Below are 144,179 nucleotides of genomic sequence, written 5' to 3'. Positions count from 1 at the left end.
TACTTGTTCATGATATATGGGCATTGTGATTATGTTAGTCATTGTATCTGTCCCAGTACAGTACTTGTCACGTGGTTGACAATAAAGTTTGTGAAATCTTGAATAAGTGACAGAATGAATGAATGATTGAACAAGTGAATTAACAAATGAATAAACCAAATTCTCTTGTTTCTGCTTCCTCATATTGCCTCATATTAACATAGAAGTTAACAGTAAAAAAAAAAAAAAAAAAAAAAAAAAAAAAAAAAAAAAAAAAAAAACTCCAACTATTTGCTTAGATATCGCTGCCCTCTGCTGGATAGAATTAGAAGCTTCCATAATTTTCCAAAAACTTGAAGAGGAAGGTGTGTGTGTGTGTGTGTGTGTGTGTGTGTGTGTACATATATATAATTATAAACTTTATTAACAGTTTTATTTTCTTGATTTATTTCCTCTTTCTTAGATTTTCTTCTAAAATACATTATTAAATTGTAAATTCTATTTTGTCTTAAGAGCTCTAAAGTTCAAATACAGAGTCAAATCTTGATTCTGCCATACAAAAATACTATGTAATTTTAGCAACTTTGTCAAAACAACTAAGTCTGTTTTCTCATACATAAAAAGAAAAATAATAATAATATTACTTTTTTAACAGAGTCATAGGCAGTCTTCTGTATTTTTTTTCTAATCCTTCTACATTACAGTAGAATGCACTTTGACACATCATACATATATGGAGTATAATTTCTCATTCTTCTGGTTGTACATGATGTAGAATCACACTGGTCTTGTAGTCATATATGTACATAGGGTAATAATACTTGATTCATTCTACTATCCTGAGGAAGGGATTTTTAAGTTATTCTTATCTAATCAAATTCAAGACTAAAAGCTAAGGATTAGTATTTGTTTTTGTTTTTGTTTTTCATTTTTCCTAAGATTATGATAGGACCTAACACAGCATTGTTTCTAACCCTATTTTTTTTCATCAAAATTGTGATATTTTCATCATTGTGGATTTTTTGCCTTTCATTATTTTACATATTTTTGATTGATACATAATACTTGTACATATTTATGGTGTTCCATGTGATATTTTGATAATGCATATATTGTGTATTGAACAAATCAGGCTAATTAGCATATGCATATTTATTCCTTTGTGGTAAGAACATTTAAAATTCTTTCTTCTAGCTATGTTGAAATACTTAGTTCAATATTGTTAACCATCCTCATCCCCCTGTGAATAGAACACCAGAATTTATTCCTCTTGTCCAACTGTAACATTGTACCTGCTATTGAGCAATCTCTCCTATCCCACTTCCCCCAGCTTCTGGTAAGCATCATCACTTTTATACACTTTTACATTTCATATAAGAATGATTATAAATCCCACCAAAAGGGGTAAATATCCATTATGTGAAAGGCATGGGACTAGATCTTAAGGATAAGAAGAACACATTTCCCTTGGGATCACCAGTTTAGGAAAATAGAGAGTTTGTTGTTTGTTTTTATTTTACAAATAAGTATGCAAAATATAATCTAAAACTATAAAGTATAGTAGAGTCAAGGTCATAAGAGAAAAAATAAATGAAAGCTCAAGCAAGATTATAATCCAGCTAGAGCAATCAGAAATCCCTTCATAGGAGGTAGCAGTATGACATCTAAATATCAAGAATTAAACATTAAAGGTAGAATTATGAAGGAGGAGGGAAGGAGAGCAATTTAGAAAGAGGCTACAGTCCAAGCACAGGAGGGGGGCAGGAGTGTGTGTGTGTGTGTGTGTGTGCGTGTGTGTGTGTGTGTGTGTGTGTGTGAGAGAGAGAGAGAGAGAGAGAGAGAGAGAAAAGAGAGAAAAGAAATATCCAGTTTGTACAACAAGGCACATGTAAGAGGAAAGAGACATAGGGCAGTGAGGCAGGCCAAATATGGAAGCTGTTCTTAATTTCTTCCTACTGAGAGGAAAGAAAGTTCCTGAACATAGGAAGGCCATGGTTCCCAAACTCTCCTCCCCTACCTACAGCTATTGCCTCGGGCTTCCTCAGTCAAGGGAACATCTCAATCCAAACCATTACCACTTCTAGACTTTGTTACCCACTGGGGTCACTGGAACACTAACAGTACAGATCTGGATGGCCCTGGTGCTGCTAAGCACCCCAGGGAGTGACAAAGGCAGCACAGGCTCCATGGCTTCTATGTGGGTACGGTTTGGGACATCAGAGGAGGTGGCAGGCAAGCGCCTTGGTGCCACAGTTATTGACAGTAAATACGGGGAGGGATACCATAAAGGAGGACAAGAATGTTACGGTCCACTGCAATGAGAGAGTAAGTACCCTGAAGAAGTCAGAGAAGGAATGCACGGTTTAACATTGAGGAGAATGCTGACCACCTGGGATAGAGTGCTCTCAATGGAGCAGCAAGGACAGAGTTAAGGACTAAATTACCAGCATAAACTCTGAGAGAAATGGAAGCAAAACAACACAAGAAATAAGGTCAATGCATATTTGCAATTTTTTTTTTTACCCGTGAGTTATAATTCTTTTTAATAGATGCAAATAGCAAGATGGAATTCATTACTAGAAGTTATAAAGAGATACTTTATTTGTGCAATGCTATTTTTTAAATTAGGCCATTTGGCAGGTTAGAAATGAAGTCACATTTCAACCTAGTGTGGAACTAGATTGGTATATTTTGTTCAGATTAGGTTTTAATAGAAATGAAGGTATGTGAATCTCTGAGCTTTCAAAATTGTTACTTCTGTTTATTTGCAAAGGAACTTGAGAACAACTATATATAAGCACCTTCTAGAAGCAGGCAAAGTCCAAGGACATAATCTCTATGGGCTGTAATGTTGACTTCATGATTGTGGTTTAGGTATAACAACATTCTGTACATTATTATAACGGAAAGACTTATATTGACCCAGAAATATGCCAGTCTACTGTTGGGGTAGATATCTCTGGATTATAGTAAGAGTCTAGGAAGCACCAATCCTTAGGGCCTCCCTTCCTCTTTTCCCGCCCCTCAATAATCATAGGAAAGATCATAGCTGGAGTTATTTCAAGATATCTGCTTACCTGTGAGTTTTAATTTCTCCTTAAGGAGTCCTTTCCGACTCTCAAATCCCCAGATGCCTTGGAGGATCCACCCCCATATACTCCTTCCAAATATCAGGACTTGATTCACCACCACCTTGGTCCCCATCACCTTCTCACTTTCCCTTTGATTCTCCTCTGCTCCTCCCATGTTCCTGCAGACATCATCCCACCATTATAGAGAGGAACTGGCTCTAAGACCAGGTAGTCTCCGAAAGTCTTTGTCACGTCTTAACTCCAAAAATACAAGAGTTAAAAATGGACTCATCTTTTACTCACATTTGGCTCCCAGTCTGATTGTTACCATGGCACAAAGGTGAATTTCACACTACATCTGCTGACACAGAGGTACAAAATCTACCAGGGAAAAATTTTAGTTATATCTCAAAATAACATCCTGCCTTCTGATCAAATAAAAAAGCAGAAGGAGAAGAGGGAGAAATAGAGGGGTGGGAGTCAGATAAGAAAAATTAAGGCATGAAGAGAAGACAGCGGACGGAACAGAGGAAGGTCACTTTCCTGATGGCTCCAAGGTGAAACCAAGAAAGCAGACAGGCAGCTTCTCAGCAAGGTGGGTAACTTAAAAAAAAAAAAAAAAAAAAACGGTGTGTGTGGGGGGGTGCTTTACTGGAATTTAAGACTGGACATTCAAAGCAGATCAGGGACTCAGGAGGTTGGATATAATAAAGTAAGGAAGAAATCCCTAGCTGCACAGCCACTGCTGCTGCTGAGCTGAAAGCACTAACCAGAGGGTCCTCTGCTAGCAAAGCAGAAGAATAAGGGAATCCAAGGAACCCATATTTTTATGAGGCTGAGTCATGTCTGGGTACAGAGCATTTAGATATCAAGGATATTGCCTGCCTAAACTGAAAGGCACACTGCACAGTATCCTTGTGCAGGAAAGAAGCCACCATCTCTCCTGGTGTTGTACAGAAGACAAAGGAAGGAGCCGTTTTGCAGCTGCAGTTCAGGGGACAGAAGCTGAGGAAGCTGATTCCTGGTGTGTTTTGGGCTAAACCCAAGTTTGGCCCCAAATACAGGCCTAGTAAACACACACTGCACAACATAGAGTGTGCTTAAATGACCAAGAGAAAATCAAACTTGGAAAGAGGTTTACATAGGGAACAACTGGTCACAGAAACCCATCTGCCTTCCCCCTCTGCCTCCAATCAGAGACACATCCGGCCAGGAATTCAGAAGGCCCGGAGTGGGAGAGATTAAGTTTGGAGACTGAACCCAAAACCAGGACACATAAGATCCGAAGGTGACATAGTGGACTAAGAACTGGCTCCTTCACCGCATGAATGAAATCCAGGGGAGTTGCCAGGGGTAGAGTCTTCCAGTGTGGACCAGCAATTGCTGGGCCCTGAAGGTGGACCGATTTAAAATCTCCAGACCAACTGGCATTCAGTAGAGATCTAAGAGCCCACCTAAACTGAAACCCTGGCTCAGGAACTCTACCTATTAGATCATCTCTCTCACTGAGAAATGGAGAGTTGAGCATAAAACTGCTAAGAAGAAAAACTGAGAATCTTCTGAATACCAAAGGAAAGAATTCTTTAACTTTTCATCAAGATTTTTTTTTCTTTTTTCTTTTCTCTGTTTAATGACCTCAATGGATCACTGACATTTATACCTAATCATGTTTGGGGTTTGTTTCCCTAGCATTTTTGAGGCCAGATATTTTTTGTAAATTAGTTTTTGGGAGGACTAGGATATACGATTAATATATTTCAGTTTTATTTGTATTCTTTTATTTTTATTTTTAATTTGTAAAAACTTTCACTTTAAAAATTTTTACTTTTATAAAAATTGTAAACATCACTCAACCATTTTCCTTGATTCTCTTTATGACCTTTCTTTTGCTAACAATCTCTATTGTTCTTTCATTCATCCTTTAAACCAAAGGAATGCACAATCTTTTCGATGAAATAATATCAGAAAATTTTCCAAACCTAAAGAATGAAATGGAAAATCAAATATAGGAGAGTTTACAGGACCCCAAATATACAAAATTACAATAGACTCACATCAAGGCACATTACTGTGAAAATGCCTAACACAAAGAAAAAAAAAGATAGAATTTGAAAGACTGCCAGAGATAAAATGACAGGTAACATTCAGAGGGAAACCAGTCCAGATCTCAGCTGATCTCTCAAACCCAGACCCTCAAAGGTAGGAGGTCTTGGAATAATATGTACTAAGCTCTGAAAGAAAATGGATGCCAGCCAAGAATACTATACCTAGCAAAATTAGGCTTCAGGATTGACAAAGAAATAAAAAACCTCCATGATAAGCAAAAGTTAAAAGAATTCACAACTAGAAAGCCTGCACTACAAAACATATTCAATAAGATATAAAGAAGAAATGAAAAATAAAAGTGAAAACCAGCAAAGGGTGAAACTACAGTAAAATAATAGGGAATCAACAGAGAAACTAATTCAAATTAAAACTAGAAATAGATCAAAATGACAAGGAATAAAAATCACATCTCAATAATAACATTGAATGTAAATGGCTTAAACTCATCAATCAAAAGACATAGACTGGAAAATTGGAATTTAAAACAAGACATATGCTGTCTCCAAGAGAATTATGTCATAGGCAAAGACACCACAAACCAAAGGTGAAAGGATGCGATAAAACATTTCACTCACCTGGATCGCATAAACAAGCAAGGATTTATATCCTCATATCAGATAAAGTGGACTTCAAACCAAAGTTAATCAGAAGGGACAAAGGACATTTCCTACTGCTTAAAGGAATTATACATCAACAAGACATAACATAAATATTTATGCCCCAAACAAAGAAGCATCTACGTATATCAAACAAATCTTTCTCAGTTTCAAGAAGCAAATAGACCACAACACAATAATACTGGGTGACTTTAACATACCTTGCTCACCACTGGATACATCCTCCAAACAAAAACTAAATAAAAAAAGAATAGAACTAAAAAATGCAGTTAATAATTTAGATTTGACAGACATATATAGAATAATTCATCCATCAAGGACTGAATATACTTTCTTCTCAGCAGCACATGGATCCTTTTTAAAATACACTATATCTTGCCAGGCATGGTGGCAAGTGCCTGTAAACCCAGTGCCTCAGGAGGCTGAGGCAAGAGGATCATGAGTTCAAAGTCAGCCTCAGCAATTTAGTGAGTCCCTAAGCAACTCAGGAAGACTCTGCTCTAAATGGATTATTTTTTAAAAAGCGGGGGAAGGGGGATATGTCTCAGTGGTTAAGCACCCTGGATTCAATACCTGGTACCAAAAAATAAAAATAAAATAAACTTATACCACATCATAGGCCACAAAGCAACTCATAGCAAATACAAAAACATAGAGATAATACCTTGCATCCTATCAGATCATAATGTAATGAAATTAGAAATCAACAATAAGATTAAAAAATAGAAGCTACTCTAACACCTGGAGACTAAATAATATGCCATTGAATGGCAATGGGATAGCAAAGAAAATCAGGGATGAAATAATTCTTAGAGGTAAATGAGAATAGTGATATAATCAAAAATCTCTGGGATACTATGAAGGCAGTGCAGAAAGAAAATTCATTGCATCGAGCTCATTCATTAAAAGAATGGAAATGAACAAATAAATAACCTAAAATTGTATCTCAAAGCCCTAAAAAAAGAAGAACAAACCAAAACCAAGAGCAGTAGAAGACAGGAAATAATTAAAACCAGAGCTGAAATCAATAAAATTGAAACAAAAGAATTCAAAAAAAATAACAAAACAAAAAATTGATTCTTTGAAAAAATAAATAAAATTGATAAACACTTAACCAAGCTAAGGAGGAGAAAGAGATAAATTATTAAAATTTGCAATGTCCATAGACACTACTGAAATATAGATGATAATCAGACAATATTTTGAAAATTTATATTCTAATAATAAAATAGAAGACATCAACAAATTTCCAGAGACATATGACCTACCCAAATTGGATCAGGAAGACAAAGAAAATTTAAACAGATCAAGTTCAAGCAATGAAATTAAATATGACCAATGTGATTCTGCAACCTGTACACTCAGAAAAATGAGAAATTATACCCCATTTGATTCAAATGTATGATATATCAAGATCATTGTACTGTCATGTGTAACTAATAAAAAATAAATAAAAATTTTTTAAAAATTTTAAAAAGACAATATCAAAAGCCTACCAACAAAGAAAAGCCCAGGACCAGATGGATCCTCACCAAGTTCTACCAGACCTTCAAAGAAAAACTAACACCAAGACTCCACAAGTTGTTCCATGAAATAGAAATTGAGGAAACCCTTGCAAACTCATTCTATGAGCTACTATGACCTTGATTTCAAAATCAGACAAAGACACATCAAGGTAAGAAAATCTCAGACCCTAATGAACATAGATGCAAATTTCTCAATAAAAGTCTGGCAAATTGCATACAAAAACATATTTAAAAGATAGTGTACCATGATCACATGGGGTTCATTCCAGGGACACAAGTTTGGTTCAATTTATGGAAATCAATAAACATAATTCATCACATCAATAGACTTACAAACAAGAATCACATGATTATCTCAATAGATGCAGAAAAAGCATTTGACAACATACAGCACCACTTTATGTTCAAAACACTAGAAAAACTAGGGATAGTAGGAACATACCTCATATGCCAAACCTAAGGTCAATATTATCCTAAATGGAGAAAAATCGAAAGCATTCCCTGTAAAAACTGGATCAAGACAAGATGCCCTCTTTCACCACTTCTATTCAACATTGTCTTTGAAACTCTAGCCAGAGAATTTAGTCAGAAGAAAGAAATTAAAGGGATACAAACAGGAAAAGAAGAACTCAAAATATCCCTATTTGCCAACGACATGATTCTATATTTAGAAAACACCCACCCCCCAAAAAAAAAAAATCTGCCAGAAAACTTCTAGAGTTTATAAATAAATTCAGCAAAGTAGCAGGATAAAATTAACAACCATAAATCAATTGTGTTCCTATACATCAATGATGAATCCATTGAAAGAGAAATTAGGAAAACTACCCCATTCACAATAGCTTCAAGAAAATACAATAAAAATAGGAATCCTTCTAACAAAAGAGGTGAAAGACTTCTACAATGAAAACTACAGAATAGTCAAGAAAGAAATTGAAGAAGACCTTAGAAGATGGAAGAATTGCACATGTTCTTGGATAGGCAGAATTAACATTGTCAAAATGGCCATACTACCAAAAGTTTTCTATAGATTTAATGCAATTGCTATTAAGTTTCTGATGACATTCTTCATGGAACTAGAAAAAGCAGTCATGAAATTCATTTGGAAAAATTAGAGGCCCAGAAGAACCAAAGCAATCCTCAGCAAGAAAAGTGACACAGGAGGCATTCCAATACCAGACCTTGAATTATACTACAGAGCTATAGTTAAAAAATGGCAGGGTATCGGCATGAAAAAAGGCATAAAGACTAATGGTACAGAATAGAAGACACAGAGATAACCCACATAAATACAGTTATCTCATACTAAACAAAGGTGCCATAAACATACATTGGAGAAAAAACAACTTCTTCAACAAATGGTTCTGGGAAAACTGGAAATCCATACATAATAACATGAAATTAGACCCGTATCTCTCACCCTGCACAAAACACATCTCAAAGCGAATCAAGGATCTAGGCATTGGACCAGAGACTCTACACCTATGAGAAGAAAAAGTAGGCCCAAATCTCCATCATGTCAGCCTAAGAACCAAATTCCTCAACAAGACTCTTAAGTGCAAGAAGTAAAATCAAGAATCAATAAATGGGATTGTGTCAAACTAAAAAGCTTCCTCACAGTAAAGGAAACAATCAAGATCACGAAGAGAAAGCCTAAAGAATGGGAGAAAATCTTTGCCATCTGCATCTCAGATGCAGCATTAATCTCCAGGTTATATTAAAAACTCAAAAAACATAACACCCAAAAAAACAAATAACTCAATCAAAGGGCTAAGGAACTGGAACAGACACTACAGAAGAAGAAATGCAAATGGTCAAAAAATACATGAAAAATGTTCACCATCTCTAGCAATTAGAGAAATGCAAATTAAAACTACTCTAAGATTTTATCTCACTCTAGTCAGAATGGCAAAAAATATATATATAAGCAACAATAAATGTTGGCAAAGATGTGGGGGGAAAAAAAAAAAGATGTGGGGGAAAAGGTACACTCATATATTGCTGGTGAGACCACAAATTGGTGCAACCATTCTGGAAAGCAGTATGGAGATTCCTCAGAAAACTTGGAATTGAACCACCATTTGACCCAGTCTATACCCAAAGGACTTAAAATCAGCGTACAGTCATGCAGCCACATCAATGTTCACAGCAGCTCAATTCACAATAGGTAAGCTATGGAACCAACCTAGGCGCCCTTCAATAGATGAATGGATAAAGAAAATGTGGTCAACCAGTGTAACTCCAAATCTTGTACAAACCAGAAGAATGCAAGTTATACTCCATGTATGCATGATACGTAAAAGTACATTCTACTGTCATGTGTAACTAAAAAGAACAAATTTTTAAAAAGAAAAATTAAACCACCATCATCTAATAATGCAATCACTGAATACAGTATTTTCCTATCTTTTCAATTCATTATCCATTTATATGTATATTACACATTTCTATTATGCTACCTGTAGGTTGAAAACTGCTTTATTTAATTTAATAATTAATCCAGGCATGGGGGTGTATGCCTGTAATCCCAGCAGCATGGGAGGCTAAGGCAGAAGGATCACAAGTTCAAGGTTAGCCCTCAGCAACTTAGTGAGACCCTGTCTCAAAATAAAAAATAAAAAGGTTTGAGATGTAACTCAATGGTTAAGTACCCTTGGATTCAAGCTCTGGAACAAAAAAATAATTATTATTTTATCTCCTATTAAACTGTCTTTTCAATTTTGAAAAATCTGGCTAAATGAAAAAAGTAAATTAAAAATCTTAATTAGTTTAATGACAATATCAGAAAATGTTTCATCACAACCAATGTTACTCGATTTTTACACTGATGACTGAACAAAAAAAAACAAGTTTATGTAGGTAATAGACAATAATATTTGAAGGTATCTGAATATGTTTTGAACATTTACCAAAATACAGCAAGAATCTATTATCTTCCCACCACGAGGAAGGAAGGTCTTGACAGTGGGTGTTTTGAGGAGAGTCGTGAAGAAATCATTCTTTTGGAAGATGAATAATCTATGTATTTTTTAATATATATGTTTTTTTGACTTTATTTTATTTATTTATTTTTATGTGGTGCTGAGGATTGAACCCAGTGCCCCACCAATGTTCAACAAGTGTTCTACCACTGAACTATAGCCCCAGTCCCCTACGCATCATTTTCTTAACTTCTCAAACTTTGGGGGATTTTTATTATTATTATTTGGCATTCAAAGTTTTGGCATTAAGTTTTTAGTTATTCAAAGTGAAATATTTGGATTTGGAAATAAAGTTAGAATACTAAAAGCTACTAGTAGAACAAAGCAAAGGCCACACGTAACAACCCTTAGTAATGTATGGAAAGAGCACACAGAGATGCCATGTCTACACCCCACTCAGTTGGTGAAGAAAACAAGTATGTGGGAGTCACATCATGGTGTCCAGTTCAACTGCTTTGCCTTATGTCTCATGATTAGAAACCACTGTGTTGAGAAAATTGGTTAAACAATTTTATTAATGTGATTAGCCTAAAACTATAATGTTTCTTATGGTATATTTCGCAGATGAAAAATAATTAATTTTTAAATTATCTGAGTTGTATAATGTTTAACCAATATGGGGAGAATCACAAAGAGACCAATCTATATATGAAGTAAATCTATACAGGAAAACAGCATTCCATGCCAATAAATATGGTTCTATAGCAATTTATGATTACCTAAGATGCATTTAGTAAAAGTACCATAATGTATTTACATAATTCCCAATTACTAGAATTCGTGTAAAATACTCCAATTTAGTGATTTTTTTAAAGATTTCATTTTACCAACAATATTATGGATGAAGTTTTACGTAGCAGTCTCCTAAGAGGCTCCTTGTATTAAAGTATCAGCCTTTTTTTACCTGGAACTGCTTCCTGATTTTTCTTATTCCCAAGTTGGTAATTTTTCCTCTACTCCAAATTGAGGAGACCTGGATCACACTCTGTTTGCTCTCCACAGATTTCACAAAAACCCAGAAATAAACACATAGAAGTTTATCTTCATTGCTCAGTTCAAGTGAATGCAATTCTTCCTCCAGAGTATTTGGTTATTGAGCAATAAGGTTTTTGGAGACACAGAGTCAAGAAAAAGTTGAGTGGTCCTCTAAGTTACTTTGTCCTCATGGCTTAAGTTGGAAATCCATTCTGAATGACTTGATGCCTCTACGTTTGAGCTTCAGTGAAAGTTTTCTACATTTTATATTGAAACAAGGAAGGAGGAAACTGTGATCCCGCATTTAATGCTTCAGCCTTTACCCTTACCCCTTTACTCACTTGCAAAGTTAATTAACATGGATGAACTCTGGTGAGCTGCGCGTTACCTTGGCAACTGTTTGCACACAAGAAGCGGAAATTGACCTGGTGACAAATATAATTAAAGCAAGATTTCATGACCTTTGAAAGGTATAATCTAGTAACAGCTAGAAGAGTAAGATTGAATGTGTTTTCATACAGAGAAATAAATGACTTCAAATTCATATTTCCAATTCAGATGTGACATTTCCATGATGAAGCATAGGTCTTGACCAAGCAGAACACTGTGTTATAAATAAAGAAATTTTCTGTAGACTCTAACAATCTATTTCAAATCCAATGAATTTTTTTAGCATCTCTCTCCAAAGTTCAGCTAAAATATGTATAGATGTATGTTTAATATTAATGTAATTTAAGAATAATAAAGCAAGTTTGATGTTTTGACTTAGATATGAGGCATCCCCCAAAAGCTCATATGTAAAACAAGGAAAATATATTCAGAGGTGAAGTGACGAGATTCTGAGAGATGTAACCTAATCATGGGACTGATTCACTGATATGGATTAACCAGACAGTAACTGCAGGCATATAGGGTGTGGCTGGAGGAAGTAGGCCAAGGAGCATGTGCCTTTGGGATTTACAGTTTGCCTCTGGTGAGCAGAGCTCTCTCTCTCTCCCCATCCTGGTTGCCAGGTCTAGAGTTGCTTTCCCCCACCCTGCCACCCCCCTTGTTCTGCCTTGCTTATAGCCCAGGGTAATAGAGTCGATCATCTATGGACTGAGACTTCTGAAACTGTGAGCCAAGACAAACTTTTCCTCCTCTAAGTTTTTCTTATTGGAACTTTTGGTCACAGTGATTAAAAAAAAAAAACTGACTAAAACAGTTTATATAAATTCTATCCACAAAATACAGAATTGGTAAGATAATTGATTCCCATTTACTGCCTCTGGCTTTGATTTTGATGAAAAAGAGATGCATTTAAATATAACCTTTATAAACACCAAGTCAATGACCATTTCGTTTTCCCTCATCTTCCTTGCAAGGAAGCAGCCTAGGCAGTGAGAGGCTCCGCAGACAGAGGAGAAAATGAAATGCCAAAGAGGTGCTACTGCTACTGAACAGAACCCTGGAATCAACAGTTGCCATAACTCACAACTCCATAGTAATCAGGAGCAACTTCTAGAAACTGTCTACTGTTGTGGAAACTGGGAGCAAAAATAGTTATCTTTTCTTCTTAATAGTTATCTTTTCTCTTCTGAACTCTCAGGAATGCCTCTTAATGATAGAACCTAGGAGAAAGCCAGCTGGCAAAGGAGCCTGGGACATGTAGTGTGCAGATTCCCAGACCCTGCAGTACAAACCAAGTGTGGAAAAGCGAGCGCTGACCTTAAAGACAGCAGGTAAATAACTGGCACATTTCTAGAATTAAAAAGAGAAGCAGAAAAACAAAATGAGGAAGTCAGAGGAAATACAATTCAGAAAACATTAATTGAAAAACTTTGTAAATAATAGCTAACAACATTAAAAACTAAAAGAAGGTATAACATCCATATGAGCAGAATAAGATATTGTTAAAAGAAAGAAACTCTCAAAAACATAAAAGCAAATAGAAATTAAAACTGAGACAATCAAAATTAAAAATTCAGAACACTTGGAAGATTAAGAAAAAAATAAACCTCCCATTAGAAAGAACTGAAAAAGCAAGAAAAATAGGGCACCTAGTGAGATCTAAATAATAAGAATTTCAGAAGGAAATCAAAAATTGTGGAGAAGGAACTATCAAAGTAAGAGAAATTTCCACAGTGGAAGAAAATGAATCTATAATTTAAAAAGACCCACTACATATTCCAAAACTGCAAAAATAGATCATCATAAAATTATAGCATGCCACAGATAAAAACAAGATCCTAAAAGTTTCAATAGAACAAAAAAGAAGTCATGAATAAAGATTCAGGATCAAAATAGTATATATACAAAATGGAATATTACTCAGCCTTAAAGAAGAATGAAATGATGGCATTTGCAGGTAAATGGATGGAGCTGAAGAATATCATGCTAAATGAAATAAGCCACACCCACAAATCATAGGCCAAATATTTTTTCACAATAAGGGTGGAGGAGGCCTAGGGAAGAATAGAGTTACTTTAGATTAGGTAGAGCGGAGTGAAGGGAGGGGAGGGGGTTTGGAGGTAGGAAGGATAGCAGAATGAATCAGACATTATTACCCCATGTGCATACATAACTATATGACCAGTGGGATTCTACATCATGTGTAAGTAGACGAATGAAAAATTATACTCCATTACATATGATGTATCAAAGTGCATTTTACTGTCATGTACAATTAACTAGAACAAATTTAAAAAGACAGGAAAAAATGTCATCAGACCTCTAAAGAATAAAAATAACAAGGGAAAGAGTATGAAATGTCATCAAAATTCTGAGGAAAAAAATTTTCACTTAGAATTCTTTCCCACCTACATTTTCAAACAAGAAATAAGATAGACTTTTTATTAGAACATAATGTACTCCCCAAAATTATATTTCTCCCAAGCATTATTTACCAAAAAAAACTATTGTTTATTCCACCAAAAGAAGGAAGTAAACCAAGAAATCACAGGATCCAAAATCAAGGAGTCAAATGGGAGAGAGTTGAGGGGAATTTGGATGGGAACGATATCTCAATATCAGTTATGAAAAGCCAAGATTGACCAACCAAGATTGAATCAGTAGGATGACAGACTCAATGAGAGTTGTTCCTAATGGGGGAAGAAAACAAATAGATCAGATGTGGCTACACAGAAAGGACATTTAGAATTCTGCAAGAGTTTGGGAGAAATAATTAATGATAGGCAAATAGAAATTTTAACATATGGGGAAAACACAGCAATTACTAACTCCAGAAAAACAAAAAAGTCCTAAAATAAAGGAAGTAGAATTATATTGTACTTTATGATAATGCTGTGAAAATATTTGCATAATCAAACTAATATAAATGGAGAATAGTAATTTCACCAAAAATATCTAATAAAAGTACTTTAGGAGGATGAAAGCAGAAGCTACAGAGGGTTAGAGGCATCATTGGTGGTGAGAAGGTACAAGAGAGAAAACCTTGGGCTGGGGCTGTAATTCTATGGTGGAGCATTTGCCTGGCACTGAGTTCCATCCTCAGCACCACATTAAAAAAATTAAGTAAAATAAAGGCATTCTGTTCATCTACAACTACAAAACAAAAAATAAAAAGATAGAGAGGAAAACCTTGACAACTCTAGTAGAAAAATCAATAGAATGTATTGAAAATTGTAAAATTAAGAAATATCACTCAAGCATGAGTGATATTCAAACATGAGTGATATTTCATGATTTTACAGATCATGAAATCAATGCTCTTAAAAATATAAGCAACTTCCAATGGCCAAGGAAAAGGCAGTGTTAGAATCCCAGTCCATGTCTCTCATGCAAACCCTGTGCCTTCGATCGATCTCTCTGAACGTTGAAGGTGCCAGTTCTAACTCACAGACAATGTCATCTGTTAGGTCTGTGGTATTTAAACCTAGAGCCCACTCTAGAAAGGGAGGGTTTTTTTTGTTTTTTTGTTTTTTTTTAATTTTTGGTACTAAGAATTGAACCCAGGGGCACTTAATCACTGAGCCACATCCAAGCCTTTTTTTTTTTTTTTTTTTTTTTTTAATTTTGAGACAGGTTCTCACTAAGCTGCTTAAGGCCTCACTAAGCTGCATATGCTGGCTTTGAACTTTCGATCCTCCTGCCTTTGCTTCCCTAGTCTCTGGAATAACAGGTGAGCCAGTGAAAATGTGTATTTCTAATACCACAGAATTCTATATAGTATTATGTTAGGGGTATTACTGATGTCTCATTAGAGAGGAGAATGTACCATAGCATTTGCCAGTACAATATGCTAACAACAAATAATAGCACATTCTTCCCCTAGTTTGTTCTTCTGAGAACAAACTTCAAAACAAAGATCGTCTCACAATTTAAGAAGGAAATCATTTTCAAATTGATTGTTCTCCCACCTGACTTCTTAAAAAATAAAGGAAAATCATTAGATTTTTATTAATGATTCAATGTCCTTGCCTCAGTGGTATCACAGAAATGCCCTTTTTCATATCACAGGCTACGTTAGAGAATTTGAAAGTAAATGGCAGGTCTTAAGTAGTAGTTATTTTTTAGCTTTATAATTAGAATCATCTGAAGATTTTTCCTAAAGTAATAAGCCCTAGGTCCCTCTACAGACCAATTAAAAATCAGAATCTCTGTGTGTTTTGAAAACCTCCCAGTTTACTCTAGGGTAAAGGGATAAACACTGTAGGTCTACAACAGTGATTCTCCAGGTGTGGTTCCCAGCTCAGCAATCACCTGAGAACTCACAGATGCAAACCCAACCTTGACTCAGATCCACTGACTCCGCAGAAATCTGTTTGAATAACCCCTGCAGGTGGGTCTATAGGAACTTGAATTTTCCCGGAGCCATTGTATTTTCAGAGACAGAAGCCTAAACCAACAGAAATTTATTTTCTCACAGCTCTGAAGTTGAAGTCTACAATCAAGGTGTCAGCAAGACTGAGACCCGTCAAGACTCCATGGGCTCCTTGACTCTTCCAGCTTCTGGTAGCTGTTGATTATCCTTGCGACCAGGTCACTCTGATTCTTGCTCCATCTTCTCATGGCCTCTCCTCTGTGTGTCCATGTCTTCTCTTCTTCTGTCTTTTACAAGAACACTTGGCATTGGACTTAGGGCCCACTTGGTAATCCAGAATGATCTCCTATGAGATTCTTAAGTTTGTAACAACCTATTCTATATTTTATAAAGAACTAGAAGAGAGGAGTTCAAAGACTCCAAACACTAATAAATTATAGAGGTATAAAGAGATGGAAATGCTAAGTACCCTGATTCGATCACTAAACATTCTATATATGTATTGAATTATCATACTGTATCACATAAATATGTACAATTATTATGTTGATGAAAAGAAAAATTAAACTAAATTAAATTATTTTGTTTAATTACCCCTGTAAAATACCCCTTCCTCTTGTGTTTCAGATTCTCATGTTCTAGAGGAACATACCTTTTGGGGGTGCTGCAGTTTGGATGTTAGACCCATGTGTTAAATGCTTGGTCCCCAGGATGGTAGCCTTGGGAGGTGGTAGAATCTTCAGGAAGCCTAGTGGAAGGTCTTCAGGTCATCGGGCATGCCCTCAAAGGGGCTTGGAGACCCTGGTTTCTTCTTCCTCTCTTTGTTTCCTGGCCATGAGCTGAGCAACTTGCCACATACTCCCCATCATTGCTATCTGGCTCCCCCATCCCAAAGGCCCAAAGCAATGGGGCTGCCCAACTGAAACCTCCAGAACTCTGAGCTAAATTTTTCTCTCATAAATTCATTGTCTCAGATTTTTTTTTTTTTTACAGTAGAAGAAACCTGACAAGTACAAGAGGTCACCATTTGACCTCTACAACAGTTAAACTTTGAGAAGTACTCCTAGAGGAAGAATGAACGAGGAAATTCCACACCAAAAGATGTTCCCTTGAATATCAGAAGAATCCTCTTCTCATTTTATCTTCTTCATAGTTTTTTCACTACCTTTCTTCCTTTCATCCTCTTGACTATGGTGTATACCTACTTCTTTTTACCCTATTTAATCTTTTTTCTTTCCCTACATTTCTTGAGGAAAAAAAATGTTTCTCTTACTCCTTGACTGTCCTGATAGTCTCATTCCAGGCTGGAATTAATACTACAGATTACAGTTAAATGATTTTTATAATTTTTAGTAATTCTTTTTTACCATTGTAACCACTGCCCTCTAGTGGCCAATGTAGAAACTGATGATAAAATATCGACATCCTTTTTCTTCCTTATTCTTTAAATCACTAGATTGAGCAAGTAATGTGTGTCACACATTGTAGATGTTTATAGGAGACACCTAAATGAAGAAATTACAGGCCCTGTAATGCATTACTTCAACTTTTCCCCATATTATTTCAGAAATGCTGTAATATTTTATTGAAGCATTTATTTGATTAGAATCTATGGAAATTATTTCAGTTTATTAGGTTAACTATTCAGATTTTCTAGACAGCAATATTTTCTTGTCCAAAATAATAATTTCAGAAATTTTATATGCATTTTTAAACAAATGAAAAAATACACCTGTCACTCAAATCAGAGACTCTAAGTCTGAGGCAATGTTTTTTTGCATGCTGTTATGAATTTTAACTCTAAGATTTTATCTGTAGTGTTTATCCTTGCACCTCTTCTTCCCTTTGAAAAAACAGCCCTTCGTTCAAGAAAGCTAATGGAGTACACACATTTATCTGTCCTCACTCCCCAAATCCCTTGAAATAATAAAAGAAATGTAAGCAAAAGAAGATGTGTGCAGAGGAGTTGAATAATGGGAAAAATGGCATCTTCAAACCAAAACAAAGTGCTACGTTGACAAAATGCTGAGGCAAATGCCAAGGGGGTTCATGGCAGAACAAGGCCTTGTGGTTAGTGTAGGATTTTTTCCAGGTGTGTTGATATTCAGAAGAAGAGGAGGTACTTAGGGCAGAAGATGTTATGGCAGGTAAAGTGGGCGACTGTTCATATGAAGAGCCCAACTCCTGAAACACTGTCCTCTTGAACCTTGTCACTTAAAAGTTTAGAATTTCCCCTCTTCCTTTGTAATACTGTCTTAAAGTCATTCCAATTCCTTAAAATAAGTAAGGAAAATTGAGGTCAATGGATTGGCCTTAATATAATATGAATGTTCCTTAAAAAAAATAAATAAGAAGACTAGGATGCAGACAACACTCAGAGAGAGGGACCAGCCCATAGGAACACAGCAGGAAGATGGTTATCGGCAAGCCAAGGAGAGAGGCCTCAATGGAAACCAATTCTGCTGACACCTTGATCTTGGACAGCTAACCTCTAGAGCTGTGAGAAAACAAATCTCTGATGTGTGAGACACCCAGTTGGTGTACTTTGCTATAGCAGCCCTGACACATACTACATATATTCTTCTGAAGAACCTGCTGGGATATTCATGGAGAGACTGAGAAGCACAAGTTATGAAAGGGAAGGAGACGGAGGATTAACACCCCTTGCACACTCATCCCCAGGAGAGGCATCCTTGCTATTTTAAGTGTACATGCTATAACTCCACAAAGTACCCTGTGGAAATTTTGGAAAAAGGAAGAAAACCAGGATATTCAGATGCCCACCTGTGTGGTCAACAGGAGAGATGAATGATAGAATTGTTCTTGCTGTGTTGGCCATGATAACTTTGCTTGGTGCATGGAAGACATTTATAATTTTAAACACTACTTCTTTATTTGCACATAATAGATATAATTGTGGTATCCAATGTATGACTTCACACATATTGTTACTTAGAACAAGACTAGTGAAATAGAGAAATGATGTTAAACCAAAGAGAAAAAAGTCAAATTTTCCACAAATGGGCAAAAAAAACCCCAAGCTACGTGTAAAGAAATAAAATCAGACACCTACAACCTAAAATTCCAGAAAACAAATGAGTACATACACAGAGTTCTAAGGGATGGGATTTAGAACTTTAAAATCCTACTTGCAGACAAATCAGCACCCCCATGGGAGGACAAAATGCAGACAAATGTAGATGCCCCACGTAACTTAGAAGTAACTACTGAATTATATACTTCAACAAGACAAAAACTGAGTCCTAAAAGAAATATGGAACATAAGATGCATTGTCAAGCACATTGATAACACCTGTTAAAATAAATATTGGGTGGGTGCTGAATAGAGAATAGAGTTCTACCCTCTCAGTGCTCAGTGGAGAGGGGTACTTAGGGTGGGAAGCACTGCCTGCATTAGGGGGCTGGGTTCCAGAGGGTAGAATGATTCCCTCTTGCACTTTTTTAAAAAATAATGTTTAAGTGAGAGAAAACACTTTGGGCTTACCTGCAGGTAGTATGAACCTAAGAGGCAGCTCTTTAGGGAATGCAAAAATGCCAACCAAAACACTTGGAGCCTACATTGGGCTCTGGTCCCATGAGAAGTTGATTTCCAGTGTGGTCCTCCCTTCCCCATGCAGGACTGCTGGGGTAAACAGCCTCTCCTTTTCCAGAAATCTGGAAGAATGTCCCTGGGCCAATCAGTTGAAATACTCTCCAAAACAGGTAAGTAAATCTTCAAAATAGGTAAGTACAAATAACTAATTTAGTGATATAGAAACAAAAGAACTAAAGTACTACACAAAAATAACATTGCAGTGAAGAGTCAATTGGGATTAAAGAATTCAAAGATCACTTAAAAAGGAATAAAACATATGATAAATTTTAGAGCTCATTAAATAACCAATCATATACAAATCTGAGTAAACATTAAAATAATGGAAATAGGATATATAACTTCCACACAATTTGAGACAAAAAAGGTATGAAGATAATTAGATTAATATAATAAAATGCAACAAAAATGGAAAGACATGTAGTTCATAAAATGCACAAAATGAGATGAATGCAAGTCCAGCTATATCAAAATAATAATAAAAATTAGAGTAGAATAAATGCATCAATTAAGAGACTAAGATTCTGAGCAATAATTTGTTTGTTTTTGTTTTCTTCTTTTTGGTTCTTTTTAGTTATACTTAACATTAGGATTCATTTTGGTATAATTATAATAGCATGGAATATAATTTGCTCAAATTTTCAACCAGTACTTTCTCTTTATTTCCTTTCTTCCTTCCCCAGTTCCCTTCCCTCTACTGATCTTTCTGGTATTTACTTAGTGGTTTTTTGCAGGAGAGATTTTTTTGTTTTATTTTGTTTTGTTTTGTTTTTGTTTTGTTTTTTAGTTAGTGTCTTGTGGATATACATGATAGTGAGATAGTATATTTTCTATGAAAATTTTATTTAAAAACTAAAATTCACACATATGCCTTTTAAAGGAATGTTCCATAAAATGAAATAGCACAGAGAGTGTGGTAAGAAAAGATGGGAAGTTGGGCGTGTTGGCACAAGCCTGTAATCCCAGTGACTAGGAGGCTGAGGCAAGAGAAACAAAAATTTGAGACAAGCCTCAGCAATTTAGCAAGACTCTGTCTCAAAATAAAAAAATAAAAAGTGTGGGGATGTAGATCACTGGCAAAGCACTTCTAAGTTCAATCCCCAGAACCACAAGAAAAAAGGGGGGGGGAGGTATTGAGCTTATTGTGTTATGTTTTGTGTTGCTATAACAGAACAACTGAGACTAGGTAATTTATAATGAACAGAAATTTATTGGCTCACTGTTCTGGAGCCTTTTAACTCATTTCCTTTTTTTCTGAAAATATTTATTGAAGTTCTGCTGTGTGCTAGTTCCTATACCAGGCACAGGGATGAATTTAAATGAAAAGACAGATTGATCAGGTACAAAATGTGATGTTGGTCTCTAGTTGAGTTAATGGAGACATGGAGAAGAGTGACATTAATCAAACAATCAAGCAAATAATTATGAAGGTGCAACTACACAAATCCTCACCATCTGATAATGTTATTATTGCTATCATCATCATCATTCTTACTTTATCACTGAGAACTCGGAGGCAGAGAGAGGTGTAAAACCTTATAGAAGGTCATCAGATAGTCGAGCTTGGACTTGAAGTCAGGCATGTATATTAAGGAGCCCATGATCTTAACTACACGATGCTGTATAACCCCTGCAGTAAAAGGATAACTAGAAACGTTGATGCTATGGGTGTTCATTAAGAACCTGCCTGGCAGGAATGGTCAGGAGTGACGACTTGGCTTAAATCTGAGGGATAAAGGACATTCATACAGCTAGCAGAACCAGGAAAAATGAACAAGCAGGTAGAAATTAGCTTTGGCAATAGGGGACATGGTATTTGAGGGGTTAAAAGAAGTGAAGGATTATTCTAGGTTTCTGACTTGGAGAAAAGGATGCATGGTGTTGTCACTAAGCTAGAAAGCTCTAGGTCTTAGAGAGTACAAAAGAAGGAAGTCCTGAGCTTTGTTGTGCACATGCTGGGTTTGGGCTACCTTGGGAATGTTCAAGTGGAAAAATCAGGGAGGCAGTTGGAGACTGAAGTCCAGATGGAAAGAACAGAACAGTCTGGGATGGAAACATAAATTTGGGAGTCACCTGTTTGGTGGTTTTGAAAACCATGAACATGCAAGATCTCTCCAAAGGAAAAGGAACCTGAGAAGAAATAGAAGTTGTAGTGGGCGAGAGTGTTTTAAATAAAGATTAATTGCCTGAGTCAGTGCAATTCAGAGGTGGGGAATAAGAATGAAGAGAGAAAAGTGGGAGCTTTTCAAGATGGAAGTCACTGGTGACTAAAAATGAACAGGTTTGGGTGAAAATAAGACTGAAGTGAATTTGTAACTAAATGGAAATGAGGAAATGAAAATAAACAATTCATCCACATCTAGCCATGCAGGGAACTAGAGATACGAGGTAGTCGTTGGTGAGAAATATGGGTTCAAGAGAAGTTTTTTAAAGTATTGAACATACTAGTGTACAAATTTGGGGGGTTCTGGGAAGATCTGAGAAAAGAAAATCTGAGCAAAACAGCAGGAAACAATGGCTTATGAATGGAACAGAATAAGAGAAGCATAATGAATTCTGGAACGATGATGTCTAATAAGCTCATTTAAACTGTTGGTCCTGGTGAGTTGGGCTGTGGGTTTAGTTCAGTGGCAGAGTGCTTACCTAGCATGTGCAAGGCCCTGGGTATGATCCCCAGCATGGAAAAAAAAACAAAAAATGAAGACACGTATACAACTGCCTGGGTTAGTGGCACTTTGAGCTAATGAAGACTTGCATGGGACAAAGCCGTGGGTAAAGGAGGATGGAAGCCACAGAAGCTCGGATGCAATATGGAGAATGCAAATTCAGAAGAAGCAAGAAACCATGATCTAAAGAAGTAAAAATTTCTGAAGCTCTCTGGACATTCTGGAGAGAACATTGCCCTCACACCACCATGTGGAATTCATGCGGGAGGAATTCTACAGGACTTGAAGGAAGAAATCATTTCCTCAGGCTGGAGACACTCAGGCAACAAATTGCTGGATTTAAAAATAAAAAATAAAAAAAAACTGAAGTATTTGAATTTAAAACTTATTTCATTTTTTAATATAAATTAGGTTGATCTCCTTATAAAATATCACTTTCATTCACTTGCACTAAATATGCTTCATTGATTAAGAAAGAAGAGCTAGAACCAGCCTGAGGATGATAGGAACTGACCATGGGTGAGCTGTACTGGCAAGTCTTACCCACATGTGTGACCACAGAAAGAATTTCTGAAATTATCTCCCAGGGATTCTTTCCTGCTGAATCATCAGATGTGTTGTTGGAAATCTCCAGTTGATGAAAGATTAACTGAGGTTTGACTCACACTTACCTGAATGACCAGAGTGTCGAGGAACAAAAGACCATCCCCTCACCACCCACAAACACAACCCAGCATGCCCATGTGAAGTAGCACCACATGTCTACAGTCCTTGTCTTGGAACAAACTGTGTCTCCCTCCTGCCCTTAGAGCCATATGTTGGAGCTCAATCCGAACATGACTCTCAGAACATGACTGTGTTTAATCACTGTAATGAAGTGATTAAATTAAAATAAGGCCATTATGATGGGCCCTGATCCAACCTGACTGGGGTTTTTAAAAGATAGGTAAGTATGGATGCAGAAAAGGAAATACCATGTGAGAACACAGTGAGAAGGGCCCCGGTAGAAACCACTGCTGCTAGCACCTTGACCTTGGGCTTTTATCCCTTCTAACTGTGAGAAAATAAACTTGTGGTTTTTAAGTCTCTTAGTCTGTGGTATTTTTCAATGGCAGTCCTGGAAAGCCAGTACATTATTTCAAACAAAAGGACTTATCTTTAATTTTCTGCTACCTAAGATAGTCATGTTTGTTTGTTTGTTTTCCCACCTTTAAAGTCCACGTGGTTCCAAAAAAAAAAAAAAAAAAGTCCACCCACCAAATATGAGCTGGACACACTTGTGGTCAAAGAAAGGTATATGTATTAGTTGCCTGGATTAAGAGGAATGTGCCCACAGAAACTATGGTGTACCTCAAATTAAGGTCACTTAAAGGGTACTTAGAAGGTTTCAGGGGCTAGGGTTTGTTATCGTGTAAATTTCAGGCAGAAAACAATGAGCAGTGATGGTCAGAATTTGTTATCAAAGTGAATTACAGAAACAATTGAGAGCCTTATTACTAAAAATACAAGTCCTTGTATAATTACTAGATCAAGTTTTAGAGTTGTTTTTGTGTGGGAGGATGATACTAGGGATTGAACCCATGGCACTCTAACATTGAGCTACATCCCCAACCCTTTTTATTTCTCATTTTGAGACAGTGTCTCACTAAGTTTCAAAGTCTAGCCTTGAACTTGAGATCCTCTTTCCTCAGCCTCCTGAGTCACTGGTGTTACAGACATGTGCTACTGCATCCATCAAGTTTGTGGTCTTGAATATAGGTGCCTGAACCAGAGCCCAGTTTGTCTTGCTTGTCATAGTTTGGTATAGTTTGTTTTGCAAATTATGAGATGGTTTTGCAAGTTATGGTTTCTGTTTCATTTCTCACTGTTCAAAACCTCTTTGTGCTTACCTCAGTGTGCTCAAATATAATCCAGAGAACTGATAAGGAAATCAGTGAGCACTGTGTCTGTGAAAAGTGACTATGCATGCTTTCTTATCTGTTTACACAACACCATGATCCTAAGATTTAAGAGACAATTTGAAATCTGAAAAAAATTAAAGTTTCAACAAAATTAATGCAAATTTACTTTTCTTGTTATCTGAAATCTAAATCATAAAGTTGTATTCACATTTTAGCTCAAAAGTTTGAAGTACAGCTGGAGAGTCAAGTAGATCTTGACTCATTTCACATCTCCCTGTCTTGTTAGTTGTAGGATCTTGGACAAATTATATAACACCTCTTTGATAATTAATGTTACCATTAAAATGGCATAAATAAGACCAGTGCAGTGGAACATGCCTGTTATCCCAGCAACTCTGGAGGCTGATCATAAATTCTGGGCCAGCCTCAGCATCTTAGCAAGAACCTGTCTTCAAATAAAAAAATAAAAAGAACTGTGGATATAGCTTAGTGGTAAAGTGCCCCTGAGATCAATCCCCAATACCAAAACCAAAATAAAAAAAAGACATAAATAATAATTCCTCCTAATAGGGTTATTGTGAGAATTAAATAAGTTAATGCTAATTGTTTGCTACGTGAGAGATAATAAATAACCCTAAAATTTGGTGACTTAAAAAAGCAATTTAATTTTGCTCATCATTTTGTGGGTCAGGAATCTAGTAAGAGTTTGGCTAGCCATTCAAGTCTGTTCTGCAAGCATCAGAAAAGGTGATCCCCTTGGAACTGGAGGATCCACTCAAGATGGCTCCCTCCTATGCCCAGCAAGTTGGTGCTGATTATCAGCAGGGAGGTCACCAAGAGCTGTCAGCTAGGGACCTCTGTTCCTCTCCGGTTGACCTCTCCACATGGCTACTCAAGTTCCCTGACTGTCCGATAACAGGTTCCAAAAGACTTGAGCCAAGGCTGGCAGGCTTCTTAAGACACAGCTGTTCTCCTGGTAAAGCATGTCACAAAAGCCAGCACAGATTCTAGAGGAAGAGAATTCAATTCCACCAACCACTGGGTGGAGTTTTGGTAAAGAATTCGTGGCCATCTTGAATCTACCACCTGTGTAAAGTGTTTAACAGAGAAAACACCACACTCAGAAAACTGTCAAAATCATTTGGTCATTACAGAACAGAACACAGACTCAAATTACTTTTTGTTTTCCTAAAACCAGCATAGAAGCATAAATACATACTTCATTTCATGATAAAATATTTGCCATTTTTATTAGTCTGTATTTCTTTCTTTAATATTCATTTTTTAGTTGTAGATGGACATGATATCTTTATTTTATTTATTTATTTATTTACTTTTATGTGGTGCTGAGAATCAAACCCAGGGTCTCACACATGCAAGGCAGGTGCTCTACCGCTGAGCCATAACCCCAGCCCCCAGCTCTATATTTCTTAAAGGAATATTTTCTCAGTGTTTCTCAATAATCAGAGTCAGCACATATGCAAATAATAGTTTTTCTAACATGAGAATTCTAGTAAAGCAAGAATTTGTTGAAACCTTTTTAAAATAAACATTTCCAAATTGCTCAAGAAACACATTATAAGGCATTCCCTATCTCAGTTATCTTTTGCACTGGATACTAGACAAGAGTGGTGAAGAAACTGGTCAAACAAAATTGAAACTTTTTCTTTCTTTCCAGCCCCTACCCAGCACTTTATTTCCATAAAATAAGGCTAAATGGCTGACTCTGACCTGAGAAACAGAAAGTGTGTTCAGCCTTGAGAGAGGAAGTATAATCACTGGATTATTTTCCAGTACCATTTTTTGAAAAAAAAAAAAAAAGGAGAAAAAAACTTAGACTGACAATAAAAATTGTCATCAGATATATGTAAGGATATCACATTAAAAAAGCAGACTTAATCCCAAAGTACACAATAAGAATTAAAACACAAGACCCTTGAATCATGTGGGGAAGTCTTGGTTCAAGAAAACCATTGTCTTTCTTTTAGTATTGTTTAAACTGTTTGGTATTGTTTAAAAGTGGAGTGGGTAGGCCACAAAGCAACTCTTAGCAAATACAAAAACAATTGATATAATTAATTGTATCTTATTAGATCTCAATGGAACGAAATTACAAATCAACATGACTAAACCCTACAGAAACTATAAAAACATGCATGGAAGTTGAATGATAAATTAATGATAGGAGAAATCAGGAGAGAAATTCTAAAATTCTAAAATTCTTAGACTCAAAAGAAAATAGTGACACAACATACCACAGGGACACTAGGAAGGCAGTTCTAAAAGAAATGTTTATAGTTATGAGTGCCTACAAAAGAAAATCAGAAAGATCCCAGATATACATAAAACATAATGATGCATCTCAAGGCCCTTGAAAAAGAAGGAAAAAAAATTCCAAAACCAGTAGAAGGATTACGATCAGAGATGAAATCAATAAAATTGAGAATTGAAAAAACAATGCAAAGGTACAAAGGATTTCTGAGACAAAGAGTTGGTTCTCTAAAAAGATAAACAAGATTTCCCTTAGACGAACCAAAAAAGGGGAGGATTAATAAAATTTGAGATGAAAACGGAGAAATCACCGCAGACATCACAGAAATCCAGAGGATCATCAGGAACTATTTTGAAAACTTATACTCCAATAAATTGGAAAACCTAGGAGAAACTGATATATTTCTAGACACATATGATCTGCCAAACTGGAATCAAAAAGACATAGAAAACTTAAACAGATCAATAACTTGTAATGAAATAGAAACAGTCATTAAAAAAAAAAAAAAAAAAAAAACTTCCAACAGAGAAAAGCCCAGGACCAGATGAATTCTTAGCTGAATTCTACCAGATCTTTAAAAAAGACCTCATGCCAACACTCCTCAAATTATTCCATGAAATAGAAAGGAATGAAACACTTCTAAATTTATTCTATGAAACCAGTATCACACTCAGCAAATACCAGATGCAGACACATCCAGGAATGAAAACTACAGACAAATATCCCAGATGAACTTAGATGCAAAAATTCCTCATATAGTCTTAGTGAATCATATTCAACAACATATTAAGAAGACTGTACATCACAGTCAAGTTGGTTTTATCCCAGAGATACAAGGATGGCTTAACATACACAAATCAATAAGTGTGATTCATCATATAGATAGAATTAAAGACAACAATTACATAGTCATCTCAATAGATGCAGAGAAGGTCTTTGACAAAATTCAACACTCATTCATATAAAAAACCTGAAGAAACTAAGAATGGAAGGAACCTACCTCAATATTATAAAGGATATAAATGAAAATCCCAAAGCCAATCTCATAGTATATGAGGGGAAAGTGAAAACGTTTCCTTTAAAATCTGGAACAAGACAAGGATGTCTACTCTCACAATTCCTATTAATCCTAGAAATTATAGCAAGAGAAATTTGAAAGAAAAGTAAATAACAGGGTTACAAATTGGAAAGGAAGAGGTCAAAGTATCACTGCTTGCACATGATGTTATCCTATAGTTTGAAGATCCAAAAAGCTCCACCAAAAGATGGCTGGAACTAATAAACTCAGCAAAGTCACAGGTTACAAAATCATCATAGAAAATCAATAGGTTTCCTATATGCCAACAATGATCTGCTGAGAAAGAAATCAGGGAAACAACTCCATTCACAGTAGCCTCAAAAAATAATTCAAAACACCTAGAAATAAATCTAACCAAGGAGGTGAAAGACCTCTACAATGAAAACAATAGAACACTAAAGAAAGAAATTGAAGAAGACTCCAGAAGATAGAAAGACCTTCCATGTTCATGGACAGGCAGAATTAATATTGTTAAAATGGCCATATTACCAAAAGTAATATACAGATTCAATGTGATCTCCATGGAAATATCATTGACATTTTTCACAGAACTAGGAAAAAAAAAAGAATCCAAAAATTCATCTGGAAGAATAAAGACTCAAAATAACCAAAGCAAAAAAAAAAAAAAAAAAAAAACAATGCTAGAGGCATCGCAATACCTGACTTCAAGTTATACTACAGTGCTATGTAACAAAAAAATGCATGGTACTAACATAAAAAAGCCATATAGACCAATGATAAAGAAGACAAAAAGATCCACACATTTTCAGTCATTTGATCCTTGACAAAGGTGCCAGAAACATACATTGGAGAAAAGACAGCCTTTTAAAATAAATGGTTCTGGGAAAACTGGTTATTCATATGTACAAAGATGAGACTAGACCCTTATCTCTCACCCCACACAAAAATTAACTAAAATAGATCCAAGATCTAGAAATCAGACCAGAAATGATGCAATTCCTAGAATCACATTAGTCAACATTTCAACATACAAGCACAGGACAACTTTCTCAATAGGACCCTTAAAGCTCAGGAAACAATTCTAGAAATTAATAAGTGGAATGGCATCAAATTAAAAATCTTCTGCATAGCAAAGGAAACAATTAAGAATCTGAAGAGACAACCTACAGAATGGGAGAACATCTTTGCTAAGCTACTCTTCTGACAGAGGATTCATAACTAGAATATATAAGGAACTCTAAAAACTTTATGCCAAAAAAAAATCAAATTAACCCAGTTAATAAATGGGCAAATGAATTAAACAGACAATTATCAAAAGAAGAAATACAAATGGCCAACAAATATATGAAAAAAATGTTCAACATAATTTGATCTCACTCCAATTAGAATGGTAGCCATTAAAAATGCAAGCAATAATAAATGTCGCAAAGGATGTGGAAAAAAAGGAACATGTTTACACTGTTTGTGAGATTGTAAGTTAGTACAACCACTATGGAGATTTGTTGAGAGCCATTAATGGGCTGTGTGTGAACTACTTTAGTATCGCAGCCTAGTGAATGGAAACATCTGGTGTTTGGGAACTTCCCATAGCAGTCCCACAGGGTGAGATTGCCCAAATACAAGTGAATTTCTATTCCACTCTGCCTGGTCCCACACAGCACTGGAGATGGGGTGAATTGCTACAACCGCCCAGCCACACAACCTCTCTGAGATGAGTGTAACCTGCCAAGATGCCAATCAACCTGTTGACTGCAAGACATCAGGAAGCAAGACTCCAACCCTGAAACTTTATCCCTGATTTTGTTGTACCCCCTTAGATAAACCACAGAAGCCATGTTCCAGTTATTCAGCTCCAGCTAAACAAAATTGTATGTGGGCTGGATCTATCAGGCGCTTCAAGCTCCCTTTAAAACTATTCTTTCTGACTCTTTGTCTTTTTTTCCTCACTGATTATTCTAGACTTTATTTTTTCCCAGTTGACTTACACCCTTCTAGGCAGGAAGAAGTTCCCCTTAGCGAAGTGCTGGCCACTTCCCATGGAAATCAGTATATAGTATCCTCAAAAGATTAGGAATGAAACCACCATATGACCCAGCTATACCACTCCTCAGTACTTACCATAAAGAATTCCCCTGTAGTGTGCTCTTTTTAGGTCTTTAGGGAATAGACTGAGTAGGGGAATAGCTGGATCAAATGGTGGTTCCATTCCGAGCTTTCCAAGAAATCTCCATACTGCTTTCCAAATTGGCCGCACCAATTTGCAGTCCCACCAGCAATGTACAAGAGTACCCTTTTCCCCACATCCTCGCCAGCACTTGTTGCTGTTTGACTTCCTAATGGCTGCCAATCTTACTGGAGTGAGATGGTATCTTAGGGTGGTTTTGATTTGCATTTCTCTGACTGCTAGAGATGGTGAGCATTTTTTCATATACTTGTTGATTGATTGTATGTCCTCCTCTGAGAAATTTCTGTTCAGGTCCTTGGCCCATTTGTTGATTGGGTTATTCGTTATCTCATTGTCTAATTTTTTTAGTTCTTTGTATATTCTGGATATTAGGGCTCTGTCTCCATGTTCATAGCAGCACAATTCACAATAGCAAGACTGTGGAACCAACCTAGATGCCCTTCAATAGACGAATGGATAAAAAAAAATGTGGCATTTATACACAATGGAGTATTACTCTGCATTAAGAAATGACAAAATCATAGAATTTGGAGGGAACTGGATGGCATTAGAGCAGATTATGCTAAGTGAAGCTAGCCAATCCCTTAAAAACAAATGCCAAATGTCTTCTTTGATATAAGTAGAGTAGCTAAGAACAGAGTAGGGACAAAGAGCATGAGGAGAAGATTAACATTAAACAGGGATGAGAGGTGGGAGGGAAAGGGAGAGAGAAGGGAAATTGCATGTAAATGGAAGGAGACCCTCAGGGGTATACAAAATTACATACAAGAGGAAGTGAGGGGAAAGGAGGAAAAATATAAGGGGGAGAAATGAATTACAGTAGAGGGGGTAGAGAGAGAAGAGGGGAGGGGAGGGGGGAGGGGGGATAGTAGAGGATAGGAAAGGCAGCAGAATACAACAGACACCAGAATGGCAATATGTAAATCAATGGTTGTGCAACTGAAGTGATTCTGCAATCTGTATATGGGGTAAAAATGGGAGCGCATATCCCACTTGAATCAAAGTGTGAAATATTATATATCAAGAACTATGTAATGTTTTGAACAACCTACAATAAAAATTAATTAAAAAAAAAAAGAATTCCCCTGTTTATAACAGCACAATTCACAATAGCCTAATTATGGAATCAGCCTTAGTGCCCATGAATGAATGAATGTATAAATAAAATGTGATATATGTGCACAATGGAGTTTTATTCAGCCACAAAGAAGAATGAAATTATGTCATTTGCAGAAAATGGATGGAACTTAAGAATATTATTTTAAGCAAAATAAGCCAAATTTAGAAAGTCAAGGGTTGTATGTTTTCTCTAATATGTGGAAGCCAGCAAGGAAAAGGCAAAGTAAAATTGTGGAATGTCATGAAAATTGAAGGGAGATCATTAGAGGAAAAGGACAATTGGGAGGGACAATGGGAAGGAAAGAGGAAATACTAGGGAATGATACTGGTCAAATTCTATTGTTATATTGTGTGCACATACAAATATGTAACAACAAATCCCACCATTATGTACAAATATAATGCACCAATAATAAATATGTAAAAAAAAGAAGTATCTGAAACCAATATTTTAAATTTATACATTTACAAATTAGAAACAGAAGAAAAAAACTAAACCCAAAGTTATCAGAAATAAGGAAACAATCAAGAGAGGGGAGACAAATAGACACTAGAATGACAATATAGAATCAACAGAATCAAAAGTTGTTTGTTTTAAAAAATTAACAAAATTTTACTGATATCTGAAAAAGAAAAAGAGAGAGAAGATAAAAATAATTAAAATCAGAAATGAAGGGGATATTCCCACCACCTTTGCAAACATAAAACAGATTATAAGAGAATGCTATGAGTAATTGGATGCCAACTAACTGGATAACTCAAAGAAATAAACAAGTTATCCACAAGTTAGCTAAACCAACTCAAGACAAAATAGAAAATCTTAATAGACCTGGAACAAGAGAGTTTGAATCAGTAATTGAAAAACCTTCCAACAAAGACAGTTCACAGAATGAATGGCACCAGTGGAGCTTTCTACCAAAAGTGAATGGTTCACCAGACATTTAGGAAGAGATAATACAGATCCTCCACACTCTTAAAAATAAAATAAAAAATCATTCTATGAAGTCAGTACTATCCCGATACCAAAGCCAGATAAAACTGTGAAAAAAAAGGAAGAAAATACCTAAAGAAATGAAAAGCCATGATAACACAACCCAAAGCAGAGCAGGATTTTTAACAAAGAATGCTGAGACAACTGGACTTCCACAAGTCATGGAGTTGGGTCCCTGTATCACAACATAATATAAAAAAAATTCAAGGGATCAACAACCTAAATATAAGAGTAAAAGCCATAAACTCTTACAAGAAAACATAGCACTGCATCTTTATGACTGGATTTAGTAACGGGTCCTAGATATGACACCAAAAGCATGATCAACAAAATTATAATATTTAAATTAAGTCAATATTAAAAACTCTTGTGGTTCAAAGGGCATTATCAAATAAGTGAAAAGACAACCCACAGAATGGGATAAAATATTTGCAAGTCATTTATCTGATAAAGATTTAATATCCAGAATATATAAATGCCTTCTAAAATTCAATAACTAAAAGACTAATCACCCAATTTTAAAATGGGGAAAGCCCTTGAATGGATATTTTCCCAAGATGTATAGAAATTACCAATAAATATATGAAAAGATTTAAAATATCCTTAGTAATTAGGAAAATGAAAATCAAAATCACAATATCACTTCACATCTACTAGAATGTCTATAATTTAAAAATGGAAAATAACAAGTGTTGACAAGGCTGTGGAGAAATTGCTGCCCTCCTACATGGCCAGTGGGAATATAGAATGGTGCCCTGACAGTGGAGAACAGTTTTGTGTTTCCTTTAAAAAGCTAAACATAGAATTACCATTTAGTCCGGCAATTCTGTTCCTAGATAGACACCCAAAGGAATTTAAAACAGGAACTCACATAGATACTCATATAGCAATTTTTTTTCTTTTTTTTTTTATTTTTTTAAATTAATTTTTATTGTAGGTTGTTCAAAACATTACATAGTTCTTGATATATCATATTTCACACTTTGATTCAAGTGGGATATGAACTCCCATTTTTACCCCATATACAGATTGCAGAATCACTTCAGTTGCACAACCATTGATTTACATATTGCCATTCTGGAGTCTGTTGTATTCTGCTGCCTTTCCTATCCTCTACTATCCCCCCTCCCCCCTCCTCTCCCCTCTTCTCTCTCTACCCCCTCTACTGTAATTCATTTCTCCCCCTTATATTTTCCCTCCTTTCCCCTCACTTCCTCTTGTATGTAATTTTGTATACCCCTGAGGGTCTCCTTCCATTTACATGCAATTTCCCTTCTCTCTCCCTTTCCCTCCCACCTCTCATCCCTGTTTAATGTTAATCTTCTTCTCATGCTCTTCTTCCCTACTCTGTTCTTAGTTACTCTCCTTATATCAAAGAAGACATTTGGCATTTGTTTTTAAGGGATTGGCTAGCTTCACTTAGCATAATCTGCTCTAATGCCATCCATTTCCCTCCAAATTCTATGATTTTGTCATTTCTTAATGCAGAGTAATACTCCATTGTGTATAAATGCCACATTTTTTTTATCCATTCGTCTATTGAAGGGCATCTAGGTTGGTTCCACAGTCTTGCTATTGTGAATTGTGCTGCTATGAACATGGATGTAGCAGTGTCCCTATAGTGTGCTCTTTTTAGGTCTTTAGGGAATAGACCGAGTAGTGGAATAGCTGGATCAAATGGTGGTTCCATTCCGAGCTTTCCAAGAAATCTCCATACTGCTTTCCAAATTGGCCGCACCAATTTGCAGTCCCACCAGCAATGTACAAGAGTACCCTTTTCCCCACATCCTCGTCAGCACTTGTTGCTGTTTGACTTCCTAATGGCTGCCAATCTTACTGGAGTGAGATGGTATCTTAGGGTGGTTTTGATTTGCATTTCTCTGACTGCTAGAGATGGTGAGCATTTTTTCATATACTTGTTGATTGATTGTATGTCCTCCTCTGAGAAATTTCTGTTCAGGTCCTTGGCCCATTTGTTGATTGGGTTATTCGTTATCTCATTGTCTAATTTTTTTAGTTCTTTGTATATTCTGGATATTAGGGCTCTGTCTGAAGTGTGAGGAGTAAAGATTTGTTCCCAGGACGTAGGCTCCCTATTTACCTCTCTTATTGTTTCTTTTGCTGAGAAAAAACTTTTTAGTTTGAGTAAGTCCCATTTGTTGATTCTAGTTATTAACTCTTGTGCTATGGGTGTCCTATTGAGGAATTTGGAGCCCGACCCCACAGTATGTAGATCATAGCCAACTTTTTCTTCTATCAGACGCCATGTCTCTGATTTGATATCAAGTTCCTTGATCCACTTTGAGTTAACTTTTGTGCATGGCGAGAGAAAGGGATTCAGTTTCATTTTGTTGCATATGGATTTCCAGTTTTCCCAACACCATTTGTTGAAGATGCTATCCTTCTTCCATTTCATGCTTTTAGCCCCTTTATCAAATATAAGATAGTTGTAGTTTTGTGGATTGGTTTCTGTGTCCTCTATTCTGTACCATTGGTCCACCTGCCTGTTTTGGTACCAGTACCATGCTGTTTTTGTTACTATTGCTCTGTAGTATAGTTTGAAGTCTGGTATAGCTATACCGCCTGATTCACATTTCCTGCTTAGAATTGTTTTTGCTATTCTGGGTCTTTTATTTTTCCATATGAATTTCATGATTGCTTTCTCTATTTCTACAAGAAATGCCGTTGGGATTTTGATTGGCATTGCATTAAACCTATAGAGAACTTTTGGTAATATCGCCATTTTGATGATGTTACTTCTACCTATCCATGAACAAGGTATATTTTTCCATCTTCTAAGATCTTCTTCTATTTCTCTCTTTAGGGTTCTGTAGTTTTCATTGTATAAGTCTTTCACCTCTTTTGTTAGGTTGATTCCCAAGTATTTTATTTTCTTTGAGGATATTGTGAATGGGGTGGTTGTCCTCATTTCCATTTCAGAGGATTTGTTGCTGATATACAGGAATGCCTTTGATTTATGCGTGTTGATTTTATAGCCTGCCACTTTGCTGAATTCATTTATTAGCTCTAATAGTTTCTTTGTAGACCCTTTTGGGTCTGCTAGGTATAGAATCATGTCATCTGCAAATAGTGATAATTTGAGTTCTTCTTTTCCTATTTTTATGCCTTTAATTTCTTTCGTCTGTCTAATTGCTCTGGCCAGTGATTCGAGAACTATGTTGAACAGAAGTGGTGAGAGAGGGCATCCCTGTCTTGTTCCAGATTTTAGAGGGAATGCCTTCAGTTTTTCTCCATTCAGAATGATGCTAGCCTGAGGCTTAGCATAGATTGCTTTTACAATGTTGAGGTATGTTCCTGTTATCCCTAGTTTTTCTAGAGTTTTGAACATAAAGGGATGCTGTACTTTGTCGAATGCTTTTTCCGCATCTATCGAGATGACCATATGGTTCTTATTTTTAAGCCTGTTGATGTGGTGAATAACATTTATTGATTTCCGTATATTGAACCAACCTTGCATCCCAGGGATAAATCCTACCTGATCATGGTGCACAATTTTTTTGATATGTTTTTGTATCCGGTTCGCCAGAAGTTTATTGAGGATTTTTGCATCTAGGTTCATTAGAGATATTGGTCTGTAGTTTTCTTTCTTTGAAGTGCCTTTGTCTGGTTTAGGAATCAGGGTGATGTTGGCCTCATAGAATGAATTTGGAAGTTCTCCCTCTTTTTCTATTTCCTGAAATAGCTTGAAAAGTATTGGTGTTAATTCCTCTTTAAAGGTTTTGAAAAACTCTGCTGTATACCCATCCGGTCCTGGGCTTTTCTTAGTTGGTAGTCTTTTGATGGTATCTTCTATTCAATTGATATTGGTCTGTTTAGGTTGTCAATATCCTCCTGACTCAATCTGGGCAAATCATATGACTTAAGAAATTTATCGATGCCTTCACTATCTTCTATTTTATTGGAGTATAAGGATTCAAAATAATTTCTGATAATCTTCTGTATTTCTGAAGTGTCTGTTGTGATATTGCCTTTTTCATCCCGTATGCTGGTAATTTGAGTTCTCTCTCTTCTTCTCTTTGTTAGCGTGGCTAAGGGTCTGTCGATTTTATTTATTTTTTCAAAGAACCAACTTTTAGTTTTGTCAATTTTTTCAATTGTTTCTTTCGTTTCGATTTCATTAATTTCAGCTCTGATTTTAATTATTTCTTGTCTTCTACTTCTTTTGCTGTTGTTTTGCTCTTCTTTTTCTAGGATTTTGAGTTGAAGTATTAGATCATTTATTTGTTGGTTTTTTCTTTTTTTAAGGAATGAACTCCAAGCAATAAATTTTCCTCTTAGAACTGCTTTCAATGTGTCCCATAGATTCCGATATGTTGTGTCTGTGTTTTCATTTATCTCTAAGAATTTTTTAATTTCCTCCTTGATGTCTTCTATAACCCATTGATCATTCAGTAACCTATTGTTCATTCTCCAAGTGATGCATGATTTTTCCTTACTTCTTTTATCGTTGATTTTCAATTACATTCCATTATGATCAGATAATATGCATGGTATTATCTCTACTCCTTTATATTGTCTAAGAGTTGCCCTGTGACATAATATATGATCTATTTTTGAGAAGGATCCATGTGCTGCTGAGAAAAAAGTGTAACTGCTTGATGTTGGGTGGTATATTCTATATATGTCAATTAAGTCTAGGTTATTAATTGTGTTATTGAGCTCTATAGTTTCCTTATTCAACTTTTGTTTGGAAGATCTGTCCAGTGGTGAGAGAGGTGTGTTGAAGTCTCCCATGATTATTGTATGGTGGTCTATTAGACTCTTGAACTTGAGAAGAGTTTGTTTGATGAACATAGCTGCACCATTGTTTGGGGCATATATATTTATGATTGTTATGTCTTGTTGGTGTATGGTTCCCTTGAGAAGTATGTAGTGTCCCTCTTCATTCCTTTTCATTAACTTTGGCTTGAAATCTATTTTATTTGAAATGAGTATGGACACTCCTGCTTGTTTCCGAAGTCCATATGAGTGATATGATTTTTCCCAACCTTTCACCTTCAGTCTATGTATGTCTTTTCCTATCAAATGCGTCTCCTGAAGGCAGCATATTGTTGGGTCTTGTTTAGTGATCCATTCTGCTAGCCTGTGTCTCTTAATTGGTGAGTTTAAGCCATTAACATTTAGAGTTATTATTGAGATATAGGTTGTTCTTCCAGCCATATTTGTTTATTTATGTTACTAAACATGGTTTGTTTTCCTCTTTGATTATTCCCCCCCACCTTTACTGTACTACCTCCCGCTGTTGGTTTTCATTGATATTTTCCATTTCCTCTTCCTGTAATATTTTGCCGAGGATGTTTTGAAGAGATGGTTTTCTAGCTGCAAATTCTTTTAACTTTTGTTTATCATGGAAGGTTTTAATTTCATCTTCCATCCTGAAGCTTAATTTCGCGGGATACACAATTCTTGGTTGGAACCCCTTTTCTTTCAGTGTTTGAAATATGTTATTCCAGGATCTTCTAGCTTTCAGAGTCTGTGTTGAAAGATCAGCTGTTATCCTGATTGGTTTACCCCTAAATGTAATCTGCTTCCTTTCTCTTGTAGCTTTTAAAATTCTCTCCTTATTCTGTATGTTGGGCATCTTCATTATAATGTGTCTAGGTGTGGATCTCTTATGATTTTGCACATTCGGCGTCCTGTAGGCTTCTAGGATTTGGGATTCTGTCTCATTCTTCAAGTCTGGGAAGTTTTCTCGTATTATTTCGTTGAATAGATTGCTCATTCCTTTGGTTTGGACCTCAATACCTTCCTGTATCCCCATGACCCTTAAGTTGGGTCTCTTTATGTTATCCCATATTTCTTGAATGTTCTGCTCATGGTTTCTTAACAGCTTTGCTGAGCTGTCTATGTTCTTCTCCAGTTGAAATACTTTGTCTTCATTGTCTGATGTTCTATCTTCTAAGTGTTCTACTCTGCTGGTAGTATTCTCAATTGAGTTTTTAAGTTGGTTTATTGTTTCCTGCATTTCCAGGATTTCTGTTTGTTTGTTTTTTATAACCTCTATCTCCCTGTATAATTGATCTTTTGCTTCTTGGATTTGTTTATGTAATTTATTGTCGAAGTGGTCGAAGTGGTCTTTCATTGTCTGATTTTGCTGTCTAATGTCTTCCTTGAGACTCCAGATCATCTGAAGCATGTATATCCTGAATTCTTTATCTGACATTCCATCTGCTGCAGATATTACCTCTTCTAAAGTTGAGTTGACCTGCATTGCTTGTGGTCCTTTCTTTCCTTGTCTTTTCATACTGATCGCGTTTCTTTCTGCTTGGTGAAACTGTTGTGTTATTGATTTTTCCCCCTATATATTTATATTGCTCTTGTATAGCTGCAAAGTCTCCCTCGCAGGCTTTGGCGGTGGCTCTGCCCCTCCTCCAATTGAGGCAATGTGCCTTCCACGCCAGGAGGCCGCTGTACCTGTACTTTCGATGGGCCTGTTCTTTCGGTGGTCACAGGTCCGCCTACCTTGCAGGCGTGAGCAGCGGCTTTGCCCCTCCGCTGGCCACTAGGCCTGTTCTGTCTGTCGGTTGCAGATCTGTCTACCTAAAAGGCGCTGGTGGCGGCTCTGCCCCTCCCCCGACCGGGGCGATGTATCTGGCGGGCCACTGGGCCTGTTTTGTCGGTGGTCACGGTTCCGCCTACCTTGCACACGCGTGGAGCAGCTGTTTCATTAGTGCCTGGGCACACTCTCCTTGTTTGCCTCCCTCAGGCCCTAAGTTTGTAGAGCTTGGGGCTGAGAACCCCCAGCAAATTTGCTTACCTTCTGGTAGCCACGCCCCCGTATCTGGTGCAAGAGACCTCAGTTGTCAGCACTGGTGGGAGCTGTAGCTGGGAGACCCGCGCCGCGCGGCTCCCGCCGGCTCCTGCGTCAGCGCCGCCTCAGCTCCAGTCGGTTCCCGTGCCGCTGCCGCGGTTCCCGCCAGCTCCGGCCGGCTCCCTCGCCGCTCCTGCTAATTTAGAATCCGCTGGGAAGGAATCTCTTTGGCCGATCTTTGGTGACTTCCCCTCTCTGCTATGGCGGGCCCCTGGCTCCTTGCAGGAGTGACCGAAGGGAGAGGTGGAACTGGCTTGTCTCTGGTCTGACACAATCTCTGGTTTTAGATCCCAGTTCGCTAATTCATAGAGGCTTGGTTAGATTTCCTCCCCATCCTCTCAAGGGGGGGAGCCCTTTCCCGGGTGGGCAGGGCCGTTAGCAGAGCCGGAAGGGCACGTGCCTTCTGTCGGGCCAGGCGGGGACCCTTCTGGCTGCGCTGGGCCGCCGGGGGCGCCCACAGAGCCAGGCAGATGGGCCCGCGTGGCTAAGAGCCGGGCGGGGTGACCCTTCGCAGAGCGGGCGGGCCGCCAGGAGTGCCGGGATGGTGGGAGCTGTCTGCTGGCCGGGCAGGGACCCTTCTCGACGAGCAGGGCCGCTGGGGGCGCTTGTAAAGCCGGGCGGCTGCAGCCTCATGGCTAAGAACCAGGCGGGCGGGGTGGCTGTTTGCAGAGCAAGAGCGGAATGGCGGGAGCTTTCTGCCGGCAGGGCGGGGACCCTTCTCGCCGAGCAGGGCCGCCGGGGGCGCTTGTAAAGCCGGGTGGCTGCAGCCGCGTGGCTAAGACCCAGGTGGACGGGGTGGCTGTTTGCAGGGCAAGAGCGGGACCACCAGGGTAGCCGGGATGGCGGAAACTGTCTGTTGGCCGGGCAGGGACTCTTCTCACTGAGCAGGGCCGCCGGGGGCGCTTGTAAAGCCGGGCGGCTGCAGCCTCGTGGCTAAGAACCAGGCGGGCGGGGTGGCTGTTTGCAGAGCAAGAGCGGAATGGCGGGAGCTGTCTGCCGGCAGGGCGCGGACCCTTCTCGCCGAGCAGGGCCGCCGGGGGCGCTTGTAAAGCCGGGTGGCTGCAGCCACGTGGCTAAGACCCAGGCGGGCGGGGTGGCTGTTTGCAGGGCAAGAGCGGGGCCGCCAAGGTAGCCGGGATGGTGGAAACTGTCTGTCGGCCAGGCAGGGACCCTTCTCGACGAGCAGGGCCGCCGGGGGCGCTTGTAAAGCCAGGCGGCTGCAGCCTTGTGGCTAAGAACCAGGCGGGCGGGGTGGCTGTTTGCAGAGCAAGAGCGGGATGGCTGGAGCTGTCTGCCGGCCTGGCGGGGACCCTTCTCGCCGAGCAGGGCCGCCGGGGGCGCTTGTAAAGCCGGGTGGCTGCAGCCGCGTGGCTAAGACCCAGGCGGGCGGGGTGGCTGTTTGCAGGGCAAGAGCGGGACCGCCAGGGTAGCCGGGATGGCGGAAGCTGTCTGTCGGCCGGGCAGGGACCCTTCTCGCCGAGCAGGGTCGCCGGGGGCGCTTGTAAAGCCGGGCGGCTGCAGCCGCGTGGCTAAGAACCAGGCGGGCGGGGTGGCTGTTTGCAGAACAAGAGTGGAATGGCGGGAGCTGTCTGCCGGCCGGGCGGGGACCCTTCTCTCCGAGCAGGGCCGCCGGGGGCCGCTTGTAAAGCCGGGTGACTGCAGCCGCGTGGCTAAGAACCAGCCAGGTGGGGTGGCTGTTCGCCGAGCGAGAGCAGGGCCGCCAGGGTAGCCGGGATGGAGGGAGCTGTCTGCTGGCCGGGCGGGGACCCTTCTGCCGCGCTGCTCTGGGCCGCCTGCCGCTTGCAGAAGCGGCGGGTGGCCGCGGGATTGGACTCTGAGCCCGCGCTGCCGGTCAAGTTTCACTTGTCTGGGGCAAACTGTCACGTCTAATAAACTTACTAATTCTCGGCAGGTCTCCTTTCAACGGAATTTTGCTAGAAGATCCTCAGTAGGTAGAATGTAGCTGTTTTAATTGGTGTTTCTGATCCCGTTAATGTGGAGATATTGAAAGTGCAGCTTCCTCGCCGGCCGCCATGTTGGATCCTCTCCTGAACTGTTTCTTCAGCAATATTTATTAAAGAACTATTTGTCTGTCTTGCTCATTTTTAAACGTGCCTTAGAGCTTCCTATTAGCAAGTAAGTAATTAAACACAGAAAATCTCAGAGATACAAAAAAGAAAAAAGAAGAACTATTCACAATAGCCATTAGCAAGTGTCCAAAACAAATTAATGGGAAAACTAAATGCATTCTATTATTCATGCATCTATTCATCCATAAAAAAGTATGAAGTTCTAATACATGCTACAACACGGATAAACCTTGAAAACAGTGTGCTAAGTGAAATAAGCCAGACACAAGAGGAAAAATATTTATAATTTAGTGAAATAACTAGAATTGGCAAAAACATAGAGACAGAAAGCAAATTAAAGGATAAAAGCAACTGGGGGTAGAGGGAAATGGGACATTATTACTTAATGGATTCAGAGTTTCTGGGAGTTATAAAAAAGTTTTGAAACAGATGGTGGTAATGGTTGCACAACCGTATCAATGTAATTAATGCCATTTTTAAATGTTAAAGGTATTTTACCATAATTAAAGAAATACACTAAGAAAAGAATGTGAGAAGTATATATCTTAGAAATATTTGCCTTTTAAAAAAAAATTTTTTAGTTGTAGATGGACACAGTACCTTTATTTATTTTTATGTGGTGCTGAGGATGGAACCAAGTGCCTCATATGTACAAGGCGCACGCTCTACCACTGAGCTACAGCCCCAGCCCCCAAACATTTGCCTTTTAATGGGGACTATTTTTATTTAAGTAACATTTCTTTTTTCATATTTTTCAAAAATTTTTATTTGTTCTTTCTAGTTCATATTTATTTTTATTGGCTCATAATAGTTACACATAACATTAGGATTAATTTTAACATTCTTATAAATGTATGAACTATAATTTGCTCCAATTAAGTTCCTTATTCTTACTCTTCCCTTTCCCCTTCTGAGTTCTAAATTTTCTCCTGCCTCCCTCTATTTTCCTTCCTATACTCTACTGATCTTTCTATTTAATTACAATTTTTTTTTGTAAAGTTAGTGTCTTGTAGACATACATAATGGTGAGATTTAACCAACATTTTCTTAAGTACTGTCTGTGATCCAGACTTTGCACTGTTGCTCTTGTCAACAAACATTAAGACAAAATAGAGCAAACTACATTCCATGAATGTATGATTATGTCAAATAAACCCCACTGTGATGCTTAACTATCACGTACTAATGAAAACATTAAACAAACAAACAACAACAAAAAAAAAAAACACAAGGTTCCCGAGCTCAAGGAATTTACAATCTAGGCAGCACACAAAAGGAGTACCCAAAAGAGACTAGGCTGAGTGAGGAAATAAAACCAAAAAACACAAAAGTCAAAATGATCCCGGAGAGACCAGAAAGGCTGAGGAGGAGCTGTTTGTGGTTCAGCAAGATTAGAGAAGAGTAGGGGAGGAAAGAGTGCACATCAGGGGTAGTGACAGATGAGGTTAAGATATAAACAAAAAAACAGGCTAAGTCACGTTGATATCCTAACCATCCTATAAGGAAGCATTTAGTAGATTTTAAGCAAAGTGATAATACAATTATGGGCAACTTGACAAAGAATTGATTTAAGGATTATAAGACTACATAAAGGATTTTAGGTATTTCCATGAGCTTCAGAAAAGATTCTTTAGGAGAGAGAGGACATATCAGTAATGTCCCACAACCACAAAATGTGTGATTCATCCTGTGTTGGTGAGGTTTTGGGTAAACATGCATTCTTATGCATTGCTGATACCGGACAATTACCCTGCTGGGGTAATTTATAGTAATTATGGAAATATATGTACATACTCAGCAATTCTTCTAGGAAAATTCATTCTAGAAATAGGCATGCTCATGTATTAAATGTAATACATATGGTGTGTTTATCATTACGCTGTTTGTAATAATAAAAGATTGGAAATAAGCTAAATATCTGTTGTACATATATAATATAGATAAATTATGGTGCATTCATATGCTGGAATACCATTTGACAATAAAAAAATAAGTGATAAGGCTCTCAGGTAGTGATAAAGAATAACTGTCAATGTAAATTTCTACATAAAAACAACAAAAAAACCTTTCCTTCAAAAAGTTGTAAAATGTGATACTATTTTTTTTTAAGTGAGGAGAGGACTGGGGATGTGGGTTAGTGGTAATGTGCTTTTCTAACATGAGAGGCCCTGGGTTCAAACCCCATTACTGCAAATAAAACGGCGATCATAATTCAAAAAGAAAAAACTACTGATAAGATGAAGTTCTAAATAACAACAAAAAATAAACAATAAGAACAAAGCAAACTTTGAATATGGTAGTTTGTGTAAAAACAAAATGAAGAAATTTTGGATTAAAGAAGAAAACTATTTTAAAGGACATTAGGACAGCTGGGGAACTAATATTATAATGATATAAGATGCCCCAAGTGTCTTGATTACATTGTAATTATGTAGAAGAATGTCCTTCTTTTCTAGAAACTATTTGCTGTATCATTCAATCTATAATTTGGGCAATGATTACTATAAATCTCAGTGATCTATAGTTTCTGAAACGCAACCAAATACTTCCTTCTCTTAAAATAGGCATGTTTTCTACCATCAAATTTGGGCTTTTCAAAGAGATAATTGATAATTGCAACAGATTCCCAGCAATATTGGTTGCTCAATTCTGAGTTCTAAATTTTCTCCTAACCATCTGGTGCATTGGTTAATGGCTTTCCCATTTTTTCTGTGTTTTAGGAATATACATAAAAATTCTCTTTAAAGGTGAACTCAAGACTCAAAAAAAAAAAAAAAAAAATCCATAGGGCAGTTGAGAATCTTTAAGTTTCAAGGTTGGACATTTTAGTTCATCTTTCCTTTATTATCACCAAGTATATTCCTTAATTTGGAAGACTGAATCACTGAGCCTAACCTCCTCAATTCCCCCTCCAAATTATAATGAGAAATTAAAAATTAATCTTCAATGATCTATCATGAGTCAAAAAAAGATAAAGGATATAATCTTTTACTTGCCAGTCTGGAAACCGATATACCTGGAAGATTCATCTGTTCTCAATTCATCCAGTCTCAAACATCATCACCCCCGAACACACATACAATCTAGAGCCAGGGAAGCTTGAAAATCATCTCAGTTTACTCCTACATTTTGAAGATAAGGAAATTGAAATTCAGAGAGGAAAGAAGGAAAGAACCTAGAACTGATTAAATAAATCTGTTACATTTATGATCTGAATTCACGATTGTCCTGACTGTAGCCAGTAGTACCCTCAAGTTCTGAGATGAGGAACAGAGGCTCAGAGAGGTTCAAGATGTTATGGTTTGAATGTGAGATGTACACCAAAAGCTCACGTGTGAGACAATGCAAGAAGGTTCAGAGGAGAAATGATGGGGTTGTGAGAGTCTTAACCTAATCAATGGATCAATCCCTGTTGGGATTAACTGAGTGTTAACTGGAGGCAGGTGGTGTGTGGCTGGAGGAAGTGATTAACTAGGGGAATGGCTATGGGGTTTATATTTTGTATCTGGAGAGTGGAGTCTCTTTCTCTCTGCTTCCTGATCACTGTGATGTGAACTGCTTCCCTCTGCCATCGTTTCCCGCCATGATGTTCAACCTCACCTTGAGCCCTGAAGAATGGAGCCGGCCTTCTATGGTCTAAGACCTCTGAAACTGCAGCCCTCAAATAAACTTTTCCTCCTCAGAGTTGTTCTGGTCAGCAGTGAAAAACTGACTAAAACAAGGAGTTTTGTTTTGTTTTGGCCAAAGAGTCATACATTGAATATGAATAAAATATTATTTTAAAAATTGAAGGGGAAAGTATTCATTATTTATTGAAGGAATAAATGAATAAACTCAACATAGTAAAATATTTACATTATATAAATATTAAAATGCAGCAAATTACAATTAACAATAGTTTGAAATGCATAAAACTAAATAGAAATTAGTAAGAATTAAGTGTATCAAAAACTTAAGTATCACCTTTTCTGTCATGATGTGGTTATAGAAAATATCTTTAGACTTCAGTAAATTAATAGGAAAACATTCTAATTCACATTATTTATGTCTTGAAAAGAAGACTCAAGTTCTTTTTTTTTATTTACTATATTGGATTTATTGGATTGTGGGGTTTTATTTCTTTTTTCTTTTTCTTTGCTGGGGATTGATGCTAGGGTCTATTACATGTTAAGCAAGTGCTGTATCACTGGGATATATTCCCAACCTATGCAGTCATTCTTCCAAAGCATCAGGATACCAACACAACAAGTATAAGCTATACAAAGAGGTATTTAAACCATAAAATCAGGGCTGGGGATGTGGCTCAAGCGGTAGCGCGCTCGCCTGGCATGCGTGTGGCCTGGGTTAGATCCTTAGTACCACATACAAACAACGATGTTGTGTCCGCCGGTAACTAAAAAATAAATATTAAAATTCTCTCTCTCCCTCTCTCTTTAAAAAAAATCATTAATACAAAGTTCATAAGAACAGCTTTTTAATTTCTCTCTTTAGTATTCTGTAGTTTTCATTGTAGAGGCCTTTCACCTCTTTTGTTAGATTGATTCCCCAGTGTTTTTGTTTTTGTTTTTCTATTTTTAGGCTATTGTGAATGGGGTAGTTTTCCTATTTCTCTTTCAGTGGAGTCATCACAGATGTATAGGATCTTGTTTAATTTATGGGTGTTGATTTTATATCCAACTACTTTGCTGAATTCATTTACTAGTTCTAGAAATTTTCTGGTGGAATTTTTTGATCTTCTAAATATAAAATCATGTTGCTGGCAAACAGTGGTAGTTTGAGTTCATTTCCTATTCCTATCCCTTTAATTTTTTTCATCTAATTGCTCTGTCTAAAGTTTCCATGACTATGTTGAATAGAAGTAAAAGAGGGCATCCCTGTCTTGTTCCAGCTTTTTAGAGGAAATGCTTCCAATTTTTCTCATTTAGAGTGATGTTGGCCTTTGGTTTAGTATATATAGCTTTACAATGTTGAGGTATGTTGCTACTACCCCTAGTTTTTTCTAGTGTTTTGAACATGAAGTGTTCCTGTATTCTGTCAAATGCTTTTTCTGCATCTATTGAGATGATTATATAATTCTTGTCTGTAAGTCTATTGATGTGATGAATTACATTTGTTAATTTTTGTATGTTGAAATAAACTTGCATCCCTAGAATGAATCCCACTTGATGATGGTGTACTATCTTTTTAATACATTTTTGTATGCAATTTGCAAGAATTTTATTGAGAATTTTTGCATCTATGTTCATCAGGGATATTGGTCTGAAGTTTTCTTTCCTTAATGTGTCTTTGTCTGGTTTTGGAACCAGGGTGATATTGGTCCCATTGAATGAATTTGGAAGGGTTCTTTCCTTTTCTACTTCATGGAATAATTTGAGGAGTATTGGTGTTGATTCTTCTTTGAAGGTCTTGTAGAATTCAGCTGAGAATCCATCTGGTCCTGGGCTTTTCTTAGTTTGTAGGCTTTGGATGGTGTCTTGAATTTCATTGTTTGCCCTTGATACTTTTAAATTTTCTATGTCCTCCTGATCCAGTTTGGGTAGGTCATATGTCTCTAGAAACCTGTTGATGTCTTCAAGATTTCCTACTTTGTTAGTGTATAAGTTTTTAAAATAGTTTCTAATTATCTTCTGTATTTCTGCAGTGTCTGTTGTAATATTTCCTTTTTCATCATGAGTTTTGGTAACTTGAGTTTTCTTTTTCATTAGCATAGCTAAGGGTTTATCAAGTTTATTTATTTATTGAAAGAACCAACTTTTCATGTTGTCAATTTTTTAAATTGTTTCTTTTGTTTCGATTTGATTTATTTCTGTCTTCTGCTTTTGGTGTTGATTGTTCTTTTTCTAGTGCTTTTAGATATAAAATTAGGTAATGAGCTAATAAATGATTCATTGACTTTCTATTCTTTTAATGAATGAGCTCAATGCTCTTGGATAGGCAGATATAATATTGTCAAAATGGCCACACTACCAAAAGCATCATACAGAGTTAACGCAATTCCTATTAGAATCATGACATTCTTCAAAGAACTAGAAAAAGCAATTATGAAATTCATTTGGAAAAATAAGAGACCTAGAATAGCCAAAGCAATACTTAGCAAGAAAAGTGAAGGAGAAGGCATCACAATACCAGACCTTAAACTATATTAGAGAGCCATAGTAACAAAACCAGCATGGTATTTGCACCAAAACAGACATGTAGACCTATGGTACAGAATAGAAGACACAGAGACAAACTCATATACAAATAGTTATCTCATAATAGAAAAAGGCACCAAAAACATTCACTGGAGAAAAGGTAGCCTCATCAACAAATGGCGCTGGGAAAACTGGAAATCCATATGTAGCAAAATGAAACTAAACCCCTATGTCTCACCATATACAAAGCTCAAAGTGGATCAAAGACTTAGGCACAGGGTCTCTGTTCTTATGCCTAATAGAAGAGAAATTAGGCCCAATCTTTACCGTGTTGGCTTAGGATCCAACTTCCTTAACAAGACTCCTAAAGTGCAAAAAGTAGAAATAAGAATCAATAAATGGGATGGATTCAAACTAAAAAGCTTCTTCTCAGCAAAGGAAACAATCAATATGTGAAGAGAGAGCTTACAGAATGGGAAAAAATCTTTATCACATGCATCTTAGATATAGCACTAATCTCCAGGATATATAAAGAACTCAAAAAACTTAGCACCAAAAAAACAAATAACCCAATCAATAAATGGGCTAAGGAACTGAACAGACAATTCACAGAAGAAGAAATACAAATAGTCAAAAACATATGAAAAAATGTTCAACATCACTAACCAATTAGAAAAAATGCTAATCAAAACTACTTTAAGATTTCATCTCACTCTAGTCAGAATGGCAATTATCAAAAATATAAGCAACAATAAATGTTGGCAAGTTGTTGAGGGCCACAGGTGAGGCAAGGGCATGGGGAAAAGGGTACACTCATACACTGCTGGTGGGACTACAAATTAGTGCAACCACTCTGGAAAGCACTATGGAGATCCCTCAGAAAACTGGGAATGGAACCACCATTTGACCCAGCTATCCCACTCCTCAGTTTATACCCAAAGGCCTTAAAATCAGCATACTGCAATGATGCAGACACATTAATGTTTATAGCAGCTCAACTCACCATAGCTAAACTATGGAACCAACCTAGATGCCCTTCAAAAGATAAATGGATAAAGAAAATGTGGTATATTTACACAGTGGAATATTACTCAGACTTAAATAAGAATGAAATTATGGCATTTGCTGGTACATGGATGGAAGTGAAGAATATCATACTAAGCAAAATAAGCCAATCCCCTACCAAAAAAAAAAAGGCCAAATGTTTTCTCTGATATTTGAATGCTAATTCACCATAAGAGGGGTGGGGGCTAGGGAGAATAGAAGTACTTTGGATCTGGCAGAGGGGAGAGAAAAAAGGGATGGGGTATTGGGGGGAGGAAGGTTAGTAGAATGAATCAAGCATTATTATCCTATGTGCTTATATGACTATATGACCAGTAAGATTCTACATCATGTACAATCAAAAGAATGAGAAATTATACTCCATTTATGTATGACGTGTCAAAATGCATTCTACTGTCATGTGTAACTAATTAGAACAAAAAAATAAGGAAGACATAAACATAAAAACAGAACAGTTTTTTTCTGTGAACTAGTTTTCCCATATCCAATTATCTCAGAAATTCAATATTAACCAAATTATAAAATCAGATTTACATTTTACTTAAAATTAGCAAATAAATCTAGTAAATCTAGGTAGAACTTTAAAAGTTATACCATAAGTAACACAAGGACATTGATTCACTGATCCATCCATTCAAAAATATTTATTGAGAACTATTATGTGCCAGATAATATCAAGGGGCTCAGTCTAATCAATTAATGGAAGAGACAAACATCTTCACCCTTGTGGAGCTTATTTGGGAGTGGGGACTGGAGATGGGAATTACTGGAATAGAAATAATATTTTAAAGCCATGAGATAGGATACAATCAGTACCCCAAAAGTTAAGAGGTCTGGGAAAAGAGGAGCAACGGATGACAGTATAGTGGAGCTGTCCCTGAGGAAGGAGACAAATCAAGATTACAAGGTGAGCTGTAGGCAAGCAGAGACAGTAGACGAGGACAGGAGCCACAGACTGTATCAAATGTTGCTGGCGGGGCAAGGAAGACGAGAACTGGCAATGGATCATTGGGTTTAGCAAAACACTGGCTGCAGCAGTCGGGTGGGGTCATCACTGGAGTGGCTTTAAGGGAGAATGTGAAGAAAGGAAATGCAGACAGTATAGAAATTCTTGCAAAAAGTATAAAAATAGATTGTGAAGGAAATGAGGTCAATAGATATGGTTCATTTTCTTAAGATGGGAAAACTAATGTATTCATAAGTTAACATGGAAATGAGTCAGTACAGAGAAAATAACCGGTAATAGAGGAAAGACGCAGAGCAGTGGCTAAATTGATATCCTTGAATAGATGTGAGAAAATGATATCTTATGCACATGGAGGTAATTAAAGACTTACCTCCATGGTAAGAATTGGGAATGAAGAGAACATACCTATAGAATCTGGGCAGAGGGGAGATGAGAAGATGGGAATTGGAGGTGTTCTCCTCTGATTTCTTTAATTTTCTGGGTGAAGACAAAGGCAAGATGGTCACCCAAGGGGAAGAACAGCATAGGGTTATACTGGGCCGTTTGGTCTATGGAAGACATTTGAATTTTATTCAAACTTAATAGTATTTTAAGTTGTAGAGATCATTGCACAACAATGTGAACACAGTAAACACTACTGAACTGTATTCTGCAAAATGTTTACTATGGTAAATTTTATGTTATGTGATTAATTCCTGAATTAAAAATGAAAATTAAATTTAAAAAAATACATGGTGGTGATGGCTACACAACTCTGAATATATTAAAAACACTGAATTGTATAACTTAAATGGGTCAATGGTATGGTAAATAAATTTAGATTTCTTTAAGCTGCTTAAAAAGTAAAATAAAGCTGGGTGGTGATGGTGCATACCTGTAATCCCAATAACTCAGAGGCTGAGGCAAGAAGTTCTAAGTAACTTAATGAGATTCCTATTTCACAACTTAAAAAATAAAATAAAAAGGTCTGGGAATGTGGGTCAGTGGCCAAGCACCCCTGGGTTCAATCCCAGTACCAAAAGATAAAAATAAAATATAAAAAAACTTGAAAGCACCTAAGCAATAACATGTTGTAATATAATTTTTAAAAAGATTAAATAATGAACAATGCCTCAAATTACAACAAACAACTCCTTATTAGTACAGAAATGAAAAAAAGAATTCCCATGGATTTTATAAAATAGAGTGAAAGAAAATAGTTGCAATTTGGTATGAAACTACGATCATATAAAACAGAAAAGACCCACAAACTAATTTGAACACAATGAGATTTTATGCATATTGGTATGAATTCCTGTGAAACCATTATTAACGTTATGATAAAAAATACTCAAAACCATTAAAATAAGCAAGGTACAACAATAAAGACTGGGGAAATGAAGCTGGCCTTTTAATCTTATTTATTTGAAGTCATTATAAAGTTTACTGGGCTCTTGTTGTCACAGAAAATATAGCAGTCCCAAGTTTTTATTGAAAACCAGCTTTTCATCATGGTTTCATTCTTAAAGTCTTAAGAATGGTCTGAGAGACAATGTTGCTACAGAAGTACGAAATAAAATCGTTCGCTATGTTTAATTCTTATTCCTCAACTTCACTGACACAATTATACATAAACACAATTTATACACAAACACAATTATTTGTTTTTAATGAAAACTTCCTTATTCAGGTTCATGATTAGGACAGTTATTAAATAATTACTCTTCCAGGCACTATTCAAGATCATTTACATGTATCTTCTTATTTAAAAAGGGAAGCACTTTAAATATCCATTTGCTGATAGATAAATAGAAAGCAAATGACGGTGGCTATTCTGTGGTTGGACATACTCCATGGCATTGAGTGATCTTATTGTAGTAACTGTGACACAATGAAAATTAGGACACAAGACATTCAACTCCTGCTTATCTAGGAGTAGGTAATAAAGAACAGCCACAAAACATGAATATAAACTCTATCATCTCAAATTCCATTTTGGTTAACATTTCAATTTCTCCCCATGTTAGGCATGTTAACATTTATCAGGAGGTATATAAAGTGTTTTTGAAAGGTTGTCGATTTGATCAGGCCCTTCTCATTCCCCTATATGGCTAAAAGGCAGTTGAAGAAAAAGAAAAGGGAGGAGGGAGAGAGAAACCAGCTGAATATAAAGTACCTGGAAAATCCACTAAAGGAAAAAATGCCCACAGTGGGAAAATAATCTCTCCAACAGCAACAGGATCTAGAAAGGAGCACCCACAGCAACTATCTCAAATACCTTCATCTGATTCCTCACTAGGGCTCAGCTGTCACTCAGTTATGCTCCTTTTAGCAAGTCACTTCAGGGCCTCAGGCTCCAGCAATTATAAAGAGGAAAGCGGGTAAGGCACAGGACTGACCATCTGAGCACTGTTCAAGGATAAACTTTAAGAATAATTCTCGTATTAGCAGGTAGTGTTTTCTTGCTGAAATTTCCTAAATATATGCTTAATAGTCAGAGGTAGTAGCCGTAGTAACAGTGATCAATGAATTCAGACAATATTATGAGGAAAACAACCCTGTTGCTAACTAATAATGAAAAATGGAGGGAGAGATCACAAGGAATACTTTTTGATTTTAAAGGAGAGAAGAAAGGTATTCATAAACATCACACAGTCTCTGTAAGTGGTGGCCAAAACATAAACCATAAGTGGAAAGAACATGACTCATAGAAGAGGGATACTTCCAGCTCCACCAATAGCAGATCACAGATCCAGCCAGCAAAACCCTCCAACTGAAACCTGACTATACCGGGCCACACTCAAGACTCAGCTGGGCTGTAACTAGAAGATTCCCAAGTCAACCTAAGACTGTCTCCAAAGAGGGGGAAGCTGAAGCTCCAAACCTTGGTTCTTATCCCAATGAAAAGAAAATTCAAAGTCAGACACCAAAAGTCAATCAAGAGAACTTTTATTATCAGTGAAAGTGAGGCTCAAGCAAAAAGCACTCTCCATCCCAGACAGTGGGTCATCTCCTGGCAGAAAACGACAAAGGAAACAATGTTGCTTCCAAATGGATTGCTGTTTGTTGGATGTTTGCCAGGAGAACTGGGCTCTACTTTCCAGAGTCTTCCCCCATCAGATGTTTATCTCCTCCTTCACATGGGGGCAAGGATTTTCTGACCCCAGTTGGTCCTCTCTGCAGCTGTCATGCTGGCCATCTTGTTCAGGGGGACTTCCTCTACAAGTCAATTCCATGTTAATGTGGGTACAGGGGTTGATAACCAGGCACTATTAGTGAAATTTCCCTTCTGATACACACTGAGAAACCTAGGGCCATAAATCCTAACTTTACCATGACCTTAGCAGACCCTGCCAGGAGTTAGCCCCATTCATCTTTCTTTCATGAGATATTTCTTAATTGGCTCCCTTTGTTTCTACCTGTTTATTTTCAGTTAGTATACCTGTTGTTATTCTGCAAGTTCTGCAGCAACTCAAAGAAACCCAGTGGTCCTGCCATTCTTGGTTCACATTTCAGTGCTCCTTACTAACCACTACCTAACAAAACCCAATGTCTGAACCCTTGTTCCAACATTAAGCACAGGGATTTGTCATGTGCCCTGCACATGATGCCAAGGTGTATCACATAGCAAAATGGGTTATGCTATAATCTGAGGATCTTAAAAAGCAGGTCTCTGATGGTGATCCTCTAAAAAGTGAACGCGGTGACACCTTGCCTTCACAGAGGAGGAGCCACTACCTGATCCTCATCCAGGCATATCAAGAAAAGAAAGTGGTTCAGAAATGATAAGTGATGGCTGCAGGCCAGGCTTTCTCTACACCCTGGTGTCACAGTGACACGTCCTCTCTACCTGATAGCCTGGGAGGACTATTGATTTCTCTGAAGCTATTTCTAGTTTCCATTAATGACTGCATTTGGCTGATTCTTCAAATCAACCTGCATCCCAGGAGGCCTCACTTCTACATCTCAGGCTCACTCCTGATATAAGAAGGCATTTTCTTGGGGCTTCAGGAGTCCTGCAATGGGGAATGAGGTACTCAATTTAGTTTATGTTCTTTTATTTCTTGCTCAAAATTAGTGAGGATTGTATTTACTTAATTTCTGATAGTCCCTGTCTTACACTGATACCATGAGACTAAATTCTTAGAGCTTATAGGAAAACATGAAGTTGCAATGCTTAATGCTTATCTCTTTGAGTAATTGGATTGTTTTAATTTTGAGATAATGTAGGAGCAAGATGATAATACCCAGTTCCCTTTTGAAATCAGCATGTACCAAATACCGGACCCATGATCATTGAAGACCCCTTCAGAGTGACAATAGAAAACTTGTAACAGAGGCAGAGACATTCCCCTCACTTTTGCCTTTGAATTATTTTAATAACATAATAACCAGGTCTTTTCTAATTATGTAACTCTTTCCTGTAACTGGCAAAAGGAAATTTACATTAAATACCTCTATTGTACGCAAACACACCTGGATGATTGGAAGGAAACATCATTTTCTTCTACTCATTTGAAAGAATATTTAGGAAACTCTGCTCTTCACAATAATGGTAGTGCCTTTGAAAAATCTTCACTGACACAATTATACACAAACACAATTTATACACAAACACAATTATTTGTTTTTAATGAAAACTTCCTTATTCAGGTTCATGATTAGGACAATTATTAAATAATTACTCTTCCAGGCACTATTCAAGATCATTTACATGTATCTTCTTATTTAATCTTTAAAACTCTAGGTAGTAGGTGCTGCTGCTTCCTCATTTTCAGTGAAGGAATCTGAGTGTCCAAGGTTGCTCAGCAATCAGCAGCAGAGCCAGACCTGAATCCAGAGTTTGACCCCAGAGCCCGTGTTTTATTGTTGTTTTTGTACTGGGGATTGAACCCAGGAACACTTAATATCTGAGCCACATCCCCAGCCCTTTTTTTAAAATATTTTATTAGAAATCGGGTCTTGCTAAGTTGCTTAGTAAGGACCTCACTAAGTTGCTGTGGCTGGCTTTGAACTTGCGATCCTCCTCCCTCAGCCTCCTCTAAGCTGCTGGAATTATAGGCATGCGCCACTGTGCCCAGCTCACAGCCCATATTCTTAACCACCTCCTGAAACATTCTAATGATTTCTGTCAGAAGTAAGAATATTTACCAAAGATAACTAACCACTTTTCTTTTGCTGATAGGTCACTTTCCTCCCATCTCTTCTGCTTTCCTTCCTGCTTCCTCTCAGCCTAACGCATTCCTTTAGATTGTCCCAGTTTTCTTGTCCAGCCACTGCCAGGAAACAGGCCTCATTCCAGCTCCCAGTCTACTGACAGTGCAAGCTTAGGCAGGAGGCTGAGCCTCCTGGGAAACCCAAGCAAATTTCCAGTGGTAAAGGACAACAGCAGAACTGCCTGGAAAATGTGAGGTTTCTTCAGTGTGCACAACCAGCAACCATATTTGAGTAAGACAACATTCTCTGACCCTTTCCAGGGATGCATTTATTTTCATGTCTACATAGAATTACACGAGGAGCTCTCAGACTATCTGAGAGAACTGTTGAACTTAGCCATGTGAACTCCAAGAAGGTGAACAGCTGTCATTCTAAGCTTTCCTGCTTCAACACAGAAGCAAAGAATAGGAAATTCTGGAAACTTAATGGTAAAATCTGCTTTATTAAATCATATTTCTTTAGGATTACAGGGAGCCAAAAAGTTTTGCCGTAATTTTTCTGGGGGAAAAAGAAAACCTCCACACAGATGTTTTTTAAAAACTGCTAGGTTTGGTTTAAATAGCACTGATGAGTAGTGTATGTGCTGAATTTATCAAATGCCTATATCAGGGCTTGAGCTGGAAAAGTAGCTGCCCTGTTTCTGCATAAATTCTGGCAGAATGTGAATGACAAACCTCTGACGGCTGCAGTGAGCAGCCTGTGCTCAGTGTCCACAGACCTGAATGTGACTTCACGCAGAGTAACCCCGAGCCAGCTCCTTAACTTCTTCAAACCTCAGCTTCCCTAACGAAAGACAGGGCACTCATGTTCATCACCTGGGTGGCTATAAAGATCAAATGACATCATGTCTGTGAAAGTGCCTTGCACAGGAACTGGCAGGGTAGGCATTTAATAAGTGATAGTTTTATTTAATTTTATATCATTTTAAGGGAGGGGTAGATGTAAAGCCATGTTATTAAGCAATAAGGAGACGGAACCATAAATTTGTGGTTGGCAATTTTTCGTTCCCTTAAGAAAACCGTTCACCCAAGCTGTATTTGCAGTTAAAACAGGGATCGCGCAATCTTTTATGTTACTTCCACCACCAAAACCTCACCTTTTCATTATCAGATAATTCAAAGTATGTCTGTATAATTTATTCCTACTCTCTATATTACTGCTATGTATATATTTACAATATAAAAATCAGGAGGAAAAACAAAATCAAAGTCAACAGGGAAATGTAGACGATCAGAGGTAAATGTTATGTTCTATGGCCCAACAGAAAGTTAATCATCATTTACAAAGATGAGAAACAGAGTGCTCCCAATAAGAAAGAAACAAGTAAGTCATAAATTCTACAGAAAAAAGAACATTGATAAAAGAAATCTTATATGAAAAAACTACATGTTCTCCTATATAATTTTTAAATGATATAAAATTTCATTTTCAGGATTATTTTCAAATTAATTTTTAAGATTAAAAAATAGGGTCACTTGCTTTGCTTAACATTTCCTTTTGGGTTACGTTAACATGGCTAATCTACTGAAAAAAAAGGAAGCCCATGGGGACTCACTGAAGATATATAGAAGCTGAACGTTAACACACGGGAGTTCAACAACAAAATGTGTGCATCAGACCTTCTCCAAAAAGGAAACTAAAATGAGAATCCTAACAGAAACTGTCCTTTGCCTGAAGCTTCTGGACCTGCAGCTGGACCACTGTCTTGCTGCCTAAGAGGCCAGAAGTCTCTTTCCACTCAAAGGATCCAGTGGCTGGGAAGGAGTTCAGGCCACAGTGATGGTCAGAAAGTTCAGGTTACAGAAAAACCTCCAACGCCTATAATATAACTAAAGACTCTAACCAAAGCTATCTTCTGTGCAGTCAGAGCAGTGGCAAGTTCCTAGAAATGATTTTTTTGTTGCTGAGTTCAGCATTAAATGTTCTCTGAAAAAGCTCAGATCGGTCAGAATGAACAAACAAGAAGCAAAAATAAATTTCCCATAGAGTTTTGACTGCAATTAAATAAGCTATCTTGTTTCACAAAGAATCCTGCATATACCTAACTCTTCCCCCTAACCCTCAAAAAGCTATAGTTGGCCAACCTTCAGGGATTCTCAAAGGTTCAATTATGTTAAAAGCAATGATACCAAGCATAGAGTATTTTCTTAAATTTTTTCTATAGACACACAACTTTACTGTCTCTACCTATTAAAAAAATTAAGTGTTCAGTTGTTCTCTATCCTCAGTCTCAAAGTATAGAAGAACAAAAAAATTACAAGGCTCTCCAAAAGCTTCTAATTAAGGCATAAGCCTCATTTTAAAGAAAAATCCTTACATGTTCTATGGGAAAGATATAATTTCAAGGATTTTGTATCTTCCAGTTTGTTTATGAAGAAACACAAATGATTAAATCAAATATAGGAATGTATTTGTTTTGAGAATAAAATGTCCTCTTTCATTAGTTCAGAGTTTGTGTTCATCCTTTGCTGTCACCACTTGTACAGATTCCTTTCGACTAAAATTCAGTCAGGTGGGCCGGGATTGTGGCTCAGGGGTAGAGTGCTTGCCTAGCACATGTGAGGACCTGGGTTCAATCCTCGGCACCACATAAAAATAAATAAATAAAATAAATATATTGTGTCTAAGTACAACTAAAATAAATAAATAAATAAATATATTTTTTAAATTCAGTCAGGGTATTTGAAAGACCTTGAACCAGATTCTCTGGGTATCCCCTCTCAAGGAACCCAGAGAGAGAAAAGCCAGTCAACAGACAGAAGAAAAGCCTGCGGACGTAGCTGCTCACTTCCTGAGCTACCCACTTCCTTCTTCAAACATTTCCTTCTCTTCACTAAACTGTTTTTCTTTTTTCAAATTAGCATTGAAGTCATCTTGCAAATATACTTCTGGGTGGAGGGCCAGGAATAGGCAAAGTCCAGTGGCCAGGACATTTTTAACATCATCACTGCAGTGATACAAAATCAGGTCCTCGGATGCAGTTGCTCTCTGCAATGTAAAGGGATTCAGCAAAAGAATCTGAACCATTATGAGCTAGACCCACACCAGGAGGAAACAATGTTACCAAAGAGAATGTGTGCAAAAAAAATGTCATGACTCCTGTCTACTCCATCTGAAAAACTATCGAATCATTTCTGAGGAAATCAATATTTTTTAACTTTCAAACCTTGAGCCAACCGTAATGAGTTACTAGGTTTCTTTGCTTTCATTATAATTTTGGCTATAAAACTGACCATCTCATAATTATTAGAATTATGTTATTAAGTATGCATCTTCTTAATGATAAGTTTCTTTGACTGATCACAGCAAATACAGAAAGCTAAATAAAAATGTGGCTATCACGAGTCTCTTGCGTTTATAAATACAAACATAAATTTAACCTCTTCTTACCTGAATATAAAAATATTTATCAGCAATGGTGATAGCAGCATGAAAAGACAGACAAAAGGAATAAAGTATCTTAAAATGTTTATTTTTGTCAGAATAGCTGACAATTTCCTATTAAGTATTTTGGTATATTATTATAATAAGCATCCCCCCCTTGAAAAAAACATCTATTCAAAATATCTCAATCCTTGAGATAAAGAACCCCCCCCAAAAAAAAATCCTGATTTAAAAAAAAATCCTTAAATTCCTTTAGCTTGATAAATAGAAATAATCTCTTCTTGTTCTACACTGGTGAACATAAATGTATTTTATACAGCAAGGTATCCGGTTACTTATTGGCAAATGAAGGTGAAAACTATTCATTTCCACATTCTACTCAATCACAGTGCAACACCGCAACGTTCATATATACTTTTTTTTTTTCTTTTTTCTTACAGTTACCAATGCTCTTCTGGCAACAATAAGGTTTTGGAATGGCAAAAGGAAAAAAAAGTTTTAGATCTCAAAGCTCCCGAAGGGGATTAATCTGAGTCTTCATCATCAAGATAGTCCTCAGCGTTGCTTAATGTTCGAAGTGCATCTAAAAGAAATGGGCGGGAAAAGCAAAATAAATTACTAATTGCTCAGATTTTCTTTTTTCCTGTCAAAGCTTCTATCAGCTCAAATTGTACTCTTCCCTATGACCCTGGGTTTGTATGTTTCATGAGATTTTTTCCCTACTGTTTAATCGATTAAGTATCTGCTGTTACAGAAGCACACAAATACAGTGGTCCACATGTTCCTTAGATGTGCAAAGTACACAGCACTGAGTGGTCTGTTTCTAACAAAGCTACATGCACCGTGACCAACTTGGAACACACCAACAACCACTCCACTCTGACAGCAGTGCCCCCAACCTCCTCTCTCCCAGTGACAAGTGCACACGTGGCTTCAGGCAGGCCACAATCCTTGCCTTTACCCAAAGGCAAGGTCCCTGGGTAGAAAGATAACTCACGAGAGGAAGGAAAGAGAACAAAAACAGGGAAGCTTCAGATTCATTTTAGAAAATGCTGAAAATAAAGTATACTCAGAAACAAAAGATGGAAATGAAACAAGAACATTTTAAAATAAAAAGAGCTGGACCCCACCAAATGTTATATCAACTTAAGCAGGACTCAGAAGAAAAACAACTGATTTGTAACTGTCACCTATTCAATCATCTACACAAATCCTTGTAGCAGTAGATTACCCTATCATTTTGAAGGGAACAAAATGGAATACAAATACAGGCACATTGCTGGAGCTCAATTAATGGGGGACTCGGAGGGATACCTGAGGGAGAAAAAAGTTTTCCCAGAGTTCAAAAAATAATGGGAATTTGATTACACTAATAAAAACAGAAAATTGACAAATATCCCACTGCACAGGTCAAGAACTATAGAAGCAATAATGTCATCCAGCTACAGGGAAACAAATGTCCTTTGCCTTTATAGTGGAAATTTCTTTTCTCAAAAGTCTTTTTGCTGACTTTCTACCAACACAGATTAGTTAAACTTTGGGCTCTAAAGTTATACCAAAAAGGTCTGAAATAATGGGCAGCGATGCAAAAGACTTGCAAAAAGTGAGTCTTCTATCATACTAGTTTCGTTCTAGAAAATGGTGAAAAAAGTGTCAACTATTAGTTTATACTTTAATGGTATGAAAGTATCAAACATCAGACAACAGAGTAAGGCTTGAGATGTAATAAGAAAGGGATTTAATGTTCCCTGTATTCTTCTCTTTTTCCTCTCTAGGCTTGCATGAGCCAGATGGTTAATGACACACTGGAGGGGGATAAAAGGAGGTGGACAGGTGGTCAGGTCAAGGCACATCCTCCCAGGATGCACAAGAACAAATCCAGGGGGCCACGTTCATTAGACTACATACTGAGAGGTCAAATAAGCAGCTGATCTGAACAGTGACCATGAATGACTCAAGTGTGTCTTAACACCTTTCTTTCAAAACAACCACACACGCTTTCCTTTATTTTTTTTTCAAATTCATTCTTCCGTATGTATTATGAATAACTTCCAAAATGTCTAGCAAATTCTAGAAAAATTTCAACTACTGTTTATTGATACCCTCATATAGGCTAGAAACAAAATATAATCAGCGAGCTATTGAATACTTAATTTGAATAATATTTAGCCATAACCACTCATGAGTACATATATGAAGTGAGGGAATTCAGACTATGGTTCTCTGGAAAGGATTGTGGAAAGCAAGGTGATGAGAAATTGATTGTAAGGAATAAATAAACACACACACAAACAAAACAAAACAAAAAAACACACATATAAAGTGAAAGATCTGTATCTTTCTTCAAATTTGTTTTCTGGAAGGTATTCTATTTTGGAGTTCTGATTTAGAGCAAGGAGATATATATATTCAAACTTCAGGACTATCTAAAGAGTTTATCAAGGGCTGGGGAAGTGGCTCAAGCGGTAGCGCACTCGCCTGGCATGCGCAGGGCACTGGGTTCGATCCTCAGCACCACATAAAATAAAATAAAGATGTTGTGTCCACCGAAAACTGAAAAATAAATATTAAAAAGTTCTCTTTCTCTCTCTCTCTCTGTCTCTTAAAAAAAAAAAAAAAAGTTTATCAAGAAAAAAATCTTTTCCCATTCGTGAGCTGGTCATGGAGGCACCAGAGGAGAAAGAAGGATTTAAAACAAATACCTGTTCCCTGTTTCTTTTTCAGGAGAGATGCACAGGCAGCATTAGTAGCCATGTCCAAGGCCAGCTTCTTCTCATTGTTTCTTAAGTCTGTTCTAGCACCTTCCCAACACAAGAAAAGGAAGTTAGGTGTCTTTAAAGACTATACAGTAGTAGTCAATCCTCTTTCCACCAAGGCTAACCACATTTGGCAAAACTAACTAGAGAACAGTACTGGACCAAAATTAAACTCCTTAAAGTAGTGTGTGTGGCATCTTTAACCAGGGACCAGCTGCTACACCTGTGGTGCCTATGCTCCATTGAAACACAGCCTTTCCCTTCCAGTCTCTATGGGAGTACTCATGGACCTTTCTGTGAGTTTACCTTCCCCTCAGTAAATCCTAAATCACCACCAAACCCCAGTGGTTATGTGTGCCTCTGCAGGAGTCTGGGGAGTTTAAATTCAACACACCCCTTCCCTCTTGTTCTGCTCAAGAAGGTCTTTTAAAAAATACCTCTGGGTTAATCTTGAAGGGATTAATACTTTCATATCTGTACATACATGCTCATGTAAATTAGCAGAATGGCAACACACCAAAAAAAAAAAAAAAACCAGCGGCAACTCATTGTTCCCCAATTCATTGTTACAGTAAGCTCTTTTCTATCCACTTTGACTTTGTGCTAAAAATTACATCAGAATCCATGAATACATTTGCATTGTATTCCTGGATTCTCTCCAGTCTTTTACCCTCTCCAGAGGTAACCATTCCTACAAGTGAGCCTGAGTTCTTGTTTCCCTTATGTGTATGCATGCATCCACAGACATATGTGAACATGTATACAAAATCATACTACATATGTTGGTTTGCAATGTCATACTTTTAACAATATACAAATGGTGCTCTTTTCTGGCAGCATGCATATAACTGAAATCTATTTAAGTATTTATAAATATTCCATTTTATGGATGATCCAAAATTTATTTAATCTTTGCTTTAATGATAGGTACCTAAGCTGTTCCTAACTCTGATTATCACAGATACTACAATGAACATCCTTAAGCAACACATTTGTTCACACAAATACTTAAAGGACAGTTTCCTAAATGGGGTGCTGAAATATAAAGACAGGCACATTTTTAATTCTGTTAGCTACTGTCAGGTGACCTTCCAAGAAGGTTCTCTCAATTCACCCTTTCTGCCACAGTATTTTCACCAATTTGCAAAAATCTCATTCTACTGACCAGATCTGCTTCTATCCCTCAGGTTATACGGAAATTCTCATTCTGTCAATTCAAAATTCCTGAGGGCTAACAGTTCTATGACAAATAAATTAAATTTATTATAGAACTCATACTCATGTTTATCAGGACAGGAAATATTCAGAAACAAGGATGCTAGAGAAGAAACACATTTATTTCCTTAGTTCCCTTGGAGCAGCACTAATATAAATAATATAAATCCATACAGTTAATTTTAAATTTTATAGTAAACACATTTGCAAAAAGTGAATTTACTTTTAATAATGTTTTACTTAACCTACTAAATATCTAAAAGATCATTGCAACATGTAATCCAATATAAAAATTATTGTGGTATTGTACTTTTTCACTAAATCCTAAAAAAATGGGGTGTGCATTTTATACTTATAGTATAACTCAATTCAGGCAGCTTCTTTTCAAGGGCTCAGGTGCACACAGGCTAGTAGCTGCTCTTGGCACAACCTTCAGAGGAGCACAACAGTGGTCCTAATGCTGTTTGACTATCACGGTTTGGATATGAGCTCCTCAAAAGCTCCTGTGTTGATGCAGGGATATTCAGAGCCGAAATGATTAGAATGTGAGAGCTGTAACCTAATCAGTCCATCTAGTTTGAATAGGCTGGGTAGTAACTGTAGGCAGGTGTAGCATGACTAGAAGAGGTGTGTCCCTAAGGGTGTGCCATGGAAAGGTTCATCTTCTCTGCAGTCCCTTCCCCCCACCTCTGCCTCCTGGTCACCATGAATAGAGCAGCATTCTTCCACCAGACCCTTCTATCATGATGTTCTTCCTCTCCTTGGACCCAAAGGAATGAAGTTGGCCCACCAAAACTAAACCTCTGAAACTATGAGCCAAAATAAATTTTCCTTTTCTAAGTCATTCTTGTCAGGTATTTTGGTAACAGCATCAAAAACTGACTAACACTCTGCCCTTTTAGACCTAGAACTTATATCATCAACATACTTAAAAGCATTTCCTCCTCGTATATATCACAACATTGCCCAAGAATTCCCAATGATGATTACATATCACTTACAGCCTGGCCCCTCATCTACATTATAGCCTCTGAATCAAGTTGTGTTATGGGGTATTATGTCTGGCCCTCTATAAGGGTTAATTAATATGTATGGGACAAATGGATGGATGGATAATCAGTCCATAATTTACATGTTTCCTCTGATAGTCATGGAGAAAGAAGGATTTAAAACAAATACCTGTTCCCTGCTCCTTTTTCAGGAGGGGTGCACAGGCAGAATTAGTAGCCATGTCCAAGGCCAGCTATATATACTATAAGCACATAGATTGTATAAAAATAAGGCATCTCTCATTCTTGTACATCTAATATCTACTCAGCTCAAAGCAAGGCACAGCAGTCCCAACATTCTTTACCTATCAAGACTCTCCTATGAGATCAGCAACTTTACCTGAACAGATTTCTCAGACAAGATCTCCCCCATACATATGTGAACACACTTCTTTCTTCTAAGGCCCTATAATCCTTCAGATATGCACAGTAAGTTCTTCCCAAAGATAATATCCATAATTTTAAAGCTTTTAATTTATAAGTAAAGGTTTCAATTTAGAATTAAAGCAATATAAATAACCCCAATAATTTCATCTCATCATACCAGCTCTGTGGTATACACAGAAGAGGGGTTAAAATTACAGTTTAGAAGATTATTATTCTTTCTACTATTTCAAATAGTATAATTTTATGTGATCTATTTTTCTGGGTAAGCAAAGACCAGATATATTCATCACAAATATTACCTTTTGCCAGAAGCAGCTGGACAATGTCTGCATAACCCTTCCAGGCAGCAGCGTGCAAAGCCGTGTCTCCCAACTTGTTCTATGATGACAGAAAGGGAAAGAGACATTTTTAAATGAGAAGGTGTACTGAATGCAGACATCAAGTTTCTCTAATTAAACCTAAAATGAGAACAAATTATAGAAACTACAAAATTCCAAAGGGAAGAGTGGAGGAAGAAAGGAGACTCCAGCCATGAGCGATGAGTCATTTTAGGGAGTGGGAATGGGATGGAGGAGTACAAGTTATGTGGCAGAGCACCAGCTGAAACTCAGATGCCCACAGAGGGGGACATAGGAGGGAGCAAGGAATTGACCCTCACAGAAACCTGGCAAGAATTTGGAATTAGGGATTCCTGGAGACACTGGGGTAAGAATGAGGCATGGGGTAAAAATGGGTCCTGGTTGAAAGAAGTAACCAGAACCCAAAGACCCCCTTGTTGCCAGACCAAGTAAAGATGGTGGAATAACTTTATTGAGAAATTAACCAGATAACTTCCAAGCTTATGGACATAGGTAGCAAGAAGACCAGAAACCAAAAGCTAAGGGTTGGGTGACAAATTTACAAACTAAACAGGAAGATGCCTCTCTCAGCTACTTTTACCTATCCCACTGCCCCAGTGTGTGCAGTTAAGGGAACACACCCAGGCAGGAGACTGGAGGATATTCCTCTGGTGAAGCAGTACAACCCCACATGGAGAAAAGGGGGGAGTGCATTTATAGTAGCATCTGGGGGTTGCTCAGCAGCATAAAAGCCAGGACCTCACCACTTCACCCCACAAAGAAGCCCCTGCCAACCAGAAATGGGTCCTACCAATCATAAACTGGAACTTCCAAAACTGACAGCCAATATGTACCTTTTCTTTCTATAAGTTGATTATTGCAGATATCTGCTAAAGTGTCAAAAAGCTGACTAGTACAAGGTCATCTGGGGACACTAACTTCCAAAGGGACTATGGGAACCACAGTCTCTCTCTGCCTTCCTGTCTAGAAATATGATCTCTTCCTATCACATACACTCCCATCACTTTGATGCCATCTTCCCTAAGATCTTCAACAGAGCCATGCCGATGCCAGCACCATGCCCTTAAACCTCCAGAACTGTTGGCCCCACAAACCTCATTTCTTTATAAAGTAGCCTGCCTTGGATATTTCATTATAATAATAGAAAATTCACTAATACAGGAATCAAAATGTTATCAGACTTCTCAAAAACAACCCTGGGAACAAGAATACCATGGAGCCACATCTTCAAAATTATTTGCAACCTAGAATTGTGATCAGTTTTTAATAATCAATCCCAAGCTCCTCTTTCTCAGGAATCTACTTGAAGATGATCTCCAACAAAAGAAGACACAGGTCCAGAAAAGTGACAACACAGCAGAAGGGAGAACGTGATTCCAAGAAAGATGGCAAAAAGTAGCAGAGATGAAATTGCTCAGGTTGGAACATGAAGATGAATTGCTACAAGAAGGGTGAGACCAAGACATGGATTATCTTATACAGACAGTCTATGAAGGGAGTATAAAACAGCGCAGCAGTCCTAGTGATAGAAAGAACAAGCTAAATAAAAGTCAATAATTAAACAGAAACAAAAAGTTATACAAGCAGTGAACATTACTTAGTGACAATAATGTAAACATTATACAAAGAAGGAAAGGTTGGATACTGAGATACTGGGAGATGGGAACTGGGGAGCTGACAACCTTCATTCATCAAATAGAAAGCAAATATACACATAAAGATGACATATGACCAGACGGCTCCACCAGCCTATTCCTCAGTAACACAAAGGCACATACAGGAAGAAAGAGCTAACAGCTGAAAGTGATGCACAAGGAGATGAAGGATGGGTACTTTGGGCTCTGTACAATTTAAATTTTAATACAGTAATAACAGTGTTTAAAAACTGTGTACTAAGGACCAGGGATGTGGTTCAGTGGTAAAGGGCTTGCCCAGCATGCTCAAGGCCCTGGCTTCAAATTCCAGCACCATTAAATGAAAAAGAAAAGCAAGAATCTATGTGCTTATAGTATTTTGAGTAAAATACTTTATGTGCCCATAAGCTGCACTGTGCCAAAGAGAACAAGGCAGGTATGTTAAACGATTTCCTCATACTGAATAGTCTCACCTGTTGGTTCAGTTCAATATTTGGCTGAGTAAATAGCACTTCCACTATATCTGAAATTCAAATAGAAGAGATATTTCTTAAGAATGAAAAGTAAAAGTCTGATAAAACTAAGCATAATAATGTTTAAAGAGAGTATTCTTTAGTAGAATCTTCAATAAAATTCTTATTATAAACTTCTCAAAATTTATGTAAAGAAAAACATAATAATCTAAAGAAATAGAAATATTTTAAGAAAAAGATATTTTTTTCAAACAGTTTTGGCTTTAGTATTTTCATACGATAGCTATTAATAGGAATAGTTTCACACTTGCCATGATACTTAGCATTCATATAACTAACATGCCTATTAGCTAAAATAATAGAGGGAGTCACAGATTTTCCTTTGGTTATGCTCTTTAATTTGTCAGGCTCTTTGTTTCCCATAGTGGGGTTTATTTTTTGTGTATTATAGAGAGAGGCAGAAAATGGTAGATTTGTTTTGGCCAGGATGAAATACATCTAGAACTCCATCATCATCTAGAACTCGCCATAATCACTGACTGTAACCAAGTAGCCATTGAATTACACACTTAAGCAACACTGTCTCCCTTCTCAATCTACAATTGTGCATTAAACTTAAAATGCAAAAAGCTAAAGGAGACAGTTCTGCCCTTTTCTTCTGTAAGATTAGAAAGTGGGTTTATTTTTATACTACTGTTGTTTTCTGGTTAGTTTTCTTTGAGAGGAAAAAGAAGTTTCTGATTTTTCAAGTGAGAGGTCTATGAAGTGGGCTGACTGGCCACGTTCTACCCACTGTTCCACAGGGCTTCCAGGAACAAGGCTTTTGACTGATGTTCTAAAGGATTTGCAAAAGATAGCCAATGCTGTTTTTTTTTTTTTTTGGTTTGTTTTTTTTTTTTTCCATTTTTGTGAATCTGACTCCCTTAGGTGAAACACATTTTAGCATCACAGAGATTCATTTTTAATAGCAAACAAAACATATTACCTTTATGGCCACCATGACAAGCCCAGTATAAGGCGGTGCTTCCAGCCTTGTCTAAGCCGTTAACACCCACTCGGTTGTCCAAACACTCTCTCAACCAGCTCAAGTTGCCTGAAAGAATTTTACATTTATAAAAACACAAGAAAAGGGCTAATCAGCAAGTCTCCAATGAAGACCTATCCACTAATACATTTAGTATGGCACACTTGGACTTCCAGTGTGTTAGTGGAAAGCATTATCATCAATTTTTAACGGTAGGTTGATGGAAAAAGTTGCCTAAATAGCTTTACTTAGGTATTTCTACTCTTAAAAAAATCATGGGTGTGTGTGTGTGTGTGAGTGTGTGTGTGCGTGTGTGTGTATTTCTTTCCTTTGCAAAATTCTGGAACTTGGAAGAAAAAAGTTAAACCTCAGTACAAACAAAAACTATTCATATTCACATTAAAAATGTATTTCAGGCCAGGCATTGTGGCACATGCCTATAATACCCACTGCTCTGGAGGCTGAGGCAGGAGGATCTCAAGTTCAAAGCCAGCATTGAGCAAGGCCCTAAACAACTTAGCAAGCACCTTGTCTCAAAATAAAAAATAAAAAGGAATGGGGACATGACTCAGTGGTTAAGCACCCCTGGGTTCAATCCCCTGGTACCCTCCCTCCCCCAACAAAAGAATACTTCTTAGTTTTTACTAGAGAAGAAACACTAAATAACCTACTCAAAGTTACTGCTCTTATATGCTAAAGTATACCTATCTTCAGGCTAATACCCTAAGTATCTAATTTACCAAGATTTTTTAAAATGTCAGTTTAGTAATTCTAAACCAATAATTTCCTTTTGCACATTCATATTTCAAAAAGATCTAAAACAAAACAAAAGCCTTACTGAGGCTTTACCAAAATACCCTATGATCTACAGAAGGGTTTTTCAACATCAGTGTTATTGCCATTTGGGACTGGAGAATTCTTTGTTGTAATGCCTTTGATTTAGCAACATTCTCAACCTCTATGCTTAAAAAAAAAAAAAAAAGCCAGTAGTATCCCTCCAGTCATGACAGTACAATGTCTCCAGATATTGCCAAATGTCCCCAAGGTTTGCAGGGAAGAACTCTGTGAGCTAAGAATTACTGATGTGCAGGAGAAAGCCCAAGACAAGGCTCATCACTGTTTGGCCATGGCTCTTCCCCAGACTAATCCCTGTGGCTCACTTCCTTCCTCTCCAAACCTTTTCACATCAATATTCTCCAAAATGTTCTACCCCGAGAACAACTCCACATGACTGCTCTCCACATACTCACTCTGGCCACTACATTGTGTTTAAACACATTTCTATTGCTGTACTTATCATACTATATTTTAACAAGCAGCCATACATCTCTCTCCTCTGCTTGACTCTGAGCCTTACAGGCCACAGACCTGTCATTCCACATGCCTATTACCACCCCAGAGCACAGGAAAGTACAACACTCAACAGTGTTTGTTGGCTGACATTTATCTTAATTTGTTATATATGGTAGCAGAATGTATTACAATTCATATTACACATATAGAGCACAATTTTTCATATCTCTGGTTGTACTCAGAGTCACACCATTTGTGTCTTCATACATGTACTTAAGGTAATAATGTCCACCTCATTCCACTGTCTTTCCTACCCCCACACCCTACTCCCAACCCTTCTCTCCCTTTTGCCCTTTCTAGAGTTTGTCTAATCCTCCCATGCCCCCCCAACCCCATTATGAATCAGCATCCTTAAATCAGAGAAAACATTCAGCATTTGGGTTTTTGGGATTGGCTAACTTCACTTAGCATGATATTTTCCAACTCCATCCATTTACCTGAAAATGCCATGATTTTATTCTCTTTTATTGCTAAGTAATATTCCTTGAGTATATATACGACATTTTATTTATCCATTCATCTACTGAAGAGCATCTAGGTTGGTTCCACAGTTTAGCTATTGTGAATTGTGCTGCTATAAACACTGATGTGGCTGTGTCCCTGTAGTGTGCTGTTTTTAAGTCCAATGTGTGAGTGTGCCTTATTCCCCACATCCTCACCAACACTTATTGTTGTTTGCATTCTTGATAGCTGCCATTTTGACTGGAGTGAGATGAAATCATAAAGTAGTTTTGATTTGCATTTCTCTAATTGCTAGAGACATTGAACATATTTTCATATATTGGTTGATTGATTGTATATCATCTTCTGAGAAGTGTCTGTTCAGTCCCTTGGCCCATTTATTGATAGGGTTATTTGTTTTTTTGGTTTTAAGTTCTTTATATATCCTAGAGATTCGTGTTCTATCTGATGTGCTTTTGGTAAAAATTTGCTTGTTGGCTGACATATTTTAATTATACTCATACTTACCCTTCTAGGGTGATAAAAGTCAGCCAAGGATTGCCTCTGAGGGAAGCAAGGATTTAACTGGAAAGGTATATGAGAGAATACTCTGGAATGGTAGGAATGTTCTATATCTTCATCTGGGTGTTGGTTCCATAGATGAATTTGGTAAAACTCGTCAATCTGTGTAATTAAAATCCATGTATTTTACTGTACTGCACCCCTCAATCAAAAACAATCACACCTACCTCTTTTTGCAGCTTCATGAAGTGGATTGTCAATGGACTCTGCCTGCTCAGCCACTAGATTGAAAATAAAAAGTGCAAGCCCAATGTTGAGAGTGCCCAAGTGATTTGCTGAAGCTGCTTATGTCCCACAGTCCCCCAGCTTTATGTATGACAGAGCCTCAGACAATACAGCTTCCCTTACTTTTATGTGGATAAAAAAAAACAACCAAATATCAAATTGATAGTGCCTGCTTTAAAAAAAAAAAGCTGAATTATGTGTTAAATGAAACCAAGCCAAGCAATAACGCAATAACACAGCAATTAACTGGAAATATAAATTAAAACCAAACAGATTCCTGACTCAAATACCAGTATCCTCAAGTATTTCATAAACTTAGTCACAAAAATGCAAAAGAAAGCATCTGATGTTCACTTTTTTCTTTCTGTAAAATACCCTACTTTGAAGATACCTGAAAGCAATTCTAATTCCCTGTGTGTGTGTATGCAAGTAGGAGCGGGTGGGGGAAATATTTCACAATCAACAGACCTACCTGCCTCTAGGAAGGTGTGTTCACTGGGTCCTAGAATGAGCTGCAATGCTTAAAGAGGTTATGACTTAAGGGCAACTTTAGGACCACTTCTCCTGCCATGGGAATGTTGCAGGACCCTGCTTTGGCTATGGGGATCCCAAGTGGCAGAAGGACATTTTCTACCCTCAGTGTCTATGATCAAGGCTGGAAATGGAGTACACAGTAAAGGTACATCTGGTATTTCAAAGGCTTAGAGGAGAAGAAACATTTGAAGTGGGTTTTTTTTTTTTTTTTTTGGTGGTGCTGGGGATTGAACCCAGGGCTTTGTGCATGCAAGGCAAGCACTCCATCAACTGAGCTATATCACCAGCCCTGAAGTGTTTTTTTAGGACAAAGAAGAGTACCACCCTTAGACCAGGACACACAGGGCCCCTATGCAGGACCACAGGCCTTAGCCTTTATCCCATGGCCTCAGAGTTTTGAAGGACCTCCCTGGACATTTTCTAAGTCAGTGTTTGGAACTGGTGCCCAATGCCAGCCAGCTCTAAGGATTCACATCATGCTAAAGTCCAAAGGGATCTCCGAAATGATCTGAATCCAACCCTTTCATCATATATATAGAGAAATTTAATCCCAAAAGTAGCAATTAGATGTCTGAACTAAGGTACCCTGTTATTGAGAAGTGGAAGACAAAGGATTAAAACCCAGGATCCTCATTTCCAATCCTGTGCTCTTTTGACTTTGCTGATTTCCACTGAAGTGTTTTTGTCTGTTTTGTCCTTCTTCCAACTGGAGGCAGCTTCATGACAGGAGCCACACCCAGTGCTTGGGTTCCCCAAACTGCCATGATGAGCATTTAATGAATGAACTTCGCTGCCCCCAACAGGGTGTTCTTCATCACAAACAAAAGAGCTAGTCCAAGAAACAATCTGTGAGATTTAATTTAAGAGCATGAAAAGAATTGCATTAAGAGCTGAATAAAATAAAACCATAAGAGTTTCCTTGGAAACCTTGTTTTTTTTTTTTTTTCAAGAATGCTAAAATATGTTCTCTTAAGTCAAGAAGTCAGGCCCAGGTACATCTGGTGTTCGTGCCCACTTTATTAATAGGAGGCTTACAGAGTGGAAAATATCCTGCTCTAGCAAATGACTCCACTGAATTCTCAGCCATAGTCTATGACCATACCACCCTGAACACACTTGACCTTCTCTGAATTCTCTGCCACTTCTCTGAATTCTGCAAGCCCAAAGTTCCCTAGAACCAGATAATTAAGAAGAAATGCAGTGTAGCTAAAGTAAAGCCACTTGGGCAACACTTACCATAGTTGCTTGGAATTAGCCCAGTCCTGCCTTTGCAGGTTCCTTTCCACCAGTTGGTATCACTCTGGTGAAAGAAGAATTAAATTAAGTGGCACCAAATCCAGTCTGCATTTAGTCACTTTTTGGGGGGAAGAGAACAGGGTTCCAAGGATTAAACCCAGGGGCACTTAACCACTGAGCCACATCCCCAGCCCTTTTTTATTTTGAGATAGGTTCTCATTAAGTTGCTGAGTCTGGTTTTGCACTCGGGATCCTCCCTGCTTCAGCTGGGATTACAAGCATGTGCCATTGTGCCTGGATGCATTTAGTCATTTTTAAACCCATTTGGTACACAGGTGCACTTGTACTATGAAATGTACATCAGCCCTGACCACACTAATCAAGCTTCCTCATACCCCAGCTATGGGATTCCATTTCCCTTATCACTGAATTACAAGTACACAGTATCTACCTACAACCAATCAATTACACCTCATCATAGAGCCTCAAAAATCAAGCAAATCAGAGATAATATGAAAGACAAGGGGAAAATGTTATTAAACTAGCTACAGTATTTTTTGTCCAATTTTAATTTGTCTTATCTTTGAGATACTTATTTTTTTTAAATATAAGTATCTTATATTTACTTTATTTTACTTTCATTTTTGGAGTAAATGTGTGTTGGTAGTGCTGGAAATTAAACTCAAAGCCTCCTGTGTTCTAGGCAAGGGCACTACCACTGAGATACATACAGAAAAGATGCAAACCAATGCAAAAGTATAAAGAACAATATAATAAACCATTTCCCAACTGCATGAAATCATTTCTTCTTGGTCAATACTGCTTCGTATATGCCCCACATCCCCAATCTCCCCTCAGGGGTCATTTTGAAATAATTTCCAGGCATCAAATTATTTAATATATAAATATTTCAATATTTATAATATTTCAAGTCAATAAGGATTTGTTTGAAAGACAAATACCATTATCACAGCTTGAAATTGTTTTCAACAATAGTTCCTTAGTATATCAAATATCCCAGTTGCACCATAATTTAGGATCCAAATAAAAACCATACAATGTAAGTGATTTGCCCTCTACAAATCTAGAGGTACCCACTTACATTCCTTTTTTTACCTCTTGCAATATATTTATTGAAGAAATCAATTTGTTCTGTAGAATTTCAAACAGTCTGTACTTTGCCTGTTGTACACCTGTGTACCATTAAACACACTCCTCTGTTCCCTGTATTGCTATAAACGGTAATTAGTTCTAGAGCCTTAATTAGATTGAGGTTGAACTTTTTGGCAAGGTTATTTCATAGGTAGTAGTGATGTCTTCTATCAGGAAACTTATAATGTATGGTCATCTCTGTTCCTGTAATGTTGGTTGCTATCGATGATCATAGTCGAGATCCATTATTTCATAAAGGTTTCAAAATAGGGACATTCTATCGTTTTGTTTTTTTTTTTCATTTCAATAACTGGCATATCTCTTTAAAAAGAAATCTTCCCTCATCAACTCTCCTGAGATTTTACTCTTTCTCTATGAATATTATATATCACTAGAGATCATATTCATAGAGAAAGAATAAAATCAATGCTGACTCTTTCTCCTTTTTACTTCAGTTGTCAAAATAAAAAGCTGGTTCCCTAGCAATGTCACACTAATTAATGTTTGTTTGTTCTGATTAACATTAGGAACTCATAGATTCAAGCATAGTCAGTGTGTTTTGATCCTTGGAAATTGTTGCCTGAAGTGATATTCAAGCTCTCTTGTCTTGGGATAGTGGAAGCTTCTATAAGTTAGTTCCTGAGTTCTTATAACGCAGCCCTGGTAGTCTTTGGGAGCTTCTTGTTTTCTAATATCAAGGAATTCTGTTTTTACCTAAAACCTTTGTTGCCCCTGACCTGATATTAGCCATTTCTTAAAGGAGCCTATTCCTTTTAATGGAAAACAACCTATTATTGGCTTGTGCATTTTTTCTCTGCCCCTTCAAAGAACAGAGTGCTATTTTGTTTGAGTTTAGATAAAATACAACATATTTCCAATTCAAATGAAGGACTGCTGTTTCTACCTAACCTCACTGATCTTACCTCTGTGTATCCTCCTGCTGTGCTGCAAATCCTGGTGATCAGCATCGCTGACCTGATGACTCACTGGCTCTCAACCACAAACACTCAAGGATCTCAGAATTAGCAATGCCGACACTACCCAACTCAATCATGGGTAAAAACTTCCCTTTCTCAGTTCTTTCGGTCCTTTGTATATATTCTACCAAGAATGTTCAGTCAAACTGTTAAAGTTGCTTGGAATACATCCTCTCTGTGTGGTTATGGCAATTACTAGGGTATAATTAAGGTCACTGGATTCACTCTGTTTTTAGTTTTTAGGAATTGCTTTTTACTGCTTGATTTTATAACTCTATAAGAGCTTACACAATTCCAAAATCAAGCCTTCCAAACAAAGTACAGTTTTCTTAAAGTCTCTTTTCTATGTTCCTTCTACCCTATTTTCTTTGCTCCATATAGACAAAACTAATTTTTAAATTTTATGACTCAACCTTTCACTTTTTCTTTTAAACTGAGAAAAACAGAGGTATATTCTCTAAGATAAATGAGGGCATACCATATGCATTTTATTACATTTTTGTTTTTCACTTCACTTACTAAGAGCAGATAGAGATATTTTTCATTCCTTCATATGGCTGCATAATATTCCATTTGTGGATATACCAAAGTCTATTCAACTATTGTCCTAATGATGAACAAAAGGGCTACTTTCAATCTTATGCTTCTCTAAATTGTGCCCAAATCAACAGACTTATGCATACATATTTTTGCTTACATATACAATTAAATCATTTACAATGTTATGGCAACAGTGTTATGTTTTATATCTTTAGTACACAAATAGAATTATAAAATGTTAGCTGGGCTTACCATGTCAGTGATGTAGATAATGTCGCCTTCCTCAAAGTACAATTCATCTGGCTAAAAGAAAAACAAAAAGTTTGATTCCATATGATTTTTTATAAATTAGGATATAATGATTTATTTAATTATCCTGATTTCTAAAGTATCCTAATACACACGGTGGGTTTTTTTTTAAATACTTAAATCAATACAGAAACCATATTACATAAATTTATAGATAAACTAACACATGAATAAAAAGCTGAATTTTTCCTGATAAATTTCAAGGATTTTATATATCTAATAAACAGGAATTCTTCACGCACACGCACAGAGCTTACATTTTTCCATGACACATCAAAATGGAATATTAACAAAATGTCTTTCTTATAGAATCCCAAAAGGTGATATATTTTTTTCTTAAAAGCTTGAATGACTAGAATTAACACCATGAAAAGTACCAACATCTGCTATTTGTTTATTTTGAGAAAATCATCATCCTAACTCTCAGGTTCAGACAGAATGAACTTTCTATGTGTGAGAATATTTAATACATAACTTAACCATCAATAAGGCTAAAGAGCCAAAAGTTAAGAAGCAGTTAGAGAGTCTAGAGGCATAAGCAGCTTTTAAGGGTTACCTAATTACATAGTCCATAAGTGCTCTGGCCTGTACCAGTGAAACATCCTACAATCTCTCTGAACAGAGCTAGCACTTTAATTAAACATCTTTTTCCCATCATAGATAACATCATGACTTTCTGAGTAAATAGGACAATGCCTACTGAGAGTGAATTTCAGATACTGGGAGATGTTTACATTGTCAGGCTCAGTGAAAAATGTAGGGCACACATTTCACATAGGATAAGATCACAATTATGCATGAAATACACATAGAAAAATTTCCATATTCCCTATCATGGGCATGTATTACTTTGATAATATTGGTGTGGAAAACATCTTTTAAAAAAGGACTTTATTATTTCTGATTATAGTTAGGATTCCATGCAAATAAATACTATAACAGTGAAACAAATCATACCATCCATTCACTTTTTCCATTTGTTTACCTCCTCTCGGTACCAGACTGGGACAAGTACATATGATTCTGCATTCATAATTTGTTTCATTTAAAAGCTGATCCATATTATTATTATTGTAACTATTTGTCCCTAAATATAAATGAAGGCTATATCGATCACATCATGCTTTAACCAACTACAATACGTGACTCTATAGATGCAAGCTGCATTCAATTATAAAAAGTAAAGGATGATTAGTGATACCCTCCCAAAATGGCCAGATTTTTTTAAAAGGTAACTTTCTAATTCATTTGTAATATCGACACTTTGATTTACAGAGACTAGACTTACATGTAGTATAAGCTATGCAAAATTAGCTAAACCTACAATGTTGAGAGCCATTTGTGAACTGAGTTAGGACCAAACCCACATCACAGCCAGTGAATAGGAAAATCTGGTATCTGGGATTTCCAGAGGCAATCCTTCTGGTTGAGACTGCCCAGATACATGCGAGTTCCTATTCAGTTCTGCCAAAAGCTCCCACACACCACCAGAAATGGGTGACCTGCTGCAGTCACACAGCCACAAAGCCTCCCGGAAATGGGTGTGGCTTCCCAAGATGCCAATCAACATGTTGACAGAGAGACCCATGAAGCAAGAGTCCATCCACTGAAACTTTATCCCTGCCTTTGATGCTCTCCTTTAAATAAAGAATAGGAGCCATTTTTTAACTGTTCTGTTCCAGCTCCTATCAGGACTGGAAGAATCTACCACGCGCTCTGCTTTAAAAACTAATTCTGACTTTGTCCCGTATTTCTTCACTCATTACTTCACACTTCATTTTTCTCAGGTGTCTTATCCTCTCCTGAGGAAGAATTACCCTGTCAAGGTGCTGGCCACCTCACCATATCAAGACCTGATGACATGTATTTTCATTTGAAATAAATGCTTAGGAGAGAAGAGATTAAAGACCTTTAAGATTTTCTCTAATCTATGCCTAAAGTAATTTAATGATTTGCTGCAAGCTGGCTCACTCTCAAGAGGCCAGAAGGAGGACATGCTCATGCCACAGCACTCCAGCGGGGTGCAGTGGCCACCCCAGAACAGTAAGGCTGGCCCCACACTGACAATTTTAACATGACTTGACTATCTCTCCTTTGCAAGACACTAAGTAATAGATGGAAGAATGAAAAAAGTAGAATGGTATAAGAAAAACTAGAATTAACATGAACCGTAGCTTTTTTCTAGGGTCATTCAGCACTCCTTGAGGTTCTATAAGAGTTCAATAGCTTGAAGAGATTTTGCCCATCTTACAACTGTTCAGGGTCATTCTCATTCTGTACCTGCCCACTAACGTCTTACAAGGAATCTTCCTCTTTAGTGCTTTCAGAGAAAATAGGAGTTATCTTTCCCTACCATTGTAGCCTTTTTTTTTTAACTGAAAAGGTCAAGCCTACCTAAACTTCCACTTTTATTTTATTTTTGGAACCAGGGATTGAACCCAGGAGCACTGAATCACTGAACCACATCCCCAGCCAATTTTATTTTATTTTTTTATTTTAGGACAGAGTCTTGCTAAGTTGCTGAGACTGGCTTTGAACTTGCAACCCTCCTGCCTCAGCCTTACAAACCACTGGGATTATATGTATGTGCCATGGTACCTGGCTAAATTTCCATTTTTAATGTGATCAGTCATCCTTGAAACAAAAAGACATTACACATATGTGCATAACACATGTACATACAAAATCCCTATAATTAGTCTTTCTATGAAATACACAGGGAGAATAGGAAGTAATTACCTCGTGTAGACAGGGTTTTGTTTTGGTGATTAAAATGTTCTAGAACTAGACGAGGCGGTGGTTGAAGAACATTGTGACTGAATTAAACACAACTGAATTGTTCACTTAAAGTGGCTGATTTTATGTTACATGAATTTTACCTCAATTTAAAAAAACATAAAGTCAAAAACTCGATTCAGGGCTGGGGTTGTGGCTCAGTGGTACAGCGCTTGCCTAGCATGTGTGAGGCTCTGGGTTCAATTCTCAGTACCACACATAAAAATAAATTAAAAAAAAATAAATAAAGATCCACTGACGACTAAGAAAATATTTAAAAAAAAAAAACTCGATTCAGACTCTGTGTGTCATCTTAAATAATTCTTGTCCTTCGTGGTTTGGTAAAGTGCATCATTTGGAAAATTCTGCTAAGTCCAGTCATTTCGATACTTCTCAGTGCTGATTCAGTTTTTAAATTAGTGGCTGCTGTTCAATAGTGGCATCTGCCACAAGCCAACCATTAGGTCAGAATGGTTTTTCAACTGAGGCAACAACAGGCGGTCGATTTCTGTCAGGGAGAAAAAGTTCTAGCTATTTTTTTCATTCTGAGAAATGACAATGGACAGTTTATTTTCTTTTAATCAATAGCTCCAAACTCAATATCAGTGCCTGCAAAATATCTTCTTATAAAGAAACTAGGGATGGTTTTTCCTAAAGTGGCTAAGGAGGTGGTCTTCAGACTGTTGGGGACAGTAGAGACAACAAAGTAATTTTGCAATTTTAAAAATCAGATTTTACCTGCAATCTTCACATTTTCCATTAAGAAACTATGAGCAGAACAACTGATGTAAACTGTTTGATGAGGACCTAATATTAAATTCCTGGCAACGTATTCATGGGACAGAAATGGGAAAAGAGTGACACAATGAAGTAAAGGTATCTCTATTTCCAGCGTGTTCTTTGGTTTTTAACCACATTCCTCTTTCCTCTCTCCTTGAAAAACCACAAGGTATCAGAGCAAGGCAGCTGCTGGACAAAGTGGGTAATGTATTCACATTCCTGTTCCATGTATTCTTAGTAACATGTGATTTCCAAAGCATTAATTTTGTTAGTTTATGCAAATATATGCTGTATGGAAAGTTTAGAAGACTTGTGAGATACTTTTGAAATGGTTCAGGTCTGACAACCCAAAGCCTCCAAAATTAATAAAAAGAAAAAAACAAGTTTTTTATAAATTATTTTATTTAATATATTGTAGCATTTATTATGCACCAGGCACAGGTCTGGGCATTTACATTTACTAATTATTAACAATTATTAACTAATTTAATTTTTACCAACAATACTATAATATAATGTATTAAATAGACTATAAAGTGTTGCTTTTCTTGTTGTTATAGATGAGAAGCTTTCCCAAGGGCATAAAGCAGGTCCATGGGAAACCCTGACCTTGAGCTACTGCATCAGGCTGTGTGGGGTCCCAGTTCTTTACAATCCATGCTATTTCTCAGACAGAAGCATTATGCAGCCATTACTGGACATTATGGTGTCATGACCAGGTTAAAACTGGCGGCCTTGGAATATAAACTGTCATTACTCACTTCCCACCCCCTGATCATGTAGTACAAAAACACCAACAGTAGCACCTTTTACTTGCAAAGCATACTTGACCTCATTTGCTCCTCAAAACAACCCCAGGCAGGGCTGGGTCAAGGGTATAATCTTTATTTCACAACCAGACCCAGAGAAGTTAAAAGAATTTGCTACAAATAAGAACGAGGAGCATGGCAGGCTCTACCTTATGTTTAGAGTTGGATTCTAGAGCTGCTTTGGAGGTAGATGAGCTATAAACCTGCTCAGCAAACCTTTACTACAGAGCAAGATTTCGGCTCCCCTTCAGAAATCAATGCTCCTCCAGCACACAATGCTGTTCTGCCCCACTCTTCATCCTGGTCTACCCAGTCCTGGCAGTTCTCTGTGTGACACTTTACTGGACCAGGCACTTGGAGAGAAGAACCAAATGGGGATGGGTGACTCTAGGACTACTCCGCCTTTATGCAGGATACATGAGAAATGGGCTGGCAGCAAGAACCAGGAGCCACAGTGGCCTCAGGTCCTACCTGTTCCTTGGGCATTGCTGTCACTATCTCCTGAGGGTGGAACAGTCAATAGTGGGACAGGACCCAGGCCTCCCCAGCATATTGCATATGTTGACAGACATCCCTAGGTATCCAGATCAGCTCTTTAGTTGTGTGGTCACAATGACTTTAAAGAGGTCAGGTCGATTTAGGATGTGCCATGGTATATCTGTCCCTGTAGAAAAGATACCTGCTACATGGAGCATAAAGACCAAGAGAAATTCTCATTCGGGAACAAATGCAAATAAACCCAGTTCTCAGATTAAATTCAAAATTTAACAACAGGCCCAGCATGAATGCTTACCCAGTCAGGAAGGTCTGTGGGAGCCAGGGGCTGCCTATTCCACCAGACGTGACTTCTTCAATATATGGATGGAGGGGAGGGGAGGGAAAGAGGAGAGGATTGTGAGGGCAACAGGGCTTGGGTGGTCATTAGTGACCACAGCCTAGGTCCTCAGGACCAGACATAATTAAAATTTTATATTTAGAGCAACACCTTAAATGTAGAATTTTTAAAAAAACAACCTTAATACATTAGTGTGTATTTTATTCTGTGCATTCAAAAATAACTGGAGTTTTTTTGTTTTGTTTTGTTTTGTAAGCACAGGAGAAACTCCATTCTGAGGTGGAATTGTAGGTAAATTATTCAATGTATCACTGAATCAAAAATATTTGTTAAATATCTGTTAATATAACCACTACTACTCCTTTAAATAGTACCAATTACTCCTTAATTAGTAACAGCAGCATCATATGTAATCTTTCTTAATTCTTACTGAACCCTATGTGATTATTATTATTCTCACTTTATAGGTGCAAGTATAGGGATAGAGAGGTTAGGTAATTTGCTAAGCTCACACAGCTGCTAAGTAGGCAGAGCAAATCCTAAAGCCTTGGGTTCTTCTGCTTCCATGAACATTGTGGCAGCAAGTAGGACTGAAATTATAGACAGAAGTTCAGAGGTAGAAGAGACATCCTACTGCTAGCTGCAGCTGTCAAAGAACAGTTATGGAAGAGGAAGTAGCTCACATGAGCTTAAAAGAGGCAATACCATGGTCCAGAAAGGATCAAGACTCAGATTCTTTTCTTTCTTTTTTCTTTTTTTGGTACTGGGGATTGAATCCAGGGGCACTTAACCACTGAGCCACCCCCCAGCCCTTTTTCATATTTTATTTAAAAAGACAGGGTCTCGCTGAGTTGCTTAGGACCTTGCTAAATTGCTGATCTTCCTGGCTTTGTCTCAGGAGCCGATAGGATTACAGGTATGTCCCACCACATTTGGCCAGACTTGGGTTCTACTGTGAGTCGAATCCTGCCTGTATGGTCCACTAAGGGGAAGGAACAGAGCCCAGCTGGGCTGGAAGGGGGCTGGACTACAGAAGACCATATCTTTAGTCAAATAAAGATGTAAAGCCAGTGGTGGGATCAAAACCACATTTTAGGAACATCAATCCAGCTAGAATGAAGCCGGAATGGAGAAGCTGGAGTCCATGTGATAAAAGGGAGTCCACGCAGCAGGTCAAGAAGAACCAAAGAGGGAGGAGAGGTCAGGGAGACAGACAAAGATGATGTCAACTAAGGACCCACGAAGGAGAACACGTCCCACTCCAGAGCCAAGGGCCACTGCAGAGAATGGTTCACTCATGGAGGGGCCCAGGAAGGTCGCTGATGGCCACCCACCCTTCCCATGCTTATCCTCCTCTGGGCGCATGCAACCTGGGAACCAACAGATAAGGACAGTCAGAGGCACGGAATGTCAGCCCTCCTGTGAGCAGGGGTTAAAGACGGCCACCTTCTGGGCCTCGTACTTCCGTACCTGTTACGGCTTTTTGTGTCCCCACCCAAAAAACTCTTATGCTGAAATCCTATCCCCCACTATCTCAGATATAGCCATCTACAAGCCAAGGAGACAGGCCTCAGAAGAAATCAACCAAGCTGGCACCTTGATTTTAGAGTTCTGGACTTACTCTTGGAATTCTGAGAAAATAAATTTCTGTTGCTTAAGATATTCAGTTGAGATGCTCTGTGATGGCAGGCTTAGCAAACTAAAACACTGCCTGTTCCCTCCCTCACCAACACGGAAACCCCTTGGTGAGAATAAAACGCCCACCCAACCCCTCCTTATTTCAGAAACATTTTGTTTAGGAAGTCTTTTGAATATGCATGCACCCCATGTCAGCCACACTGACTGCTATGACTCACTGGTGCCCACCAGGTGCTGGGCTTTGAATATTACCTCACACCATGATCCCAAGAGCACTCCAGGGAGAGCCAGGTCTAGGGCAAACCTGGATGAAGATGGCAGCAAGCTGGCTTGCCCACAGAGGGCAGTCAATAGCATGTAAGAAAGAAGAATCATCAAGAGCAGGTTTCCTTTCTTGGTTTCTTTCTCCTTTGCCTCCTAACTATCTGAACCCCCTGCTTCACTATTAATCACGGCTGTACCAGAAGCTCCCAACCTCCTAGATGTCTTTCCACTCCTTAGCTAGAGGCATTCTTCTAGAACTTCACTATCTCACCACTCCCAGACTCAGACCCTTTCAACTGCTTCCCCTCTCACCCAGAGCAAAGTCCAACTGAGACCCCCAAGGCCCTACACTCTACTCTAGTCTTCATCTTGTCCCCCTGAACACACACCTACTTCCCTCTCTCATAGGCATGATTTTCCAGGCCACATTGTCTTCTCTGCTGTTCTAGAATGCATCAAAGACCCTACTGGAACTTGCTGTTCTGTCTGCTCCCTCCATTCCTTCAGGTCTCTGTTCACAGGTCACCTTTATAGAATGGTCATCCCTGGATACCCTCTTTTCACCTCTCTGCCCCTTCCCTCCTTTCTCCATGACACAGAGCCCCTGACAATCACATTCATTTGTGGGCCTATTGCCTGACTCTCCCACCAGGATGCAAGCTGCTTGAGTCCTTTCTGTTGTGGTCACACTACCCTCAAGGCCTGGATCAGCGTCTGGTACATTGCAGGGGCTCACTGAACCATGTACGTGTGAACTTAGGAATGGATAACAGAAACTCTAACAATGGAAAATACATCCAGCAGAGAAAAAACTGCCCTGGGAGCACAGCAGTTCAGACTTGGAGGACTTGCAAATCAACCCAGGGACTATAGCTTACCCACTGTGGAACAGCAATAGGAAGTGACCATTCATCCATTCCTATGAGTCACTTATGTCTATCAAAAAAAAAAAAAAAAAAAAAAAAAAAAAGGCAGACCAGATGGGCCACAGGAAATGCCTAAATGAGATCACCTTAGGTTTTTTTTTTTGGTCACTTAACATATACTTAATAAAAAAAGTTAATTTCATTATATTATCCTTTCCATGTAGCTTGATTATCTGTTAAGAGATAGTATATTTCTCTTTTCAAAGTTTCTCTTGGTAATTGTTTCATAATGTATTAAAACAACAATGACAAAAGAGAAAACAACAAGATATTTTACAGAGAAAGTGTCAGTTTTAAATGCATGGATGAGAAAATACACAAATAAAAATAGCCTATTCTTAACATGTCCTGGACAAAACTGTAAGGTCTGCATTTAAGGCTAAAGAATAGTGAAGCTTCATTTAATTTAAATTTAAACTCATTAAATTCATTTAAATTAATTTAATTCAGTTCAACAAGGTGTTCATACCCTTAATATGTAGGTATTCATAATAAGAAATAGCTACAAAGAGTTAATTATTAGCAAGTTAAATTATTTATAAAATACTCTGATTCATTTCCAAATTATCCTGAGTGGGTTATAACCTAAATGGTGTTTAAACTCATATTAAAGTTTCCACCTAAGAAAGTTAAATTGTGTGGCAAGCATACTACTTGCAAGTCAAAACACAAATTTCCATAGAGCTCTTTTAAGAGATCTAGAGAACCATATGCTCCAGCATAGCTGGACCCTGAGAACTCAACTACATAACCTCCATTCAGATTACCACCGACAAGAACGTGGCTTTATTATTCCACCATGTTCTTTAGTTTGACTTTACTATCTATGCCAGGAGACTCTTGACCAAGCAGATTGCTTTGTAAAATCAAATCCAGACTGATCTACCTTCAATGGAACTTATCAATAGTTGCTCTAGGATTCTTTTGTTTTTAAAAGAAAATGTTTTTATTTTATTCTGAAATAGCCATAATTACTTATAATGGTATTAGTTGCTCACCTTGGTTTTTTTATTAATTTTTTTATTTATATATGACAGCAGAATGCATTATAATTAATATTACACATGTAGAGGAAAATTTTTTCATATCTCTGGTTGTATACAAAGTATATTCACACCAATTCATGCCTTCTTTCGTGTATTTTGGATAATGTCCATCACATTCCACCATCATTTCTAATCTCATGCTCTCTCCCTTCCCCTCCCACCCCTCTGCCCTATCTAGAGTTCGTCTATTCTTCCCATGCTCCCCATCCCTTCCGCACTATGAATCAGCCTCCTTATATCAGAGAAAACATTCGGCATTTGGTTTTTTGGGATTGGCTAACTTCACTTAGCATTATCTTCTCTAACTCCATCCATTTACCTGCAAATGCCATGATTTTATTCTCTCTTATTGCTGAGTAATATTCCATTGTGTATATATGCCACATTATTTTTATCCATTCATCTATTGAAGGGCATCTAGGTTGGTTTCAAAGTTCAGCTATTGTGAATTGTGCTGCTATAAACATTGATGTGGCTGTGTCCCTGTAGTATGCTGTTATTAAGTCCTTCTCAGAAGATGATATACAATCAATCAACAAATATATAAACAAAAGTTCATCATCACTAGCATAGAGAAGTGCAAATCAAAACTACTCTAAGATTTCACCTTAGGTTTTTATATCAATTTTAAGGTTAGAAACTGAATACTTACAGTTCTGGGTTCAAAGGTATACAGAGCTCTGAAGACTCTAACTTGCCCTAAAAGAGAAGAAAAGATAACATGTGATCAGTTCTTTCATTTCTAAATTTTCTGTAAGTAACAGAATCCATTATGTTCTTCAGAAACTAATCTCTAGGGTATATAAAGAACTCAAAAAGCTAAACACTAAAAAACAAATAACCCAATCAACAAATGGGCTAAGGACCTGAACAGATACTTCTCAGAAGAGGATATACAATCAATCAATAAGTATATGAAAAAATGCTCATCATCTCTAGCAATCAGAGAAATGAAAATCAAAACCACTCTAAGATATCATCCCACTCCAGTCAGAATGGCAGATATTATGAAGACAAACAACAATAAGTGCTATTGAGGATGTGGGGAAAAAGGTACATTCATACATTGTTGTTGGGACTGCAAACTGGTGCAGCCAATTTGGAAAGCAGTATGGAGATTGCTTGGAAAACTGGGTATGGAACCACCATTTGACCCAGCTACTCCTCTTCTCAGACTATACCTAAAGGACTTAAAAATAGCATACTACAGGGACACAGCTACATCAATGTTATAGCAGCACAATTCACAATAGCTAAACTGTGTTGCCAACCTAGATGTCCTTCAGTGGATGAATGGGTAAAAAAAAAAAAATGTGGCATATATATACACAATGGAATTTTACTCAGCATTAAAAAAGAAGAAAACCATGGTATTTGCAGGTAAATGGATAGCTTTGGAGAAGATAATGCTAAGTGAAGTCAGCCAATCCCAAAAAAGAAAATACCAAATGTTTTCTCTGATAGGGAGGTTGACTCATACTGGAATAGGGAGGAAGAACATGGGAGGAATAGATGAATTCAAGATAGGGAAGAGGGGTAAGAGGGAAAGGGAGCGGGTAGGGGAGTAACAAGGATGGTGAAATGTGATGATCATTATTATACAAAGTACATGTATGAAGACTTGAACTGCATGTGTGTGTGTGTGTATATATATATATATATATATATATATATATATATATATATATATAAACAGAAATACAAAAAGCATGGTATTTATGTGTATTAAAAATCGTAATGCAGCATCTTCAACAAATGGTGCTAGGAAAACTGGAAATCCATATGCAACAAAATGAAACTGAATCCCTTTCTCTCGCCATGCACAAAAGTTAACTCAAAATGGATCAAAGAGCTTGATATCAAATCAGAGACTCTGCATCTGATAGAAGAAAAAGTTGGCTCTGATCTACATATTGTGGAGTCGGGCTCCAAATTCCTTAATAGGACACCCATAGCACAAGAGTTAATAACAAGAATCAACAAATGGGACTTACTCAAACTAAAAAGTTTTTTCTCAACAAGAGAAACAATAAGAGAGGTAAATAGGGAGCCTACATCCTGGGAACAAATTTTTACTCCTCACACTTCATATAGAGCCCTAATATCCAGAGTATACAAAGAACTCAAAAAATTAAACAATAAGAAAACAACCCAATCAACAAATGGGCCAAGGACCTGAACAGACACTTCTCAGAGGAGGACATACAATCAATTAACAAGTACATGAAAAAATGCTCACCATCTCTAGCAGTCAGAGAAATGCAAATCAAAACCACCCTAAGATACCATCTCACTTCAGTAAGACTGGCAGCCATTATGAAGTCAAACAACAACAAGTGCTGGCGAGGATGTGAGGAAAAGAGTACACTAGTACATTGCTGGTGGGACTGCAAATTGGTGCAGCCAGTTTGGAAAGCAGTATGGAGATTCCTTGGAAAGCTGGGAATGGAACCACCATTTGACCCAGCTATTCCCCTTCTCGGTCTATTCCCTAAAGACCTAAAAAGACCATACTACAGGGATACTGCTACATCGATGTTCATAGCAGCACAATTCACAATAGCTAGACTGTGGAACCAACCTAGATGCCCTTCAATAGATGAATGAATAAAAAAAAATGTGGCATTTTTACACAATGGAGTATAACTCTACACTAAAAAATGACAAAATCATGGAATTTTCAGGGAAATGGATGGCATTAGAGCAGATTATGCTAAGTGAAGCTAGCCAATCCCTAAAAAACAAATGCCAAATGTCTTCTTTGATATAAGGAGAACAACTAAGAACAGAGCAGGGAGGAAGAGCATGAGAAGAAGATTAACATTAAAGAGGGACGAGAGGTGGGAGGGAAAGGGAGAGAGAAGGGAAATTGCATGGTAATGGAAGGAGACCCTCATTGTTATACAAAATTACATATAAGAGGAAGTGAGGGGAAAGGGAAAAAAACAAGGGGGAGAAATGAATTACAGTAGATGGGGTAGAGAGAGAAGATGGGAGAGGAGGGGAGGGGAGGGGGGATAGTAGAGGATAGGAAAGGCAGCAGAACACATCAGACACTAGTATGGTAATATGTAAAGCAGTGGATGTATAACCGATGTGATTCTGCAATCTGTATATGGGGTAAAAATGGGAGTTCATAACCCACTTGAATCAAATGTATGAAATATGATATGTCAAGAGATTTGTAATGTTTTGAACAACCAAATAATAAAAATTTTTAAAAAAAGAATCGTAATGCAAAATAAATAAATAAATAAATAAATGAAGTTACCTTAGATCAGGTAGAGGGAAGTGAAAGGAGAGGAAGGCAGGGGATTTGGGGATAAGAAAGACAGTAGAATGAAACAGACATTATTACTGTATGTATGTATGTGACTGTATGACCAATGTGATTCTATAATATGTATACTCAGAAAAATGAGAAATTATATCCCATCTGTGTACGATACATGAAAGTTTATTAGTGCATTCTACTGTCATATATAACTAATTAAAACAAATTTTAAAAAAAGAAAAAAAGTAAATGAGAGGAAAGTTGTTTCTAATTAAGTAATAGAAAGGATTTTTTAAATATTTGTTAAATGAATACAAGAATAAACGCCCACCTCTGGGGGATGGCTTTGCTTCTTCCTACCAGCTGGAGCTACATGATTGCTGGTGCTTAGTTTCTGGACTCTACAGAGTCAGTCCTCCCAACCCTAAGATCTAAGTTTAGAAAGAAAAGTGAGTGAAACATCTTAACATAAAGAAACATTTAGTGGGAACATCTACACTGGCTCAATATTTTTTAATTTTAATGAGGTATATATGACAGCAGAATGCATTTTGATTCATTATACACAACTGCTGCACAACTTTTCATTTCTCTGCTAGTACACAATATCTGGCTCAATATTCTTAAATCAGCCAGTTAGAATTTTATATTTTTCAAAAGAAAAGACAAGACCATGGAGAAAACAAAAGAACTTGTTGAAGAAACCTGTAATTGCATCAAGTCCCCAAACAGAGAAGGTACAATAACCAAGCAAAGAGGACTACTTGAGTGTTGTCCTCCATCCTGCCAAACAATGCCTCTTTAAATGTCCATCTACAAAATTTCCACAACACTCTGTATCCAAAGCCTTTATTTGTTAGTCCACTTCATCTGAAGACAAGAACCCCAAATCATTTGTTAAAGTTTGAATATGAGGTGTCACCCAAAAGCTCCTGTTAATGCAGGAATATTCAGAGATGAAATGATTGCATTGTGAGAGCTGTAACCTAATCAGCCCATTCTGATTTAAATGGACTAACTGGGTGTTAACTGTAGGCAGGTGGGTTGTGCCTGGAGATGGGTCTCTGAGAGTGCACCCTGGAAAGGTAGATCTTTCCTATGGCCCCTTCCCTCTCTTTCTCTCTCTGCTTTCTGCATCCCGCCATGTGAGCAGTTTTCCTCCACTGAGCCCTTCCGCATGATGCTCTGTCTCACCTATGGCCCAGAGTAATGGAGTCAGATGTCTACAGACTGAGACTTCTAAAACCGTGTGCTCCAAATAAAATTTTTCCTCCTTTAAGTTATTCTTGTTGAGTACTTTGGTCACATTAATACAAAGTTCAACTAAAACATCCTTCAAGGGCTGGGGTTGTGGCTCAATGGTAGAGCACTTGCCTAGCATGTGTGTAGCACTGGGTTCGATTCTCAGCACCACATATAAATAAATAAAATAAAGATCCATTGACAATTAAACATATATATATATATATTTTAAAAAAGACTTTTTTAACCCTTTTAACCCATTTTTAAAAAATCATTCAATTTCAGAGCATCTACTAGGCACACAGTATAAACTTAACAAATTTGCTAGATGAATACATGAGTACAAACTCAAACAGTATAGGATCTACAGACAATAAACAGGAGTGGGGGGTCATGAAATAAGTAGATTTAGAAAATATATAAAAATAGAAATCTATTCACTTGGACCACTGACTGGAAGACCTTTAAAGATGATACCTAAAACAGGACATCATTCAGAACAGTGGACTCTGAGGTAGGATTCAGGAAGCCTACTTCACAAATTATTCACATTTTTATCTTACTCTTTTTCCTATTTGAACATACTTTATAATATAGAAGCATAATATAATGCATATACAATTTATAAATACATGTATATTTACTAGGAGTAAGTATTCAAGAAACTTTAGTTTAATAGGATTTAAGCATTATGGTCAGGCGTAATGATGGGCACCTATAATCCCAAAGCATTGGGAGGCAGAGGTAGGAGGACTGCAAGTTCAAGGCCAGGCTCAACAACTAAGTGAAGCCTTAAGCAACAAAGCCAGACTCTGTCTCAAAACAAAAAAATAAAGATAAAAAGAATAAAAAGGAGTGGGGATGTGACTCAGTGGTTAAGTAACCCTGGGTTCAATCCCCAGTACCCGCCCCACCCCCGCCCAAAAAAAGAAGAATCTAATCATTATGAAGCCAGGAATTTATGTTGCTTTATGAATGAGATATGCAAGTACCTAGCACAGAGTCTAGCGCGTAGGAGGGATTTAGTAATTATTTGCTAAATAAATGAAGAATAGATGAATAATGAAACAAATGGAAATATGCACTCACAAAAGTCTGAAAAACAGTAGTTTAGAACAACACTGTTCAGTATAACTTAATATAATGACAGAAAAGTTCAACATCTTTGTGAGTTACCCATACAGAGCACATATTATGTGGTCCATTTGATCAAGGAACTGATGTTTACTATTATTTAATTTTAATTAAGTTAAATTGCCCACACATGGCTAGTGGCTAGTGTATGAAAGAATGCAAGTTTATAACATGAATAAATGGAACATGATTTAAATGTCTATTAAGAGGGAACTATGAGCTGGGGGTGTAGCTCAGTGTAGAGTGCTTGCCTAGCACGTGTGAGGCACTGGGTTCCAGCAACAAGTATAAACAAATAAAATAAAGCTCCATCGACAACCAAAAAATATTTTTTAAAAAAGAGGGAACTATGTAAATCAACTATGATTCATCCATACAATAAAGTCACTAAAAAAGAATGCTGCATATTATTCATAAAAGCCAAGACATGGCATCAACTTAAGTGTCTATCAATGGCTGAATGGATAAAGAAACTGTGGTATATATGCACAATAGAATGCTATCCAGCCTTCATAAAGAAGGAGATCCTGCTCACCTATGGCCAAGAATCAAAAGAGGAAGGAGGGAACCAGGTCCCACAATCCCCTTCAGGGCATGCCCCAATGACCTAAGGACCTCACACAATGCCCTACTCCTGAAGGTTCCACCATCTTCCAATAGCACCACCCCGAGGATTAAGCCTTTAACACACAGGCCTTTGTGGAACATACCAAAACCAAACTATAGCGTATGTGGAATCCAAAAAAAAATTGAATTTACAGAAACAGAAAGTAAAATGGTAGTTAGCAGAAGCTGGGAGTTGAGGGATTTGGGAGATGGTCAAAGGACACAAAACTTCGGTTAGACAGGAAGAATAAGCCAAGAGATCTACTGTACTTCATGGTGACTGCAATTAACTGCAGACTGTATACTTGAAAATTACCAAAAAGAAAGTAAAGACAGATCCAGTCTAATTGTGGAAAACAATGAAGAACCTGCTGTGTTTGTGAAAGGGAATCTAGTTCTGAGCTAGCAAAGCTGTGTCTGTATTTCTTCATGATTTGTAATCTAAGAGGTGCTCAATAAATGTTTGCTGAATGAATGAATGAATGAATGAATGATGCACACTCAACTCTAAAGAAGAATTTTCTTCTGTGGAGGAATTAAACCAGGCCAAAAAAATGAAAATTAAAATTCTTTGGTGGCTATAGTCATATACTCTCTCTTAATAAGGAGAGAAAGAAGAAAAGTTTTCATTATAAACATTTGTCTTATGCTATGTTCATGTACAAACATACTACAATGAATCCCACTCATTATACAATAATAATGCTCTAGTTGAAATAATAATAATAATAATAATAGAAGGGACATTAGCAGAGTAGAGCAAATGGATCAGGGGGAGAGAGGAGGAAGAAAAAACAAAGGAATTGGGAAAGGAGATTGAGCGATTTACGTTATGTACATGTATGGATACAGCATAAGGAATCCCACTATAATGCATAATTATAATACACCAATAAAAAATAAATTAAGATAAAAAATAAACCTGCTAAGAATAGATTTTCAGTGTTCTCATCACAAATACATGAAAAGTATGTAAGGTAATGCATTTGTTAATTAGCTTGAGTTAGCCAGGCCACAAAGTAAACATATATCAAAGCATCGTGTTGCACACTATAAATACATACAATTTTTATTTATCAAAAAAAAAAAGAAAGAAAAGAATGTTACAGACAGAGCACAGATATCAACATAGAAGAGTCTACAAACTATTCAGTGAAAGACAGGTTATAGAGAGAAGCATGCCCAGTACTATCCTGCTTATGTGAACCACACACAGATCTTGAACGACAGCGTCATTTGTGGGGCCATCACATCCCTCTGTACATTATTATTCACACTCATTGCACGGTATGTGTGTGACTTTTAATCCATGAAAACAGTAACAATACTTTCATTTGGGGCAGGCAGAAACACCATTCTCTTTCCTCTAAACATCTTCATATAGAAGAGCATCTCCTATCCCCTGTAATTTGGAGTATCTACCAGAAAACACTTTCTGTGATCTGAATTCTAGTGCTGTATCTCTCCTATTCTACTAGGAATAGGTTCATAGGCAAAATCAAAACTGAACTTTTTTCTGTGTGAAGTCTGTTTTGTTTTGTTTCTCCCCACACCCACACCCTGTTTAGAGAAAGGAAACATCACCCGGAACGGGAAGCTGCCAGGAGAAATGCTTTCTGCTGACTTGATTGTCTGTCTGAGAGGAGAGAATAGTTATCTGGATTACTTCGAACTTTCCAAAGAGAAGTCACACAGGAATAGTCCACTAGTGACCAAAATCAATAATGCTAGGATGTTCTTTTTCCTTGGGGTGGACAGCAATGAGAAGGGGGTACTGATTTTGGTTAAAATAAAAGATCCAAGGTCAAACTAGTGGGCTTTAGATAAAATTTAATAAAAATTAAGGAACCTGAAAATAAATACATGATATGTGAATAAGCTACTGATTTTTATAATTGTACATCTTGTGATAATCTTACTTAAATTGTTCACACTGAATGAAGTAGGAGATTAATTTAAACTTTGCTTCATACTAAATATGAATTAATTCCTTGGGCTATTATATAAAGGAACATTCTATCTGTGTAACATTAGACTCTTATAGATCCCGTTTAATCCATATATTATAAAAGTTCCTTAATTTATTCCATTCTCAAAATTGAGTCTACTAGAAATGGAAGAATGCAATAGAAACAGCTGCAGGATATGAAAGATATACATAAAAAGAAAAACAGGTGATTTCCATGCTTACAGCTTAACACAGCTAGAGGTTCTCTCATGAGAACAACAATTAATAATACTTAATATGATTAGTTAATAATTAATCAGTTTAATACTTTAACTGATCATTTTTATCACATTTGATTAAACTTTCAGCAACATTCTCTAGGTTTGCAGGTTCATAGAGAGTGTTGAGGGGAAGAAATCAGGGTGCTCTGTATTTTACCTTCCTTGTAGACAAAATATGACAGTATGCCTATAATCCCAGTGGCTTCGGAGGCTCAGGCAGGGAGATCACAAGTTCAAAGAGAACCCCAGAAACAGCAAGGCCACAGGCAACTTAGCGTGACCCTGTCTCAAAATAAAATAAAAAGGGATGGGGATATGGCTCAATAGTTAAGTGCCCCTGGGTTCAATCTCTGGTACCAGAAAAAAATAATGTGTGTGTGTGTGTGTGTGTGTGTGTGTGTGTGTGTGTATAAATAATAGTACCCATCATAACAGATCATAAAGAGTAGGCACTGATGAATTCCAATTTTTTTTTTTACAGAAGGCAGATTCACAAACGTAAAATAGTTGTGTTCTTATATAAGCAAATAGGCTATATTAGATGCCTTCCTATGACTCTCAGCTTCATTGTTTTCTCACACAAGGCTGTAAGAAAGTGGAGCTGAGAAGACTGGGAATGACCTGAAAATCACCTGACTGAAGAGGCCCAGCCTTTTGTCAGATGCTTTGGGTGAGTCCTGCATGAACCAGCAGCACAGGGAATAGAACAGTATGAAGGAGTTGAGCAAGGCTGGTCTCCAGAAGGACATAAACAAGATAAGCAAATTCCCACGTCAGCAGCAGCAGCAGCAGCAGCAGCAGCAGCAGCAGGAGCAAGCATCTGCTGGCTCCACTTTTTGCCAGCCTCGCCCTTCCCTTTTCTCTGCAACCCCACCCAGCCCCTATAGAGAAGGGGCGAATCCACTGGTCATCAGCCAAATGCTATATTTTTCCTCTGGAGCAAGGTTGGCTTCCAACTCAAATAAATGAATTCATGTTCAAGGCAATAGAAGAAGGGAAAAAGTGGAGGATGGGGGGGGGGGGGTCTTTTATAGGCAAAGAGTAAGAGAAACTTCTGCTTTGAGGTAATGTATGAGAGTACCTAGAGGCCCTGGAACAATGCTCACATGACTTGGGGCTCATAAATTTGAACACAAAATTTCTAATCTATTTTATTCTCTGTTGGTGAAGGAGTAGAGAAAAAGCTTTGAGAGAGAGCCACCAGGGCAGTGTTAAAAAGGGACTGCTCCCAGGCAGAGACTGGCATTTGATAGAGAGCAAGAGGAATAACCATTTGAAATGTCACAGTGTAGTTACCTGTATCAGACTGATGATTTCTCTGATCTTTAAGAATGCCAGGAAGCATGGGACATTTTAGAGGGGCTTCATTTAAATTAGTGATGATAACCATTATGGACCTACTATGTGGCTAAAATGAAAGACACTGGACAATGGGAAAAATAAACTGGGCAGATGACAGAATATTATTAGCACTAAAACTAAATGAGTTGAGTAGCTATGACAGATGGCGCAGACCTCCATACAAATTACTAAGTGAAAGAAATCAATCTGTAAAGCCCACTGTATAATTCCAACTATGTACATCTTGGAAAGGCAAAACTCTGGAGACAGTAAAAAGATCAGTGGTTGCCAGGGATAAGTGGGGAGAAAAGTTTGAACAAGTGAGGCTCAGAGGATTTTAGAGCAGTGAAGCTACTCTGTATGATACTACAATGGTGGATACATGTCATGTATTCTTCTAAACCCCACAGAAGGTCCTAAGTGAATCCTAAGGTGAACTACAAACTTAGGATAATAATGATCTGTCAATGTAGATCTATTGATTGTAATCAATGTACCACTCTAGTGGGGGAAATTGATTTTCAGGGAGACAAGAGGGTAATAATGATCTGTCAAGGTAGGTCTATTGATTGTAACCAATGTACCACTCTGGTGGGGGAAACTGATGATTAGGGAACTATGCATGTGTAGGGCAGCAAGATATATGGAAAATCTCTATGACTTCCACTCGATTTTTCTGTGAACTTAAAACTGCCCTAAAAAATAAAGTCTAAATTTAAAAGTTTGGATTTGGGAGCATCTAGGATTTTGAACTTTCAGATTAGGGATATTCAACCAGAGAGTCCATAGAAATATTTCAAAATCTAAAAAGCTCTGAAATCTGAAACACTTCTGGTCCCAAGCATTTTGGCTAAGTAATACTCAATCTGTTGACTTTTTATTATATATATATATATATATATATATATATATATATATATACACACACACACACACACACACACACACTGTATATATATACATAAAATCTTAATATATATGTGCATATATATACATTGTATATATATATATATATATATATATATATATATATATATTTAATAAAGATGAGAAAAACTAGAATTCTCAGACTTTTAGTGGGAGTACAAACTAGCAGAGCCCCTGCAGAAAATTTTTTAGCAATGATGTTAATTCATGGCTTTTTTTTTTTTTTTTTAGTACCAGGGACTGAACCCAGGGGTACTTAACCAGAGCCACATCCCCAGCACTTTCTGATTTTTTGTTTTTGTTTTTGTTTTGTTTTGTTTTTTGAGACAGGATCTCACTAAGTTCCTTAGGGCCTCACTAGGGTGCTGTGGCTGGCATCAAATTTGTGATCCTCCTGCTTCAGCCACATAAGCTGCTGAGATCAGAGACATGCACCTCGGCGCTGGGCTATTTTTCACCAGTCTTAACATATCTTTGAGATTTAAGTTGCATTTGGGGGAAAAAAACATAACTAGAAAACCCTCCTCATCATCTGCTGCAGGACTAAAATACTGCATACAAAAATAACCCCTCCCCGGGGGCTCGGGATGTGGCTCAAGTGGCCTGGCATGCGTGAGGCACTGGGTTCGATCCTCAGCACCACATAAAAATAAAATAAAGATATCGTGTACACCTAAAACTAAAAAATAAACATTGAAAAAAAAATAATAACCCCTCTCCACCGTCTCACTATTCTCACAGTGAGTCTCAACATTTAAAAAATGCAGATCATGACCCACGATCCATAGACTATGAAACTAATTCAGAGGCTTTAAAAAAAATTAAATAGAAGCAAACCTAGTATACTTAGTAGAAATAATTATGATTATTTGAAATGTTGGAAATGGAAAAAATAGATATTTATTTTAGAAATATTCATCAAAAATTATGTTGGCATGCTATAAAATGGGCAAATATTAACAATTAATATTTAGAAAAACTAAATGTTGTCTTCACAGAATAAACTACTCAATACAAGAATAAATCTGAAACTCTTATCTATTAATGATGATTACAATCTTACTAGAAATTCCAGGCTGGGAATATAGCTTAGTGGTAGAGCACTGGCCTAAAAATAATGAGGTCTTAGGTTCTGTTCAGCACCACAAAAGAGACAAAAAAAAAGAAAAGAAAGAAAGAAATTCCTATAGACCCACTTTGAAAGTTTAATATAAAAGTGCAAGTATCAAAATTCCTTGGCACTATCAAAGGCAGCCCCATGGGACTTTTGCAAAAGTAGCACATGCTCTATCTAAATAAAGAGGTGGAAAAGCAGGACATCTCTGCAACCACTCTGCAGCATAGCTATTGCCTGAGGCAACGCTGCCAGCAAGTTAGTAAACCTTCCTTTCAGTGTAACAGAAATGCACTGAGGTCAAAGAATACCGCCTGCTTCTCTCCTGATGATGCCACTTCAAGGAAGACAATCCCATGAAGAATCCCATGAAGAATTCCATGGTTTCCCAAAGATTACTAGCAATCCCGCTATCTCAACATTAAATCTCAGTCTATACCTACAATTTTTACTCTTTAATGATTTGGGGCTTAAAATTCACAGCTTTGGGCTGGGGATATAGCTCATTTGGTAGAGTGCTTGCCTTGCATGCACAAGGCCCTGGGTTCTACTCCCCAGCATCACACACACGCAAAAAAATTACAGCCTTGCAATTATCATCCATACAATGGGTATTCTTCCAATACTACATATACATTTATGCTTTCAATTGACTAAAAGGATTTCAAGAAATAAAGCACAAAATATCAAATCAGAATATATAAAGTCCACCTTTGGATAAGTTACATTTAGAATATTTACATGTTTTTCCAAATTAATATAAAGATAACAATAAATCAACATGTTTGCATTACTGGTGGTACAACTGTGATCAGGCATGAGTGTTCACTCTGTAATCTACAATCCCTGCTTGAGCAGAAATCTTAATGTGTCAAGCATGACACTGAAGTAGAAAATCCTGTTTATGGCCATACTACTCTGAACATACCCAATCTTGTCTGAAGTAGACAATACCCCCTTTGGACAACCAGCCAAAGCTCAACAACAAATTCTAAAAGAAATGTGAGGCTAAGATGAACTTATGCATGTGTGTACATTTATATATGAGGTTATTAAGTAAAATATATTATCTTACTAGAGATCAAGGTCAAAAATGTTTTGAAACTACTGTTCCAGACTGTCTGACCAAATTAGAAATCTGCTACACGGCTCTATAAAGAATAAGTAATCTCCCTCTATTTTGTGAATTTTAGAATACAGCTGGTATACAAAAGCCAATATTCTCCCATCTTCCCCCAAAGCAGCTGGGTACAACCAAGCTTAGAGCTCTTAAGAAAGAAAAAAAGGAAGAGAATTATTTGATCAAAGGAGAATCATAAAAAAAAAGTGAATGTACTATATACGTATATTGTTCTCACATTTGTCTAAGAGAATGAAGGATGTATTACTTTTTATTTATACCCTATGGTATTACACAAAAAGTGTCAACACCTTAGAATGTTCTCAGAGTAAGTGAAAGTATTAATATGATTTCCACTAAGCATATTTATTCTGTTAAACATGCATGATGAAACAGGATGTTTTCTGCTCAAAAACAAAACAGAAGGAGTTTATGTGATGGTATCCAAGAGTCAAGGCCGTCCTTTAGATTCCTAGGGTGAAAGGAAACAGCTGTGCTCTGTTGGACCAACATAGGCCTCCCCTGGGCTTTGTGGATTCCAACGCCACTAAATGAGGTGGTTAGCTCAGAACAGGCTTCTTGGCTCAGATTTCTGTGTGTCATTCCACAAAAGCCCACTGCTCTTGAAAATAAAAAGAGAGACTATATTCCTTGGAAAGAAAATCATAATGTGATTTGGAGCACAGTAATGTCCAAAAGTTGCAGATGTAATGAATAAGTTTCTTCCCACATATTTATATTCTTGGATAAATTAGATTCATTCAATTATACTTGCATATCTAATAGAAAAGACAATGAATATGACATTATTATCCCTCCTTATTCTAGCACTACTCTTCTTTGCTACCTCCCTATCCAATCCAAAAAGGAAAAGGGGTGGGGGGACTAAAGAATTTAAAACGTGTCTTGATTTCAGCTGCAGGAATGACAGACTCCTTAAAAACAGTAGCCAGTGTGTTTTCTGACAAGAGGGTTCTGTTTATTAACAGTGAGCCTTTCTAATCCATTTTTTTTTTTTCATTTGCTTATGCTTTTTTAGTGCCTTTAGCAAACTTGGTTGTTTTTACATCTTGAGAGACCATAACTGCTGGTTATTTTTATTTCTTCTCTTCCATATGAAATACAAGTCCCAAAAGAGCAGGGTTCAAAATTCCAAATGACAAACTCTTTGTTAATCGTGTTTTGACTCTCTAAACATTATAGCCACTAAAGACTATTTATCCCAGGATGAAGGGCTTCCAAGACAGTTTACGGAGACCTCATGGAAGATAGGAGAACACAATTATAGTCCTGGAAATTAAGTAATAATAGTAAGAAGAAGTCTACATTGGTCATCCCATCTTCTGCAAAAAGCAAAATAAGTACAAGGGCTGACCCATAACAATAATACCTGGTATTGTGTGACCCATGAGAAGAAGAGTTTTACATTTTTAAATAGTACAGGGGAAGGTAAAAAATAATTTTTTATAAAATTCAAATTCAAATTCAAACTGCAGAGTCCATGAAATAAAGTTTGGAGCACAGCAGTTCATCAACAGTCTGCGGCTGTTCCACATTATACAATGGCAGAGTCATAGTTGCAAGAGAGACTTTGTATGGTCCAAAAAGACTAAAATATTTACTATCTGCCCTTTTACAAAAAAAAAAAAAAAAAAAAGAAAGAAAAATTGTGAAACCCTATCCAATGGTCCCGCTTTCCTGTAAGTTACAAGTCAAACAAAGGGAGCATTACTGCACAACATGGGGGAACCTTAGCACCAAGTGTGCCTCCTGCTGACCCCAGAGATCAGCTGGGCCTTGGACTCCTCCTACAGGAACTGAGTGGATGGGAGAACAACTCTATGTGCCAAGACGCCAGGCAAAGCATTAACTTGCAGCAATATATTTACTCCTCAAAACCAATCCTTTGATGGAGATCCTTTATGAGCCCTATTTTACAGCTGAGGAAACTGAGGCTAGAGAGACTGAGAAGTCATTAGTCCAGGTCCACACGACCAGGAAGTGGCAGTGAAGAGGCTGAACCTGAGGTGATAGGCTCAGAAGACTTGAAGTGAACCACTCGGGTCATGGCTCCCTGGCTCTAGACCCTGTGCTCTGAACACTCTGAATATCCAGAGAGCTGAGGTTTTCATGCTAGATTAAACACATTACTATATGTAAAATATCAGGTGCAGTTTTGGATGTTTAATTAACAATGTTAGCCATTGTTAATTACTATGCCTATTTTTCCTTTGGTGATTGGAACTCAGGGGTATTTTACCACTCAGCTACATCCTAGCCCTTTTTTATTTTTTATTTTTAGACAGGGTCTCCTTAAGTTGCCAGGGCTGTCCTCAAACTTACATCCTCCTGCCTCAGCCTCCTGAGTTACTGGGATTATAGACACGTGCCACCACGTACATTATTACTATGCATTTTTTATTATTTGGGGCTTACTTCTTGTGTCTTCATCCTCATTGGCAAACACTATTATTGTAACCCTAGTCCTGTATATTAAGGAACTTATCACTTATAATATCCTGGCAGAGATATCTTTTTTTTAATATATTTTTTTTAGTTGTTGATGGACCATTATTTATTTATATGTGGTGCTGAGAATCAAACCGAGTGCTTTAGATGACTTCAGCCCCTGGCAGAGATATCTTAATGCTTTTATTAAGCAAACAGAGCACAGTTTCAACATTCTATCTTTTAATGGCTATTGAAGAATGAAATAGGAGTTTAAATTGGTTATTTTAAAATCTATGATCATGAATACAAAATTATTCACAAAAAAACCCCCAGAAATGTATGAATGTATAAATGTATACATATGCTGGAATACATGTTGTCTTGGTAAAAAAATTTTTAAAAGGTTTATCACATTCTTTAAAAAATAGCTTTTGGGGAATATTCTCATGTTTTGCAACTATGTAAAAAAAATCTGGTTGTAATATGTATAAAATCAGCCACATAGAACAAAAATATGCATATTAGAAAAACTGCAAGAAAACAACAAAATATTAACAGTTATCTCTGGGTGGTAGAACTATAAGTCACATTTCTTTTTTTTTTTTATTTCTAAATTGTCTACAATGAATGAATAGGAATTCCATGCACAACAAAGAAAATGTGTTTCTCTTATTGTCCTAGTAAAGAACAACTCAGAAATTATCTGTATTTTATTTATCAGCAGAGTATTATATATTAATATAAGGCCTCTTTTGTTCTCCTTTTCTCCACTTTGCCATGAAAAATGAAAAATGGTAACAAGATAAGCAACTTCAATGCAAAGAACAAGCACAAATCTGAGAATGCATACTACTCCCTAGTGAATTATGGCTACTATAAGCTATGACAGCAGTTGACACCTGTCTAAATTTTGGAAAGAGAACAGTAGGTACCCATGCAAAGAGGGGCAGGACAGAGCAGCCCCACAATGATAATACGGAAGTCACAGAGGGGGTGGAAGTCAGGAAGTCCAAGAACAGCTAGTAGATGAACTTGCCTGAAGCCTGTGATTGAAAATGGTGATTAGGCTGGAGGCGTGAGCATATGCCTCAAACCTTTTTTTTTTTAACTTGAACTTTATCTTTTAGCTCTTTTTCAATATTATTTCCACTGGATGAGTATAGCATATCAAATCTGAGTATAGCATATAATTAGAGATGAAGATATACATAATCATTTTTTTCTTTCTTAGAAGAACAGTAACTAAAAAGACTGCATGCTAAACCTACATGTCTACTTTCTCAAACTTGTTTGAGACCCACAAGAAATATTAGTTCACATCAGGACCCAGGAAATACACCACACACACACACACACGCACACAGTCTCTCTCTCTCATAAAATTTTAAAAGGTTTTACAAAAAAAATTTACCCTTACTTTGAGTGATTCATTCTGATATTTTTGCTCCCCTCCTCCTCTGTCACCTCTCTACCCCACCCCCTTTTTTCTTACTGGATTCTAGTGATGAGTAATTAACTAGATTGACTAAATGCTCTACAACTGGATCACCATTCACCATTTGAAAATACACAAGGCCAGAACATTTACTACATAAATGTGTATAACCAGTGTTTGTAAACTAAATAAAAAATTCTCAGAGATGCATTTCTGGTACTATAAGCAATAATGAAATGTCCTCAAAATATATTTTAAATGACCTTAGTCTTAGCTCTCTATAAAGATACATTCTAATAAGACACTACGATGTTAAAAATGTGCTCATTATTCACAGCAGAACCCCTTTCAAACCTGATATACAAAAGAAAACACAGAGTCTGTAAGAAAAAGGAAAAAGAATCACTAGAGACAGGACTCAGCTGAAGCTAGATGCTCAAAACTGCCCCCATAGACACAAAAGGCCAAGTCTGTAGCTGATAGTTAATACAAGAATCTGGATGTGTGCAAAATAGTAAAAATCACAAGACGAAAAAGAGCAAAGAATCAACAATACCTTGAAAAATGAACTTCTCGGTTCAAAAAACAAAGGGATTCAAATGTTCTTATGCAGCACAGTCAAAATACTACAAAAGTCCCTATCTCAAAGGACAACAAAACCAAAACGAGGAAACTGAATACAAAGAGGCCCTCTCTAAGAAACTAGCAAGACGTGTCAAGTGTTCCTTTCTCTCAACACCATCTGATATCACAGCCTTTACCCTGAAAACTGTTTCCCTAATCCTCTGCCCTCTCAAGTCACAGCAGCACTACCTGGAAGGTTTATATCACGTACCTAACAGCCACTTTCCTGTCATAACAGTGGTGAGGCTTGCCTGGGGGCCTGGGACAAGTCAGTTATGATGTCTCCATCCCATGGACAGACCTGGCTGCAGGCTCAGCCCAGCAGCCAAGGCAGCAAAAGCCCCAGGTGGTGAGTTCCTGCTCTGGGCTGGCTTATCTGAGAGTCAAGATTATTTATGGCAAGGAGGGGTTAGTCAGAACTCAGCAGCTTCTGGAAAGACCCAAAGAATCTAAGTGACTTCCCAAAAGGCCAGGGTAAAATCTTAATCCAAAATATCAAGGTATTTTCCCAAACTAGCTCAGATTTGGGGAGGAAAAAAAAGAAGTGTCCCCAAAAATGGAGTCTTTTAGAAATTTCCCATAGAGTGACCAGGCAGGACAAATGAAAAGCTTGGTTTAGTGGAGTTGTGATTAAAACAGGGTAAATTCCAGGAGCATTAAGGTAAGAATCCCCTTTTTCTCAAGGCCTGGGGTAAGGGATTGCACCAACCCTGAGAGTCATAAACCTACCCTCAGTGCCTTACCTCTCAGCCACTCCAAAGCCCAAGGCCACCTCCATCCCCCAGGGTGCACTTTGCTCACAGAATGTTTTTTTTTTTTTTTTAAACACTCTTTTTCACTGATGGATGCTCAGAAGCTCATTTTGTCTTTTTAGGAACATGGGGATGTGGATAGGAAGAAACAGTGAATGGAGACAATGGAATTTGGCCTTAAATTTCTAGGAATGCCCCTGTCCCCACCCAAGCCCCAGATTCTGCAGTACTATTTGCTGTGTAAGACATGGATGGGGTGACAGTGAAAATAACCTCTCTATCCACAGGACAGAAGAGGGAAATGTCAGCATTCTCTGGGGCAGTGGCTTGCCATCAATATGCAGTGGTCATCTAAATTGTAGCTTTTCAGAATAAGCATAGGAATTTGCTCTTCTTCTAAACTCCCTGTCCACATGCAGAAGTAAACTACCTTCTGGTCATCTGTCCTAACAAACTGCAGTTCTTTACCTCTGTTTTAAAGATAATGGAAAATTAACACTCAGGATCATTACAATAATTTTTAACTACAAATAAATTATTTTATTTAAATTCTAAGCCACAACAATAAAATGTATTCCCATTAGTATAATTCTATGTTCTCAAAATTGTCATTATATCAGAATCCCTAGAAACATGTAAATGTTGTTTTGCTGGAGGATAAAAGAGGTTTTTGGTTTCTTGTGTGGACCAACATAAATGGCACAGCAATAGGTGGAAAGAGAATCATTCTGTTAAGGGAAGACCTGTCATTCCTCCTGTAGAAAGAAGCACTAAAACATTCCTCCCTATAATCAAATATGAGAATTTCCTAAAAACAGGATCTGGCCTTGAATCCATGACGGAAACTGTCACTTCCAAAATAAACAGGAAAAAATACAAGATGCAGCTCTTAAGAAAGCAAGATTCTGAATGATGATTTGCATAAAGAATTAATTTCTAAAAACTAGTAGATAACATACTCCTAGATTACAGGTCTACAGAGTTAATGTCATTGAGTATCAACTTTATACTTTCCAAACATAAAAGTCCTCAGTGACTCAATGGTCATTCAGAAATGACCACATTTTGCAATTCTCTCATTGGAATCTGTGCATATAGTACCCGACATATTCCTGCAAGGCCACTTTAAGGTTCTCTTTTCCTAGTCAGCTATAAAAATAAAAAACACTGCCTTATGTACTCAGAGCATAAATGAAACTGGATCAGTCTTAATTATTAATACATTATGCCCCCACTCCAACCCTTGTCCCTCCTTTCCTCTCAGTTTGCTTGTCATAGAAATCTGGACTGATGGAAAGCTCTTGGAGTGTTTTATTTCTTCATGTTTGTATTCACCTGATATTAAACACTGGCAGTAACTGAGAAAAATTAAAAATGCCCCAGATATCTATAAGAAGAAGTGCAAGTTGAAATTATTTAGGAATGTGAGAAATTGTTTGAAGTAGACTTCATTCAGATTCAGAATAAAATGAAGAAAGTGAGGCCCAAGTAGTCTAGTGATATATCAAGGTCACCTCCCAAGGTCATTTGAAACTGTGTAATCAGAACTTCATCCCAAAGCTAATGCTTATTTTCCATTACTATAATCAGCCTTCTCCTGTTCCAGTGCATGGCTGGAGACTACACTATCCACCTTATTAGATAGTTTTTATGCCTAAAGTCCTATCATTAGAGTCATTCATTTAAATAGGGAATTCCTTTTCAGAATCTTGTTCATAGCTTTTCTTATATTTAATATATTAGGGGAAGGGAGCTACAATAAATCAATGATTAGTTTAGGACTTAAGGTGAATTTGGTCATCAGATAAGAAACAGTAAATTTGTTTTCAGAGCCTATAGAGTTTAGGAGAGAGGAAACCTAGTTTCAGTTGATGTGAGAACACTGGGACCATCCTAGACAAGCAACTCCCTGGGTACGTGTCCCTAGTATCCTGGGGTGCCATCATCAAAACTCAAACAGCCAATGGGCATGCCACTCAAAACTGCCAAATATTGACCTAAAGAGGGAAGCCAGCCCTTACACAGACTACTCAAGAGAAGACAGAGACTCAGAGCAACCACAGGATGACAGCATTTCAGAAAGGCACCGGTACTGTTAGCCAAAGGTCCAAACAATCTGGGCTTGTGTCTAACAATAAAATACAGACAAATGGTAAGAATTAAAGGCAGATGAAATTAAAGGCAGGTGTCCACATGCCAGTCAAGAAGAAGTGCCAGAACAGGTGTCAAAGCACCAGAGATGTCGAGCATGGTGGTGCATGCCTGTAATCCCAGCAACCTGGGAAGCCAAGACAGGAAGATCGCAAATTCAAGGCTAGACCTTCAGCAACTTAGCAAGACCCTTCCTTAAAATAAAAACTAAAAAGGACTGGGGGTGTGGCTCAGTGGTAAAGCACACGTGGGTTCAAGCTCTAGTGCCAAAAAAAACAAAACATCAGAGACCCCATTCCAAACACGAATCAGAAAATAGGGAAAAGCCAGTTGTGAAAAACAGAGCTTCTAAGAAGCCAGTAGCAAGTCCTAGGGACCCTAAAGGTCCCCAAAGGAACCCTAGAGTTGCAATATTTAAGCACACAATTGGTCCACAAGAGTGGGAGGACATTAGGCAAGAACCAGAAGCCCTATCAAATGGAAGGCTCCCAGAAAGAGGAAGTAAGATGTCACCATAAGCAGCATCTCCTACTTTACATTCCAGCTTAAAGTAGGTCCAGGTTCCAGTGAGTGCTGCCATGGGTGATGTAGATTTAGAACCAAAATGCAGAGGAGTAGAACAGGATTTATTCTCCAGCAGAAAAATAAGGCTGAACAATTTTAAGGTTGGCACACACAATTCAGTGTACTAACTTTGGATTTCTGTTGCAATGTTTCACAGCCAGTATTCTTGCCTGAAAAATATGAGAACACCTTCTATTCAAGTCCTCCCAAAGCTATACTGACTAATCAACAGGCCCCCAAAAAACAAAGAGCACATGCTAACCCAGGGATCCTGTAACCTCAGCCAGTAACATGTCAAAGACAGTCACAAGAGTCTGGTTATCAAGCAAAGAAAGCTGAGACTCTGGAATCGTCCAAATATGGAGTCAGAGATACCTGTCAAGTGCTAAAAGACATAAGGGGCTTCTCTCAGCCAACCACCTCACTTCACACTCAGAAAGCTGGGACTTGGAAGGATTTTCCTCCAATGATGGCTTTAGTCAGGAGAATTCCAGGAGACACACAGCCACTCCAAAATAACCTCCAGGTTGAAGAGATTTCTTGACTTATAGGAGTAAGTTGATTTAAGTCCTGCATGGGGAGAAGGGAATCCTGAAATGGAATCCGTGAGTTTTCCAGGAGCAGGTAAAATCCCTAGTATATCCGGTTGTCAGAAAGACCTTTTTTATGGGGCCTTCAGCTCTTTTAAAGGGCCTGAGCTAATCCCTCTAGCATGAACACGAATGGTATTGGTTGCAGGGTGTTCTTTATTCTGAATCTGAATTGCCCACCAGTTCCCGAGAAATCAGAAGCATGAGGAAGAAAAAGATCCACAGTAAGTGCATTCTTGGCTCCCAAGACTATACAACCAAAGTCACTTTTAAATTCTAAGGGATACTCAAGTTTTAAAATCCCATGCTAACTGAACTACACAAATATTCTTCCTCAACTCCTGCCCAAAGAGTAAGATAAAAAATTTGCCTTATAATTTTCAAAAAGTCCTATAGATGTTCAAACATAAAGCGGGACATGACTAGCAAGAATAAAAAGGTGGTGGCAGCAGATGCACCAGTAATTTGTTTAGTGATTTGAAGCTAACTCTCTTTAACCAGGGGCTGCAAACTAACCCACAGCTATTACCATTGACAAACAGATATGCAGATGCATCTGCAAAAAAGACTGGCAGGTATACATTTAAATTATTGCTTTCTATGCAGAGCAAGATCATGACCCACAAACTGTTACATTAGTAAATGGCTTTCTCTTTATTTCAGAAAAATTAATTCTCCAGTTTGTAGTTTTGTGTGTGCACTGAGTTTTCATGGCTTCTCAGAGAGAAGCTCAGCACTTTTGCAGTCAAATGTGGATAAGAGAATATATTTATTTCATTTCTACTTTAGTCAAATGACTTTTCCCCCTTTGCTGCCCAGCAAACTTACTCAGCATTCAAGACCTGCTTCAATGACCCTTCTTCTGTGATACCTTCTCATCCTCCCCAAGCTCCCTGCCCTACGCGTCCCAGTCCTCTGATTCACACTTGGATAATATCTCCAATCAAATGTGTTAAGATTTTTCTGCTGAAAGCATGCTCATTTTTGTAAGGAAGGTAAACTGATATGAACAATTTAGAAATGTCTATGAAAATGCCAGTGCACATACCCTCTGACCCAACAAATCCCACTGCAAGGGCTTTATTTATTTTTTGTTATTACAGAGTTACAATAGCCTTATTTTACAAACAGCTTTGTTTTGCAATACTGTAGTAACAAAAGATTGGAAACAATCTAAATGTACATTAATAGTGGTCTGGTTAAATGAGTACAATGGTCACTCATCATAAGAATGAAGTCATCCAGACTTTGGGGATAGTACCAGAAGATCTTAGAAATGACTATCTCCCAAATTAACAAGTGAACTGCAACTCCAACACATGGAATGTAGCCTTTGAATTACCTCTATAAAAGCCCCCTGTTCCTGCTAATGAACAGAATCACAGCCTTTGGGACAGTAATCCCTATGTTTCTCCTTTGCTACCAAAGCAATAAACCTTCTTTTTCCTTTCAGTCAAAAAAAAAAAAAAAAAAAAAAAAAAAATACAATGGGATACCACGCAGAACCAGAAAGCCCTATTGGTACGAAATTTTTTTCCAAACTCTTTTAATTTGTTTGATAGGATATCTTGACTTAATAGTTCACTTAACTTTAGCCTACTGAAAGTTGTCTCTCATCTTTTTTTTTTGGACATCTTCCCCCGTGTATTAATTGAGTGAGGGCAACTTATTCAGCATCAGGTATAAGAGGAATATTGGTAAATTTCACCACACTGATCACACGATAGTCAAGCCCTGAGAATGACGGAAATGCAAGAGAAATGGAACCACCACCATTTCCAGAAAAAAGAGTGCAGAGCAGAGCAACACAGCCTTAGGTCTTTGCTACTTTGTAGTAAAGCTACAAGAGCCCTACCAAAACAGTCTCTCCCCTGCTTCAAACAGACTTTTTATTGTGTATCAAAACATTTTTATGTATCTGTTATTCATAAAGTTTAGTGGCTGTGCAGTTATAAGGAAATGCAAGATTGGTCTAGTCTTACAAAGTGCACAGACTAATACTGATCAGATAAAAGAACAGTCATACAAAGCAACTACCAATAATACAACTGCATATGTTAATAAAATTGGTTGTCCAACCTGAGTGGGTCCAACCCACAGGTGTCTCTACCTAAAATGCACAGACTCAAGTAAAGTTTATATTCTATTTCTGGGTAACACTAATCACAGTAGCTTTAAGACTGTAAGTGGTTTACTTAACCTTACTAAGTATTGCTTTATTCATAAAACTGAGAAATTAGGACTCATCTCAGAAGAAAGTCAGCATAACTAAGGAAGACAGACCATATTAAGGGCTTGGTGCAGCGCCTGAAACAGGACCATGTAAATGACAACTATTATTATCTTTGTCATCATCATCCTGGAATTTTTTAGATGCTCTTCTTAGAATTTATTCTGACATCAGGTATAAATGGAGCATGGCATTTACAAAAGAATAATTCATGTGTATATTTTAAAGTCAACCCTATTCTCTCCCCTTTTATTAATTTATTTATTTGGGGGAAGGACACTACACAGAGGTTCAGATTATTTTAGATGATGACCTTCTTCTCTCAAAACTGCTATTTAAGTAACATATTGTATTATCTTTGATGTTTTTCCGATGGAAAACCCCAAGACATTTGCTTCTTCTAAGTTCCATGAACTTATTTCCACAAGACACATGAAATATTTATGTTGCTTTACTTTCACAAACAAAATCAATAAGCCATTTGAAAGAAATGGCCAGGATCAGACATCAGGTTTCCAACTACAATGGATTGTTATAAAACCCATCTAGAATAAGATGATTTGAAAGTCTAACTGCCGTTCAATATCCTTTGCCTATCTATATATCAAGCCCCAGAGTAAAGTCTTTAATATGTTCTTTGTAGGAACAAAAGTCTTGTCTTCTCCACTCTGACAGCCAGGTAGGTTCATCCCAACTGAAGTTCAAGGCTCCTAAGAGTGGCTGAAAACATCATAAATGCTCTGTGTGTAAAAGTGAGTGGTTGCATTGATTTGGAAGAAGGAAAGAAAGGTTCCATAAAGAATGAGCTGAATACCATGACACTGTGACCCATCTCAGCAGACAGATTTACATGGTGGCACATCTAAATTAGAGGGGAGAGTTTCAATGACAAATTTGGAATAACCAAAAGTGATCCTACAGAAAAACAACGAGTAAGCAAGGCACCAACCATCAAGCTGTGAAAGAATTGCTATTTAGAGCAGAATATAGGCAATACATATTGAACAGATTCTTGGAACACACAACAACTATAGCAAGACATTTAAAACTGAAGCTAAAACACCATTCTGAAGATAATTGTTTCATTTTATTTTTTGAATTAAATGGATTTGAAGAAGAAAACTTAAGAGACTATTCAAGTAAATATAAACAATGATTATCACTAGATGTAGGGATTTTTTAAATTTTAATTATGTTTACTTATTATTTATGTATACCTTACTTGCCATATTTTCTATAATAGAAAATACGTTATTTTATTTCCAATTACAAGATTTTTTTAAAAAAATGAGTGAAATCACTCATCCAATTATAAATATGGGGTGATCTAGCATAATATATATAAATACATATACAAAGTGCACAGACTAATACTGATCAGATAAAAGAACAATCATACCAAGAAAACTACCAATAATACAACTGCATATGTTAATAAAATTGGCTGTCCAACCTGCGTGGGGGTTGTCCAACCCTCAATTGACTCAGGATCCTCAAGGATGAGACCTTACCTTATTGTTCCTTGGAACCCCAATGTCCAATACAGAGCCTAAAATATAATCTGCATTTACTAAAAAACATTTAGCAAAAAAATTCTGGATATAGCCAAAAATGCAAACAAGCTGAAACTTTATATATCCTCAGGATAATGATAAGTAGCATCTTCCATCCACATCTACTTTGGACTCACCTAGGCAGCCTCCTTCTGTGAACAGTCCCTTGCTGGGCACATGCTGATATCCTGAAAGATGCACTAACCCACATTATAGCTTAATGTACCTTGCTATTCAAATCTTCCAGTAAGTTCCTTGTCCCCTCCTCTATCTCCTCTTTCAGTATTGTTTATTGGGTTGAGCCATGTTGTTTTGCCAGGATCTTGCTCTAAAAGAACCTTAAGATATATCACTATGATCGTCCCTCTTGTATTTCTCATTAAAATGTCCTGTCAACTCCAACACTGTAAGAGAACCCATGGGGAAATTTTGTTTCAGATCTTGGTGCCATTAAAATAACTATTTCTCAGAGGAGGTAACACATTTTAATTTTATGAGCACTAGGGATCTTGTAATTGGTCTTTTACCTCTCTGTTTGAAGCACAGAACCAAATCTACAGCCCTCCTTCCATAAATTTGTAAGTCCTTAGGATGCACTTGTCTTTAAGCTAACTTTGCATTGCTTCTTATTATTCTTTCCTCCCTCTACATAATCTTTATCTGCTTTTTTTTCCTTCCTTAGATACTGTATGTTTTTAGAAGTCCTTCTGGGATGAGGCAGGGTATAAAAAAAAAAACAAAACATAAACCAAAAATTAAACATACCCTCACCAATTCCAAGCTTACTTTGAACACATTGACCCATGTACCTTGCCTACAAAGACAAGAAAGTAAAGTGCAGCACCATTCTTCTTGCTCTACCAACCAAGGTGTGACTATTATGTGCACTATGACAACAGAGTCTGAATGAAGACTAGAAATCCCTTCCTCTCCTACTTTCTGCCCACCACCTCCAAAATGCACATGACCATTCATGATTGGTGCACTATTACACCTGTAATCCAAATACTCAGGAGGCTGAGGCAGGAGAATCACAAGTTCAAGGACAGCCTTAACAACTTATGGAGACCCTGTCTCAAAATAAAAATAACTAAAAAGGACCCAGCATAAAGTACCTCTGAGTTCAGTCCCCCATACCTCCCCCCAAAGCTACTAAACCAACATGCTAATTTCAATGTTAACTTTATTTGTTTGGATCTCATTTATAAATTAGTGCAGAGTCAAAGTACTCCCTATACAAGTCATGTTGACCATGAACCTTCTAATTTGTTGAGGAAAAGAAGAAAGTAATGATGTCAGATAACAACAACAACAACAAAAAATGGTTTCTGGAGTACATCCCCAATGGGTAGCACACTAAACCACACCCAGGTATACATCAATACACAAGTATTGCATTCACACAATACAAGCATATTTCAATCTAAGGCCCTCTAGATGCAGCACAGACTCCAATATGTAGGAAGGGATGAAAATCCTTCAAGAATTGGTTCTTAGGACATGCTTTAAAATAAAGTACTTTATTCAGCTATCAAAAAACAACTCTGCTTTGTTGGATACTTGAGGTCCTAATTTACATCTGAGTTTAGAAAGCTGCCACCTCATACATATGCACTTAAAATGCAAATTTCGCATCAGATTCCATATCAATACAGCGCAAAGCCCAACTCTAGCCACACCTCATCTTTGCTCAGGGCAAAGCCAATCTCAGCAACTTCTCCACATGTAACAGGACAAAATCCAAGTCCTCAGTGAAAGACAATTTAAATACGTGAGGATGTGCATTATTTTCAAATACTGCCACTTGATCCTGCCACTGTACGAACATAAAGAAAGAAAACTGGAAAATTATTAAAGTTGTAGTGCTTGACTAAAGTTCAAAAAAATGGAGAAAAAAATTAGTCGCTGAAACTCTATCACTTGCAACGAAAGACACTTTCATATTTGATATAAATAGGTTAATTTCAGGCTTTCCAATACCGAAATTACACAAGATTACAAGTGGGGGAAAAAACCTGAGAATTCTTCAGAGTGAATGAATGCCTATTACCATTACCGTAATGAACTGAAATGCACGGGTCCCTTTAAATGCGCTTGTTTCTCCGTATCACAGAAAATATTCGAAGGGCAGAGTTAAAAAAAAAAAAAAAAAAAAAAAAAAAAAAAAAAAAAAGAATGAACAAGGACTGTCAGCCAAGAAAACTTCTTTGAGGAACTTCGCGCTCTCACCGGTCTACAGTTTAGCACGCCAAAATCATTAGGGGAGCAGAGGCAAAGGACAAGCATTGCACGGTAAAGTGACACTTCGGAAAAGTAACAGCCCAATTACTCTTGTAGCAGCCTAGGTTCTTCCTTTCCAACGCACTGGTACAGATTTTTTGTACATGCTCTTCCCAAGATCCCGAGGTCAATTTCAAATACTGCTCCTCTGAAAAGTCACGAAGGAGGCTCGCTCACCCAACCCCACCCTGCAAACAGCACACTTCCCGTTCGTTCAGGCCGGTCAAGAACTCTAACTTGACAGTGACACACACTGAGAAAGAGGAAGTGGCTAAAGACCATTTCAAGACATACTTATTTTTCAGACATATCGATGGCTCTGTCTTGCCGGAAAGCTTCAATGGGATGTTGCCATCACACACTCTGGGAAGTTGGAGCGAATGATAAATAAGGTTGCAAGACCGAGGGCAACTCCTTTAAAATATATACAAATTTTTAAATCCTAGAAATCTTCTTGCTTTCAAGTGACTCCTCCCCTGTAGTGAACGCAACAAAGCTAGGAGCTTCCCTCCTGGTGGGTCCGATCTCGAAAGCGAGGCTCGGGGCCGGGTAGGTGCGTGGTCAGCCCTGCCAAGTGGCAGAGGGAGCGCCGGGCACCGAGGCAGCCAGGCACCGGCGAGCGCCTCTCTTACCTGGTTTGACTGGTTTTGGAGGCGGCTTCGACATCTCGCTTCTTTGAGCGGCTAAACCTAAAGACCGCGCACGAAGAGCCAACCGATCGCCCGGTCCGCCGGCACTCCAGGCGCCCCAAAGTTTCTTTCCGTCTGACGTGCAGTCCTGCGCCTCCGAGGACCTGCGCCCACCCTTTGCTACGAGAAGTGCGGACGCAGGCAGAGCTACTCAGCAGAGTGCTCGCCCCGCCCCGCGGCCGCCGAAGCCGTCCCGAGCGCGCGCCGAGCCGACGAGGAAGTGGCCGCCGCCTCCCTGAGCGCTAATTGGCTCTTGGGCTGGCAGCTTCACCGTGGCAGGGACGCGGGTAACGCGCACGGCGGCGGAACCGCCCGGAGCCGTGCGAGGGCGCCGCAAGCACGCGCCGGGGTTGGCCTGGCTGCGCGCCCCCGGCGGGAAAGAGCCGGAGCCGTGCAGGGGCACGCGCGCGAGGCCGAGCTCGCCAGAGCCCCGCCCCAAAGGAGGCTGGAGCCCGGCTCTGCGTCCCGACCGAAAGGGAAAGGAGCTTCCCCGTGGCGGTCCGCACCTTGACTCTCTCGGGGAAAGTGTCTGTAGGCCTCTCGGTTAGCTAGAGGCACGAATCCGCGGGTTGGTGACAGGCGCGCGCTTGGCCGTCTCGCTGCCGCTGGCCTGGGAGGACTCGAACTGGCCCCTGGTGAGTACGTTCCTGCCCCAGCCGCGCCGCCCAGCGCTGTCTCGCCGGGGCCAGAAGTGTTTCTAGAGTGCTCCTGTGCTGCAGCCCAGAACCTTGCAGCGTCTTCAAATCCTGCTGAGCCTCTTCCCCCTGAACCGGGCAGGACACGTACTTACAATGCTGTAAGGCCTCCATGCCCCCTAAGAACCCTGAAAATGAGAGTGCTGCCTCCTGGGGATCTCACATTTGTATGGAGAAATCCCCCAGGAACAGGATTAGGTCTTGACCCCCATGGGACAGTCCTTCCAATGCCATTTGAGTTGACAAACTACAGCCCGTCTGCCGCCTGTTGTTGTGCGACTAGGATTTTTTTTTTTTTAATAGCTGTGGGAAGTAGAAAGAATAATAAAATTTTGTGGCATGTGAAAATTATACGAAATTCAGATTTCAGTGTTCATAAAGTTTTAGTAGAACATGTCCACGCTCATTTGCTAAGGTGCAGGCTGTGGCCCTTTGTCATTACAAACACAGGATTGACCAGCTGCCTCGCAAGGCCAAAAACAGTACTACCTGGCACTTTACAAGAGAAAGTGAATCTGACCTAGCAGATTGATTGAGTGTCTCTTTGGCAACTAGGACTGGAGCATGCAAGAAAGGCAAAGTGCATAAATTTGAAATAGTATAGTCAGTATTGTAAATCTATTGTATATTTAGAAAAAGAAAAGTTGAGAAGAAAATACTGTTTAGCTAAAAACCTACATAAAATGAAGCTTCAAAATTCCTAATAGGGGTTGGTTAAAAAATGTCTAAAACAGTGATTCCAACCGGGAAGGGGCGTGGTTTACATTTTCAGAACAACCTTGGAAGTGTTCTCTGTTTAAGGGAGCAAAGTTCAAACAAGTAGGAAAAGACTGCCCTACTTCATGGAAGAATAGCCAAAATAAAGGAATGAGAAGTTCTAAAAACATTTCACTCTGGTTTAAATATCAGACTGCCCTTTAGATGCATTTGAAAAACATCTTTTTGTTTGCAGTTGTCATCTTAGGCCATTTTTGTGTTAGGGAATTAACTCTCTTATAGTGTGTTGATTAATCACATTCCCAGTGGAACCTTTCCATAGTTTAGAATCCAAAATGCACCACTTTAGCTGGACGGTGGCAGTGGTTCACACCTGTAATCTCAGCAACTCAGGAGACTGAGACAGGAGAATCGCAATTCTCAGGCCAGCTTCAGCAATTTGGTGAGTCCCTGTCTCAGGATAAAAAGTGGGGATGTAGTTCAATAGTACAGCACCCCAGGTTCAATCCCAGTCCAAAAAATAAAATTCACCATAGTTAGTAGTGAAATGGATTAAACACAAACACATGCTAATTTTGAAAAAAAAAATGACTCAACAACATTTAACTTGGGGTGAAAAAAGTATTTAAAAATTGTTCATTTGGATATTGCTCTTGCCACTTTAGTTTGTTCTCATGCAAATGTTCTCTGCTGTTGAAGAAAGCTTTGCACACATTGGGGAAATGAACTACATAAATATTCTCTAAGATTGGAGATGGTAGGTATTCCTAGAGGTAGTGTTCCCTGAATTGATGAAACTGGAAAGTTCAAAAGATTTCTCCAAAAGATATGCAGTTCATAGTTGATCAAACATGTGTTTGGTTCTTTGAAATCTCCTGATGCATATATTTGTAGCCTGGTAGCTCTTCATTGCAAACTTTTTCAATTTGATTTTTAAATAGTTTTTAAAAAAGGGCAACAGATGGTGAAATAAACAGATTGTGATATGGAGGCAGACAATGCCCTTCCTGAACTTGGAGTTCAACTGAAGTTGCCTTGTACATGCAACCCTGTTATTGAAATAGGTGGCATCATAGATTTCTAGATCCACCCTGCACTATACCCTTTTACTCAGTCCAGCCACCTACCTTGTTTCTGCATGTTGAGTTTCCCATCTTTCCCACATTGTCATCTGCTCATTGCTAATGGGGTACACTTGACATTTTAACCAAACACTATCTTGAACAGACCTGGATTGCTAACTAAGGTAGAGCTGGAAGTCCCAATTTTGATAAAAACTAGCATTTGACTGTAGGAGTCCGCTTCTGTTCCTGCCTGAGAGGTTTTTTTTTTTTTATAAGTAGATTCTTGACTTCCCTGCCTTCTGAATTGATAGTTTCCACACACATAACCCCCCTCAAGCCTATTTCCAGTGCCATAAACCACACTTGCTTGTTATTCACATGCTAGGTAATTGAGGCAGTTTCTTCATGTGTGTGCACAGATGTGGCAATTATTATGGGGGACCAGAAGTTTTTTCCATTCAGTGTGCACAGCAAATATATGCTCCATCAATTATACATCAGAGCCTGACAAACTAGCACACAAGCAACATCCTTTTCATGCTCTTGTTAATAAAGTGCTTTGTAGCAGCTGGAGGTGATGGAAAGACGTTAACTCAATTGATTTAGTTTCATTGCTGACTTTTTCACTTATTAGCTGTAAGACCTCAGGCATGTCATTCCAGTTTAGGCCAGCTTCTGCTTCTGAGAAATGAAGGCTAAGTGATCTCTAAGACTATACCTCAAGCTTGAGAATTTGTGCTCTGGCAAACTATCCAAAAATAAGATGGAGACAAGGAAAGAAAAAATGTCGTGACTTTTCTTTTTTTTTAACCAAGTAAGGATATCAGTCTACCACCCTGTACTGACATCATAAGATAAAGGGTATTTTACCACCAAAAAAAAGGTAATAAAGAAACCCATCTCAGCCAGACACAAGTGGTATACACCTGTAATACCAGATACTCAGAAGGCTGAGAAAGGAGGATTGCAAGTTCAAGGCCAGCCTCAGCAATTTAGCAAGGTCCTAAGCAACTTAGCAAGACCCTGTTTCAAAATAAATAAATAAAATAAGAAGGGTTTGGGGATGTGGCTCAGTGATTAAGTACATCAGGTTCAACCCCCAGTATCGGGGAAAAAAAAAAAAACAAAAGGACAGAAACCATCTCAAAATAAAGGGCAACTTCTCCCTTCCCCCCAAAAAAAGAGTAATTCACAACTTTCCACTGACATATCAAAAATAAGAATAGGGTAGGCTGGGCACAGGGTTCATGCCTACAGTCCCAGCAATTCAGGAGGCTGATAAACAGGCTTTCAAGTTCCAGGTCAAACTGGGCAACTTAGTAAGGCCCAACCTCTAAAAATTAAAAAGGGCTGGGGGTGTACCTCAGTTGTAGAGCACCCTTTGGTTGGATCCCTAATACTGAGGGGAAAAAATAGGATAAAATGAAATTCAAAACAGAAACATTATAACATAAAAATTTATTTTACAATAACATTGTTATGATTTTCTCTTGACTCCCGTTGACAATTTGGATTGAGGTGCATATTCAACAGTGGGACTCCAGATGAAACTCAAATTCTTCTCTCCCATAGGCTGTAGTGAAAGTGGAACCTAACCTTAAGCAATTACACCCATTTCAAATATTCTGGATAAACTGAAGAAGCCAAGGAACCACTGTTCTCTCCCCACCAGGTTCTTCTTCACACCCCACACCCCAGAGGAGTATAGACACAGGTCAGGAAAAAGAGGGGTCAGGGCTGCTGGAAGCCTTCATCTCAGCAGCCACTCATGCCTGGCTGCACAGCTTAGGTCCCTGACCATCCTACAAGAGCAGACAGGAAGAGCAGCCTCAGTCAGGAATGACCTCCGGGAACCACAATTCTAAGGGTCTCTCCAGCCATACTTCTCCTTTTCACTTAGAGATGAAAATGATGTAATATGCAAGGATCCCTTTGGCGAATTTTAGGGGACAGTAGATGAAATGCCCTAGACCAGGGGTCAGTAAGATAGCCTGGCCCTCTGCCTGAATGTTGGCGGTTTCACAGTAGAGAACGTAGGCATTGAAATCCAGTTAAGGGATGTGTTATCCCAATAGAAAGGGATTGCTATTCTTCTCGGTAGCAGACTTGAATTGTCCCCACATACACAAAATGTATGTAATTATTATTATATGTTGAGTGTCATTAAAAAGTTTGTGAAGATTTGTTTTTTGTTTGTTTGTTTTTTCCTCTTGTGATGTAAGTCCCCTAGGTAATAACCCAGATTTGGTCTCTTGGCCTGCATAGCCTCAAATATTTATCTGGCCCTTTTCAAAAGAATTTGCCTAGCCACGCCCTGGATTTAGGCTTTTGGATGAAGAAATAATGCCACTAAAGCACATTAACTCGTGATTGCCTCTGGCCAGTAGTGACTTTCTTCCTTTTTCACAAGAGAGTCTAGCCCAAGAGCAATGCTTGAGTCACCCAGGTAACTGAATCTGCAGGTGAAAGGTGACCTGGCTAAGGAGAAGCTGAAAGTCTGCAGACTTCCCTATGATCTGGCAACACTTCCATGATCTTGAAAACAGAGAGACTAACAGATGTGTGCATGGCTTGGTGGGGGGACCCTCTCAGCTCACTAGACACTAGTTCACAGGCCCTGAGCAAGCACCAGATGTTAGCACTTGGCAGTGACTTACCAGCAGGAAAGCTTTGTCACAGCTTGTGGGTAATGTGAAGCTGGAGTAACAAACCATCACGGCCATCCTCCCCTCTCAGTTGGTGCTAATTCATGACTCTCTTACCTCTCTAGACAACAAAATGATATTCAATTTTTTTTAATTTTAGGAAATATTAGGAAGACGTGATTTTCAAAACTAATTATGAAAACATTTGTCATTGGAATTGGTGGGTGAGTAACTTTGCTGCAAACAGCTAGTCACGATACCCAGCTGACCTAATGAAGTTTTCATGTGGTTGTGATGGTGGAAGGAGAAGCAGTGAGAAATCCAGAATCCTAGAGAAGAGCAGGCTGCTGCAGAGTGCTGCTACGTCAGTAACAGCAGATGGGAGCATTTCCCATAGACAGAAAGAGAAGGGTCAGTCAGCAGCGTTTTACACAGTTTACTGTTTACTTTCTGGAGCTATCACCAGAGGCAAAGCTGGATTAGACACTACTGTGGTTCTGCCTTCATCTAGATTCATCCTACGGTTGCTCCTCTTTTTGGATTTTGCTACTACAAGTAGCTTCTTGTGACTTACATGTTTCTTTTTGGCCTACCACTAGGGACCAACTTAGTTCACATACCCTCAGTCCCTGGGGTAAAATTGATGGGACAGCATTGTTTGGTTAAGTAGGCCCTGTTCTGGAGTTGAGCGTGGGGTTCATTGCTGCCAAACCAGACCTCAAAAAATGGCATGGATCCTGGGGAAGCAAATGCACCGTCCCCTAGAGGATCCACGCTGATTTTCCTTCTCCACGTTCCAGTATGGTGTCCTCTGTCCACAAATGTGCCTCATACCTGTGTGTCACGTATGCTAGTTACTTTCCCTTACTCCTAAGGAAAGCATCCTTCCCGTTGTTTCCTATTTAACAAGCACCACGATTTCATTTAGTGCTGCTACTTGTGGGAAGCCTATGCGAGACTCAGCACTGGGACTTCTGTCCCTGCCTTCCATCCTTCTCCAAAACCACTGCATTGTAGCTTCCCTGGGTATCTAACCACTTCCTGCCCTATGAGGTCACTATTCTGTTAAGACCGTAAGAACTTGTAGAAGTGCTAAAATCTAGGGGCATCCATGAACCTCCTGAAAATGTAATGCATATGTGAAGATATTCATTTTGGGGTAAAAGGGTTTATTTTCTGTATGGATATATGTATTTTGGTGTAGGGGATTTACCCCTAGGCTTTAAGCACAGTAAGCACGCCCTCTACCACTGAGCTGCATTCCCAGGCCCTGGGAAAGGGGCTTATAACCTTCATCAGATTCTCAGAGTTCCACCAAGATCTAGGTGTAGATTTTGTGTCTCCTCTCCACTACTGACTAGTTGTTACATCGGGCAGGTTTTCTTAATATACAACTTTTCAATCCTTGGTTTCAGAAACTGGAATATGGGAACATTCATATCTACCTGTTGCATAATGAATTCTTTACTTGTTTGAGTGATTCTAGACTCCCTTTTTAACTTCTCCCTAGCCACTGTCATATTCCAACTGCATTGAGCCCTCTTGTTACCTGGCATGTAAAAAATAAGCCGGGAATTGGACATTTATTTGGGTATCCTAAACAAAGAAGTGAGTGTCACCCAATAGTCACCCATTTTCTGTCCTCTAATCCTAGGGTGGAACATGTTCTAGGGGCTCTTCGCCCCCAGGATGGATGGCATGAGCATGTGAGAGAGGTTGTGAGTCTGCTGAAGGAGAAAGTACTGAGTCCTGTGTTGTCACCTGACCAGGATGGCCACATTCCACATACAAATCCTAAGTTCAGACTTATGCTGGGAATTGAACCCAGGCCTTGTGCATGCTAGGCAAGTGCTCTACCACTGAGCTACACCCCAGCTCCTAGGCTTAGACTTTTTAATATCTTTTCTCCCCTATTCTCTCTGTGACCTGCATCACCTAACTAGTCCATCTCCTCCAAACCTTGCACAAAAATGGTGATTATTTCTCACTGGCTCCAACTAAGTCAGTGATAAGGTATCTAATTACTATGGTTCAACTGCATGATCTTAACCAAAGGTATCTAAGTCTAGAAAGTGATACATTTTCTAACCAGATTGCTTAGCCCTAATAAAGGCACCCATGTATATTATCTATTTTAAACCAATATTCATTATATAAAACATGGACTTTCAGTATGTTTTACAGATATTTCGTTAAAAAAAGGAAAAAGGTCATAACAGTCTCTCAAGACATAATAGCCCCCCACACACACTTTTCCTTATTTTCAAATATCCTACCCAACTATGCATTGTACGATTAAATGGAAAATTTTGTGACTTCATTTTTTCTTCGTATACATAAAAGGTAATTAGGTGATTATATACAACAAACAATTTTGATGAATAATAGTTCAGTTTCGATCCTCTAAAGATTACCAACATTGCAATATTGACCACAGATTCTTTCAAATAGAGATTCAGTTGGGGGTTTTATGCTGTGGGCATTTGGTAGCATGGTAAAATCTTGACCTCTTTTTAGAGCAGTGATTTTTAAATGCACAAAATAAAACCAAGAATACAAAGGAAATCAGTTACAATAAAATATAGTTATAAAAATATTTTTAAATAAATTTGTACCATGTGAAGTATACACTTCTTTGTTAACATAATTAATAACAATATAATATACATTGGTAGGTTTTAAAGCTGCAATAAATTTAGAAATAATAATGAGCATCAATGCTGATTGATAATATCCATCCCCGCTGTAGTACAGGATGAAAATCTGTGCAATTTCTATAGGTGACAAAGTCTCAGGTATTGTAAATACTACTCTGGTTTATTACTTATAATTATGGGAAATTCTAACTTTCTGTTAAAATTTAGTGAAAATAAAGGATTAGTTTCTTTCCCATTTAAGTTCACAAAAACCTGAATTCTCTCACAGATCCTTTGGAGGTGCATAAGTCCCAGATTAAAACCCTCTGAAAAGGTGACTGAATAGAAAAGTGCCTCCCCTGAGCCATGCAGGGAAACAAGACACAGAAAAGTCAGGTGCCAGTTCTCCTTGATGTCACAATCCAGCCAGAAGGACAAATAACTGACCAGATATGATAAATGACTGTGGGCCTCCCCGCTATATACTTGCACTAAAATGTGCCACCCATTTTTTTCTGTGTTGCATGTGAACCCCATGAATTTTGCCATAAGCAAAAATTTACTTTGCTTCCAACACAACGTGATTTTCCGGTCATAATACCTAACTCACTTACCTGGTAGGTAGTTGCCTTTCTCCTCCATCCTTCCCAGCTTATTTCTTACCATTTAGTGTAGCATATCTACTAGTGCCCTTGATTTGCCAACAGAAAAAGCAGTTCCTATGGAGAAGTCATTTTTGGATCAGTAAATATTTTTCTAAAAAGTTCATTTTAAAATGTTCATGTTCATAATGCATTCTTTCTGGATATTTTCTTTTTTTCATTTGGTTCAGTGTGACAAATGGTGGGAAGACAACACTGGCTAAGAACTTACAGAAACACCTCCCAAACTGCAGCGTAATATCTCAGGATGACTTCTTTAAGGTATCTGAAAAACTGATAAAAATTTTTAGCACAAAAATGTTTAATGACAAAGTTATTTGAATTACATCCCCCAAACCTTTGCTGAGCAATGTGCCTTTGTAGAGCCAACTCAGCGCAGTAATGCATCAAATCCACTAGAGGGCACCAACTTTTAGTGCTGATCTTTGCGCTTATCATCCTCCAAAGCATTTATTAAAGGCTGTCTCTTTATATTGTGTAATTGCATCATTTCTTCCCTAAATACTGTTTTCATGGGTACTTTATTATTTTTCCAGCCAGAGTCTGAGGTAGAGACAGATAAAAATGGATTTTTGCAGTATGATGGTAAGTAGATTAGCACGTAAAACATGTGCTTATGTTCATTTTCTTTTTCAAACCTTAAAACATGTTGAAATATATTGTTGTACTGTGAACCTACATTTGTAGGTTTCTGATTTATGTTTAACTATTTAAATAGATCTTTTCCTCATATTTGTATTTAAAATTTAAAACATTGAGATAATAGATTTTCCTTCTGAAGCTAGGATTAGGTTCAGCATCTTTCTACTTAACCCTGCCCTGGGTATACAAAACTAACTATACTAAAATCCCCAACCTCACCCCACCAGACTGTCTCCCCTGGAGCGAACCCTAAGTTTTCCTCTTCTAGCTTTTCTTCCTGGTGGCTTGAATACCAGGCAGCTTGGTTTTTTTCTTTTCACTATTCAGGAAGGCATGGGAATATCTTTCAGATGCATTCACCTCATTTCCCTTACCCACAGCTAACACTATTTTGTAACCAAAGTATCAGAATCCATCAGAAAATATTTATCTTCCTATAGAGAATATCATAATAATAGACTGTATTATATTTAATTTTCTTAATAATCTTTATAATTAACAGAATGAACATTGAGTACTTATGCACACTGGCAAAGAATGAGCTATCTTAAAGGGTCATAAAGTACATTATTTTTAACTTTGATAACCTTGGAGGAAAAGTGTTATGTAAGAGTTCTTATAGACACATGATAGTTTTAAGAAAAACATCCTTGACCCACTCTCTGTTCTTGTGTCAAGTTGCAACCAGGATATTGTTTTCTTCTCTCATACAAAACTTACTGAGAAAGATTATTATAAAGCAAGAGTGAAACCAAAAACTGGTTTCATAATTTGACAAAGAATCACCATTCTTCCATTTTAGTGAGTTTTTGCAAACTGATAAGAAAAAACTAATATCCCAGTAGAAAAATGGTGTGTATGTTCACAGAAGCAGTAGGCCATTTGATTAGTAATGTATAGTGAACATTCAACCTCCAAACTTGTCAGAGAATTGCAGGTTACCTTTATTCCTACTTTCTGTTAGGGTGGCTGGTGCAAATATCCACAAGAGAGACAGAGTCAAGCAAGGTTTATTAATAGAGACTATCTGCCAGGCTGTCCTTCTGCAAGGTACAGCAGCCTCTGAAAAAAAACTTCTTAATTTTATAGTCATGTACAATGAAGTAGTTAAAAAATAATCCATCTGGTCCTGTGATTCTTATTTGGCATCTTTTTTGTGGTTTTGGTAGTTAGGGACTCTTTGGAGCAGGCTTCTTAGGATGGTAGATGCTGATTTTCAAAATGGAGTTACTTTGGCCTAAGATCTAACACTTACCAAGTAAACAAAGATCTTTAAAGCAGTGATTGCATGGGCTCAGTAAGTCAAAAATGTACACAGGTACTTTAGACTGAAGTATAAATTGATACAAGCTTTCTGGAAAAAAATATTGAGCATGAGTCTCAAATACCTTAAAATACCATTAGCTCAAGTATCCCACATCCAGGAGTCTATCGTAAGGAAAAATTTGAACTTTTCAGGTAATGTGCAAATATAAGCTAAGTCAAGGTGATGTTGACACTTTTATAAGCATTTAAAAAATAGTTTAAAAGTGTATAACTATTGAGTGTGGGGCTGTAGCTCAAAGCAGAGCACCTGCCTTGCACGTGTGAGGCACTGGGTTCAATCCTCAGCACCACATAAAAATAAATAAATAAAGATATTGTGTCCATCTACAACTAAAAAAAAGTGTATAACTATTAAATTATAGAGGAAACAATTTTTGCAATATAGTTGATAAATCAAAAGCAGGAATAAAAAATCAAAGAATGAAAAACAAAAAATATCAGTAGCTACATTAAGTTAAACAAACTAAAATACTCAAAGATGTCAGACTGTATTTTTTTTTTTTTTTTTTTTTTTGGAGAGGAGGGGTGGTACTAGGGATTGAACCCAATAGTGCTTAACCACTGAGCCACATTCCCAGCCCTTTTCATTTTTTATTTTGAGACAGGGTCTTGTTAAGTCACCAAAGGCCTCACTAAATTACTGAGGCTGGCTTGATCCTCCTACCTCAGCCTTCCGGGTTGCTGGGATTATAGGCACACACCACTGTGCCCAGCTTGAATTTTTTTTAAAGCCAACTATAACCTCCTTAAAAGAGAGAGACTTAAATTTGAGAACACAGAAAAGTAGACAGGAAAATGATAGGAAAAGATGATGTCTATTGAAAGAAAACTGGCATAACTGCACAAACTATACTCAGAGCAGACAAAGTAAGCTTTAAGGCAGAGTGTTACTAGGGATAAAGAAGGATAAGTGGGTCAATTCAACAGGAAGATAAAACAACCTAAAATTTCAATGTACCTAATAACATGACATCAAAACATACAAAGTAAAAACTGACAGAACTAAGAGGAGTATAGACAAATCTATGATTATGGTGGGAGATTTTAGCACAACTTCATTCATGTTTGATAGCATTAACAGGTACCATAGACTGCATTGCCTAAACAGATAGGTATTGTCCCATGGCTCCAAAGACTGGAAGGGTAGGTAGGACTGGGACCCTCTGAGGGATCTGGGGAGAAGCTCATCATACTTCTCTCCTGGCTTCCTATTGTTGGCTAGAGTGCTTAGCATTCCTCAGCCTCTTTGCATCACACCTTCTCTTCCTTCATCTTCACAGGACATTGTCCCTGTGACTATGTCAAAATTCCCCCTTCTATAAAGACACCAGTCTTATTAGAATAGGGGCCTGCTTTGTTTCTGTGCACCCTCATCTTATCTAATATCTGCAGAGAATGTGTTTTCAAATAGGATCACATTCCAAGTGCTGGGGACTAGGACATCAACATACAAATATGGGGAACAGTGTTTAACCATAACACTTAGGATCTAATGGAATTAGTAGACAAAAATTACTAGTGCTATAACAGAACTTAACAAAGCAGTTAACAAACTTGACCAAATTGACCTATATAGAGCATGCACCCAACATCAATAGAACACAGGGTTTATGCAAGAGCACATGGAACATTAGCCCTAACAGACTGTATGCAAGAGCATGGAGCAAATCCTAATCAAGTTCAGTGGGTTGAAGGGAGACAGAGGTACTCTAATTACAGTGATTAATCGATAATAAAAGGCAAAGGTGAACATTCTGAATTTCTTGAAAATTAAGTAGTATTGTTTTTAATTTTTAAAACATTTTCTTGTGGAAAATTTTAAACATACAGAAGTGGGCAGAAGAGTATAATGAACTCTCATGGGTTCACTCTCCAACTTTAAAAATGATGACTGTTTGGCCAGTTATATTTCATCTACACCCACCCACTTTCTCCTTTTAAAACAAATCCCAAACAGTCTCATGTTTTATCTGAAGCAGTACACTTATGTGTCCCATGGATCAAAAGGTAAATCACAGTGGGGCTGGGGTTGTAGCTCGGTGATAGAGCACTTGCCTAGCACATTTGAGGCACTGGGTACTATCCTCAGCACTACATAAAAATAAATAAATAAAATAAAAATATTTATGTCCATCTACAACTAAAAAAAATTTTTTACAAAAAAATGTTAATCACAGTGTAACTAAAAATATTTTAACTAATAACAAAAATATATCAAAACTCGTATGACTTCTGGTTCTAACCACATTGTCTAACCACATTGTCCCTGTGATTGACTATATCAAAATTAGCCCCATTTCTCATTGGTCCTCCCTCTTACAGCCAGAAACCCTGTGTGGGCTCTCTCTCATCCAGCAAGGAGGTCCACAGAACAGGTAGAGGAGAATGTGGCTCCGGAGCCGCTAATCAAGACCTCTAGAGACCAAGCAGGAAGCAGGTCTGATTTTATCGCACAGTTACAATCTATATATACTCAGGCAGTAGCTAAGCAGATTACAGGCAGCCACCAATGCAATTTCTGACCAACTGTCCTAGCAGTTACCAATCAAAGAGTGAGCTGTGGAGCAGGCGCAGGGACTGCAACATGCGGCCACACTCCCAGGGCTGTGCCTACGGGGTAAGTGGTTTGCCACTCAGACACAATTAGTGTATGCCATGTATGCAGTACTCCATGCACTTGTCCCCAGAAAACCCCAGATATCATACAACCAACAAGCAAAGGGAGACTGAAAGGTGAAAAGAAGACTATGAACTGGCTAAGGACTCAGGACCTAAGGAATGATATGGCTATGAGTTCCGTGGAGTCTCTGCCTCTCACATTCCCAGGATGAGATACTGGGGAGTTGTGCAACATGGAACCATCAGTAGGTACAGGCAGAAAAGCTCCAAGAAACCTGTTCTATATAATCACAGGACCAGGAAAGTGTGGCCTAGCAGAGTAGAAAGTCTTCTTGATAATCTCCACCCTGCTCCACCCAAACAAAAACATGCTTCCCTCAGAGTGTCAGCAGCACCAAGTAAGAGGTAAACTTCTAGGCCCACCCAGCACCAGCAAGATGGTATGAGTTGGCCCCCACGTCACCATAGAGGTGGGGTCAGAAGAGCCACCTAGGAAACCTGATAGCAGAGGCCAGGCAGAATGATGAGGTGTGGGTTGACACTCCGCCTTCCTCACCTAGGTAGCTCAGCTGTTATCATCAGGACCTAGTGGACAGCAGAGCTTCTGTCCTTACATGGCAGCCATGGAGTTGAACCAGTGCTCTGCTCTTCCCTTCCCACATATCAGCAGGGCCCAGCAGCAGGCTGAGCATCCATCCCCATTGGCCCCTGCACAAACCTTTCAGTGGGGTAACTGCTGGCAAAATAAAAGAAAATTGAGTAGGAACCACAGTCTCCCAGCTCAACACCTAAAACTTTCAGGACACAACTGAGAATCACTATCGTGTCAAGACCCAAGAAAATCTCAACTTGAGTAAGGAAACAGTCAATAAACATCTGGCATGATAACACAGATGTCAAAATTATGTGATGAGGGTTTAAAAGCAATATTATAAATAGGTCTCAACAAACAATTGCATTTTCTCAGAGAAAGTGAAAAATTAGAAAATCTGATTAAAGAAATAGAAGGTATAAAAAAAGAAACTTTGGAACTGAAAAATAATAATGACCAAAATTTTAAAACTCACTGGATGATCTCAACAGCAGAATGAGTAATGCAAAGGAAAGAATCAATGAACTTAAAGACAAAGGGATAGAGATTACACTGAACAACAGGAAATAAAATGAAAAAAAAACAAAACAGAAATGTGGAATAATAACTTAAGATCTAATATTCATATCATTGGAGTTTGAGGCAGAATAGAGAAAGAGTGTGTGGTACTAAGAATTCAATCCCAGCAGCTTGGGAGTCTGGGGCAGGAGGATTGCAAATTCAAAGGCAGCCTCAGCAACTTAGTGAGGCCCTGTCTCAAAGTAAAAACTAGGCTGGTGATGTGACTCAGTGGTTAAGCACCCCGGGTTTGATCCCTGGTACAAGGAAAAAAAAGAGAATTCAAAGAAGTAATAGCAGAAAACTTCTCAAATTAAATATGAGACAAATCTACAGATTGAAGAATATGAGCAGTCTCCAAACAGTTTAAACAAGACTCATCAAAAAAAAAAAATATGAAGTCTGGGTGCAGTGGCACAAGCCTGTAATCTCAGCAGCTCAGGATGCTGAGACAGGAGAATCACAAATTCAAAGCTAGCCTTAGCAATTTAGCAAGGCCCTAAGTAACTCAGCAAGACCCTGTCTCTAAATAAAATATTAAAAAGGGCTGGGGATGCGATTCAGTGGTTAAGCATCGCTGGGTTCAATCCCCAGTACCAAAAAAAAGAAAGAAAGAAAGAAAAAGAATAGCATAAATAAGGCACAAACTAAAATACCAAAAGCAATAATGATATTATGACTACAGTCCTGCAGATATTAAAGTAATGAGAACACCCTTATGGGGCTGGGGCTGTAGCTCAGTGGTAAAGTGCCTGCCTCACATGTGTGAGGCACTGGGTTCAATCCTCAGCACCACATGAAAATAAATTAAGATGCTGTATGTTCATTTACAACTAAAAAAACATTTTAAAAAAAGAACACCCTTATGAAATAAATTGAAAGACTTTGATGCAGCTGACAATTTTTATAGAGAAGTGTCATTTACTAAAAGTAACAACATTTCAGAAAAATCTCTGTAGTCCTATATCTATTAACTAAATTAATCCATACTTTTAAAACTTTACACACAAATAAATAAATAAATAAATAAATAAACTCTGAGCCCAAACCAGACAGTTTAATTCATTCAGTGCTAAGGCTGAGAATTTGTATTTCTGATAAGTCTTCAGGACTGGTCTTGGTAACCACAATTTGACAACTATTACAGGCTACTTTTCTAAAATCATAATTACAAGTTCAAAAAGTATGCACATTTTAGAGTTTAAAATAGTGTGTCCATGTCCATTGTAATTTAAGAGCTCTTTGTTTTATTAAAAAATTTTATTAGCTCTTCACCAAATACAGTGTGCCAAATACATTACAGATATTTTCCACTGTCATTTCTCTTTTGTACTTGTCTTCCAAAAATTTTTAATTTTTGTATAGTCAAAAGAGAGTAAAGCCCAGTGCTGGGGCACAAAGCTATAATCAAAACAGCTCAGGAGGTAGAGGCAGGAAGATCAGCCAGCCACAGCAACTTAGGAGGCCCTACACAACTTAGTGGAAGCCCAGTCTCAAAATAAAAAACAAGAAGGGCTGGGGATGTGGCTCAGTGGTTAAGCACCCCAGGTTCAATCCCTGGGGTAAAAATAAAAATAAAAGCAATAAAGCAAAGTTAGCTATGAGTTTATAATAGTCAGAGCTGGAAGCAGAGACATGGAATTCACCTGAATTACTTTCTACCTTTATATGTTTGGAATTTTCCACAGCAATAGTGTTTCAGACACCAGTTTATCAATATTATTAGAGTTTCAACTGATTATCTGAAGTATTTGTAGCTGTCTTGAAAGAGAAGTAATACTCATCACAAAATGCCATATACAAAGTTTTTTGTTTGTTTGTTTCATTGATTTCACATTTTTTGTTTGAAGTGCTTGAAGCACTTAACATGGAAGAGATGATGTCAGCCATTTCCTGCTGGATGGAAAGTCCTGGACATTCTGTGGAATCAACAGATGGCACAAGTGCTGAGGAAATTCCCATTTTAATCATCGAAGGTTTCCTTCTGTTTAATTATAAGTAAGTAGCATTTCTACTCTAGTATTGACTCTGAGTGAATGGCGAAAAAGACTGAGAACTAATTAATTATGCTGTTATCTTAGGCCCCTTAATACTGTATGGAATAGAAGCTACTTCCTGACCATTCCCTATGAAGAATGCAAGAGGAGAAGGAGGTATGTTAAAGACAAGATTTTGGGGAAGTGAGGAAAACAAAATTATTGAGCAATGTTCATTATTCAAACAAGGGAGGTCTTAACTCTTATACATAAGTGGCCATCTATGTGGAATAGTGTGCAGTACTTCTGTAACAAAAGGGCCTTATGTCAATCTCTCTGGCTCATTTCTCCTAAATCTCCAAATGAAGCAATCTCATGTTGATTATGATTTTGGGTTAGTGGGCCTGTATTCTACAACAGCTACAAAGAGCACCAGTTAGTTTAGAGCTTAATCCAAATGTGTCAGTATCTCTATCATTATTTACACTGATACTTGTCTCAATTCTTTTGTAAAGCACTTGAGGGGAAAAGAGATAATTTTAATGATCATCAGTGAATTACAAAGTTAGTGTTTGTATTGGAGAACTAAATCTACTGTATCTTTCCCAAGTGCCATTGAATTTAAAAATCCTGTTAGACTTAATCTGGGAGCAATTTTCCCATTATCCTTACCATTGCTATTTTACTTTATCAATTATGTTTCTATCAACATAAAGTTTCCTGTGTGTTTTGATAGTACAAGGGTCTACCAGCCTCCAGACCCCCCAGGATACTTTGATGGTCATGTGTGGCCCATGTACCTAAAGCACAGACGAGAAATGGAGGACATCACATGGGAGATTAGTAAGTGCCTTTTATCCTTTCATTTAAGACTTTTTAGGTGTCATTTGCCTCAAAGTGTAAGAATGAAGTTGGTCATGGTGGCACACTCCTGTAATTCCAGCGACTCAAGAAGCTGAAGCAGGAGGATCACAAGTTTGAGAACAGCCTCAGCAACTCAGTGAAGCCCTAAGAAACTTAATGAAACCCTGTCTCAAAATAAATTTTAAAAGGCTGGGGATGTTGCTCAATGTTTAAGAATTCCTGGGTTCAATCCCCAATACCAAAAAAACAAAACAAAACAAAAAAGTGTAGGAAAAAAAGGACTGAGATCTGAGATAAGTTTTTCTCATGTAGAAGATCATGAAGGGACACTTGAACCCTGTGGGTTTCCCTCTTCCACACTGGTTCTGCTGGTTTATTTCTCTCTTTGTGCCTCTTTTCAAAAGCTGGTCCATTTCTAGATGGCCATCAGTGACTGAATGCCTTGCATGTGCACGGCACTGGCCTGGAGACAGCAGGTAAATAAGGCAGACCTGGTTCCTGCTCTCAGGCAGCAGACCTTCTTTCAGGGAGCAACATTAAAGGCTTTAGCAAGCTGCACAAGCATGCTCTTTCCCCAGGATAAGTGCTGCAATACCAAACTCCAGGTGACCATCCAAGTCCCAGCACTCAGAGAAGAGTGCTTCGTGCCACATTCAAAACAAACTCATGAATTTAACTGGATGAAAGGAGGTAGGTTAGAATGGATGATCATCCCTGACAGTGGGTAGGGTACATGAAAAGGCCAGGGAGCAGCAAAGAATGAACTGCACCTGAAAAGAGCTGGTGTGTTTGTGTCAGAGAAAACCAAGGGGGAGAGTTGATGCTGGTGTATCGGGCTGGGTCAGTCAATAAACCAGTTAAGGATTTGGGTCATTTTCCTATGAGAAGTGGGGAGCTCTTTACAGGGCTTTGTATCGATACAAATTCTTTTGAGTAAAACCCTTCAGCTGTGTGGAAGATGGACTTAGAGGGTACAATATAGGACATAGACACTAAATAGAGCTGGGAGACAGAGCATGCAGGAATTGAGGTATCAAAGACTTGAGATAAAAAGCTGGGTGTTGTGGTGCACACCTGTAATCCCAGTAACTTGGGAGGCTGAGGCACCCAACCTCAGCAACCTTGCAAAGCCCTAAACAACTTAGCAAGACCTTGTCTCAAAAAAATAAAAGGGTCTGGGGATGTAGCTCAGTGGTTAAGCACCCCTGGGTTCATTCCCCAGTAAAAATGGAAAAAATAAAAAGATTTTAAAGGGAAAGAAAGGCAGTAAGAGGACATCACTGCCCAGTGGCCCAAACTGGAAATGCTATAGCCAGAACTTCAGCAATGGCTCTAGAGATGCACTCTTCTTTCTGTACAGCTCTGACAGAGCTACATGCCTTGGAGGCTAACAAGGTTCTCACAATATAGACTCCTTTCTGGAACTGTCAGGTGTTGTTTCACAAAACAACTAGAGCTAGGGTGGAAGAAATGGCATAAGGCTATTGTATTGGATAAGACAGGGGAATCAGAACTGATATAAACTTTTCAGAACAAAGGGACTCATCCATTAATAAACCTGTTACCATTTGAACTGCCCTCTTTTCCCCTTCTCAGTTTACTTAGATGGAACAAAACCAGAAGAGGACCTCTTTGCACAAGTATATGAAGATGTAATACAACAACTTGCAAAACAGATTTGTAAGTACAGTCCTATCAAAGTGAATGGTAGAGGAGGGACAGCCAGAAAAATAGTTCATTACATACTCAAGAATGGCATATAAAAATGCTAATGAGGAGTGATTGTATTCATTCATTCTTTCCTTTGAGGATAACTGGGAATCAGAAATCCAATTTGAATTTGGAGATCTGATTACTTTGTATGTTAGGTTATTTTTTTTTTTTTAGGGGTTAAAATATTTGCCCCTTTTTTACATCTTTTAGCATATTTTTGTTACTTTAAAATTGTAGTAAACCACTGTCCCAATGGGACTGAAATTATTTTGGGGGGCAAAGTGCAATTAAAATGAAAATTATTTTAATATATCTAGAGCTTCCCTTTTTATTTATTCCCTTAAATGTTTTCTTTAAAATTTCTGTTTTACAAATGCCTAAAAATAAACACTAGATTTTTAAAAATTATGAAGTATGTTCTTGATGGTTTTCATATTAGCTCTTTTTGCTGCAAGACATGGAAATCTACCTAAATCTGGCTTAAATAAAAAAGTACAGAGACAGCACTGACTTCAGGCTCATCTGGATTAAGGAGCTCAAATAGTGTCCTCAGGGCTCTGCTGCAGTTCTGTGTGAGTTTATTTTGAAGTTAGGCTTTCTCCACCGTCAGATACAAAATCTGTTCTCAGTGTCCTTCTCCCAGGTCCAAAAGCCCAGTGTGGAAACATACCTTATCTTTTTTTTCAAGGTTGCCTGTGAGTGGATAAATTTTGGTGCTGTGGATTGAGTTCAGAAAGGTTCATGTCTTATTCTCACTACTTTTGTGTGTGTGTGTGTGTGTATTTCCTTATTTTTATCCATTTTTTGGTGGTTGTTCTTGTTGTGCTAGGATCGAATCCAGGGCCCACAAGTTAAGCACCAGCTCCACCACTGAACTGTATTCCAGTTCTTAAACAGTTTTTTTAAAAAGCAATTTTTCATTTTTGGCTTAGCTGGAAAAGCCCAGGAAAGATTTTGATTGGTCCTGCTTGACTAACGTGACTTGCTAAACTAGTCACTGTGACCAGGGAGAGGGTAGCCTCATGATTAGATCACATACCTATCTTGTAACTGAAGACCCAACCTAAGACCTCCTATTTTTAAAAATTCCCCAAAGGAAAGCAGGGAAGAAAGTAGAAAACAGATTTTAAAAACATGCCCAAGAGGACAAAACTCTAGGTAAAGCTTCTGTTGTATTCGAAGTACATGAATTTAAAGGATTTCTGTGGCTAATAGGCAAAAATGCAGTCATCAGCTGACCCAGAAAAGACTGAATGAGTCAGTCCAGCAGAGAAGAATATTAGTTGGGTTTTTTGGAGAGAAGCAGCTGCTTGAGTTGTTGTAATCTCACAGTAAGAATTAGATTTCTAATGTCTCTAGTAAATTCCTTTCCGACCAGGAGACCGAGCCCAGCTGGGCAGCCCATGGTTCTAAACACTCCTCATTTCAATATTAGCCCTTCCTGTAGGCAGGAACCCCTTTGAATAAATTTTAGGGCCATTTTAGAATTTCTTCTTGTAAGTAGAATTAATAATCTTGCCAGATAATGCCTGCTCACCCCTGCCTTGAGTTACTCTGATAAAAGGGAGGCCTCCCAAAATGGAGGTCATGGTGCACACATGAATGGATGTAGAGAGAGGTGATGAAGTGAGGGTCCAACCCTCACAAATGATGGCACCAGAGCTAGACCCCCTTGTGTGAGAACTGTTAGCTCCCTTCCTGGCCCCAAAGGGAGGCTTCCAGGGACACTTGAGGTGCTGGACACCTGTTCCTTTCTCTTCTCAGCAGTGGGCAGAGTTCAGGCCCACTTCCTTCAGTGATTAAGTAATACGCTGGAGTTTGGCCTTAAAGTCTGTATATGGGTCAAGATGAAAGGAGCCCTGATCATGTAGCTCAGGGTATTTCATCCTGTTCCATTCCATATCCTGCCTTTTGCCAAGAGATGCTGGCATGTTCTGACAGGTGCTACAGGTCCAAAGAAAGTGCATTTCCATGTGTGCAACCCCCTGCCTCTTTCTTTGTAATTAGGAAAGAAATATTCATCTATGCCCCTTGTGACTATCTAGTTTATGTTCCAGATAGTAGATAAAGGTTTAAAAAAAAAAAAGAAAGAAACACTACAAGAGATATACAGTCGGAAGCAGATCAATTTTTCCTGTCTCCAAGATTTATGGCAGTTTTTCTGTTGCATAAATAAGTTACTCTGTTATTTATAGTTACCCATTACCTTTCCTAGCTCTTCTAGTCACAGTCTTCTGGAGCTGGCCAGAAGGCATCCTCAGCACGTACCCTGGTTTAATCCTGACTCAGAGACTCAGTAAGCAGGGCGGCCTTTCCAATGTCTTAAGTGATAACTCTTTAGGTTTTCTCTCATAATGTCTCATAAGCCTGTTCAGCTAATTTTTCATTCTGAGTATATAAAATCATAATGGTGATAAAGTAATAATAGTGAAAGAGAAAAAGGACTAATCACCCATGCTTATTTCTGCATTTAAGTTAATGTTTAATATGTAGATAGCTTTATACTTGAAGTGTAATCTAAAACTTGACATTGACATTTTACTGTAGAAGAAAAATGTCACATGTCTAGTACCAAATCAAGGAATAAGAAATTATAAAATTAAAATTTGATTTTCAAGTATTTGTGTTTTTCTATTGGCATTTTCTAATTAAATGTAAATTATAATTTATATTTATCAAATAATAGTATAATTATCTAGCATAATAGCCCAAATTCACACAGATTATTTAACCATCTCCCAATTGTTGGATATTTAATGTTGTTGCAAGTGTTTCACAGTGATAAGTAAGTTGCTATAAAAATATCTGTATGTATTATTGGGTTTTTGTTGGGTATTTTTTTGGTACTGGGGATTGAATCCAGGGTGCTTGCTTAACCACTGAGCCACATCCCCACCCCTTTTTATGTTTTATTTTGAGCAAGAGTCTCTCTAAGTTACCTAGGGCCTCATTAGGTTTCTTGAGACTGGCTTTGAACTTGTTATCCTCCTGCTTTAGCCTCCCAAGTTGCTGGGATTACAGGCATGCACCACCACTCCTGGCAAGGTTTTCTTCTTTTTGAATTATATCCCTGAGGTAAATTCTCAGAATTGGCACTTATTTGGTCAAAGAGTATAATCATTTTTATATTTTACATATTTTAAAGGTGAATCATGACACTAAAAATGTGTTCTCCAACATAAACTGAGTAGTAAGAGTACAGTAGGTTTGTCATTAAATTTCTAAGCCAAATTCAGGTATTAAGATATTCTTCCTTTATTCGGAAGGTAATGATCACTTCTTGTGTACATCAAGGATAACCCCAAACAGGAATTACACAGCAGCCACATATCCTTCATGATAGTTTTCTAGTCCTCAAATTGTTTCCTTCCCTGAAGTCAAGTATTATCCATACCTACTATAAATAATACACGGTGTCTGATTTTTATAGATATTCTTAAAATTTAATGCAAGGATTAAAACAATGGGACTTTGACTCAATATAGTTCTTTAGGGAGAACCATTTTTGGCTCCAGAATGTTTCTGCACTTGGATTTACTATTGTTAATTTTTACTAACATCTTGGATTTACTATTGTTAGTATGACGATTTAGGAAAATGAGAATTTGAATTATCCATTAATTTATTTTTCTACTTATTCTCAAGGTTTGCAAGTTACAGCATGAAGATGGAATGCATGAATCATTACTGAGTGATTTGGAAACAAAAAAAATACATTTTAACAACCATGACCAAGATTCAGGGGGCTGGGGATGTGGCTCAAGCGGTAGCACGCTCGCCTGGTGTGCGTGCGGCCCGGGTTCGATCCTCAGCACCACATACAAAAACAAAAGATGTTGTGTCCGCCGAGAACTAAAAAATAAATATTAAAAAATTCTCTCTCTCTCTCTCTCTCTCTCTCTCTCTCTCTCTCTCTCTCTCTCTCTCTCTCTCCGACTCTCTCTTTAAAAAAAAAAAAAAAAAAAGATTCAGTATCAACTGTGGTACACTGACAGCTATTTTTGTGTGTGTGATTTTTTTTTTTTTTCAATTTTCTAAACATGGAGAACAGCAAACATCCATGCCAGTGGACTGGAATCTACCTTGATGACTTGCTGTCACTGCAGGAAGGGCACAGATAGAGCACAGCTCACAAACAATAAGTCAGGCTCTCTGTGACAATTGTCAAACTTTTTTGACCATAACCTAGAATAAAAATAAGGATTACACCACAGTTCAAAATATATATTTAATCCATCATATGTGTGCATCATGTATGTGTGTAATTGTGTGTATATGTGTGTGTGTGTGTGCACACTCACACACATATCAGGTACTATAAGATATGGACCTTACAAATGATGTACTGTGATTTTCTTCTATTTTTAATTTTTGTTAATATTGATTTTAACCTATAGTTTGGAAAATGCTGCTTTCTACCATCCCATAGCAACACTCACCATCTTCAGAAAATAGCTTTACTAGGAGTAGCAGTCAAATTGACTACATCAATGATTTACTGTGGTACTGGAGTTTTTATGATTTGTTGTGGTGAGGGTTTTTTTTTTTTTTTTCCTCTCTTTGAGTCCAATGCCATTATGTGAGTCTCTACCATGTGTGAGACTTTGATACAAATAACATTAGACACAAGGTATTAATATAGTGTATTCAACCTTAATTCAAATAAAGGAAATTTCCTTTGTTGGACCATTGGTCTAAAATCACAAAAGTCAGCCGTTATTTCAATTGTATGCAATTCAGGGGCCTTTATTTAAAAAGCACAGGCGAGAAATGAGAATTGTATGATGTCTTGATGCCTCTTTCAGTGCTGGAATTTAAATTGTGTACTGATAAACCTATCAATAATAACCACATTGCCACCACTGTATCACTCTTTATAAAATATATTATTTCGTTTACTCATTTGATCAGCTCTCAATTATTTCAAACTAGGTTGCACTCCTGAAGATAGGGGGGCTTTTTTGAATTTCCTACATGCTACAAAAACTACAAAACAAAATTTGGGCTCAAGGTACAGTTTATCCACTTAGTAGCTATATACCTTTTATCAAGCTATTCAATCTTGGTTTTCTCTTTTAAGATGGGAATATCAGCAATACTTTGTATGGTTGTAAGGTAAACTAAGGATTAAGTTTGATATCCTTAATATGACATCAAGGCTTTCTCTGATCTAGCTATTGAGCACCTCTCTACCCTTATTTCCCAGAACTGGGAGTATTGTCACCAGTCACTGCACAGGAGACTGTGAAGAAGATGTCAGGACATGTTCAGACCAGGCATGGTGCATTCATTGCCTTGGAAAGTTGTCACAGGACAAAATCAAGGGTTTTTCAGTGAGAAAAGAAGAAATAGGAAAGCTACCAAAAGTGTATACTACAACTTTTTTGTGCATGAATTTATCAAACTTGAGTTATTGTGATTTCTATTATTAATATAATAGTTGTTGTTGTTGTTTTTAGGATAAAATCATATATATAATTATTCCAACTTCATTTCTAAGAATTTCTGAAATGACTTCTCCCCCTGTACCCTACAGAGACATGGACCTGCTGATGGAGAATCATTATATTTGACTTTTCTCCCTGTTTGAACTTGTGAAAATAATAGGCCAGAGAAGGTCTATCTTGCAGGGAAGGATAACAACAGGCATTGTAAACAGAAGCACTTTGGAAAGACATACGATGATCTTCTTTCTGTTGTTAGTGAGAAATAAATCAGAAATTTGAAATAGAATTCCAGTGCTTCATTTCTGTATTCACTGTTTCACATACAGCTACTCTAAAATCAAAGAAGTTAATGATGACATTGAAACTAAATATATATATTTAGCCAAAATTTGACAAGGAGCAAATCTGCTAAGTCTTCCCTATCTATTCATAAATAACTTCAGTCCTTTTAGGATGAATTTGCTGTGGGGGTTTATTATGCTTAGTATTAAACACAGGGAGCAATTAAAAGACACACAGGCTATTGTAATTAAAGTTGAGATTCAGGTGCCTGGTCTGTCATGCTAATGGATGAGATTCAAGCCCACCAGTTTGCCATTTAAGGATAAGCTTGTGATATTACATAGAAATATAAAATACTGGAGCAGTATCAGCTGCTCCAGTGCTGTTTCTCAGTATGGAAATTGACACCAGAGTGCCTAACCTGTCCAATACCAGGCAGTTAGCTAGGGTGGGCCCAGGGCCGGGCCACAATCCCAGCACCACACAGGCATGGGCGTACATTTTTTATTTTAGAGCAAATAACAGCAGAAAAATAGCCTGCTAAGATGCATCATCTCCTATTCCTTCTCTTTTTAAGAGAGCAAATGAAGGAGCCTGAAAAGGCAAGAGCTGTATGAGGGAAAAATGAAGCTTTCTATTCTGGCTTTTTGGAGCTTAGTTGGAAGCAAGCCATCTCATGAGGTTACTGTGAGGAAGGAGCAGTGGTGAGCTGCTGGAGCTCCAGGGCACACTGCTTGTGCTGATCTTAGGTTTGTGGCTGTAACTGTTCTCTCAATGCTCCATCAATGGTGGATTGGCATTACTCTTCCACATCTGTGTTCACACACAAATAGAGGAGAATTGCAATAGCAGATTTGGGGCACTGACCAGGGTAGTATGACCTACAAATAAGAGAACATCAAAAACAGAATATCTTTGACTTAAGAGCAAGGTCTGGGGTAGGGGCCACAAGACCACATCTGGTCTCAGCAGTTTCAAGAAGCCCCTGAAACAGCCCAAGAAGTAGGCCAAGGAGATGCATGAGGAAGATAAAGCTTCCAAGCAGAAACAGAGGAGCAGAATGAACTAAAAGCAAAGGGCACAGGGAAGAACCCTTTGACCACAGGTGGAGTTTTAAAAATTTGGCAAAAAGACAGGCTGTTCCTGATGCCTGAGATGGAGAACATTGATTCCATTCCTTTTTAGAACACTAGGATCCCTGCTATAACATCTTTTGCTACCTAGAGCTAGAACGAAGTGTTTTGTTGGAGTTTGTTGTAAGAATAAACTTTTGTAAGAAAAGAGAGCAAGGCCAGTCACAATGGTGCACACCTAGAATCCCAGTGACTCAGGAGGCTGAGGCAGAAGGATCACAAGTTCTAGGCCAGCCTTGGCACCCTAATGAGGTTCTAAGCAACTGTCTCAAAAAAAATAAAAAGAGCTGGGGATATGGCTGAGTGGCAAAGTGCCCCTGGGGTTCAGTCCAGTACCACCCCCAAAAGTTTTACCAAAGTAAACATATATGATGTGTTCATGCCTGTGAGTCAAAAAGCATGTTATCTGTGCAGGAGTATAGACAAAATATGCTGCATTTCCAGATGCTAGAGAAAACAGTTATCTTCTTTAGGACTAAAAATAGATTCCGGGCACAGTGATGCACACCCGTAATCCCAGCAACTTGAGAGGCTGAGATAGGAGGATGGCAAGTTCAAAACCAGCCTCAGCAACTTAATGAGCCTCTAAGCAACTAAGCAGAACCCTGTCTCAAAACAAAAAGAAAATATTTTTTAAAGGGGCTGGGGATATATCTCTAGTTAAGAACCCCTGGGTTCAATCCCCAGTACCAAAAAGAGAAAAAAAAAGATTAAAAATAGACACAAAAAATTTATGAAAAATAACTCCCTGTTGACTCTTCTCCATGTTTGTACAAGCAAATCCCTGGAATTTCATGCTTATAGCAGTGGTTCCCAAACCTTTGTGTGTATCAAAATCACTTAGAAGTCTTGTTAAAACATAGATTACACAGGATATGGTGGCACATGCCTATAATCCAGCAACTCCAGAGGCTGAGACAGGATGATCACAAGTTTGGGGACAGCCTTGGCAATTATGGAGGCCTCAGCACTTTCATGAAATCCTGTCTCAAAAATAAAAAGGGTTGGGGATGTGACTCAGTGGTTAAGTACCCCTGGGTTCAATCCATAGTACCCCTGACCCCCGCCCCCCCCCCCAAAAAAAAACACCATACTTTACTGATCCTATCCCCAATCCCAGAATTTCTGATTCTGCAGGTTTGGGGTAAGGTGTTAGAATTGGCATTTCTAACACAGTTATAGGTGATGTTGATATTGATGCTCAGCCACCACCTTTGAGAATTCCAGCTCTCCAGTGGATAAATGGCATCTTGTAGATCTAGAAGAGCTCATACTAGACTGTTTCGTGGACACTAAAAGCTGGAAATTATTTGTATTACCCCCTAAGTTAATGCAGACTCACCTCTTATGCTTCTTATTGATTCATTAACTTTTAGTTCCAAATACTCCCCTTTTTGCCTCATCTATGAAAATGTAGCTGGGCCCTGTAAATATTTTTCCTTTGCAAAGTGGTATGATGTTAAGTTTTGTCAGTAGAGGGTGCTCGGAGAAAAAAATCTTACTTTTTGATTCCTTAGTGTTTTCTTGCTAATCGCCTGTAGCAAGCATGACTTCTTCAGGTTTTAACTCCTAGGATGTAGGCCACAGACCCCCAGGGCCAGCAGCTGTAGTGGAGTGCCTCCTGAGAGATACCTGAGCACTTTTCCATGGTACCCTAAGAGGGTAGATTTTCCCCATATTCCAGAGAATGGATTTTTACCAGAGGATTTTACCAGAGCTACTTACCTACCATTCAGTGATCCATGGCAGTGCCATCTCCAACAAGGCCTAGTTTTCTTTATTGAGGGCAAGTCAGGCAAAGGGGAAGGCTCTTGGGTGATCACTCTTCTTATCCTTGGAGGGTGAGGCAGTTTCTTTTTTGCCTTCTATAGAGTGTTCTTTACTTCTTACTAGCCAAGGCTTTGTTTATATTTTTATTTATGCAACAAATATCTAATTATATTTATTAAATCACTTATGTGTGTTTTATGTTTTTTTTATTTTATACATTTATACATATACTTACATAAATATATTGGAAATATTTTATATAGTTATGTATTTTATTATCTGTTTATTACTGAATTTATATAAATACAATTACTTATTGGATTTGTAAAATTGTATTTAATTTATATAAAGAATTCATATAATTCTAGCCAGGTTCAGTGGTGCACACATGTTAATCCCAGCACCTTGGGAGACTGAAGCAGGATGACCACAAGTTCAAGACCAGCCTGGAATACTTAGCAAGACCATGTTTCAAAATAAAAATCAAAAAAGGGCTGGGGATATAGGTAGGTAGCAGAGTAGCCCTGGGTAAAATCCCCAGTATCACACAGAAATAACAACAATAATAACTCTTCATATTGATTTTTCCTGTTCACATCATTAGGTGGCTTCACTCTCCTGATTAGACTTAATTAATACAAAGATGAATCTGGGCAACTGTATGGCTGCGTTTTCTTTCTTTCCATTTTTCTAAGCTTTGCCATTTTTTATTGCCGCAATACCATGAATCTGCCATTTACCTATAGAATAAAAACATTTTGGCCAATCAAAAATACCACAGAAAGAATTGGAGACAGAGCGCTTCCCTATGCAAAGCCCTAGGTTCCATCCCCAGCAGTGCACAAAGTAACAAGGATGTAGTCCGGTAATTTCAGCTTACCATAACTTTTTGTACGTCAGACTTTCTGTGGGTTTTCTAAGGACATCTTGGGATTCAGTTTCACAGAACTGTCTTTCAGCCAAAGAAGGTTGACTTTTTGAATCCAGCACTTCAGATTAATTCTTAAACATGATACGCCTTTTTAAACATGATCTACCATCTATTAGTCTGAAGGTTATACAGAAGAACTTTCTTAAAACCTCAAAGTGACCACGAAGACAACAGGAATATAATTTCCAACAATGCTGCTGCTGTAATGTTCTTTAACGTCTCAGAGTCCAGTGCTAGGCTGATTTTGTGAGAATGCGGACTTCCACCTAGGGCCCTGCAAGTTTACAATAATAACCAGCCTTTATTAAACACCTACCATGTGATAGGGACTACATCTAAAGCTGCCAAGAAGTTTTTCTAAAACTTGGAAATAGGCAAGAGGGAATTCTCCATGTCCTGTTGGGGGTTATATGAACACACTTCAGCCCACTCACCAGAGTGTTATCCAGTGCTCTAGGAGTCTGTACCTTTGTTTGACTCTGTATTTTTCTCTTGATTAGAATATTTTAAATCTTATAAGGCTAGATGTTAACTTCTGGAAACTGATAGCTAGGGTGTCTCAACCTCAGCACTACTGACATTTGGGGCTAGATGACTCTTCTGTGGGTGGCTGTCCTGTACATTCAAGAATAATTAGTACCATCCCTGTTCTCTAATAAATAGATGCCACTGGGTGCCCCCTCCAGTTGTGACAACTAAAAATGTCTTCAAACATTGCCAAATGTCCCTTGAGAATAAAATTACTCTCACTTGATGACAACTGCTGATAGTGATGCTAATTGAATTTACTCTTTAGAGATGCAAATGATTTTTCTATTAAAAAAAACGATAGCATTAGTTAACATTAAAGGTGAGACTCAGAGCCTTTAGGCTTCTCCCCTGCATCCCTCCAACAGCCAACAGCCGCCTGGTAAAAATGGCCTCAGGTGTGCAAGTGGCTGATGAAGTATGTCCCATTTTTCATGACATGAAAGTTTGGAAGTGCTCCACCCCAGAAGAAATCAGAAAAAGAAAGAAGGCTGTCATTTTTTTTGTCTCTGCAGACAAAAAAGTGCATCATTGTTGAAGAAGGCAAAGAGATCTTGGTTGGAGATGTTGGTGTTACCATAACCAATCTTTTCAAGCATTTTATGGGAATGCTTCCTGAAAAAGATTGTCATTATGCTTTGTATGATGCAAGCTTTGAAAAACCAAGGAATCCAGAAAAGAAGAATTGATGTTTTTGTTTTGGGTTTTTTTTGGGGGGGGGCACCAGAATTAGCGCTTCTGAAAAGTAAAATGATCTATGCGAGCTCAAGGATGCAATCAAAAAGAAATTTCAAGGCATAAAACATGAATGTCAAGCAAATGGGCCAGAAGACCTCAATTGGGTTTGTATTGCTGAAAAACTAGGTGGATCCTTAATTGTAGCTTTTGAAGGATGCCCTGTGTAGATGATCATTTAGTGGCACAAATTGAAAGCTTCCATATTCAATGTTATCCTCTCGCTATATAAGGAAAGTGAATATATTTAGGCCAGGGTCTCACTGAGGGGGAATTGTTTTATCATCTTTTAGAGAAAATATTCTACAAACATGTGCAAACACATCCTTAAATAAACTTAGAATCTAAAAGGCTTATTGGTATGAAATTAAATTAAATTTTTATTGGCCAAATGCCTGTTTTGATGAGTTGACTTTTAAAAATTTTTGTAAGCTCAGGAATTTTAATAGTGCATTTCACAAAACAGTACAAAGCCATGTGAAGAGAATTATTGTACGTTTGTTAACCTTAGCAGTTACTTTGGGGTTTTTTGGTTAGAGAATTGGCAATAATCTGATTATCATTTTGGCCCCAAATTATTTTTAATTCTCTATTCTTCCTTCACCTAAACAGAATAATGGGATATATTTTTTATTGTAACATGTAATACCAATAATACATTAACAACAGTAAAAAAAAGAATAACATTAAAAGCTAATTTTATTCCTCTATATATTAACCAGTTTTATATCAAATTAATCTTATTCAAGCACTTTTTTCCTTGCACTTTTTCCCACCACAAATACTTTACTGTCTTCAGTTGTCTCCAAAACAGCCTATTCATGTTGCCAGTTCCCTCATGAAATGTCAAATGAATCTCTGACACATGCTTACTTTATATTTGTATGAGTTGGGTTTTTTGTTGTTGTTGTTGTTGTTGTTGTTGTTGTTGTTTGGTACTGGGGATTGAACTCAGGGGCACTCAAGCACTGAGCCACATCCCCAGTCCTATTTGTATTTTATTTAGAGACAGGGTCTCATTGAGTTGCTAGTACCTCCCTTTTGCTGAGGCTGGCTTTCAACTCAAGATCCTCCTGTCTCAGCTTCCTCAGCCACTGGGATTACTGGCGTGTATGTGTCACTGCGCCCAGCTGAGTTGTATTTTTAACTTTTTGTAAAGTAATTTTGACAATACTCTACATTACTCTATTGAATCCTTATAACAATCATATAATTATGAGACTGAGTGGTTAAGTGTCCAGAGTCATATTGTTGACTTATGTTAGAGCAGGTTTGGAACCCAAGTTTTCAAGGTTCAAATAGTAGTCACTGTATAATGCTATACAGTATTATGAGACTAATCCCAAATTCTGTGACCCAGTTTGTATACTATGAAGGACCTTATAGTTCAAAATCTAAAAACCAATCATAGAAGTCTTCAAACTTTGGAATTTTCTATGATCGGTTTATTCTAATATCACAGGTGCTATCTGGGGTGGGGAAACTGACATCTTTATTGGATAAGGTCTAGCATATCATTACTCTTTCTTTTAGTAAATCACAAACAGTATATAGAAGTAATGTTTGTATCTTGCAGTTAGAAATCTAGACTCCATCTCAATTCAGGCATAATTGTATAAGTCATATAAAGTGATTAGAAAACTGGAGGCATTAGTAATAGCGATGATGTATACTACCTGAAAATCATTTCTCTCTCTCTCTCTCTCTCTCTCTCTCACACACACACACACACTGCTCTGCATCTTTCATGCCACTTTTCCTGCCACATCCCTGAAAATTAGGTCAACCTAAACTATGACTTCACTTGAAAACAAAGGAAAGTGAGGCAGCAAGATGCTATATAAGGCCACTAGTCAGAGTTAGAGCCAGACTCGTTTGATTTATTTCAGTATAAACTGTGAAAGAAGGAGAATGAAAGGAAGGGAGGTGGATGGGAGAAGGAAAGACAGTGGAATGATCCGACATAACTTTCCTATATACATATATGAATATACTACATGAATCTCACCAAGGTGTAAACCTACAAGAAACTAATTTTTAAAAAACAACAATAACAATGGGTAAATAGCAGAAAGATCATTCAAAGAAAGGAAACGGGGAGTAACGATAGGGAAGAGGAAGGAAAGGTAATGGGGTATGAATTAGAAAAAGATATATTCCATGTCTGTATAATTGTATCAGAATGAAGTCTACTGTCATGAAGACAAAATTAAAAACTAAATAAATTGTGAACATGATCCCTCAATCCAATGTACTTTCTTCTGTTTTCTTTTCTCCTTTCCAATAGACTTGCAATGAAGCACCAAAATAAATAAGTAAAAGGAAAAAAAAAAATACATTCTCAGGCCATAACAAATCTAGACCTGAACTTGAAGTGTCCTCTGTCTTTGGGGGAGTCCCATGTTGTTAGAAGAGAAAGAGTAAATCAACAGATGTGGTGGCATGCTCCTATAATTCCAGCAACTCAGGAGGCTGAGGCAGGAGGATCACAATTTTGAGGCCAGCCTGGGCAACTTAGCAAGACCCTGTCTCAAAATATAAAAATTGCTGGTAAAGCACCTCCTGGGTTCAATCCCCAGTACCAAAAACAAAAACCATCATTAGTCAAGCATGGAGCATGTGAAGGTGCAGAAGCAGCAGCAGCAATGGTTGGCCATGCCAAAAAGTGAAGCAGACAAGCAGGAAGTGCATGGTACTGTGAGAAAACCCAAGTTCTCATTCCACCCCGTGCTTGACCACGTGCATGTCATTTAATCTCCCAATGCCCAAAGAAGGTAAGCTTCTCACAAAATTGGAATTATTCATTTCTACCTTATGGCATTTGATTAAAAGAGTTATTATACAGAATCCAGTCAAATGCTTGGCACCTGGTAGGTGTTCACTATTATTAGCTCCATTTTTCAATCCCAACCATCTTGACTCCATCCTACAAACCTAAAACTGTTCTTAAAATCAAATAACATGTTATGAAATCATCTGAAGAACTCTAACGGGCTCTGCAAATATTAAAGACGCTGAAAGGTTATTAGACAGATCTAAGCCTGTCACTGTGGCAAGAGGTGAGTCACCTATAACCCTTAGGGTTTTTTTTTTAATTATTATTTTTCCCTTCAAAGCTTCCCTGGATACTCATTTTAATTATTTTTTACCTTATAAAAAATGAGTGGATGTGGTAAACAGTATATTTTCTCTTCAACCTAAAACACTATAAAAGGGGATCCTCAGTCGTTCCAACAGTAGATCATCCAACCTGTGAATACTGTCCTCAAGGACACCTTAATCCCATCTATAAAATTGTATCAAGAAGCTCTTGCTTTGTTCTAGTGGACTGTTCACTCTAGAGAAAATCATCCAAACTATCCTGAGAACACTCAAGCTGTCCTGTGCAAAAAGCCATATGGCAAAATAGTAGGCCACCTGTCAGGAACCAGTGCCAGCTTGCCAGCCAGGAGACTGAGTCATCTTGGAGGTCCCAGTGAAGGCTTCTAGATGACTGGAGCACAGGTGACACCTTGATTTCCCTTGGTTTTACCTTCATGAGGAACTTG

General features: G+C 38.0%; 2 protein-coding genes, 1 non-coding gene and 1 pseudogene across 6 annotated transcripts; 2 read left to right on the top strand and 2 right to left on the bottom strand.

Annotated features, from left to right (window-relative positions):
• Positions 1-57,897: 57,897 nt before the first annotated feature.
• On the bottom strand, positions 57,898-111,242 carry Ostf1 (osteoclast stimulating factor 1). The gene is made up of 10 exons (XM_076843496.2): positions 111,040-111,242; positions 83,443-83,489; positions 73,661-73,711; positions 70,740-70,803; positions 68,912-68,965; positions 66,330-66,437; positions 65,345-65,394; positions 63,178-63,256; positions 60,174-60,272; positions 57,898-58,054 (listed from the first exon to the last, which is right to left on the bottom strand). Exons 1-10 carry the CDS (start codon positions 111,071-111,073, stop codon positions 57,996-57,998), a joined length of 645 nt encoding a protein of 214 aa, XP_076699611.1. The 5' UTR covers positions 111,074-111,242; the 3' UTR covers positions 57,898-57,995.
• A 170-nt stretch (positions 111,243-111,412) lies between these two features.
• Nmrk1 (nicotinamide riboside kinase 1) lies at positions 111,413-135,507 on the top strand. 4 transcript variants are annotated; one of them, XM_076846060.2, is made up of 10 exons: positions 111,413-111,731; positions 116,378-116,441; positions 119,686-119,776; positions 120,052-120,100; positions 127,103-127,250; positions 127,334-127,405; positions 127,965-128,071; positions 129,689-129,772; positions 132,021-132,101; positions 133,451-133,737. In XM_076846060.2, the coding sequence occupies exons 2-10, from the start codon at positions 116,413-116,415 to the stop codon at positions 133,468-133,470; spliced, it is 681 nt and encodes a 226-aa protein (XP_076702175.1). In that variant the 5' UTR covers positions 111,413-111,731; positions 116,378-116,412; the 3' UTR covers positions 133,471-133,737. The 4 variants fall into 4 exon arrangements, with proteins under 4 accessions (XP_076702175.1, XP_076702177.1, XP_076702178.1 ...); XM_076846062.2 differs by lacking the exons at positions 132,021-132,101; positions 133,451-133,737 and adding an exon at positions 130,494-132,011 and having other exon boundaries at positions 111,417-111,731; XM_076846063.2 differs by lacking the exons at positions 132,021-132,101; positions 133,451-133,737 and adding an exon at positions 135,342-135,507 and having other exon boundaries at positions 111,418-111,731.
• Trnaa-agc (transfer RNA alanine (anticodon AGC)) lies at positions 118,020-118,087 on the bottom strand. Its single transcript has one exon. It is a non-coding gene; the product is annotated as a tRNA-Ala (tRNA).
• Positions 135,508-140,266: 4,759 nt separating the features above from the next.
• Positions 140,267-140,801, top strand: LOC143390978 (destrin pseudogene; annotated as a pseudogene).
• The last annotated feature ends 3,378 nt before the right edge of the window (positions 140,802-144,179 follow it).

This window comes from Callospermophilus lateralis, chromosome 2, assembly GCF_048772815.1.
Source record: "Callospermophilus lateralis isolate mCalLat2 chromosome 2, mCalLat2.hap1, whole genome shotgun sequence".
Taxonomy (NCBI): domain Eukaryota; kingdom Metazoa; phylum Chordata; class Mammalia; order Rodentia; family Sciuridae; genus Callospermophilus; species Callospermophilus lateralis.
The sequence above is the reverse complement of the archived record's forward strand: the minus strand, read 5'-3'. Positions and strand labels throughout refer to the sequence as shown.

Bases quoted from the DNA above. Each gene is read 5' to 3' on its own strand.
- Nmrk1 (XM_076846060.2), top strand. From the start codon at position 116,413: ATGAAAACATTTGTCATTGGAATTGGTGG. The intron at 120,101-127,102 runs GTAAGTAGATTA...TTTTGTTTGAAG, and splicing joins TGGATTTTTGCAGTATGATG to TGCTTGAAGCACTTAACATG. The intron at 127,251-127,333 runs GTAAGTAGCATT...CTGTTATCTTAG, and splicing joins TTCCTTCTGTTTAATTATAA to GCCCCTTAATACTGTATGGA.
- Ostf1 (XM_076843496.2), bottom strand. From the start codon at position 111,073: ATGTCGAAGCCGCCTCCAAAACCAGTCAAACCAG. The intron at 68,966-70,739 runs GTAAGTGTTGCC...TTTTCAATCTAG, and splicing joins GCTAATTCCAAGCAACTATG to TGGCTGAGCAGGCAGAGTCC. The intron at 63,257-65,344 runs GTGAGACTATTC...CTGTCATCATAG, and splicing joins ATATTGAACTGAACCAACAG to AACAAGTTGGGAGACACGGC.